A 144179-nucleotide genomic window follows, 5' to 3' on the forward strand; every position below is an offset into this window, starting at 1 on the left:
GCAGAGGCACAAACCTGATGAAAAGTAGATCAAAAGCCAAGGGAGAATTGAAGCTTAATATACGAAAGAGGATAGAGAATGACTGACTTCTTTTCCCTCTAATTTTTCCCTTCCACAACTGTACCCAGCAGTCTAGTGGTTATTTCTGGCCTCTTAAAGCATTCTTCACTTACTCGTATCTTGTCCTGTACTTCACCTATCAATAAAGAGAATTTGAAATCTCTCAACATGGAGATATTAGTTTTGCTTCAACTTATTTCAGGATGCCACGGTTCAAAATGAAAATCTGCAGATTGCTGATGGCTATGTCAATATCATTCAACTGCTAACATTGCTTTATTTCTGGTACCTATAGATAGAGTATAGGCATCTTAACCCATCAGTAAATGGACAGACAGTCTCAGGGCTCAAACAACTTGGTTCTACAATGGGTCCAGTTGACAAACTTTGCTTCTTCATTATTGAAAGGGTCTCTACAAATTTCAAGCTACACAAAATGTAATAATCTTGCAACAAATACAGTGACAGGACAAGAGCAAGAATTTGACCTCCTCGTTTTCTCTACATTGCTTTTATTTTACACTAAAGAAGAGGAGTACTTGCCATAATGTTTTATTATTTTAAGTCCCAGGTGTAAGCTCAGCCTCCTCAAACTATATATTTAAAGATAAACGTAGTTCATCATTGATTTTCTTTGTGTTTCGTTTTCTTCTTTAGGTTGTTGGCTATCTTTTTACTTTTCTTAATACTTTCTCTTTCAGTCGTTTACTTATGAGATTGTATGTCCTGTCATGTACACACTTACATTTGTGTATTTGTTATTGTCAGTGAATTTAAGGAACTCACAGAAGTATTTTTATTGCAGATATTTACCTTTGGTATGGTGCATAGCGAAAGTATTGATTCTTTAATGAAGTCAAATTTTTAGTCTTGAGATGTATACTGTTCTAAGATCTGTTGCTAGAAAACTATGAATCATAAATAAATTCGATGAAGTGATAGTTCAAGAAAAGAAAAATGAATCGATAAAATATAATTATTGAGAGTTAATTTGATCAATGAAACTGAGTCATTAAAAAGTCAATGTATCAGAGACATACTCAACAGAAATTTCCTTCTTTTACTTAAGAGGTGCCCGATGATCAGTGAAAAATTATTTAGTAAGTATGAAATAATTCTAGGTGATTTGGTATAGGTTTTATAAATCAAGATTTAACATAATTTTACTTTAGGAAAAGTGAAAATACATTCTCCAGAGGAAAACTCTGAGACTGCTTTTATTATCAAGGACAAATCCAAATTCTATCACAAACAGAATGATTCGACTCCAAATATTTAATATTGGTCTACTGAATCCATGAGGCAATGCTTATAAGCAGAGGTATCTTATTATTTCCCTAGGAATGAAGTGAAAAAGAAGAAATTTCCTTAATACCGAACATTGCCATGGCAATCCTAGTAAGAGATGACCATCAGCATTAGTTATCAGTCAGATGAATTATCTTAAACACTTTTAAATATAGAAAGAATTTCTGAAAAATCTGCTACAAGAGAATAGTAACCGACCCAAAAAGTAGTCTTTTCCCCAAAGAAAAGGCACAGAAATGGAAAGAAATAGCATTAGTATTTTTAGTAAATCACCATGTCTCATACTATTTCAGTTATGCAGAATACAAGAGAAAATTATTCTTGAGGTTATATGAAATGAATTCTTTCAAAGTAAGTAAATACTTACTAGGTTCCCCCTAGTAAAACATCTGTGAAATTATTGTGGACACACAAACTGTTTGCCCATGGCCTATGTTTTATTTAACAAAGCTGAAACCCTGGGGCAGGTGTTTGGCACAGTGGCTTAAGTTTCCATTTGGGGTGCTTACATCCCATATCAGGGTGCCTGGTTCAAGTCTCAGTTACTCTGCTTACAAGTAAGGTGCTGCTAACGTGCATCCATGGAGGCAGCAGAATATGGCACAAGAACCTGAGTCCATGCAACCCACATGTGAGACGTGGATGGAGTTCCAGGATCCTGGCTTCTGACTGGTCCTGTACTGGCTATTGTGGGTATTTGGGGAGTAGACCAGTGGATAGGAATGCTCGCTCTCTCTCTCTCTCTCTCTCAAATAAAATGAAAATAAGTAAATAAAAACTTAAAAAGCCAATACATGTTCATATTGAAAAACAGAGAGATGGATGTGATACTTTGGTCCTTCTCATCAAGAAAAGGTTTCTTTTTTTTTTAAAATATTTTTTAAATTTTTATTTATTTATTGACAGGCAGAGTGGACAGTGAGAGAGAGAGACAGAGAGAAAGGTCTTCCTTTGCCGTTGGTTCACCCTCCAATGGCCGCCTCGGCCAGCACGCTGTGGCCAGCGCGCTGCAGCCAGCGCACCATGCTGATCCAAAGCCAGGAGCCAGGTGCTTCTCCTGGTCTCCCATGCAGGTGCAGGGCCCAAGGACTTGGGCCATCCTCCACTGCCTTCCCGGGCCATAGCAGAGAGCTGGCCTGGAAGAGGGGCAACTGGGACAGAACCAGCGCCCCAACCGGGATTAGAACCCGGTGTGCCAGCGCCGTTAGGCAGAGGATTAGCCTATTGAGCTGCGGCGCCGGCCAAGAAAAGGTTTCTTAGAAAGTTCAAGTAGGGGCCGTTGGTTGTCTGTCTAGCATCTATTCTCCCATATCTTCTTCCCAAGAGAATCTCAATTTTATTAAAGTACTTACTTATTTTCCACTCAGTTCAGGAGTCCTTTGAGAATCTGAACCCACCTACAGTTCCAGGAGTGAAATGGATTGGTTTGGTTAGGTTCATAGGAAGGGTTACATGATACAACTTGGCACAATGGAACTTGAATATTACATACAGGATCATTTTAGGAAAATTTTTCCCAACTGTTGTGGGAAAAGATACAAAAATTTCCCTTTCTCCTCCCCCCTTGGACAATTTGTCCTGTGGAAATGTTGGGCATGGGATTGTTGATATCTTCTCAAGATCAGTCTGTGGACAAAGCCAGCAGACACAGGTGGGCAGAGCTAATGAAATGCAGGGGAATGGAACAGTCAGGGATTAAGGCAAATCTGAAGTCTGTCCTACTGCTGAATTGCCAGGGTTTGGGGACAATAAATGCCCTATTGTTTTATATGGGTTTTCTGTTTCTGGCAACCAAAGCTATCTTGTATAATACCACTGGAATTCTAGTGTACTCTGAAGAACAAGCAACAGAAGATAAATACGAGAAATGAAAAAAACTTTTGCTCTTGCTTTACAACTCCAAATATCAGGTATGAAATTATAAAAAGTTATATCAACTATATGAATTACCTATTAATTCTTCATATCTTATAAAGATATTTATGATATTTTGAATTTATAAGCCTATATATTCTCACCTCTCAGTTTTTGTTTCTTTCACTGTTAAGTTTTCATCCTATATTTGTCTTTTATAAATATGGCCTTGAAATAATTACAATTACTGAGTAGTACCATTCTGGAAGCCAGTAAGTTGGTCTCTGCCTGTAGGAAGCCATAATCTATTAAAGGAAACAAGGCATCTAATTCTTAAAAAGCAATCTTAACTAATACAATTCACAAAGCACAATCTTACCATCAACTGACTGAAGAAGAGAGTAGATGGCAGAAGAACCCAGGAAACTGTAATCATAAAAGGGGTTATCATTTAAGGCTTTGGCAATCAGGAGAAACTTTGGAGTGGCTCTGGGCTTCAGAAAACAAGTGTAATTCAACCCTGTAGAAGTTGAGTTAGGGCTTGAAACTTAGCAGGAGACCAAGTGTATTGAAATTTTGCAAAAAATGGTTGAAGCCTAAGAAAAGAAGTCCAGTGAATTCAGACTTAAACCTGAGAACAACAAAAGTAAACTTGGGGCTAAGCACCCCTAAATCATTGCATTCTAGAAGTTCACTTAGAAGCCATTTCTTTATGATTGGGCATCCTTATACTGACCACTTGAAGCTGATCTAGTGTCTCATTTTCTCCTCTGAAATCTTAAAGAATGTGAAAAAGAGTGCTTCTGATTCACCATTTAAATGGTTCATTTCAAATGCTTTTCTAGTCAAATGTTAAAAAGAAAGTCTCAGAATATACAAGTCTCCAAACAACCTTTATTTATATTTACTGTCAATAAGAGCTATAAAACATGTCTTAACAAGAAGCCATTTAATTGCATCAATGTATCTGACCTGTTGAACATCCTGTTCATAATAAACCTTCACCTATAAATACATGTTGAAAATGCAAATTAAGCATGCATGTTAAGCAATGTGACCTATTTTCTAGCTGTCAAGAATTTTGCTCTGAAATTATTTGTGTAACCTCAGGAAGGGACTATGTTCTTTGCATTGTCCAATGAATAAATTTCAGTTTTTATTTGAGAAAATAGGGGCATGTGACTACATCCCAAAGGTAGGGGGTACTTCCAAGAATTTTACCATTTTGAAGTGAAGAGCTCATCCTATGAATTCTTCCAACAGACTCTGACTTTCTTACTGTAAGAAAGAGAGATGCTACTGATGCTTAGTTGCAAAGTTACAATCAACTGATTAACATACTGTTGTTTTTACCAATCCTGATTTTCATTTCTTTTCTGAAACTGGGTTCATTTTTCTCAAGACCCTGTTCATTTCCACAGTGAAACCAGTGGGCTTGAGAAGAGGATGTGTTGCTGCTTGTATATCAATAGGATTGGAAATCATGTAGAGACTATTGAAACTTGCAGGTAAACTATTTACTTTTTTTGCGAATTACTCATACTGTTGTAGAATCATACATGAGGGGCAGGTGTTGTGCCTTGGTGGGTTAAGCTGCTGCCTGTGATGCCAACATTCCAAATCGGAATGCCAGTTCAAGTCCTGGATGCTCCACTTCCCATCTAGCTCCCTTCTAGTGTGCCTGGGAAAGCAACTGAAGATGGCCCAAGTGCTTGGGTCCCTGCCACCCATGTGGGAGACATAGATGAAGTTCTAGGCTCCTGGTTTTGGCCTGGCCCAGTCCTAGTCATTGTAGGCAATTGTGGAAGGGAACCATTAGATGGAAGGTCTCTCGCTCCCTCTCTCCCTCTCTTTGTCTCTCTATCTTCCTTCCCCCACTCCCGTTACTCTTTCAAGTAAGAACAAAGTTTTAAACAAACAAAAAAGAATCCTACAGGAACACATACCCAAATGGATGTCAAAGTCCAAAAACAATGTTGTTCACATACATTCATACACACACACACACAACACACACACAGATTTTAGGAAATAAAAATCATTTTTAGAATGCAATTCATGAGTGTGGTCCTTTGTAATCAAAGAGATATAAATCCTCTATGATATGGTCTTTAAATTTTATTTTGTGTTATCTCGTAAAATACAAATCCACCAAATACACACAAACTGAAACAAGTGTTCCCTTTCCACGTGAGATACACTCAGGGAATTGTTCATTCTGCTGTGCTATTCACTGAATTTTTTTAAAGGGCAGGGCAGGTGTTTGGCATAGTGGTTAATATGCTGCTTGGAATGCCCACATTCTGTATCAGAGTTCCTGGGTTCCAATCCTGGCTCTCAATTCCAATTTCCTGTTAATATGCATCCTGGGAGGCAGAAGGTGATGGCACAAGTACTCGAGTCTCTGCTATTCATGTGGGAGACCATAATTGAGTTCCTGGCTGCTTGCCTTGGCCTGGCCCAGCCTCAACTATTGTAGGCATGTGGGGAGTGAACCAACAGACGGGAGAAGCTCTCTTTCTGTTTGTCAAATAAATAAAAATCAAGTTAAATTTGTGATTCACAACTCACTAAGAAATCACATCAATTGAAAAGCATGGCCTTTAGGTATGTTATATTTTATGTTTGCAAATGACTGTATTGTATGTACAGTATGATTCTGGTTTGTGAATATTGGAACTAAGATTCTCATGAAATAGGGATTAGAAGTAGAATGATTCTGAGACTTAGTATTTCACTTTAATACCTATCATGGAGAAAATATTTCACTATCAGCACTTTTCCCTGCCAGATAATATCAGTAAATTATTTAGCCTGAAATCTTTTAGATTTCCAGAAATGTCTGTTTCTTTCCAATTGTATCCTCCTCTGCATTTTCACATGGATTTTTTCATTTTATTTGAAAGGGAGAGAGAGAGAGAAAGAGGGAGATGAGAGAGAGAGAGAGAGAGAGAGAGAGAGAGAGAGAGAGAGAGAAATTAGCTTACTCCTTGAATGCCCACAGCAGCCAGGATTGGGCCCGGCCAAAGCCAGAAGCCCAGAGTTCCATCCAGGTCACTCACATGGGTGGCAGGGAACAAGTTCTCATGTTATCATTTGATGCATCCTAGGGTTTGTACCAGCGAGAATCTGGATAAGAAACCAGGGGACCTGGACTATGGGCACTCCAAGTGGCATTCTTTTTTTTTTTTTTTTTTTGACAGGCAGAGTGGACAGTGAGAGAGAGACAGAGAGAAACGTCTTCCTTTGCCGTTGGGTCACCCTCCAATGGCCGCCGCGCTGATCCGAAGGTAGGAGCCAGGTGCTTATGCTGGTCTCCCATGGGGTGCAGGGCCCAAGCACTTGGGCCATCCTCCATTGCACTCCCTGGCCACAACAGAGAGCTGGCCTGGAAGAGGGGCAACCGGGACAGAATCCGGTGCCCCGACCAGGACTAGAACCTGGTGTGCTGGTGCTGCAAGGAGGAGGATTAGCCTATTGAGCCGTGGCGCTGGCCCCAAGTGGCATTCTAACTGTTGTATCAAATGATGTCCAGAATATGTCTCAAAATATAAACACTATATCCTGCCATGTCATACTGCTCTGCCATTTATCTAGAGCCAAAATTATTTAAAGGCTCTAGCTAATCTTTATATTTATTTTTTAAAAGAGTTTTTATTATTTGAAAGGTAGAGTTACAGAGAGGCAGAGGGAGAGAGAGAGAGAGAGACAGAGAGAGACAGAGAGAGGGAGAGAGAGAAGTCTTCCATCTGCTGGTTCACTCCCCAGACCAAAGCTGGGCTGAGCTGAAGTCAAGAGCCAGGAGCTTCTTCAAGGTCTTGGGCCATCTTCTACTGCTTTCCGAGGCCATAGCAAAGAGCTGGATTGGAAGTGGAGCAGCTGGAGCTTGAACCGGTGCCCATATGGGATGCTGGCACTGCAGGCGGCAGCTTTATCTACTTCACCATAGTGCCAGCCCCTCAAGGCAATCTTTTGCGCCTAGCAGTGTCTCAGAGCCAGGGAGGATTACATAATATAATGCACAGATTACCTGTGTTCGGTAGTGACAGCCTCTAGGTAGCATTCATGGGCTAGATGACAGGCCAGACTATCCCAGGAGGCACACAAGTCAAATGGACCAGGATTTAAATTTGGTACCTTCCCCATGGTAAATGCTGGAAAGCAATTCGTGGCTGTGTCCGCTTGAGTGTTTTCAGTTTGAGCACCAATGGATTAGGTAAAACCTGACATTAGTCAACCCAAAGACCTATGCAGTCATGATTTGTTGTTACTAATGTATCTTCCCTCTGCCAGGATACTTGGTTTCATGCATGTATTTAAATGCATTTTAAACTTTATTCAATGAAGATAAAGACAAGAGAGCTACATAGCAAAGGAATACATTATTACAAGGAAACTGGTTTCTTTGATTTCTCAATCACTTAAAAAACCATTCACAAGTTAGACATATATTCCACAAGCACACCTGATTTAATTGGCTAATTGACACATAATTAACTTTATTTTTCCGAAAGCAGTGCAAGATTTGTGCTGGTCCAACCATATCTTCACCTTAGTTTTTTGCTGCCAAGGAGCAGCATTGAGTGAAACTTAGTCATGAAATGGCCATCAAAGGAGATGACTTGACTGCTCGATACTGAGACTGAATGAAATACGTTGCCTCATCAGCGTGAAGTTCTACTCAAAGGAATTAGAAAGGAAAAAGCAAAAGGCACTACCTGGATGGAATTAGAAAGAGGCTGACAGAAGTACATAATGACAATGTTGATGGCAGCCTATTTTGCCCCTTAAGGAATTCTATTATAATTTTGCTCCCTTGAGATGCACACTTGATGCTGTGTCAGACTTGGGATTATATCTGAATTAGTTACATTCTGCTTCCCAGAATGTTTCTTCCTGTTCCCCCAGGTTAGAGTCAATTGACTCCTTTCAAAGCAAACTTGCTCCCAGAACACATGGGCCCTCCCTCCATTTAGTGTAATTGCCTATAGGGTAGAGATGATTATTTTTAAACAAAAGGACAAGGGGAGGAGATATCACACAATCTGATTTCTCAATGTACTCCCAAACCAAGATTACAGAAAGATTTCCCACATGCACAGCACTCCAGGGTTTCTGAGAGAAGGCAGTATTTCAGCACAACGTGATCTTCTTAAGCCTGCTGGATTCTATAAAGAGCAGAAGGAATATTCAGGGGTTTTTTAGACATAACAAAGGGATTTGGATTTCATAGATGCTAGGGTCTAAGAATAAGAATGGAATGGGTTTCATGACTCTGGGGACCCCAACTGTACCCGTGGCAGCTAAGTTTGAGCAACATCCCACCAATTCAGTTTCAAGGACATCTTACCAGCTGGGCTTTAATTAAGGAAAAATCAACAGACAGACAGGTGACAACCATCACATTCTTCCACCTACCATTAGGACTAGACTTAGTGACAAGGAGTTTTAATTGAATTTTAACTTACACTTGATTAATTAACTTTATATTAAAGTGGAACACAATTATGCACACACATTTAATTGCATGTGTGCATTTGTTTATTACATTTTTTCAAGGTCTCATTTGACATCAGAGCATTTGAGAAGGAAAGAGTAATCCAAAATAACGCAATGTGAATGCAGCCTTCTCCATTTGTCTTTCTTAAATCTGAAATATTTAACTGAGTGCCCGACCAATGGTAAGTACACAATACATGTTAGTTAACAATAATAATTTCTCCTATTATCTTATTTGCTTTACCAGATTGAGAATCACTCTCTCTGAAGTTTTGCACATTTGCTCCTATGAGCCCTTGCTGAAAGATACACAGGCTATCAACAATATTAGTCCTAATCTTTTCACTGACTTAAGGGGAAGGAATATTGGGACTGTTTTATTCATAGATTTATTCTATACTTGAGAGGAGGGTTCATATCTACTTCTTCCTATTTCCCCAAGGTCCCTAGCATGGTGAACTTTTCTCTCAAGTAATTACCACTGGCATCAATTTAGAGCTGTAGAGTCAGTGCATTATAGAACGTTTTGAAAATACTTAAGAGCACAGGGAAAATATGAAAATTATTTTAAATCTTATTATTTATTGATAACTGAAATTGACATTTTAACTAATTTCCTTCCAGTCTTTTTCTTTGCATATATTACTTTCAGTCTTTAAATGAAGCTGGGATCCTACTGTAAAAGTGTACTAGTGGCTTCTTTCCACTTATATTTTAAATATTTTCTGATATTAGTATTTTTCAAAACAATTATTTGCAGTGTCTGCTTAATACTCCCTTATATGAATATATACTACTTAACCTTTCATCTTGTGTTATTTTCAAATATATCAATATTTTATTGTTAAAAATAAATGGTAATATTCTTTGTATATTGATTATTAGTAAATATTATTGATTGACTGGTGTGACTCAAGTGTCAATAAATCCACAATTTGATGGACAGCAGACAACTGTAATCTAGTTCATTCTTCAGGAGCATTCAGTAACAACTTACCCCTTTTGACATGGCTTATTATAGGGGCAGTACAAAGTAACATACTTTCTGTAATGAAACCAATGCTCTTAGGCAGTTCTAAGATGATTTTTCATCGAGACCAAACTTCCTTTAGACCCAGAACTATGGGTCTTCTATAATAGAACTGTAGTTGACACATACTAGACACTAAGTATAAGGTAATTCAAAGTGTTCATGGAAAGTGGAATTAAAAGATAAGTTTAGGGTCTGGCATTGTGATGCAGTGGATTAAGCCACTGCTTGTGATGCTGGCATCCCATGTGAGTGCTGGTTGGAGTCCTGGCTGCTACACTTCCAATCTAGCTCCCTGTTGATGCACCTGGGAAAGCAGCAGGAGATGGCTCAAGGACTTGAGACCCTCCTACCCATATGGAAGACCTGGGTGGAGTTCCAGGCTTCTGCCTTTGGCCTGGCCCAGCTCCAGCATTATAGTCATTTGGGGAGTGAGCCAGCAGATGGAAGATAGCCCTCTGACTTAGTCTCTCCTTTCTTTCTGTAAGTCTGCCTTTCAAATAAATAAATAGAATCTTAAAACATATGCAAGTGGGGCTGGCACCGTAGTGGAGTGGGTAAAGCTGCTGCCTGCAGAATTGGCATCCCATATGGGTGCCAGTTCGAGTCCAACTTAGGATCTAGATCCCTGCTAATGTGCCTGGGAAAGCAGTGGATGATGGCTTAACAGCTTGGGTTCCTGCACCCAAGTGGGAGAACTGGAAAGAGCTGGCTCCTGGCTTCAGCCTGTCCCAGCTCTAACCATTGTGGCCACTAAATGGTATGAACCAGCAGATAGAAGATCTCTTCTCTTCTCTTCTCTTCTCTTCTCTTCTCTTCTCTTCTCTTCTCTTCTCTTCTCTTCTCTTCTCTCCTCTCCTCTCCTCTCCTCTCCTCTCCTCTCCTCTTCTCTCTCTCTCTCTCTCTCACAGGAACTCTGTCTTTCAGATGAATAAATAAATCTTTAAAAATTATGCGAGTTTGTTTTGGTGCAAAATAATTTGAAAATCCATGCATATGGTGAGTCTCTAAAAAGTTCATGAAAAGGTAAGTATTATGAAAATATGCATAGATTTCAAATTACTTTTCACCAAAATAAACATCTTTTAATTCCATTTTACATGAACTTCCTGAAGCTCCCCTGTATTTTTAAATTGATTATCTGAGGCCTGTTAACATTTCACTTGGCTGTCTTACAGGCATTTCAAACAATGTGCCCACAGACTGAAATCTTTTCAGACATTTTAAATTATTTGTTTATTTTTATTTTATTTGAAAGGCAGAAAAGGAGGAAGAGAGAGAGAGAAATCTTTCACTTCCCAAATGCCCACAACAGCCAGTGATGGTCTAGAACAATACCATGTGCCTGGGACTCCATTTGGGTCTCCCATTTGGGTGTCTGGGACATAAATTCTTGGCCATCACTTGATATCTCTCAGGGTACACACCAGCAGGAAGCTGGGTCAGTGGAGGAGTTGGCACTAGTACTAGGCTTTCTGATATGGGATGTAGGCATCTCAACAATGATTTAACCACTGTGCCATATGCCCATCCCTATACCAAACTCTTAATTCCTGCCACAATCTTCCTTTTGCTTCATCTCAGTGCTTTGTGCCACACTTCACAGGGGTTAGGCAACCCTCTTCTCTCTGTCTCCTACCACAGCAAGTTCTGCAGCTTCCTTTACAGAATCCACCTCTGATCCACTCATCTGTCTTCATTGTCACAGTCACCTGATCCCAGCCACCATCACCTCACTGTGAGTCCTGCTTGCTGGTCTCCCATCCCACTGTTGCCTTCTTCCATGGAGAATTCTTGAACACATATGCAGGATTATGCTCTCTCCACATTGAAAACAATACAACTCCACCCTTTGCATTTAGCAATGTCAACAAAATATAGACTCAGACTCATTACTATGGTTGATGAGGTGCTACCTGATTGTCCCAGCATGAGCTCTTTTGTGAGTTCTATGACCGCACCAATACTTTTCATTCCAGAGCACCCATCTAGGTTATCCTTTTTAGCTCTGTAACTGACAATCCCTGTTGCTCTCCAAGACACAAAAACCTTCTTATCCTTCAGATTCAAGTATCTGTCACTTCCTACCTCAGGTCCCAGTCACTCCTTGTCAATGTGACTTTCTACTGTCCTTAGCATACTTTGCAAAAAGAAACATGCATTGCATAACTTTGGGGCTGTGGTCTGAGAAATATCTCCTTAGGCAATGTTGTGTGAACATCACAGGGTATACTGAAACCTACACGGTGTAGGTCAATGGCTCAATGTGACCTCTTGATGCAATCAAGAGATGTGGTCAATACAAATATGTAAGGCCGATGCTGGTGTAACCTTGTGTGTTGTTTTACAGTAAACTCCCCCCAAAAAAAGTCTAGTATGGTAACTATGTATATCAGCAACATAGTTGTTTTTTTATCATTATCAAGTGCTTTGTACTTGAAATAATTCTATGACTGGGAGCCCAGTAGGTTTTTTTATACCAGCATTCCTACAAACACATGAGTAATGTGTTGTGTCACAATGTTATGACAGATGTGATGTCACTAGCAATGGGCATTTTTCAGCCCCATTCTAATCTTATAGGATCACTGTCATATATGTGGTCTGTCATTGGCTGAAATGTTGTTAGGAAGTCCCTGAACACACATTTATGTATTTGTTTATTATTTATCTCCTCTCTAGATTGAAAATGCCAAGAAATCAAGGAATATACTCTCTACTTGATATATCATATTCTACTCAGTGCCTCACACAATGCTTGGCACACAGGAGATTTTGAAAAATATTTATTGAAAAAAGACCTTAGAATCCCTCATGTAAGATGGGTATGGATAACTTAGAACCTTCCTTCTCCAGCCCGTTAAAGCATGGATCTCTCCTTACTTTAACAATACCAGGGTCACTTTCAATATTTCTTCAAACCTCCCTGAGAGAACTCTGTCCCTGAAAATGAGCTTCAGGATTTCAGCAAGTATTTTCTAAGCACTTATGAGGATGCTCCAGAAAGTTCATGGAAAAATGGAATTAAACAGTAAATTTATTTTCATGCCCCAAATATTCTGAGCTTTTTAAAGATTTCCTGGTCCTTCCAAGTAGCCACAGGCTGGGCAGGTGCTGGACTCTGATGTTACCCAGCTTTGAGAAAATCATATAAACATTTATGTGGCTCATACTCCTCTGTCTGACATATAGTAAGGTTCCTGAGTAAATGCTATGTTTTGGAAAACTCAGGTAGATGATTGAGGGGTGATGCAGCGATTATCTATTTTTGCTGATTTTGAGATATTTAAATCATTAATAATTTTTAAATATCAAGATTTCATTTTACTAATTCTTATTAAGGATAGTAGCTCCAAAGGCAATACCATCTAAATCTCCATGTTTAAAGCCTACGAGCTTATTAACAGGCTTAAATTTTTTTGAGAAATTGATTCACAAGGATTGTGTTTGCTCAGTTTCTAACAGAGGAGGTCAGAAGTGTGAGAATTCTTTTACAACATGCATCCGAACTTAAATTTTCAGGTTTGGCCTCATTGAGAAGTTAAAGTTAAAATAATTTGCTTAAAGTTCGGAAATCTTTGAATTAAGCTCTGTATTAAAGACAGCTAATTAATCTCAGCTATGGGCCTTGTTTTTCTAGCTGAGCTTATTTGACACAACATCTTTTTAAGAGACTGCTAGCACTAGTCAAATTCTTAGATTCTCCAAAAGCAAACAGAATGATCATAACACACTTTGGCAAACAAATGCATCATTGAATATTAAACACCTGATTTTCAAGTCTATGTCAATATTGTCCGTGTTGTCTGTTATTCTCGTTTTCTGCAGATTTTACTGGTTGCCCTTAAAGAACGCAGACTATTGCATTTTCACAGCAACAAATCCTGCTGCAAGATTTAAAAGGAAAAGACAGTGAAAAAAAAAAGCAGTGAAGGCAGAGAGACAAGGTAGCTGATTTTCGTTAGATGAATGGGTAAGAATGAGGCAAATGGAGGATTCATGCCCTGGCCTCGCCATCCAATTAAAATGAGAAACGGCCCAGGCAGAAACTAAGCTGTTTTGGATGTTAACAATCAGGCAAAAATGCAAAATAAGGACACTATATTTTTAGAATGTTCATTTCCATTCCTATGTTATCGAAGCTAAATGACAGGCAGGAAATAATCCCAATATGATACAGGTACCACTAAAAAGTGCTTTGCCTGCACAGACAACAAAATAGATGGGAAGACCAGGCTATCATCCTTACTCAAGTAAAGAAGTATTGAGAAATTACCAAGCTCTTTGCGACTTACCCAAAGATACCTACGTCAAGGTTAAAGGAAGGGAGCTTCGAGGGCCAGCTAATTCTATGGTCTTCTTACAGGCAGTCATCTTCCTTTAGGCAGAGATCAGCAGGGAACAAAATCCATCAATAGTGAAACAGAACAAAGATAGATGGTCTTTCTGTGGATAGATATACCCGCTGGAGGGGAATGAAACTGGTTTGAAATTATACTGTTGGCAAGCAGGCCAGTTAGGAGGAGGTTAAACACAACACACAACTTGAACACCCAGGAGGAGGCATGCTGCTTTCTTGGGAAGGGTCTGCCAAGCTCTCTACTTCAAAGAGAGCTCAGTAGGGGTGCGGAAGAAGAGAAGAATTCGGATGAACATGCGAAAATGTTTACATGAATCTAGGAGAAGAAATTGAGCAAATTCACATGGACTAGAGAATTGCCTTGAGAGCTACAGAAAGAGATATGAAAAAAAGGAATGAAAGGAAACTGATTTAGTAGGAACGCAAGGTGATGAAGCAGCAGCTGTGACTAATAAGTAAGTGTTATTTTGCACAAGTCCCAATCCCAGCTTGGTAACTTTTCTGCTTGCTTGCTGAGTGACAATGGAGAAAGAGGAAATCACAAGTAGACCATAGCCGTGAAGCAGACCTCTCTGCAAATGTCTCTTCAGGTCTTATCAGAGGTTTTCTTTTTCCTAGAGCTTTACATGGCGCGGTTTTGACAGATTTGACAGCAAGCACGTTCTGCGTATATCTTATGGAAGAAGCTTTTCCCACAGGAATGAACTAATATTCATGCCCGAGTCAGCTTTCCTGCACCTCGATACTCTGGTTATGAAGTCTATGCGTGTGCCCTTGTGAGAACTCCCCCTGTATAGAATACGGAAGGTTGGCAAAATGGAAACAGGAAGTTGGTAATTGGCATCCAATTTAGGTAGAGAGGGGATTTTGGTAGGAAAAGATCCCTCCTCCTCACAGGAAGCTTCTCTTTGACTTACAAATCTTGATCCTGCAGTCAGAGTCTGGAGAACAAGCAAAATTAATGACAACTATTGACCAATTAGATGGCACACTAGAAAGAGCCCAACTCAAAACAGATACTCCATAAATGCTCGCTGAAAACAGCCAGAGGAATAATTTTTACTATTGTAGTAGCCACAGATATAAATGCATATTTAACTCAAAAAAAGCAATATATTCTAATTGCATAGGCTTTTGGGAATTGACAGAGAGGGCAGGACACGCTTAGCTGAATGGGATGAGGCATAGGTACCATCTGCAGCGCTGTACTGCATAGGAATAATCACTTGCACCAACTTTTTCTTACTTGGGAACAATTAGATGTCATAGAGAATTGCATGTAACAGTACTCTCTAAACACATTGGAAATGCACTAATACAAATGAGTACTAAATTTCATGTATCATTACTGCTAATTTATGGCTAAAAGATTTCTTCTTGCTTCTTGCAAATGTGAATAATTACACATGACATCTCCAGGGACTGAAATTATATGCATTTGAATGAGTTAGGATGCAAAACAATACTGGTGGGTTTTGAATGTAGAGAGGAAAATAAGTGCTTGGAAGAAAGTGAGACTTCTAATGCTATTCCCAATATATAGGTGGTGTGGTGAGCTGATGATTTTGTTATATGTGTATGTGTGTGTAAATATACAAACACAAACACACGCACACATATGGGCTTAAGACTAGAGTTTGAGCAACTTTGGATCAAATTTACTGTGTCATATCTGTTAAACAGTCTTACCTGAGTTACTGGAGGAAAACACACACACACATAATAAACAGATTAACTGAGTAGGACATAATACGAAGAAAGAATTGAGTTACCAAAAAAAATTAATCTTTATATTTCACATCCTGGAATTAACAGAAATGGCCAAGAATATAGGGTTGGAGTGACTCAACTGAATTACTTTCTTTATACCAGTATATACATACTTCCAGCAATCTATTTTCTCCCTAATTTCTCAATGGAACATTTGCATTAAGTAGTACATTTAGGAGTTCGTATGGTCTGGATGGTAGCCAACTAAAGGTAATAATCCTTTGTGACATTCTAATCATTTCCATAGCAACCACTTATGGGCAAAGGTGTCACAAAGAGGATTACAAATTCAGGTGTGGGATAAACAAGAAGCATGAAACATCACCAAGACAAAGATGCTGTGTGTACATTAGATACATAAGGGGGAAATGAGATAAAATGGAGCAGCAGGGTTTTCTGATTAAAAAATTTGTTGTACTCTTAAGTTGCCTGTCAGTGAAGGAACCCTCCAATATGAGTTAGGCAGATGGTATCTCCTCCTCAGGGGTGATAATGGCCCAATATACGTAGCTATTTAGAGATTAGAGCTATTCTCAGTTCCTCAAAGGGAACTTTATCTATCTGCATAGCATGGAACACTTGCAGAAAACCTGCATTCTTTTGTGTACCTGTATCTTGTCATTTTTGTTTTTCTTCAACAAAGGCTCCAATCTCTTCCAGTCCCAATAATTTTTCTTTGCCTCTGAAAACCACCTTTCATTACAATGGAGCCACATTCACACCCAAAATCATAGCGGACATCATGGGTGCTTTCTAAGATTGGAAGGACTTTTTGGATAAAGCAGTATGATGGGATTAGAAGGATAATCTGAATTGTGAAGAAAACTTCTAAAGGAGGAAGTAAACTCTGTGCGACATAGGATGATTTTTTTCACCATTTACTTAGCAACAGAAAAAGTCTTGAGAACTCAAAAAGTGTTTAAGTCAATGACTAAATGGATGCAGCAATAGATACTAGCAGAGTTAATGACAGAAATTCCTATATTGTAGGGTAGAGAAAATTGCCCTGATTCTCAAGAGTTAGTGGGTCAGTTAGAGACCAAGTCATGCTGTAAGCCACAGTAAGCACTGACATGAACTCTAACAATTTCAAGTTAAAACTTTTACCCATCTCCATTGCTGACATAATAATACACATTTCTTCTAACATGATTTATTCCAAGTTGATTTCATTTGAGTGAAAATATTCTTGTGACAAGATGATGGAAAAAAGCAAGTGCGGCTGTATACAGGGATAAACTCCAGCTTGATGGATACTCTAGATGCAAGAACTGAAAGCAAGAATACAAACATTTGGAGAAAAGATGAGTGAATTCTTCTTAAATCTTGAGAGAAAAAATAATAACTGAATACATTTCACTACATAACAATTAAAATATCTCTCAGGTCAAAAAACAAAATAAAAATAACCCATAAACAAGAGCTCAGGGCTGATGAAAGGATGAGAGTCAACCAGAATGAATTCCTAATGGCTAAGACCGGAAGAATGTGAGCAATAAATAATTAGAGCTGGATACTATTAATGCAGAGAAATGTAAGAACATACTGAGATAAGACCATAAATAAGGGAGAAGGAACACCTCTTTCCTAAGAATTCCAATGAATAAAGAAATAATGAAACAGAAAAATTACTGCTAGACTAACAACACCATAATTACTATTACAGACAAGAGCCATAAAATGGGCGCTAAAATTCAATGGTAAAAGCTTGAGGAAGAATCAGGACATTTGCAGGGTCTCAGAGTATCTCACCTGTGATAAAGAATTTCAAGAGAAAAAAAGTAAATTTACGAGTAGAGATCCAAGTGAACATTGCCTTAACCAAGTGCAAAAAGTTAATGTCACTAGCTATAAGGAACAGTGACCTCATAAATACTTGAATGTGATATCCTGAGAAGTGCAATATCATTTCTATGGTGTTCTTGCCCAAATGTATAGCCTGCATCTAACCAGGAGACAACTTCAGACAAATCTCCAAAGAGGGCAATACTATAAAATAATCAGTAAGTAATCTTTTAAAATGTCATTGTTTTTATATTACTTGTATTACATATTTATTTTTATTTATTTACATCAACTGATATTTCATTTATTCATTTTTGAGATAGCAGTTTTAATTTGTTGAATCTTTTCATTTGATTATTGTTTATAGCCTTGCCTTTGCCCTGCCAGACCATGGATTTTTACTTTTTATTTGTTGAACTCTTTATTTTATGGAACCATTAAACTTTTGACTATCATATAAAATAAAAATATATTATTTCAAAATATTAATGTATTATATATAAATATATATACTTTAATATGTATTTATATAGATATATTGTGAAATGATTTCTACAGGTAAACAAGTTAACACATCCATCACCTCCCATAGTTACTTGTCTTTGTTTTGTGTGATAAAGGCACCTAAAATCTGTTCTCTTAGCAAATTATCAACATGTAAAATCATATTATTAGCTAAGTTACTCCTGCTGTACATTAATCTCTAGATCCCCCATCCTACATACCTGCAATCTTGTACCCTTTGACCTACATCTCTTTTCCTTCCCCTCTCTACTCTTTTAAAATGCCACTACACCCTCTGTTTCTGTGTATTTGCTCTTTACAATAATTTTACATATAGATGAAATCTTGCAGAATTTTTTGTTTCTGTGTCCGGTGTATTACACTCAGTATACCACTGTCCATTTTCATTCTTCCTGTCAAAAATAAATAAGGATGAATAATATCCCCTTATGTATATATACTACAATTCCTTTATCCATCCATCTGTTGATGGGCACTTCGTTTGTTTCCACAGCTGGACTTTTGTGAAGGATGCTGCATTTAACATGGGGGTGCAGATACCTCCCTTGGTGCTGAATTCATTTCTTTGGGGCATAAACCCAGACATGGAATTACTGAATTACATGGTAGTTCTATTTTCTTTCTTTCTTTCTTTTTTTTTTTTTTAAGATTTATTTATTTATTTGAAAGGCAGAGTTACAGAGAGAGAGAGAGAGAGAGAGAGAGAGGTATTCCATTCATTGGTTCACCCCTGAGATGGTCCCAACAACTGGAGCTGTGCCATTCCGAAGCCAGAAGCAGGAACTCCTACCAGGTCTCCCACATGGGTGCAGGGACCCAAGGACTTGGGCCATTTTGTGCTGCTTTCCCAGGCCATAGCAGAGAGCTGGATCAGAAGTGGAGCAGCCTGAACTCGAACTGACACCCACATGGAATGCCGGCACTGCAGGCATTGGCTTTACCCACTATGCCACAGCGTCAGCCCCCTCTATTTTCAATATTTTGATGAACCTCCATACTACTTTCCACAATGGCTGTACCAATGGGCATTCTTAACAGTAGGGCACAAGCATTGCTTTTCCTCCTCAGCAACACTTTGTATGTCGTATTTTTGAATGGGAAAAAAGTTAGTCTCTTCAATTAATGAGGCTGGGAAAACTGGAAAACCACCTGAAACTTGACTCTTATCTTACAACATACACAAAAGTCGATTCAAAATGAATTAAATAACTAAGTATGGAACCTAAAACTATAAGAAGGAATAAAAGGAAAAGTTTTCTTGATATTGGTCTTAACAATTTTTTTATATCACCCAAAAGCACAGGCAACAAATGCAAAATAAAAAGAGGAACTTTATCAAACTAAGAACCTTCTGACAAAAAAGATAATGGTTTACAAAATAGCAAGGCAGCCTATGGATGGGAGGAAAATATTTGTGAATCATAAATCTGATAAGGATTTAATACCCCAAAGATATAAGGGAATATAAAACTCAATAGAAACACAACAACAAAACAATAAATAACCAAAATTAAAGATGGGCAAAGGACTTTAACAGGCACTTATTCAAGGGAGACACAAAACATTAAAAGATGCTCCTATTGCTAATAATCATGGACACGAAAATCAAGACTACAAGGGATTATAACCTCATTCCTATCAAGATGGTTATTTTCAGAAATTTAAAATTCTTGAGGGCTGGTGCTGTGGCTTAGTGGGTAAAGCTACCACCTGCCGTGCCGGCATTCCCATGTGAGCACCAGTTTAAGTCCCAGCTGCTCCACTTCTGATTCAGCTGCCTGCTAATGTGCCTAGGGAAGCAGCATAAGGTGGTGTAAGCCCTTGGGCCCCTGCACTTGTGTGGGAGATCCAGAAGAAGCTCCTGGCTCCTGGCTCCTGGCTTCGGATCAGCCCAGCTCTGGCCATTGTGGCCATTTGGGGAGTGAACCAGTGGATGGAAGCTCGCTCGCTCTCTCTCTCCCCCCCTCCTTCTGTCTCTCTGTAACACTGACTTTCAAATAAATAAGTAAATCTTTGAAAAAAAGAAATTTAAAATTATTTAAAGACAAGGAAAGTCTAAGGAGTAGTTACAAAAATTGGTGGAAACTAACAAGGGATAACAGCTAAATGCAATGTGGGTTCTTGAATTGATGCTTGTAAGAGAAAAAGGGCTATGTTGGAAAAACTAGTGAAAGTTGAAGATAGTCTGCAGTTTTGTTAGTAATATTGTGTCACTGCTAACTTTTCAGTTTTTATAATTTTACATGATTATGTAATGCTAAAATTAGGAGAAGCTGATTGATAGATATATGGGAAATCTTCTATTTTTGCAAACTTCCAAACCTAAAAGGACAAAGGAAAAAGTGGCATAATAATATTTGTTTCAGTTCCCATGTCCTCATATAGTACATATTTACATACTTTCAGAGATCACATTGATCATTGGTTATCATTTGTATATTTATACATTTGGGAGATTTAAATAAAACAGCAAACCAAAACCAATTAAATAATTTTTAACATTAGTAATCATTATCAAATGTTAGGAACAAAGCAAAAATTATTCTGCAATCTCACTGTTGATGTGTTAATGTTTACTTGCCTAGATTTTTCTAAAGCTAGATATATGCACTTATAGCATATAGTTATATTGGCAATGTGCACAATTTTTCTGACCATCACATTCTATCTGGTGATCTTTTTTCATTAAAAATAAACTAGTAACATATTTTGTATGAACACATACATGCCTATAGCCTCAATTTTTTCCTTTAAAATATATTTTAGTTTAAAAATTCAGAATATGATACAGAAAATTTCCAGCACCCCATATTCAGTTTATCCTAGTATAAGCATCTTAGATTAGTGTGGTACATTTATCACACACGTACTGAGACAATATTGATGGGTAATTATTAAAGTCCGTATTTTGTTCAGATTTCCTCAGTTTCTACATAGTCTACTTTTTCTGTCTCTGTTTCTTTTCAGGATACCACATTACATTTTGTCATCATGTTCCCTTGGGCTTCTCTAGACTGTGACAGTTTCTCAGACTTTGCTTATTCTAATGAACTTGGCAGTTTTAATACTAGCGAGGTATTTTATAGGACATCTCTTTATTGGGATGTAGTAGTTTTTGAAGACTGGGATAATGGGTCAAAATATCACATTGTGTATCTAAAATATATCTAAAATATATACAATTTTTGTTGGTTAAGTATACCTCAGTATACCTACAAAGAAAAAGACTAGGGAAACGGGGCTTTGGGAAGAAGACTGTGGAGGGAAATTGGCATTCTCATCAAATCATTTCAAGGATACTGCCAAGACAAATTTTGGCTATGGATATTGACATCGATCATCTGATCAAGATAGTGTTTTGCAGGGAGTTCCACTGCAAATCATTCTTCTTCCAATTTTTTTCATACTATATTCTTTGAAAGGAAATCACTATGCACATCTCACATTTAAGGACACAGTTTAATTTTAGTGGCTTCAGAAATACAAATGTCTTACAGTATATTTAACAGATTTCTTTTTGGTAGACATCTAGAGGATTTTCAACTTTTAATTACTGTAAAGGATCTTGCCACATGCCCTGACCTAGCATCTCTATCTCCTTACATATCACTGATTCTTTCTTTAATATAAAAAGCAAAAATGAAACTTCTGGGTCAGTGTTAACCACAAAGCAAGGCTTTTGATACACATTGGCAAGTGCATCTCCAGAATCTCCATGCCAACTCAGTCTTACTATTAGGCATCTGCAAGGGCACACCAATTCTTTATAATGTGTGTAGCTGGTGCAAACAAGGGTGATATGGGATGATGATGGAGTGATGGGCAGAGACCCAGTTTTATAGGGCATGCAAAGAGTTTGCATTTTGTACTCAGTGTCTTGGGAGGCCACTGGAAGCTTGTTAACAGGGAACAGATCTGATCTACTTTATATGATCTGTGCTGTCTTCACTTCTTCAAAAAGTCCCTTAGCTGATGCCTGGGTATTTCTTTTGACCTTGACTTAGAGGTCTTCAAAGTCAAAATGCAATATGATGGATGACTTGCCAAGCTTTCTTCTGCCAATCCAGCTTTCTGTCAATTGGGGAAATCCAGAAAATAAGATTGGAGAGAGAAGAGGGAGTGCCAAAATGATTTATTCAGAGGGAAAGAGTTGGGTGGTGGGGTGGAATAGGGCAGAAAATGGGAAAAGCCCTGCTGTGGAAAGCTTTCTAAATGACTCTGCTGTACAAAGTACACTGCATGGAGATGCAGAGTAATGGGGAGATGAAAATCACAACTCCCAGATAGCTGATGGTTGTCTGCTAGTTTTAAATCTTGGCAGAAAATACATTACCCGGGGTAAGGAGAACATAAGGTAGCACAGGAAAGAGCTGCTCAGAGATAATTCTCTGTGAGATACTAGATCTATCTTTTGGTGTGACTTAGTAATTCTTCATGTAAAGATGTTTATCATGCTTGGGATGACAAAAGGCTGCTATAAAGTACCAGAATCTCCTAAATCTTCATAGCTGTCCAAAAATGAGGATTAAAGAGAATTACAGTGACAGTATATGAGCTATTAAGCAGACATATCAGATAATTTTTTAAATGTCTAAGGAATAGTTAGATGGACCAATAAAAATATTTAAGTAGAAAATACTAAACATTTTTGCATTTTTTTTCTCTCTAAAAAATCTTATCACTGATTGGGGCATATAAGTACCAAAGTACTTTTACTGTCTTAGTAACAACCAGATGGCCCATCCATCAAGGGCCTCCTGAGATTTAGAATTAATATTTTATTACTTAATTACAATTTATAATTACACAGTTAGGGCCAACTCATCCCTCTTGAGTAATTTTCTCTGTGAGATTAAGTTGTGCTATTTGGAAGAGATAGTGACCCTTTCAATCCCTAGAATATTAGACAGGTATATGGCAAGCTACCACATCATTGCAGTAGGCACTATTAATCAGAATTCATAGAAAACTTTTTAAACAGAGTAGTCTTGGTGGTTTAATTTTTTTGTTGTTATTAAAATATCTTAGTATCTGAATCCTGCAAAATTGATGGCCAACACACTGTGGCTACCAGCAACACTGAAAGTCATGAACTTTTTCCTGTTTTTCTTCTCTCTCAATCATCTTGATATCTAGGCATGGTTTTGTGAATGAAAGCAAACAAGTGAGCAAACAAAAATCTTAACATACTACTCTGAAGTTGTATTATTCCTTTGTAACTACAGGATATTATCAGAGATGATGAAATGCAGATATTCAATATTTTGGCACTTTGAGGTGGTTGAGAACTTCTCTCTAATGAAGTAGCAAAACAGATAGGAAATGGACAAAAAGAAAAAGAAATGAGTTAGTAGTCAAAGGAGACACAAATAAACCACATTCTTAGCATTTTTTTCTTAAAAGCAAGAAGGCTTTAATGAGCTTTCATGCAAAAATAAAAGCAAGGCAAGGAAGAAGACCTATCAGTAAATCAAACCAGACTCTTTTTAGGGTTTTAAATCTTATTTTGACTAACCAGAAAGACTTCATGACAAAGAATGAAAAACAGCTTTTAAGATGGCAGAATCTTAGTACTCAAGAAAATCTAGTTTAACTCACTTTTTTTTTTTGGGATAGGCAGAGTTAGTGAGAGAGAGAGAGAGAGAGAGAGAGAGAGAAAGGTCTTCCTTCCGTTGGTTCACCCCCCAAATGGTTGCGCCCATCCGAAGCCAGGAGCCAGGTGCTTCCTCCTGGTCTCCCATACAGGTGCAGGGCCCAAGGACCTGGGCCATCCTCCACTGCCCTCGCGGGCCACAGAGAGAGCTGGACTGGAAGAGGAGCAACCGGGACAGAATCCGGTGCCCCAACCGGGACTAGAACCCAGGGTGCTGGTGCCGCAGGCGGAGGATTAGCCTAGTGAGCCGTGGCACCGGCCAACTCACTTACTTTAAAAACAAGAGAATTAAGTCCATTGAGGTTTGGCAACTTAGGCAAGTTCACACATCTAGTTAGTCATCTGGTAGGCAGCTGCTAGCTATATATGGAAGATGCACTGAGTATTGTTATATTTTGGGTGCAGTGGGAAGTAAGCTGGAGTGGAGATTACATTTACGATGTCTTACTACTATTTCCAAAGGCTGAAAAGACAATGTTGTTTCATCTGCACTAGGAAACACTAATGGTTGATAATTCTTCCCAAGTATATGAAATATTCTAGGGAGATGCTGGTCAGTTATTATTGCCATATGGATACAAACAAGAACAAATGGATACATGTTGTAGTGGAATAGAATTTAGTTAGAAATGAGGAAGAGTTTCTTGGATGTCATGGTGATTAGTTACTGAAATTATTGACAGGATTCGTTGATCATGTAAAGCGAAATAAATATTCATCAGTCTTCAACTCTAGTTTTCTTCCAAATTATTCCTTTTGTTTCTTGTGAGGTCCTGTTTTAAACTACTAATTCCAAGGGCTTTAGTTCCAAAGTTGTTTTTGGTATGAAGTAAATTTTTGTTGCTCTGAGATGCTAGAATTAATAAAAACTTAATTTAGCTGTTATGCTTTTGTGTTTATGCCAAAAAATATTTTTTGCAAAGTACCGCTGCCTAGAAATAGCCTATGAAATATGACATGGGTGAGATTCTGAAAAGTTGACTATAAAGTTATGTTTGGAATTAAGCTTTTTAAATTTTTTTCATTAAATCCACATTAAGGGGCCAGCACTGTGGCATAGTGAGTAAAGCTGCAGCCTGCAACACTGACTAACATCCATTGTGGTTCGTGTCCTGGTTGCCCCACTTCCGATCCAGCTCCCTGATAATGGCCTGGGAAAATAGCAGAAAATGGCCCAAGTGCTTGGGCTCCTGCAACCCATGTGGGAGACCTGGATAAAGCTCCGGGCTTCTGGCTTTGGCCTGGCCCAGTGCTGGCCATCTGGGGAGTGAACCAGAGAATGGGAGATCTCTCTGTCTCTTTCTGCTCTGTTTCTCTCTCTCTCTCTCTCTCTCTGCCTGTCTCACTCTATCAAAACTAAATAAATAAATCTTTTAAAAAATTCACAGGAAAAAATTGAAGCCATGTATCCATGGAAATCAGTTGGGTCCTGGTGTTAATAATAGTCTGTAATCGTTCCCAAGGGTTGAATTCTCACTTTGTGTGAGATGTTCTATACTTGTAAATTCTCACAAGCGTTCCCAAGAGCTCTGTTTTGTATCTGTTAAGAGAGATGGAAACTCAGAAGATAAAGCAAATTGCCTAAAGTCCCACCCTAACAACTGCCAGGACAGTTAGGAAGAGGATTCAATTTACCAGTTTGGTGATTAGAAATGCAGTAGGAGGCAAGACTTTTATCACTAAAGCTGGCGTTGTCTAGTGAAAGTGGGACAGTTAGCCAGTATATCCTAAAGGTCCTATGCTTATGAAAAATGCAAAACATGAGATACTATGGCCATAACAGAGTTAGACTGTTGCCTTTCCCCACTCACATTTCCTTCACTTTTGTATTTCTTCCTCTTGGGTTATTAGAATAGCATCGCATGTTTCTACTCTAGTTTAAGGGAGCTTCACTTGCAACTAGTGGGGCCTATCTGTGTGGTTCACAGTTATTAGTACTTCTGAAGATAATTGAATGTTTGCCACTTAATCTGGATTAGGAGGGACTTCCAGGACTGTCCCCATGCCCATAAGGTCACCCTATCCAGCACGGTGACATGATGATACAGGGGCAGATGTTCAATCAGGACCTAAGTATATCCTAATCAGGACATAAGTATATCCCCATCACACTCTACACAGAAGTGTGTGGAAAGTGGAGAAGAAACAAGATGAGAAATGCATGGATGAGGAAGTGAACCAGTGGATGGAAGAGTGCTCTCTTTCATTTTGTCTGTCTTTCAAATAAATAAAAATAAGGAAATTAGAAGAAGGAAAAATTGTGCTGTAGGGGCCAACGTTTGGCATAGTCTTGGGACATCCACATCCCAATCAGAGTGCTTGGATGCAAGTCCCAGCACCACCCTCCATTCCAGCTTCCTGCTAATGTGCACCGTGGGAAGTAGCAGAGAACGGTTCAAGCAGTTGAATGTGTCACTCACGACTTCAGACCTAGACTGAATTTTACCCTCCTGGTTTTGGTGTGGCCCAGCCCAGGCTGTTGTGTACATTTGAGGAGTAAACCACAGATGGGTGATATCTCTCTCTCTCTCTTCTTGTCTCTCCCTTCTCTCCCTCCCTTTCTCTGCCTTCCAAACAAATAATAAAAAAATAAATTTTAAAAAGAAGCTCTGCTATATAAAATCTTTCCAAATCTCATAGCCCTGAGGAGAGAAACTTGAAACATTTTTTTTCAAATTTGTCAACAATTCTAAATATGTATCTACTATTATCAATAACAAGTTGTGAAGTTGGAAGTATTCACAGTAATAATAACAATAACAATATTAATAATCAGCAGTTCCTGGTCATTCTGGAAGTTCAAATTCCCTTCCTAATTTGTACATGAAAAGAATACAATATTGCTGTGTCATCAGAAGGTGATCATTAAAGACTAAATAGCCAAAAAGAAAAAGCAATCACAAAGGAGAAAGGATGTTTATTATTGAGGTATGTGGAACAGTTATTAATAAATATATGCATGCTATTTTTGGATTTTTCAGGTTTTGTAAACTATATAACTTCCTGTGATTTCTCATTTTACATAATTATTCACTGTAAGCCTGATTTTGATTTTGCGATTTTGTATTATTCTTAAAGAGCGCCACTCAGTTTAAATTTTGGTACCACAGAAGCTGTACCCAACCCCTGCTGGGTGTGAGGTCTCTGGTGAGACTGCTTCCTCATGCAGGCCTTTTTCCCTGCCTCCCCTTGGCACACTTTCCATTCCTCTATGTGTTTAAAGTTGGTTTCTTTGATGACTGCAGTTGGAACATTTATCTCTTTTGGCAGATAGAAGAGAGGCGAGTTTAAAGAAAATTTGTAAATTATGGCTGTAATTATGGATCTGCCCCACGGAGATCCAAACAAGAACAGTAAATCTCTTGTAGAAACTGATAGGCAGAATTGGCATCCTCAGCAGTCTGGCTGCAGATGCCACTTGAATATGGATGCTAAAGCTAGGTTAAGGTCCTCTTCTTCTCCCTAATATATGTGGTTTTCATTGCTTGGTTAATTGTTAGTAGAATGTACTAGTTTTTTTTTTTTTTTTTTTTTTTTTAAGGTCCTACAGTTATTTTGGAAGAGAACAACTCCACGATCCATGGTAATGCAAACTTCCTTATGCTGCCTTCTTAAGTTCATGTTAACAGTGTTTGTAGTGATACCCATCATAAACTTTGTCTTCACACATGATTTGGGGATGGGTTCCCCAATCCAAGCTTGCTTGCTAATTGTGGCTCTTTTCTCACAGTTCAGGAGGTTACCCACTTGTTAGGGAACTTCCCAACTTGGAACTGGTCCATTCCTTCTTTTGTACCCACTTGGCAGTCTTAGGGTTGTGGGTCTGTAATGTTGAATGGATTTACTAAATACACCATTTATTGAAAGAAGCATTGTTGTTAGCAGTATTATGAGGGGTAGCCTTTTTAAATGATTTTCTTTTTGGAAGTGAAAAACCCTCAAATATGGACTAACCATATTTTGTCTCTTATTTTACATTTCACACTGCATTTAAAAATATCACCATCCATATTTCCATAACAGATGCTAAAGAACTTTTCTACCCGCAACTTTCAGAAAGTAATGTCATTTAATTTAGGATCTTGTTTCTTCTATATTAAATAATTACGCCACTGCTCTACGTTAATTGTTTTATGGACAATATAATAGAACCATCCATTCAATATATAAGACGTGTACATTCAAGAAAATAATATTCTACCTGAATGAACACACATCCCAGATATTTATACCAAGACATGTTTTCCTATGCTTGCTAAATGGACAATGAATACAAAACTTACATGTGAATGTGTTTGTGTGAGTGTGTGTTAGCGTGTGCACTTTTTGTCAGAGTTATCTTTGCCTGCTCATCACACAAATCCATTTTGGAAGAAGTTCTTCCACTGGTGGAGAAGATTCGGATATGGACTACTACAATATTTACTATTCAGTTGAACTTGCTCCTTTGGGAAAGAAATGGGTATTGAGAAAGAGGTTAAGATAACTGCAAAGAAGCATTTTAATAGGCAAAGCGATATTTTCTGCCTATTGTACCATTCAGGATAATCTCAGGGACTTAGAAAAGCAATAGATCATACTCACTCAAGGCATTCAGGCCACCACTCAGCAGGCAACTGCTCAATAAAATCATCCTGAGACTCAGGCTGACAGAGCAGCTGACATGAAGAGTGGGAAAGGCCAAGAGCACTCTGCTGGGTCTCACACTAACAGTGCAATGGTGCAGCATGGAAGAGATCCGAACAGGATTTCCCTTCACCTCCTGTTTGGTGGAAGGATTACTCGCGTGGTCTTAGCCACATGGGGGCTGGGAGTACAACCCGTCCCTGTGTTTTGAACAGGTAGAAGCAGAATTAGTTTCAGAGTAGGACTAAAGGTTTTCACTGGCAAGTATTTTAACCTCATTTCTTTCATCTCTGTCTACCCCTCTTTGGATCATTTCAACATGTATCTATTTAGTTACTAGTCTGTGCAAATCACTGTGCAAATGCTAGGGGACAGACTGAGGAAAAGATCCAACCCTGGTTCCCAACATGGGTGAGTGCAGGGGAGGAAAAACAACAACATAGGATTTACAAGAACTTGGAAAAAGCCCTTTACTGCATCTTATTGATGTTGAGATTTTTCAAGTATTTCTGTAATAGCCATCTATTGGCATTTTCCCTATCTTGGTATATAAGTGAGGTTGAAGGTTTATGAAGTGCATTGCACCAAGAGCAACTGGTATAGTTAGAGTTTGAAAGATTAATGTCTACTTATTTCACTATCCAAGTAGCAATATACCCCTACAGTTTTCTTCTTCTCTCTCTCTCTCTTTTTTTTTATTTTTGACAGGCAGAGTTATACAGAGAGAGAGAGAGAGACAGAGAGAGAGGCCTTCCTTCTGTTGGTTCACCCCCCAAATGGCCGCTACGGCAGGCGCACTGCGCTGGTCCGAAGCCAGGAGCCAGGTGCTTCTCCTGGTCCCCCATGGGGTGCAGGGCCCAAGCACTTGGGCCATTGTCCACTGCCCTCCCGGACCACAGCAGAGAGCTGGACTGGAAGAGGGGCAACTGAGACAGAATCTGGCGCCCCGACCGGGACTAAAACCCGGTGTGCCGGTGCCACAGGCAGAGGATTAGCTTAGTGAGCAGTGGTGCCGGCCACCCCTACAGTTTTCATCATAAGAACAATAAGTTCATCATCATTAATGCTGTTGATTGTTTTTCATATTTATCTTTACTATGTTTACTTTGCTATTTGCTATTACTTTACTGTTTACTATGCTATTTTCTGAGGACAGAATCATGAGATAAATTCCATTTGTGGTAGCCCTGGAGAGAAAGAAACGAGGTTTGACCAGTTCTAACTGAATTTATAGTCTTTCAAATTGGAGAAATGAATTAATATGTGATGGCTGTACTTATCCTCACTAACCCATTTTGCTTGGGTTTGAAAACATGCGGGGCTTGTCAGTAACCTTGTCTGTTAAATACAGGGCACAGCTAAGGTCCTAGAACATCTGGTCAAAAGACTGACTGCCTCTTCCGCAAAGACTGGTGTTTTTATCTGGTCCCCTCAGTTTGTCTGCATAATTTTCCCCCACAAATTGGTATTTAAACCTCAAAACCTTTAGCTAACTACATCTGTCATTGATATTTTATTGTTTAATTTTCTTTTTATGGAGCCAAATTACATCTCTCCCACATACAGCAGGCACTTTACATGTCTAATTTGTCGACATGTTCTATAATGATAATTTCATTGATTTAGAAAGTGACATTATGAGCAACATATGTTCAGTTTAGCAGTAGACCTTGTTATGGCAATCAATTTTTTTCCCCTCCAGAACTCAACTATATTCCACATTTAGAGGCGGTAGAATCATTTAACTAGTTCAGGTTCTTATGATTTAAAAAGAAAGAGAGAGTGAAAGAAACATACGTTTGGTATGCTTTCCCAAAAGAATAAATTCTCGCTTTGTGCAGTTTACAATGTGCATATATTATCACTGTGTACCAGAGGCAGGTGAGAAGAAGCAAAGCAGTAAAGGCATTCAGAAGAACTGCAAGTGACAGAGAAGAAACGCTTCACCCACGTCCTTTAACGTTCTCTCCCTGCCTTGCCCCTACATAATGCGACCTTAATATATCTTCCAGGAGCCTCCAAAGCAGCAGGCACAGTGCCCAACAATACATGCTTTTGGGTGCTTTCATGCTCCTGTGGTCTCATTTGCATTTTCTTCTCTACCCCCTATACTTATCTGAAAAAAAAAAATCCATCTCATTTTTCAGCATCCAGCTCAAAGGTCAGCAGAGCTTCTCTCTTCTTCAACCCAAGTCAGCATTAGTCATGACATCGCTCCCTGGCGCATGGAATTTCCTTACTCTTCTGCAAGCAACCTGGGGGAGGATCTTATTCATCTCTGTGTCCCTAGCAGCTCTGTGCCTGGCTTATTGTAGTACTCAATAAAAATGAATTGGATTAAACAAAAAATATTTTCTATTTGACAAAGCTATTGTCCACTATAAAGGAATCTTTAAGATGGCACCTGTTTTTCTTTATACAGTAATTAATGGCAAGTGGTCCTTGTTATTGATAATGATTCATAAAGTCAGCCAGGAGCTTAGTCCAGTATCAGTACAGGGTGGAGTGCTTTAGGGATGATGTGGAAAATATTAGGAAATACTTACAAAAATCTCTAGTATGGTTAGGATAGGTGGCTATGTAAGAAAAGAAAAATAGCAGCATAACGTAGAGACAGTCAGATTCATCTAGAGTAGGGAGATTATTTTTCCTTGAAAGGAATTTCTGGGATTTGACTTCAGTGGGGGCCAATCCCTGATAGCATATACATTTTCTGTGTTTTATAGTTCAAGTAGTAAACATGGCATTATTGTTAATTAAAAGAAATTAAAATTTTCTGTAAATGTTCATAAAGGTAGAAAACCAGAAAAAGATTTTATTTTCAAAAATAAATATTAATACAGAAAATCTGAGTTCCATTTCTTGAGCAAGATGAAATAGACATTTCTCTTTTGTCCTGTTAAGAAGATCTAATCATTCTGGACATTATGTACATGAGTCAAACATAGGGAGACTTAGAAAGGTGGAGAGATGCAGACAGACTGGCTAGGTACTTTGCAACTCAACGAACAATATGATAGTGAATTCCTTTAGTTTTCTTTTTGCTGTAAATATCCTCTCCTGGGGACTGTAGAAACTGACAATCTAGAAACTCCAATGATATCAGAAAAGCTGTCAGAAGCAAAGCTTGCTCTTGTTAGCCAAGGGACAAGGAAGAGGCAAACCAGCAAGGCAGGAAACTTGGTGACAATAACCTTTCTACAGCAGCCAAACACAACGATACAGACCACGGCCACAATCCCAGCCCTGGATGCGAACCCGGCACTTGCCTCCCCAAGGAACGATCACGCATGAGGTAGTGAGTGTGAAGGACTGAAACAAAGGCCAGGCAGCCTGAATGCTGTCCATCGGTTAACAATTATAAACATCTCTGCCAAGACAGTCATCATTGCATCCTGCATTTACCACATGGGGACAATTCCACTCTCAGAGGTTGTTTTATTGGCCCAAGTTGGGAGGCTTGAAAGTGGAAGAACTGGGGTTAGAAAACAGGTCCATCTGGCTGTAAACTTGTGCTCGTTCCGTTTCAACACATGGCTTTAATGCTGCAGCCAAGGTGGAAACACTAGTGATCGCACATGAGATTTATTACCAGCAAGTTGGGGTTTGGTCTGGCAATCTAAGGAGGACCACCAGCAGTGGGTACACATTGCATAAGGCAATAAATAAAGAAATCTGTTTTGTTCTTCACCCTTCACAATCCTGCACTGCTGTGGACTATTTAATAGCTACTACATTTCACCCCAGGTGATTGAATCGATTACTTGGAGTCAGTTTGTTTATCACCCTGTCAAACTGGAGAAGAATTCTATCCTTTGATAGGAAGAATAACCTACACACATATAAGCACTTACCAATTATTTCTATTATTACCATTATTTCTATTAGTTTCAGCTAATTAGAGTCCTTTTCAATTCGTATCCAGAGATACAACATTGATTTGCCAGCCATACATAGAGAAAGCCACCCTCAGGGAAATTAACGATTAGGCTATGCATTGAAATTCTGGCAAAAGCAAAAGCAAATCCAAGAATAATTCATAAAAGTTAGTGCTGGCATTGGAGACATTTAAAAAAAAATGGGGGTGGAACAGAGCTTATACTGATCAAGGTAAAATGTTTTCAGTTATGACTATCACCTTCTAGGTTTTAGGATTAAACTAAAAATCATATATCCTTCAAAGCTTCCTAAAGTGCTCTCAAAATCATCATCGTTTATAAGAATTTCAACAAATGCAATCCTGAAGTCATTCCCATTAGGCCATTTTGAGCAATTATATTGAAATTCAGGTAGAAATTATTATAGGAGGCAAGGATTTGAGAGAAATACGAGAACAATGGATGCTTTTTCATTGGGAATGGCAGGTCAGAGAGTATGAGGGGTATCTGAAAAGTTCATGGAAAAAGTTTTATGAAAAAAGCATGCACAGATTCAACATTTTTGGCACTGAAATGAATTTACCTCTTACTCCTGTTTCCCACAACATTTTGAAGTACTCTCCTCTAACTGACAAAACCCATAGTTTTAGATCACAGTAAAACTTTGCACGACTCAAAGCATAAAGGATCTAGGAATCCATGAGGCCTTTATCACTCAGTAAACTAAGGCCAAGACAGCTGAAACAAATCCTCCAAATCTGTGTATCCTAGAAGAGAAGCCCTCGGGACAAAAATGTGTCACAATTACCACCCAGATGTTTTAAAATTGCTTTTTGGTTTTCACTCAAAATAAAAGGAATAGAGTTTTTAGGGAAAAATCAGAGGTGAGGTGATTAGGGTGGTTATAAAATTCAAGGGTAGGGCCTCAGTTTCTCTGATTCTCTAAAGATAACTGGGTTAGGGACACAAATGTGAGGAACTGACAATTTTTATCACATGTGCCAATACATTGTTCTAGATTGTTTTGCATTAAGAAATCATTATGTAATGTTATTGGTTCTTTGAACATCATGATTGCATGTTTAAAAACCATTAGTGTTGAGATTTGCATTGTGGGTGTCATGGGTTAAGCAGCTGCCTGTGATGCTGGCTTTCCATATGGGCATGGGTTTGTATCCCGGCTGCTCCACTTCCAGCTCTCTGCTAATGTACCTGAGAAAGCAGGGGAGGATCACCCAAGTGCTTGGACCCCTGCCACTCATGTGGGAGACCAGGGTGAAGCTCCTGGCTCCTGGCTTTGGCTGGCCAACCTCTGGCCGTTGCAGTCATTTAGGGAGTGAACCAGCAGATTTTTCTCTCTCTCTCTGCAACTCTGCCTCTCAAGTAAATAAATAAATCTTTTTTAAAAAAAAAATTACTGTTCTGACTACCCTTACAATGACGCTTAGATTACTTATCTAATGAAGAAATGAAGAATAATGCTAATGAAATGTGATTTGAAATCAATCTTAGGAATAATTTATAAAATCCATTGGCTGTTACTGGAATATATATTGCTGCTTTAAATTTTCACTTCCTCTAGAATTCCCTTTCTCTTCTTCCCTTAATAGCAAAAGGATATTTCCAGGAATTCTCTACATTTTATTCCTTTGTCCTCCTTTACATTAACAACTCTGCTTTCCACATAGTTTTTCTTCTTCTTCATTTTTTTTTTTTTTAATGAGGGACTAAATATATAAGCCACATTAGAAGTCTTGGACAAATTTCAAAAAACGGACTCACATTTCAAGGTAAATGCTAATTGGCTAACGGTTTGAAATTTCTAGGAAAATTTTCACCAACTCAAACTTTATTCAAATCAACTGAAAGCTGAAAACATTTGCAAAACGCTGCAGCATCCTTACCTGTCTCAGATAGAGCCCCTCTCTTTTTTTTTTGACAGGCAAAGTGGATAGTGAGAGAGAGAGAGAGAAAGGTCTTCCTTTTTGCCATTGGTTCACCCTCCAATGGCCGCTGCGGCCGGCGCACCGCGCTGATCTGAAGCCAGGAGCCAGGTGCTTCTCCTGGTCTCCCATGCGGGTGCAGGGCCCAAGGACTTGGGCCATCCTCCACTGCGAGCCCCTCTCTTTTAACAGATTCCTTTGAGTAGGTGCTGAGAATTTCCCTGAAGGGCTGCTGTGGACATTGCTTAGAACGTCAGTTAGGCCAAAGGATGTTCTAGTTCAGCTTCCCAAAAGTCAAGACAGAGTGCACCTTTTTGGGAGACAGCTAGACTCACTTTGATATAGTACAAAATTTCCCATCAAAGCAACAGCAGCAGCCACCCCACTCATAACGACAGCCAGTCACAGTAAAAAGACACAGATAAACCTAGGGAATGCTTAGTATTTCCCATTGACTGCCACTGAATCAAAATCCCTGTTCCATGTAGATACCACGGAATTAAAATTCAGAGAAAAGATGAAACACGTGGATATTATGTGATAAAGATTTATGAGAAAGGAATCAGTTTTACAGTTGAGACCTTAACATGTCACTTGAGACTAATCAAAATAAGATTAACACCACTCCCAACTAAGGGAGAGAGGTAGCCTTTCCTTGTCTGAAGAGGGGGCTTTGGTTCATTAGCTAAGCCTGTCCAGCGCTCAGCTCTCAGTAATACTGTCACCTTGCCTGAGTAAAGATCATCAAGATGGTTATTTGAAAGGAAATGCTAAAGCCTGTTTCTGAAACTACAGCGAGGAGTTACAGTTCACTCACACAAGTCATTCTTAATATTCCAGGCTCTGACTGATGGCTGGTCCTAGCACATTAGGTGTCACTTAGAGACAAACAGCAGTATCCTTCCCTGTTGAAACTCTTAGGTTGATGCTTTGTAAACATGAAGCTACAAAATTTCATTCTTGTCAAAAGCAGGATTTTAATTATAAAAATAATTTTGCTATAAGGACTTGGCTCTGGGTGCAAGTTGAAATAAGAAACCAAAAGGTCTTTGCTTTGTTTTTGGTCTTTCAATGTAGACTTTAAGGAGAGAGTGCTTATTTATTTTTTATTTAATTACTTAAATCAAGCAAAATTTTCTGGCCCTACAGGCTTATTGATTCCTTAATAACCTGTAATTTTAATAAGACTGTGTGTAAACATAATTTTATTAGTTAAAAATGCTTTCAAGAACAATGCCTTGTTAAATCATTGAAACAGCCTGTGCCATTGACAGGAAAAGACTTCATGATCCTGCCGGCGCTGCAGGCAGAGGATTAGCCTATTGAGCTGTGGCGCTGGCCCTGCTCCACTTCTAACCTGGCTTTCAGCTAATGTGCCTGGGAAAGCAGCAAAAGATGGCCCAAGTCCCTGGGCCCCTGCCATACACATGGGAGGCCTGGCCATTTGAGGAGTGAACCAGCAGAAGCCCTTTCTCTCTCTCTCTGCCTTTCAAATAAATAAATTAAAAAAAAAAAAAAAAGATCAGGGGCCAGAGCTATGGCGCAGTGGGTAAGGCCCCCGCCTGCAGTGCCAGCATCCCAAATGGGCACTGGTTTGAATCCTGGTTGCTCCACTTCTGATTCAGCTTTCTGCTGTGGCCTGGGAAAGCAGTGGAGGATGGCACACGTCCTTGGGCCCCTGCGCCTCTGTGGGAGACCTGGAAGAAGCTCCTGGCTCCTGGCTTCGGATCAGCACAGCTCCGGCCGTTGCTGCCATTTGGGAGTAAACCAGCAGATGGAAGACCTCTCTCTCTGCCTCTCCTTCCTCTCTCTGTGTAACTCTTTCAGATAAATAAAATACATCTTTAAAAAGAAAAGATCAGGGCTCAGAAATTCCTTTCTCAACCCTGATACTCCACCTTGTACTAGGCACTGCATCAGAGATGAAAAATTTCACCTGCAGCCGTGAACCAGAAGGAAATCAGATGGGGAGAAACAGAGCTCTTTGGAGTCCCAAGAGGCTGTAACTCCCTGTTGTTGGTGATTGTGGAGAGAAAGCAAACATGCAGTGGGAAGTGGACACACTTATCTAGAGGGAAACTTAGTAGGTGATCCAGGGGAAATGAAAATTATCTGTAGAAGTTATAACTCAAAAAATATTCAGTGCACTTCACTTTCAAAAGATGATGTGAAAGAGGATAAGAAAGAGGCAAGATACTGATAAGGAAAGGATGCTGGGTGTTGCACAGTGATGTATTATTTTTTCCAAAACTTCCACTTGGTAAACATTAATCAAAGAGAACAAATAGTAACTTTGAGTTTTACCAATTACTTTTCCTAAATTGACACTAAATATTTGATGATTGTCTATAGATTGCTGTTAAATTCCAAGTGATACTTCAGTGTAGATTAACGGGTAAAATGCATTAAGGATGGGCAAACAAATGATTAATATTACAAGCTAGATCTATTTGGCTACTTTTAAAGATTGACTTCAACCTACTTCAAAACTTCTGCCCCAAACGCAATACATATTTGGCTTCTTTTCCCAAAAGGCGCAGGAATAACTTTTCATCAAATGCGGTTGTACGTGACATTAAAGTTTTGAATTTAAAATAAGAAATGCTTTTAAAAACTCATAAAATGCAAATGTTTATAGTCTCTGAGCAGAAGTTGCAATCTGCGTGAGAGTGCTTTACCCACACTAAATTGACTAAAACATTACCTGTCTAACATGGCTTAATTATTTTATTAATCTGTGTTACCATGCAGAACATTTTGTTTTATATCCAGTGGGGGTTTTAAATGATAGTTTTAGGCTTTGCATCCATTTTTTCCCCAACTGGCTTTTCTAAGATTTTATTCCTGCTTCCCCTTATTGTGCATCATATGCTGAATTCAACTGTGGAAGAGGCAGGTTAAAATAGGTTTTCAGCCCTATCTCAGGCAAAAGCTCTCTCAGGTTACCTATAACTGTTTTCATCAAGTTTACAAGTACTTTGACTATACTCATGATGAACAAGGGTCATTTTTGAATAGAGTTTAGATAGGCAGAACTCAACAATAACTTTATCATATTGTCTCCAAATTTCTTTTTAAAAGCTTTACTTATTTAGGAATGATAGAGTAACATACAGAGAGTGAGAGAGGTCTTCTATCTTCTGGTTTACTCCACAAATGGCTGCAATAGCCAGGGCTGGGCCAGGCTGAAGCCAGGAGCCAACAACTCCAGCTAGGTCTCCCATATAAGAGGCAGGGGCCCAGGTACTTGGGTAATCTTGTGCTGCCTTACCAACAATATCAGCAGAGAGCTTGATCCAAAGTGGAGCACCCAGAGCTTGAACTGGCACTCAGATGTGGAATGCTGGCCTCATAAGTGGTGGCTTAGCTCACTGCACCATACTTCTGGATCCTCTCTACATTTTTTTTACCTACGAGTATCCAAGTACCAGTTGCTTTGTGCTATAATGACCTAATTTATGGCACTGCCACCTTATTCTCAAAATCCTTGCTCCCCAATATCTGTACCATTGGCTTCCCCAACAAATAGGACTAGGTACAGCTGAAGAAATGAGCTGTGGAAGGGGTTTAGTATCTAAAGAACTTGTCCTATTGTTAGTGCTTTACATAAGTGATGTCATACAATATTTACACTGTCAATTAGTGGGGCTTCCAAAAAGGAGTGGTTGGCAATAAGGGCCATCTCAATGCATCTTTCAAAGCCAGAGAGAAGGAAGAAAGTTAAGGGTAGTCAAGGATCACGCAGCTGAAGGTACTACTTGTCCTTTACATTTGCCTTGTACTCTATGGTTAACATCACCATGTTTTAGACGTAGTGCAATACAATAATCCTTTAGGTAGAATGACAATCCCTATGTATAAAAGAGTTACTTGCCATGTGTCCTGTCCAGCACCAAAAGCCAAGCTAGAACTTTTGACAACAACTCAACATCCACTGTCACATCATCCTACCTATCTTAATGAAAAGGACCTCTATTGAATCCACTTGACTAGGCTACATTATATTCACTTAGGACTGAGCCAGGTACCATGAAATAATGAAATTCAGGGGAGTAGTTCATAAGATGGTTGTCATCTGTGACTAACTGAATGGCTGTCATGGGACTGAAAGCATTTGCTTCTGTTCCCTTCAAATTAGGTTATGGCTTTCTGTGATGCCCACCACCAAAATCAGAATTGATAGCTAACATTTTACAGTAACTGTTTTACACACACACACCCAGTCTTAGACTCACCCTATCAGATAGACAGGACCTTATTCCTATTTTATGTATTGCACAAAACGTGGAGAGGGAAGCTGCTGGGGAATTTATTTTACGGCTGAGTTGGGGAGGAGCCCAGAGGGTTTGGTTCTATTGCTTTTGCACATCCTATTGGCTTGATGAAAATGCTTGGCCATGTTGCCATACAGTGTACAAAAGCACTATAATGCATCACTAATTAATTATTTGGGTAAAGAAGTTAGTCCGGCTTCCTCAGAATCAATGGCACTACATAAATAATTTTTTGTCTTTGCTTCTTAAAATGTTTGGGCTCAAGTACTATGAGGAATTGGTGCAGAGTAACCAGGTTCACTATCAGAGGGTGAGAAGTTCACCCTACACGCATAGGAAACTTACTGATCTTACTCTTTCCCTATGTGTGGTGAGAATGTTAAGAGCAGTACCTTCACAGGCAGTGTGTTTGGTGGCCTACATTGGGTTGGCCTCCTGGAAGAGCCTTCGTAGTGACACATTGGTTTGAGCCAGACTTTTTGGTAGGCATATGGGAAACCTCTCATCCAGCTGTCTTTTCTATAAATGGAGGAAATGAAAACAAACCCAACTGTTTCCCCTGAGCAAGGAACGGTGGAGTTCTTGTGTGAAGATGAATGTTTGTGGTGGCAGGTTGTTCCACTCCAGTTTTGTTTGCACATTTAACATTGTGTCAACTGTACAAACAGTACAGCAGAGCTGCCCCTTCTTTACCATTGAGGGCCCTGCAAACACTACCAGTAGGAGTGCAGGGACTGTGATTTTTCCCTATCCCCTTGGCGAGCTGGTCTGGGTGCTGAACCACACTCTGCAACCATCCCCATAGGATGAAGATGAGATGAAGAACACTTAACAGGAAGCTGGTATTGGTTAGCACTACACAAAACAAGGCATCATTACGATCTATGCTGCTTGGTACTTACAGCTTTTCCACGGCATGAAAGTGATGGTCGTATGGCTGTTTGGCTTAGTAGTTAAGATACCCATGTCCTAGGTTAGAGTGCCTGAGTTCAAGATTTGGCTATGGCTTCTGACTCTAGCTTCCTGCTGCTAGTTCCGACCCTGGGAAGCAGCAGTGATTGCTCAAGTGATGGAGCTTTTGCCACTCATGTGGGAGACCTGGATTGAGTTCCCAGCTGAAGCCTGGCCCAGTCCTGCCTTCTGTAAGCATTTGAGAGGTGAACTATCAGATGGAAGCCCCCCCTCTCTCTTTATCCCTCTCCCTTTAGAATTAAAATAAAAATACAAAAGAAAGTAATGTCACCAAAAGGGCAAAGGAGTACACTGAATAGGAGAGTGCTCTGTGGATTCCTGTTAAGAGCAAGGCAGCACCAACTTCCCAACCTAACTCTCAGCTGCGCTTAAAATCTTAGACATTGAATGAGAATTGGACCAGTTTATTGTCAAGAAAGTATTTATAGGTAGCTTCTCCCTCCAAGATTTCATTTTCCATATTCCGGAGATCATACTTGCCTTTTCTCCTTATTTTTAATACCAAATATACATATATAAAATTCAAGTTTTATATATACATACATATATATAATTTAAATGAATTAATCTTGTCACTGGAGTAGAAAAATTACAGTTCATGAACTTGACATTATAACCTCATTAGAAAATAGGGTTCTTTCCTGTGGGGGTGAAGAAAGTTTTTCTAGAAAATTATTAACTAAGACTTTATCAGAAACCGAAAGAATAGCATTCCCTTGGAGAGGTCTGGGGAGGAAACCTCTGGACCGAAGATACTGTGATGGATCAAATAGAATATTACACCATTCCTGCCTTCTTGTTCTACAGGACCCTGCTTCCTTTTCTCTGCTTTTTTTTTTTTTTGCTATTGTTCGTTTAAATGATCACACTAAATGGTGAAACATTCTTTCTGTATTTGACTTCCTGTAGGTCAACATGTGACTTGAAAGTAGTACAAAGTTACATTTCTTTATCGGGGAGGCGTGAGGTTAACTGTTTTATATATAAAATGCTTCATTTGCATTCACCTGACAGGGGAGAACTAAATATTAATTTATTTTGCACATAATGGACTGAAATTTTCTTTCACAAATAAAATTAACGGCCTATAAAGTAGTTTAAAGAGCCATTCAAGAGGCTGTTTTGATTAGGTGTCTGTATTTGACTAAGTTAAATTATTTTCTTAATAAGTTTCATTGCCTTTGGTGACTTCTGTCCCCAAAAGAAAGAAAAAAATTTAGTAAATTAAAGGTACATGCTTGCACGTTAAAAAAAGTTCCAGTGGCAAGACACAAATTATTTTATTACCACACCAACTGAGCCACTGATACTTCACAATTCATGAACAAATTTTCCATTACTATAGAGTCATGCTTTTATTGACTGTTATAAAATCACCATTTGTATCTTTTTTATCCTGCTGTGTTTCTATTTTATTGGAAAAGTCCTGTAACAGGTATAACATCAGCTCAGATTACCAAGAAATCTATAAAATAGTTTCCTGCTACTATCTTTGGTACAGATTGAAAGAATACATTATGATCCCACTGAGTCTCTGATAAAAACTGTGATTCATAGGCCCACATGATTTATTCTTAACTGGTAGACATCTGGGCTTTATCTGCTCTATTAAATTATGGGAGCATTTCACTAGTATTGATTAGTTACGTTGGGCATAATTAAAGCATCTGGGTCATGAAATTCAGGCATAAACTTTGGGCATGGTAATAAAAGCAAAAAAAAAAAAAAAGAAAAGAAAAGCAAAAAATGTTGTGGTGAATGGAAACATTGCAATATTGGTTATCTTTGCAGGAGCTTTGGTCCAAACTGGCTGCTTTGTTCTTTGATACCAACACAAGGGGAACACTTTGGGCTAAAGTTAAAACCAAGAAAAGAGCACAGTTATAACTGAAAGTGGCAGTAACTGCTCAGTGTTAGGGAGAGAGAGAGAGAGAGAGAGAGAGAGAGAGAGAGAGAGAGAGAGAGAGAGAATAACCAGTTTCTAAATGATCAGTCTCAGTAATTTTTACAAACAATAACTATGCCTTATATGTTAGAACTTTCAAGGGCTATTTAACCCATATCTTTTGAACTTAATAGTAGAACATCCCTGATGGAAATTACTTGAGTGCTGATAGTGTCAGAATTTCTATGCCTGATCATGTCCGTGGGCCACACAGGATACATCTCGTTTTTCTTCTACCTGGTTTCTGTTGATGTTCAAACAGAAATTTTCTAGTTAATGAGAAGTGAAGTTTGTTCTAACCCGAGAGCCATAATGGGACTACATCAACTCCAGCTGATGTCAAAGGAACAGGTCACACTGCCTGCAGAAGTGATTTCCACTTGGGTGAAGTTTTGATGTTTCATGGACACCATGAAAACTTCATGATTCCATATTGCTTATACATGTAAATGATGTACCAGTGTTAAATCACTCTTTTCAAAGCAACTTTGTGTGCAATTAGTTGCAATTCTCAGATTCTACAGCTAACTTCCTTCATCTTATCCTTTAGCAACCTTCTAAGACAAGCAATTAAGTTATTTTGTCTTGATTCTATAGATAAAGAAAATGATGGTTATAGAATGGAAACAAAGTAAATCTTAGGTCCCCAAATCATCTACCAGAGTTTTTTTGGCTAACACTTCAGGTATAATTAATTTCACAGAGCAGTACTGCATTATTTAGTATTTGAACCCATGATGTTATTTAAACAGATTAATAAAATAAACTATGATTTAAGACTTTTCCTTTAATTGTAATAGTAGTAAACAATAAATTTTGAAATGGAGGCTTTCACTAAAGAATGGAAACTTATCTTTGACCAAAAAACTTTTGAGGCCAACCTTGTGGTGTAGTGGGTAAAGCCACTGCCTACAATCCTGGCATCCCATATGGGTTCCAATTTGCGTCCCAGTTGCTCCACTTCCAATCCAGCTCACTGCTAGTGAACCTGGGAAAAACAGCAGAAAATGGCTCAGATGCCTGGGCCCCTGCCACCTAAATGGGAGATCCCGAGGATGCTCCTGGCTTCAGCATTGCTTAGCCCTGGCCATTGTGGCCACATGGAGAGTGAACCAGTGAAAGGAAGGTTCTCTCTGTCTCCTTGTCTCTGACTTTCAAATCAATAAATAAATCTTAAAAAAAAAATTTTCAGTAAAAGTACACAATGAATAGTGAACAAAGAATGATGATTAAAACTTGTTTTGGGGCTGGCACTGTGGCATAGTGAGTAAAGCCACTGCCTGCAGAGCTGGCATCCCATATGGGCATGGGCTCAAGTCCCAGATGCTCCACTTCTGACCCAACTCTCTGTTATGGCCTGGGAAAGCAGTGGAAGGTGGTCCAGGTCCTTAAGCCCCTGCACCCACATGGGAGACCCAGAGGAAGCTCCTGGCTCCTGGCTTCAGATTGGCTCAGCTCAGTTGTTGTAGCCATTTGGGGAATGAACCAGTGTATAGAAGACCTCTCTCTCTCTCTCTCTCTCTCTCTCTCTCTCTCTCTCTCTCTGCCTCTCTATTACTCTGCCTTCAAATAAATAAATAAATCTTAAAAGCAAAACAAAACAAGACAAAAAGTTGTTTCGGAGCCAGCACTGTGGCGTAGCAGGTAAAGCCCATGCCTGCAGGGTTGACATTCCATATGGATGCTGGTTTGAGTCTTAGCTGCTCCACTTCTGTTCCAGATCCCTGCTAATGGCCTAGGAAAGCAGTGAAGGATGGCCCAAGTGCTCAGGCCCCTAACCTACAAGGGAGACCAGAAAGAAGCTCCTGGCTCATGGCTTCAGACTGGCCCAACTTCAGCTGTTGCAGCCATTTGGGAATGAGCCAGCAGATGGAAGATCTTTTTCTTTCTTTCTTTCTTTCTCCACCTCTCTGTGTAACTCTGCCTTTCACATAAAATAAACACACATTTTTTTAAAAAAAAAATTGTTTCATATACACAATTGGATTGCCTAGCTTATGGACCAGAGTCTGAACTGTTGAAAATTTGTTGAAGATGATGTGGAAAAAAGGATGTTATTTTTCCAGTTACTGAAAAAGCGAAGGGTCCATTTTCTCACCTTGATGGCTTTTGATTAACTACATTAACTACAATGTCCTGTTTTAGAGCATGGTTTTGTTCTTTAAGCTGATCCATGAAGTTCCTTAAATGTTAACTCACCTTCCTATTGACTTCTTTAACGATTTCAGAGATGCTTTATTTTTATTTCTGATAGCTCTTCAATTGGTTAGGGCTTCAGGAATTTGAACTTTAAATCTCCTTCTTTCTGTCACCTAGGTCCAATAATAATCTCTAAGCAAACACTTAAAAACACAGGAGAGCTCTTTATAAGCTCATCCTGTGATGAATCATTGCATGGTGGAAATAAAACTGCTTTGTAATAGAAACTATTCCCAATAAATTAAAAATGTTTTTGACTATGGGGCTTCTTCAATGAATATGCTTGTTTGGGTCATGCATGAGAAGATGGCTGGAACATAATTATTTGTCAATTAAAATATAAGCATGTGGATGCAAAAGGAAACATCTAAACATGCCGATTTTTATATTTTTGAGAAGTTATTTTCCCTATGATTAAAAGACCTCCTTTGTAAGGAATTCATCAAAAATCTCCTGTCTTTCCAGCAGGAAAATGATTGTAATTCTGTCAACATGTCGGAGGAGCATATATAACCTTTTATGGTGTCAGCCTGCAGGCACCCTTGATCTCAATTGGTGTGAATCTCATTTAATTGCCAAACTGCAGGAAGATTCAAGTTAGAGTCTGTGATTATTTTTCTTCCTAATACACACTGTCTTTTCTTGAAGCTGAACAAGTCTAGCCACCAGAGCTCCCTAGTTCTGGTGGCTGGTCTCTAATTAAGTATAATTCAGTCACCATCCTGTTTTATATTCCAGGTCAATATTATCAATTATACTACATGCTTTCTTTACTTTTCCAGATGACTATTTTACCAATGTTCATGTTGATGATATTGGTAACAATAAAATAATTATAGACAAAAACAGTGGTATTAATAAAAAATGAATTTCAGAAAGTTGCTCCAATTTAAAGCTTCTTCTTGAGAGAAACTATAATTTCTAGTGACCAAAAGATGCTTGATATTCGGGGGCTGTATATTTTTTCTATCACCACCTAAACATTGCTTGAAGCTAGAATGTTAGTATTGATCTCTTTGCTCTGAAAGCACCTATTCTCATATTTTCTTTTAGTGCTAGTTCGATTCATTTGCAATGGTTCATCCTGTGCTTGATTAAATTGCACAAGAATGCCAGCAACCCTGGGTCTTAGTGGTAATCCAAAATGTGGAAGCAGAATTGTATGGCATGCCAGAATTTTGAAGCTGTCTCAGAACATGAGTTCACATGATTAGCTCATATATCAAAATCACTGCAGGCAATTCAGGATTATCTGCAGTTCTCAAGACAACTACATGTACTGTGGCAGTGGCCAGCACATGAGCAGTTGGCTTTCCAGACAGCAATAACAAGCAATGAGGTTCTTCCATTATTCACATTACATCTAGACAGTTGAGTTCCTCTAGATATGAATTACTGTTCTAGACTCCAGGGATACTTCAATGAACAAAGTAGAGTCACTCCACACAATGGGCACACGTTCCAGAGATGAGAAGAGGCAATACATATCTAACAAAAAAATAATTTCAGGAATATACATGATAAATAAGATAAAAGGAGCCCATGTTCTACTTGAATGACAGGAAGTAGGATTGCTCTATCAAGTGACAGAGGTTTTTGGAGGAAAGACTTGGGGTTGGGACAAGGATTTGAAGATGTCACAAACAAAAGGAACAGTGGGCAAAAAGACCTTCCAATGGAAACAAACTTGATGTGTTCCTTGACAGAATGAAGGTCAGAATTCTGTTAAGAGGAGGTGGAAGAAGGGTAGGAAGTGAAGACCAGGTTTTAGAGCTTGTGTGTTTTAGTTAAAGGCTGGAATTAATCCCAAATATAATGGGAAGCCAAGGAGTTAAAGCTTTAGAAAGAGTCCTTTGTTGACAGAGCAACAGTAGGATGATCATTGAATTCATCCTGGGGAGAGACACCAGTGGTTTGCACTAGGGTGTAACACTGGATAAGGTGAGCAGGGGTTGGATTTGAAATGTACTTTGGAAAGCTGGTTATGAATGTGGAGCCAAAACAGGATGACAGGTTTGGGAGAGGATGGAGGGTTTGAGTGGACTAGTGGTTAGAAATCCATACGGAAAATTAGAAGTTGTACCTTGGCCACATTAATTTTGAGATACCACCCGTTTAGTTTTCTGAATGAAGATACTACAAAGGAATTGGCTGTAGGAATCCAGGACTCAGTAACATGGTCTAAGTGGTGAGACTATATCATTGGTATATGGGTTTTATCTGAAACCAGAGGACTGGATGAAATCATATGGGAGGAGAAGGTAGGGGGAGTAGAGACTGAGAAAAGAGCCCTGTAAATTCTGCAATATTCATAGGAGAAAATATACAGTGAAGGAGCTTGTAAAAAATGGCCCATAGTCCGTGATACAGTCAGAAAACTAAATGAATATTGATCATAGAAGTCAAGAGAGTAAAGTGATTGGAGAAGAGAGTAGTCCGTCGTGACACGTGCTACTGAAGCGTTAAGAACTGACCCCTCTGAAAATCCTCCTCCCTTGTGAGGGTGTGAAGCAATCTTCAGTGATGGCTTAACTTGAGTGGTGATCTATAATGGTGATCTTTCTTTAGAAAGATCTTTCTTAGAGAAGAGAGAGAGAGAGAGAGAGAGAGAGAGAGAGAGAGAGAATCTTCCATCCAGTGATTCACTCCCCAAATGGCTGAAACAGCCAGGTATGGGGAAGCCAGAAGCCAGAACTCCATCCTGGTCTTCCACATGGATGACAGGGGCCTAAGTACTTGGGTCATCATCTGTGCCTTCCTTGGCACATCATAGAGATGCTACATTAGTAAGAAGAAGCTGGGACTGGAGCAGGCATTCTGATATGGGAAGCCAGTGCTGCAAGCTGTGCCACAGTGTTGGGCCCTGTAATGGTGATCTGGAGTTGAGCTGCCCTTCAAAGATCAGGCACTTGGCCTGCTCGGATAGATTCCAGTTCTTTGTGTTTGTGCCCTACCCATCTCCCAGGAACTTCATAAAGTGACCTACAGAGACTTTCTAAAATCTTTTTTATAATGGGAAATGATGGCATTGAGAAGTGGAGGATTGCTTGAGTTCAGAGCTCTGATCATGGCCTCTCCTTGTAAATGTGGAGTTAAGCAGGTCGGCCTCCTCTGATGGAACCAGTCATAAAACAAATACATGCATTTCCCTGCTCTGTTTTCATTATGTACATGGTTAATCATTATACCCGAATTCCATGTGTTTAAATCGGGGTAATTGTTCCATGGTAATCTTGTTAAGTGAAGCTGAAGAGTCCAGTTTGGATATCAGGTAGCAAATGCAATATAACTGTGACTGAGAAAGGCACATCTGAAACTGGTAGATCAAAAGGGCTTGCATCGTTTTCCTAGGGAAAGAAACCACGAGTCACACAATAGGAACATAAGTTAGAGGCAAGTGTTTGGCCTGCATCCCTTATCGGACTGACTGGATTTTGTTTGTTTGCTTGGTTTAAAGATATATTTATGTATTTGAAAGTCAGAGCTACAGAGAGAGAGAAAGAGAGGTCTTTAGTCACTCTCTAAGTGGCTGAAACAGCCAGGGTTGGTTGATCCAGGTGGAAGCCAGAAGCTTCATCTGGGTCTCCCACATGGATGGCAGGGTGGAAGGGGTCTCAGCACTTGGGCCATCTTCTGCTGCTTTCCCAGGCCATTAGCAGGAAGCTGGATCACAAGTGGAGCAGCCGGGACACACACTGGCACCCATATGGTATGCTGGCATTGCAGCCTGTGGCTTTGCCTGCTATGCCACAATGTTGGCCCCAAGCGACTGCCCACGTTTGAATCTAGGCTTTACTTACAATTCCATGTTCCTTTCAGTGCACACCCTGGGAGACAGCAAGTTACAGCTCGAGTCCTTGGGTCCCTGCCACTCACCTGCAGACTAAGTCTTATTTCTCAGCTCTTGGCTTGGGCTCTGTCTAGCCCTGACTGTTGCCAACATTTGGGGAGTAAACTAGTGGATGGAAGCTCTCTTTCTGTATCTCTCTGTTTCTCTTTCTCAAAATAAATAAATATAAATATATATTTCGTAACAGCATAGTTCCCAGAGTGTGTTATTCCTTGTTTTAGCTTATAGCAACTGTGATGTACTGAATTCTTTATTTGCTCTTATGGTCGATAGCAACTCATATCATCTTCTGTCTCTTAGGCATCAGTATGAAACATTAAAACTCAATGGAGGAGAGCACGTGGTGGTGTCTGAAGACAGTTTTGCTTTTAACATAGGGTGGGGGTTGGGGACCCCACCTACAGTAGGTCAGACTCTGGCTACAGATGCTACTCAGCATCCCACACAGCCCCCAAACAGAATTCTCTGGCCTCAAATGTTAATGTTCAGAAACTGATACGAAGAAAACTCAAAAAGAAAAAAAAAAACAGCTAATTCCTAGCATTTGGTTCAATTTAAAAATGGGTGGAGAGTACGATCTTTGTTAGATCATTTGTCTGACTGTTACACCATTATGTAACCTCTATCAAGATCTTGGTTTTATGCCATTTGCTTCAGTTTTTAAAAAGAAAATGAGAAAAGCATTACATTAGAAGTACACAAAACACCCATGGCTTTCTGCTGATTCCATTAATGCATTTTAGTATTTCTTGTGAAGTTTTTGCATGTCACTGATATTGCAGATGGAACCCCTACTGCTCCTGAGACAAAAATTTGACATTTTAAACTCATTCCAAGAGAGGAACAAAAAATGAAAAAAACAATTGGATTTTAAGCTCACCAGGTTGTGGGTAGCCAGTGAAATTGATTTTTCAACCAAACAATTTGTTCCTTAATCATATTATCAGATCAAAAACCTACTTCTGCTACACTCAGTTATGCTTATAAAATGCTGTAGTACACGGAGTGTATGCTTAATATAGGCTTCTTGAATAAGTGATGCTCATTGATGAAACTGTTTCTTGTTTCCCTGTAATTATTCCTACCTAAAGATCTAAGTAAGATCCTGATCTTAGAAAATTTTGCTTGAACACTAACTCCCTAGACAATGGAGTCTCTTATTTAAACCTCCTCCTCCCAAAACCTTTTTAAATAAAGATTTATTTATTTGTTTAAAAGTCAGAGTTGCAAAGAGAGAGGGAGAGCCAGAGAGAGATCTTCTTGATTCTCTCCCCAGATAGCTGCAACAGCCAGGAGGCAGGTGCTTCTTCTAGGTCTCCTATGTGGGTGCAAGGGCCCATGTCCTTGGGCCATCTTCCATTGCTTTTCCCAGGTCATTAGCAGGGAGCTGGATCGAAAATGGAGCAGTTGAGACTCGAACTTGTGTGTACATGGGAAGCTCATGTCACAGGCAGTGGTTTCACCTGCCACAACACAATGCCAGCCCCTCAAGCCCTTTTCTTTACCCTACATTATGACTGTAACAAATTTATGATTGCAACAATCTGCCTAAAGATTTAATCTGAGAAAAAGCTTTTCCCTCCTTTTACTCTTTTTTTTTTTTTTAAGATTTATTTATTTACTTGAAAGTCAGAGTTAGACAAAGAGAGAAGAGGCAGAGAGAGAGAAAGAGGTCTTCCAACATTGGTTCACTCCCCAGATGGCCGCAACAGCCAGAGCTGCGTTGATCCGAAGCCAGGAGCCGGGGGCTTCTTCCAGGTCTCCCAAGTGGGTTCAGGAGCCCAAGGACTTGGGCCATCTTCTACTGCTTTCCCAGGCCATAGCAGAGAGCTGGATTGTAAGTAGAATAGCCGGACACAAACCAGCGGCCATATGGGATGCCAGTGCTTCAGGCTAGGGCATTAACCCACTGTGCCACAGCGCTGGCCCCTACTCTGTTTTAAGTACATGGCATGTGTGCTCTGTACTCAGTGAGGAAAAACGCTTATTATTTGCTGTTTAATATTTTAAAAAAATGTATCTTTTAATTCCATTTCCCATTCATTTAATTTTTTTTGACAGACAGATTTAAACAGAGAGAAAGAGACAGAGAGAAAGGTCTTCCTTTTCCGTTGGTTCACCCCCCAAATGGCTGCTACAGCTGACACTGTGCCAATCCGAAGCCAGGAGCCAGGTGCTTCCTCCTGGTCTCCCATGTGGGTGCAGAGCCCACGCACTTGGGCCATCCTCCACTGCCTTCCCGGGCCACAGCAGAGAGCTGGACTGGAAGAGGAGCAACCTGGACAGAACTGGTGCCCTAACCGGGACTAGAACCTGGAGTGCCGGCGCCGCAGGCAGAGGATTAGCCTGCGGCGCCAGCCATTCATTTAATTTTTAAAACTTATTTGAGAGAGAGAGAGAGAAAGAGAGAGAGAGAGAGAGAGAGAGAGAGAGAGTCAGAACTGGGCCAGACTAAAGCCAGAAATTGAGAACTCCTGCATGGCAGGGACTCAGCTACCTGCTGCACCTGGGATGCCGCTTATCAGGAAGCTGGAGAGAGAAGTAGAGCTGGGAATTGCACTCAGGATGCCAGGGTTCCAACCAGCTTTTAATTGTTTTGGTCATTTCCTGCAATTCTCTTCTCATTCCTCCCTGCCCCCCGCCCCCATTCTCAATTCACTCTTTAAAGCATTTTTTTAGTCCCACAGGGTTTGAGTCCTTGCAAAGTGCCAGGCAAAGGCTCTCTGTGGCTTCTTATGACTGTGTTACAGAATCCTCAGTCAAGAACATCTTTCTGGGGTTGTGGAACGCAGCACAGAGAGAAACGCCACCAGGGAAGGGGTGGACAAAAGGAACATTCTGAGCCATGTCATTCCTCAGAGCTCCACACCGCCAGCTCCTCCTCCACCCCAGCCCTCTGCAAAACGGCCCTTCCTTCTCCGGCAGTGTCATTTGGTGGGTGGGGAGATTTCAGACAGCTGAATGCACACCAAGCAATCACAATCCAAAACCAGAGAAAGGAGTAAGGAGTCACAGATTGCTATCAACCCCAAGGGCTTGATTTTAACATTTATCTTCATTGCTATTATCTGTTTCTTCATGGATGCAACCCAGTCAGTTGGTTTCCTTGGCAGAGAAGATGTCAGGCCATTATCTTGTCCTTTTCCTGGTCAACAGGGATTGGAATGACAAAAGGAAACCTTCTCACTTCCCCTTGGACACCGAGGAGTGGCTTGGACAATAAGTGATACTTTAGAAATCAAGCATCTCCCAGGCCTTTCTACTTCATCCTCTTCAGCGTGCTTGGCTGTTACTTCCTAGTCCCTAACTTCTCCTGGCAAAGCGGGACATTCCTAAAACACAGGAATTTTTGCTAGCTTCTAAATTGGGAACAACTCTTAGAAATAGAGTGAGTTGGTGGGTATGGGGTGGTGTGAAGATAAAAAAAAAAAAAAACAACTGAAACAGGACTTTGAACTAAGAAAATGCTAAAAATTAGGAAGACATCTGGGAAAAGGAAGGGAAGCTGGAGATTTGTTTTCAAAGGAGTCCCCAATCTCTGGGCTATATTCCTTCTGAATGTTAATTACAGTCTTTACCTTGGCATTTTGCTCTCATATCAGGGAAGCAATTACTGGCCTAATTCAAATTCATAGCAGCCATTAACAATGAACAAACAGATACATTATTTTAATTCCATTTGCTGCTTCCTTTCTGCTGATGTATTGACCCATGAAGCATTGACTGGATGTCCTGTAATTGGCATTTGGCAAAGGTTGTTATCATCATCATTCTTTTCATATATGAGTATTTATTAAGCATATATGGCATATATAACACCTTGCTAGGGCAGGCAGCTTGAAGACCACAGGCCAGAAATAGCTTGTGCCTTTATAGAGTTCATGTAATGATGCCTTCATTTTTTTTTTTTAAGATGAAAATGTAGCCTATTTGTGTCCTTGTGTGTCTATGTATACTTAAGAGGGTCAAAGTGAAAAACAACAAGTTATTATTTCTTAACTCCGAAATCCCTTCCTTCCTTCCTTCCTTCCTTCCTTCCTTCCTTCCTTCCTTCCTCTCTCCCTCCCTCCCTTCCTCCCCCCCTCCTCTCTCCCTCCCCCCCTCCTCTCTCCCTCCCTCTCTCTCTCTCTTTCTTTCTTTCTTTCTTTCTTTCTTTCTTTCTTTCTTTCTTTCTTTCTTTCTACCTTTTGACAGGCAGAGTTAGACAGTGAGAGAGACAGAAAGAAAGGTCTTCCTTTTCTGTTGGTTCACCCCTCAAATGGCCATTACAGCAGGTGTGCTGTGCTGATCTGAAGCCAGGAGCCAGGTGCTTCTTCCTGGTCTCCCATGTGAGTCCAGGGCCCAAGCACTTGGGCCATGCTCCACTGCCTTCCTGGGCCACAGCAGAGAGTTGGACTGGAAGAGGAGCGACCGGGACATAATCCAGCGCCCCAGTTGGGACTAGAACCTGGGGTGTCGGCGCGGCAGACAGAGGATTAGCCTAGTGAGTCGCGGCGCTGGCCCGAAATCTTTTTCAATCGTTCTTGGTATTTGATTTTGGTCATATATGTAGAGCTCATTCTTGGTTCAGTGAGACCATTTACATCAGACTCCCAGGCAAGATTTCACAGTAATATAGAGTTAATTAAAAGAGAAGGACATAAGAGAAACAGCTTTAACAGAATAATCTATAACATTTCCTCTTTTTTTCCTTGAGTCAATCACTGCTTTTTGAAATTGTGAAGCTTTATTATACCTTCTCTCTTTCTGTTTGCTTGCACACTGACATTATGCCTTGTTACGTTTAATTTGGAGGTATTTTATGTGTGCCAGGTCCTAAGTTTGCTTACTTCATCAGAACCACTTGGTGTCATTGTCTTTGGTTCCAAGACACTGGCCCTTACTACATAGATTGGTGTCGCTAGTGACAGCATCAATATCTCTCGGCACCATGACCATCTCTTGAGCTCTACGTAAGTCATTCACTTTCCTCAAATGTGAAACAAGATGGCAGAATTCTTGAGTGTCTTCCAGTTTGGGCATTTTATGTGTTTATGTAGACATACATTAATTATACCATCTAAATATGATCCTGTATTTCTCAGCTTGTGGACTGGGTCAGTTGCTATGAAATATATTACAGGGTAATAAAATTTACTTAACAGTGTTGCTCCCTGTCTCAAATAGCCAGTGTTTTAGTGACTCTGTCCCCCAAATTAGTGCCCAAATCTTCATTTATGAGAAGATAACAACCACCAATAATTGTGGCAGTATGACTTCCTTTGAAGGAGTTGTTTTTTTAATTTTTAATTTTCTAATTTATTTGAAAGGCAGAGTTACAGAGAGATGGAGAGTAAGAGGAAGTGGGAGTTGGGGGGAGGTAGAGATCTTCTAACTACTGGTTCATTCCCCAAATGGCTGCAATGGCTGGGGCTGAAGCCAGGAGTTCAGAGCTTCTTCCAGGTCTCCTATTTAGGTGTAGGGGCCCAAGCACTTGAGCAATCCTTTACTGCCTTGCCAGGCACATTAGCAGGGAGCTGGATTGGAAGTTGAGCAGCCAGATCTCAAACCAGAGCTCATATGGTATGCCAGTGAAGCAGGCAGAGGCTTAATCTGCTATGGCACAACACCGTTCCCTAACTTAACTTGCATTAAGAATATATACTGAAGATAAAATGTAAATCATAAAATGTCAAAATCATTACAACTCCACATTTTGGGTCTGCATGTATGTACGTTCCCAAGGATTGGATCTGTGTCCCTGTAAAGGACTTGCTAACTTCAGCATTGGTATAATTAGCCACATAATTTATCCCAGATTTCGAAAGTGTGAGAGTTGACCAAGGTAAATACATAGATCGCTGAAGTAGAAAAAAAAATATATTCACTGGATTTGCCATTCTAATAGGAGGAGATTGACAAGGATAAACACTGACTTGTAGTTTGTGATAAATATTTTTTTTTCTTTCACTGCATCATGTTGAGACAAAATTGGCAAGTGGTTTATGCAAATGAATTCAATTTGTGTTACATTCACATAGTCATCCAAGTTTTTAATAGATGGTTTCTCATTTGGTCAGCTTTGTTATGTATATAATGAATACCAATGGCACTGTTTTCTCTTGATCCCTTAATTCCATGGCCTGATTCCTTTTCTTTTCCTACCCTCTTCCCTTTATCAACATCATCAGTACCATTTGTTATTCATATCTGCTTCTTTGGAAAACCCCAGGCCTTGCTGTCCATTTTATGGGTCAAGTCCCATGAATGCACCTCATTCCCCTATTTGGAAGAACCTTTCTACTTCTCCACCCCATTTCCCTTCCCATTCTTGAGTATTCTAAAGATAGTAAGCCTTCCTTCGTCCAGTGGATACCCTGAGTTACAACTCTGTGAGTGGATGATGTTAAAGAAGAAGGGATCTGAAGCAGAGGAATAGTCAGATCAGAAGTAGTATGAAAGGAAAGTGAGAATAACGCAAGCTCCAACAGCATCACTGATATCCATTCACTTATTCATTCTCTCACTGACTCATTAAATGCAACTTTGGTGAGTATCTACTTTGTGCCAAGTGTTGTCTTTGTTACTGGGGATGAAGATGAACAGGTACGCATAGTTCCTGCCCTCCATGTGTATGGTCTAAATGGAGGATACCAAGAAAGCAACATGGGTTATTGACTGCTACTACTGTGAAAAGTGCATGTATGAGTAAAGGGGACCCCAGCCCAGGCTTGGTTTTCTCTAGGAGGAGTGGTAGATTCTGAAATTTGAAAGATGAGGTGGAAACAATCAAGGATGGCTTGGGGAGGGAGCTGGAGATTGTTCTGGGCTGATAGAACCTTGCATAATTGTAAAATTAATTAAAACCACTTAAAAATAGTCCAGTTTGAATAAAGAGTCTGAGTGGCATGAGTGAGTTATGAGACCAGGGCAGGTTGGGCCTTACCATTAAGGTCATCATAAGTAGGGTGGTCACTTAATGTATCATCTGATTTTGGAGAGCTATGGTGGACACCACGGGCACCATGAGTAATGATACTGGCTGGGACATGTGATCATGTGTAGGTGAAGATCATTCAATAAGGTCATCCATACATTTTACATGGAGTGAGATGTATGGCCATTTAACCATTTAAGAGATTAAGGAATCTGGCCTCTGTTCTGATTTCAGGAGGGGAATGACAAGGGAAATCCAAGAAACATTTGGAGGAAGATAGGAGTTTAAATTCACCATAATTTTTTCTGACCCCTAAGAGCAAAATTTTAATCTCAACTTCACATTTCTGTGTATTGGTGTAATTTTCAATGGAGTTTCTTCACCCTGTACTTCCACTACTCTGTCCCTCCCTCTGAAGTGCAAACACAGTCTTTCCTGCCACAACAGGAAATTCAATGTTTTAAATGCACAGGCTTCAGAGCTACCCTATTTGTAAGGAACTGTCTCACTCTGAGCTTTTCCTATTTCACTTAGGTAAGGAGGCAGATTTCTGAGTGGTGAGAGAATGGAGAAGAAAACGGGACTCACACATTCACACAGTTTGAGAGCTTTACAGAGTTATTTTGCAACTTTATGTTCATTTCTGGGAGAGTCCCAAAAAGAAACGGGGTTGGATGAATAGGGAGGGAAACGGGGAATAAGAAATTCTTATAGAAGGTTCTTCATGTCCTACTTGGCTGATATGGGAGTGGGGTGAGCAGGCATTTTAACAGAAATACTGGCATTCTCTTGCCATTAAATACTATGAATAGAATGAAAAATCTCTATTTCTATGATTATCCACATGACAGATGCCCAGAGAAACCAGAGACCAGATTTGAATCCCATCCCTTCAGATGCTGACTACCAGCCTTTTCATTTTGTGGTTTCAAATGAAGTACCCCTTGATGTATGTTTGATTATTAATTATTATATTATTGTTCATTATTTCTGAAAAGTAATAATATGTTTAATAAAAATCTGAGCTACAATAATGAAAATCATTTAGATAATTTCGAGCATTTCAACCTCCTGAGGACTTCAGTTTGATTTCTAAAATACAGTAGGAACTTCCTAATTCAGACTAATGATGGAGAGCCCCATTGTGAATTACCAAATTTTGCAGATGAGTGGGTATGCAAACAGACTGAAAAAAATTCAAGGGAAGTAAATCACACGATATGCTTTCTTCACTTATTTTGACAATGATGGTTCAGACTTAACAGTCAATGATAAAACTTCCCTGTATATCAGGAAATGTATTGTCGCTTGTTTCATAAAGATAATGACATCCTGGTAATCGGAAATCTCACTCTAGGACTCAGACATTAAATCTTTGCTCAGAGATGGCATTGGGACTGCAGGGGTTTCAAATAATTATCTGGCTTATGGAGTACTGAAGCAAAAACGATGGAAGTTCTGTTAAATGCAAAGTGAGGAGCAGTGCTAAACGGCTATTTTAATCCATCTTACGGCTGCCATTTAACATTATTATAATTTTTTTGTCCATCAACTCACAGATCTTTTGTGGTAGAAGATATCGTGGATATATTCTTTTATCCAGTTTCATAGTCTTACTACACTGCTGTACTGATTAGCATTTTATGATTCTCCATTCAAGAAACAGAGAGGCCCAACTTAATTACATGCAATTTTCCCTTGTCCAAGAGAGACCTACATATTTTTTGTGTGCCAAATGGGACTTGGGCCCAGAGGTAATGTTGGGATGCAGCACCCAATGCATTCGGATTTTTATTACCCATCATTTTTTGTTATCTTCTCTCCTTTCTATTCGTGTTGATGAATGGTTCTTAACCTTGGCTGTACATTTAAACCACCTGGGGAGGCATTTAGAAACATCGTTCCCATATTGAGTCATTCTGGCTTAATTGAGGATTGAGTGTCATTGAGAGCCCAAGAATGGTTGGAAGCTGTGTGTTTGTGTTGAATCTTTAGGATTGTATTCCACATCCTAGGTAGAGCAGCCCTCCTGAGGATGTCTCTACCCTGAGTAAGGTAGGACAGTCTCAGTGGAGGTTAAGTCAGGTCAGCATCGCTAGAGGGAGTTGTAGAGTAGAAGCATGACCCGCGGAATCAGCATGTCTGGGTTTGGAGGCTTTCTCCTCCACAAGCAGTACTATGTTCTGAAATTTACATCTTACTACTCAGGTTTCCTCATCTGTAAAAAGAGAATGAATGTACCTAACTCTAGCATTATATTTAAACAGGTTTTAGAACAATCCTGAGCACTGCAAATGGTTTGAACTACAAAGTCCTTGTTATTCTCCAGCACCTGTAAGTCAAAGACACAGGGCAGGGGGCAGAAGGTACTGCTTTCCAATGCCTGCCTTCGTGAAAAGATCAGGCTGGGACGTGCAAGCGATAGAGTTGCTGAGAGCTATCAGAATGAACTAAATGGCCCTTTGGGGTAAGCCCCAATACATGATTTCAAAGAGAGCCAATTTTATAGGATCTTTGATTTCATACTTATTTTGGGAGAAGAAAACTTAGCTTAGGAAAGGGCTAGAGAAGTAAAACTGCTTATAATAAAAAAGAGTCATACCCAAGGCCTAATGAAATTCTGTTGTCATCAAAAAGGGAATCTGGAAAAGTGTTTAGAGGGAGGACTGATTTTTTTTTTAAAGATTTATCTATTTACCTAAAATGGCAGAGCCCCAGAGAGAGAGAGAGAGAGAGAGAGAGGAGAGAGAGAGAGAGAGAGAGAGAGTCTTCCATTCTCTGATTCACTTCCCAAATGGTGGTCTGAAGCCAGGAACCAGGAGCTTCGTCTATGAGTACAGGGGCCCAGGGACTTGGGCCATCTTCTACTGTTTCCCAGGCCATAGCAGAGAGCTGGATAGGAAGTGGAGCAGCCAGGATTTGAACCAGCATCCATATGGGATGCCGGCACTGCAGGCAGCGGCTTTACTCACTATGCCACAGTGATAGTCCCTGGACTGACTCTTGACATGCTTGTTTTTATAAGTCAGGTTAAGACATCTCAAACATTGATGGGACTATAGTAATCCATTTGGACTGGTGGGGAGAGGTTAAATTTCAAAGACTCATCAGTGAGAGAGAAATAAAGGAGTGAGTAAAGAGGAAAGGACTTATCTGGCAAAAAGTAAAAAGGTAATCCTACCACCACCATTTCTCTCCCTAAAGTTAAATTGAGATTTATTGAGAATATGCAAATTGTTGATTTATGAACATTTCCCTACGCCCCCTATTTTTAGTAGCAACATTTCCCATACGGGCCTTTCCTTCCTGTTCTGTATCTTTTTGTTTCAAGTCAGGCAGGGCTCATTGGAGTAGAATGCAAGTTTAATACTGGCTTAAGCTAAAACTAATTAGGGAAGCAAATTCGCTGCTCCCCTCAAAAATCAAACATTGCATTCCAGAATCAAGTCAAAATGACTTTTAGATTGTCTGTTATTTGGGAATATCTGTACTGCGGTGCCTTCAATTACCAAGTCTAATTTGGAGTTGACTGCAAATTTAAGCACTTTTAGCAGGAGAGGTTCATGAGTCATTCACACTAAATCTAATTCATTTGTACAGTATTCTTGGGCAAAGGTGGGTAGCGAGGGATTCATCTAAGTACAGGGAAGAGGAGAATTGCAGCACCGGGAGTTTCTACAGGTCTGTAAGTGAGGTGGCAACAGAAATGGAAAGTGGGATGCAGCCCTGCTCAGCCCCACCCTCTACTGCTTCCTGATTGCCCAGACTTGCCTGCTGGCAACTTACGACTGCTCCCCACTCCCTTTGCACAAACACCCTGAGGCTATTTAGGGAAAAGGAAAGTCTAGTTGCAGCAGTGTTTACACATTTTCTGTCTATGTGCATTCCCATATTTTATGCATCCTGAGAAAACCTGGAGACCACAGGTATTTGGATATAATTGAAAGGATGCATGCTAATTCAGACCATGTGACAGCATTGTAACCAAGATCTACAGTTGCAAACGGTTAACAACTCAGCTATTGGCTGATAAATGGGTGATGGGATCCTGATGGGATGGGATGACCCTTTCTGACGTGTGAACAAAGACACCTGCAGAGCTATTTTTACCCAGGCTCTGGAGACTTCCAGTAATTGACATTTGGAGCTGAGGCTCATACTTGTCCCAGATCCTGGGAAGATTTGCATCTTTTCCTGTGTTTAGGTTTTGCCTGTCTAATCCTGACCAGGATGGGAAGGCTTGACCCCTCCTCCCTCTTGTGCACCCAGCAACCTGCCTGCATTGTCTCTCAGTGAGCCTTCAGACCCCCAGTCTTGCATTTTTATTGCAGTAGAAATGCGGATACCACGGAGCTTTTCTGAGTTGCTACCCTTGAATGCCACAGATGTACCCTAGGTTTTACAGTTAGTATTTAGTATAGTTGGACAAGGGAGGCATCAAGATTGGATCCTTGAGTTGAGGTGCAGCAACAGGAATAATGAAAGCAGAACTTGGAACTTGGGAGCTCCATATAGACATTTCTCACTCACGATAGTGATCGCAATAAATTGCAGCATCCTCCCGTCTCTTCCTCTCCCTTCCCCTTCTCCATGCTGCTAAGCATTTCACCTCATCGGCCTTCCTATATTTGGCTTCTTATTCTGTCTTTTCCTGAGTAAACCTCTTCCCCTGGAATGATCCAGTGATTTTTTCCATACTGAGGAGTAATCAACAGTTAGGGTTCATGTGCTACTTTTTGGCATTTAGAGACAAAGCCTGAAGCCAAAGGAGCAAATCTCCGATTCCAGATGCACAGTGCGGCTGAGAGCCTCAGTTGATGGTAGAGGTCAGGCTTTTTCTGGAATGACTGAAACATCAACATTTAAGTATTTAGGCCAAGGCCATTTCTGCTTATATAAGACCAATCTCCCATAAGATGGAGGTATATGCCTGTGAAATCTGAGAACCATTTTGACGACACCATTCTAGATTTCACTAGAGTGATCATTTAGGAAACATAAAAACCAGAAGTAGTTTGCAATGGCTCAGAAAGACTGAAAACCCCTGATGATCAGCAAGATCAGGAGATTCCAATCTTATCTGTTGACGTTGCTCACTTGAGTTCCTGCCCCTCTGGACAAGCCATTCTGATCCAGGCCCTCTGTCTGGAAGGTGTGCCTTCCTCTCTCTCTTCCCCATGCTGTCTACTTAGATTACTGCAAACCACTCAGGAGACTGGAGATCAAGTGCACTTCCTCAGAGAATGCATCCATGGCTGCATCCCGAGGCCTCATTATTTGCTCTATTCTTATCCATTACAGCAGGGAGACAGTTTGCAATTATCCACCTATTTGTGCCATTATTTGCCAACTGTCAAAGTATCCATCTCCACAAGGACAAGGGCTGCATGTGAATGGCTCACCATTGATGTCCCCGTTTTCACCATGCTGCTTGGCATAGCAGATGCAAAGCCATTATGATAATAATGAGCTTATCTCTGGGACGGACGGATTATATTGAAACCCTGATCAAATAACTGTTATAATGTAGTTACTTTATGATCAGAAAGCAAAAACTCAAATAGAATTGTTTTCAAAAACATGTGTACGTTATTTTCTTTGGTAAGTTTAGTATGTAACTGCACGTATAAATACATATGCAAATGCATGACATAATTGAGATAAATAATTTTTAAAAGAATTACTATCATATTTAATTATTTACTCATTATTAATACTATCATATTTACTCACCAAAACATGTGAGGAAAGGAAGGTATTTTATTTTGGGGGAATTATGATACATATATACATATATATTTACACATTAGGGGCCTGCAAGATTTCATGACAAATGTATATTGTGAAAAGTAACACATGGATTTCAAATGTTTTTGGCACCAAAATGAACTTAGCTTTCAATTTCCCACAAACCTTTTGAAGTACCTTCATACAAGCTAACCTACACAATAGGGATGTTGTATACCAGTATATTTTATATACACATATTGATTAACATGTTACAATATTATAATTATCTCTTATACTCTATGTATGTTATATGTATAATATAAACACATTTTCTAGTATATATTTACCTGAAGTCACACTGCAGGCTAGTTGTAAGCACAGAGTTCATTACTGAATTTTATAATCAAGAGTGATGATTAAGATGGTGACAACTGGATGAGGGTTTTATTGAAAGACTGACTCTGAATCGCCCTTCCTATGTTTCTGAGAATCGCTCTTTAATTTTTGCACTGTCTTTTGCTGTTTGCTTATGATAACAACTTGATAAGTGCTGTCAGAAGTTCTCTGTTACTAACTTTTCTGGAAGAAAAAAACAGAAGCCACCAGGAAGTGAGCTCCAAATGTGTTTGTTGCACAAACACATTAGTAGATACGAGCCCCACCCAGACCAACTGTTTACTGAAAAAAAAAATTCTGTTTCATAGTTTGGATGCATTACTATGAAAAGAAATGGATATATAATTTTGAGAAAACCTAGAGTCTCTCCTTTTTAAAGCAAATGGAATTATGAAGGAAGGAAAGTTACGCTCACACACACACATCATTTACTTTGCATCAACTACTTTGTAAAGCACTTTCATGTTTTACCTACATCTCTGTACATCTTAACAGATGTAGACATTATTGTTTACACATTCTAGATGAAGGAATCTGAGCAGAGAGAGTTGGTTAGCTTTCATAAAGTCACAGGAACAGCCTGATTTGTGGAACTGTTCTACTACTCTGAGCTCTATTAATCAATTCCATTGGCTTAAGATTTTCTTCTGGAGCTATTTTCCAGTTAAATTGAATGTTCTACCATAGAATTATTGCCTTAACAGATGAATCTCTAGGATCTATGATGCCAGGGTTTGATGTTACCATACCAATTGCTGCAGTCTAAATGTTTATGTGCTCCCAAAATTCACATGTGAACACCCAATTTCCAAGGGTAGTACTAGATGAGGCTTTGGGAGGTGATTAGGTCATGAGGGCTCAGCCCTCATGATAGTATTCGTGCCCTTGTCAAAGAGACCCTGGAGAGTTAGCTAGTCCCCTTCTACCATGTGAGGACAAGCTAGATATTGGTAGTGTGCATCTTTGAAGAGGATCTCCAATAGATTCTGAGCCTACTGGCACTCTGATCTTGGATTTTCAGACTCTAAGACTGTAAGAAATAAAGGTCTGTTATGTATATATTTATAGAAGCCCAGACTATGGCATCAGCTCTCAATGATGTCTACAGAAGTAGTGTCTACAGCTCCCAATTCTTATATATTGTCTTACGCAACACTTCAGTGTATTCTCAGTAAAACTGTTTTTCCGTGGCCCTCCTCACTTGCAACGGATAGGGTTTCTTTCAAGAATGGTTTGGTAATTTATCACCAATTCCCTGTCCCCTTGTAAATACCCTGCAAAAAATCACTATGTTGGGGCTGGTGCTGTTGCATAGTGGGTAAAGCTGCTGCCTGCAGTGCTGGCATCCTATATAGGTGCTTGTTCGAGTCCTGGCTGCACCATTTCTGATCCAGCTCTCTGCTATGGCCTGGGAAAGCAGTAGAAGATGGCCCAAGTCCTTGGGTCCCTGCATCTGTGTGGGAGACCCAGAAGAAGCTCCTGGCTCCTGGCTTCAGATTGGCTCAGCTCCAGCCATTGTAGCCATTTGGGGAGTGAACCAGAGGATGGAAGACCTTTCTCTCCATCTCTCCCTCTCTCTGTCTGTGACTCTGCTTCGCAAATAAATAAATAAATTCTTTAAAAAACATCACTATCTTGCTGGTAATCCGCAGGCCTGATGGGGTTCCCAATCATCCTCTACACTCCTGCTTTGGACTCAAATACCTAGAACTCAGGACAAATGCTTGCTCTGGTGGAGCACTACTTCCTTTGTCTTGTTCTTTTTTTTTTTATTTTTTATTTTTTATTTTTTTTGACAGGCAGAGTGGACAGTGAGAGAGACAGAGAGATAGGTCTTCCTTTTGCCGTTGGTTCACCCTCCAATGGCCGCCACGGTAGGCGCACTGCAGCCGGTGCACCGCGCTGATCCGATGGCAGGAGCCAGGTGCTTATCCTGGTCTCCCATGGGGTGCAGGGCCCAAAGACTTGGGCCATCCTCCACTGCACTCCCTGGCCACAGCAGAGAGCTGGCCTGGAAGAGGGGCAACCGGGACAGGATCGGTGCCCCGACCGGGACTAGAACCCGGTGTGCCGGCGCCGCAAGGCGGAGGATTAGCCTAGGGAGCCGCGGCGCCGGCCTCCTTTGTCTTGTTCTAAAGCTTGGCATCTTAATAATAACATATGCCAATCACGACACCAAGCATTATAAAAGTATTTTATTAGCTAATCCATACAACCATTACAAGAAATAGGAACATTATGATTTTCTATTGCTCTTAAAAAAAAAAAAAAAACTAAGACAAGAGAAGAAAAGTAAATTTCCCAAGGACATATGGCTTGAAGGTATTTGAGCTGGGATTTTTCATCCAGGTGGTTTGTCGTCAGGGACTACACAATTACCACTCAGTGTATACTAATGGGATGCTTGACTGGAGCAAATGGGCATTTATTTTCTACTAATTTTAGTTTTATTTTTATGTTAGCCATCAGTATGTCATCTGTAGTGTTCTACTTTAGCACATACATACACATACACACTCAAGAGTGGTCTTCAAAATGTTCACTTAGAACTTGTAATTTTTTTTTTTTGACAGGCAGAGTGGATAGTGAGAGAGAGAGAGAGAGACAGAGAGAAAGGTCTTCCTTTTTGCTGTTGGTTCACCCTCCAATGGCTGCTGCGGCTGGCATGCTGCGGCCGGCGCACCGCGCTGATCTGAAGGCAGGAGCCAGGTGCTTATCCTGGTCTCCCATGGGGTGCAGGGCCCAAGCACTTGGGCCATCCTCCACTGCACTTCCGGGCCATAGCAGAGAGCTGAACTGGAGGAGGAGCAACCGGGACAGAATCCGGCGCCCCGACTGGGACTGGAACCCGGTGTGCTGGTGCTGCAAGGCGGAGGATTAGCTTATTGAGTGGCGGCGCTGGCCCAAGAACTTGTAATTTTAACATCTAACATGCATATTGTGAAAAAGCCAAATGCTGATTTCAAATATTTTTGCCTCAAAATGAACTTATCTTTTAATTTCATTTCCCACAAACTTAAGACTATATACCACTATCAAGTGTCAAGGCCTGAGGATCAATTAACAAAAAATATGAAAGAGTGTTCAAAAAGTTCATAGAAGGTATGAGTGATCTTTTAATTCTATTTTTCCACCTTTTAGAAGTATTCTTACTTGGGTGGATTCTCTTTATAAGATATATAGGCAGTTGAAATCATACAGACAGATCGAGTAACATTATTTTTGGCATTCGTTAAACCTCAAACATGAGAGAATTTAAGTCTGGTGCACATCTTGTCTAAGGGAGTGATGCCTGCAACTCAGGCATTGTAGTGAAGCAATCCCAAGACTGAAAGGTGCAAAGTTCCAAGAGCTTTCAGTGCAAAGTCAGAGAATTTCCTGGCAAGGAGGAAGTTCCTATAATGTGAGCAGGCAATGAAGAAGAGGAGAGAATTCTGAATTTGGAAAAGCGACCCAAAGATAAATCATGGTATTGACTTATAATTGTGTCTGCACATTAAAGCTCACCTTCTACAGAGCTGGTCACTGTTTAAGTACCCCCTTGCAATCTTACGTACTCTGACACCTGCCACTAACCAGTCTCTTCTTGTAGAGCTGACTGGTGCTTGGAAAGTTGTCAACCTATACTTGTTGAATGAATTGCCTTGGAAACGTTTTTCAGGGGATTCCATATTTGCTTTCCTGTTGAAATTCAGTAGCAAAACATTATGTTGAGAATAAAATATTGTCAGTATATATGTATCTCAATGAATTTGTAGCATTATTTGGAACTAACATGAAACAGCCTTTCACTTATGTTTAAAATCTTTGGTTGAATATAGGGCTATCTTTGAGGAAGTTGATGTACTCAGTCAGTTACTTATAATTCAGGTTGAATGGCAAATCTGGTGGTTTGATGATATGAAAGCCTTCTTTGGTGTTTGTTTAGAGGTAAATCCATTGATAAAAACTTATTCTTGAGTAACTCTTTAATATCTTTTGCCTATAGGTTCACAGTGATATGAAGTATAATCAAATTCTAGGTATAAATTTTCATGTTATGATTTTGTCAAAGATGATTTTAAAAAAATATTTTATTTAGAAATGTGCCAGGGGATTCCAATACAATCCCATCAAGATTGCATGTACCAATGCCATCTCACTAATCCAAGTGATCAATTTCAGTTCACAACTGATCACACTGATAAGGTCTAAGAGTCAAAGGGATCACACAAACAAGACTAGTGTCTGCTAATACTAACCGATAGAATAAAAAATGGAGAGAACGATCCAACATGGGAAGTGGGATACACAGCAGACTCATAGAATGACACATGTCCTAAACAGCGCTCTGGCCTCAGAATCAGCCCGTAAGGCATTCGGATCTGGCTGAAAAGCCCATGAGAGTATTTTAGGCATGGAAATCCAAGACACTCTGGCATAAAACAAAACAAAACAAAAAAAAATAAAAACAAAAACAAAACAAAACAAAAAACAAAAAACTTAAATGAAAGATCTCTGCAAGTGAGATCCCAGTAGAAAGAATGGGCCATCAAAGGAGGAAGTACCTTTCTCTGAAGGGAAGAGAGAACTTCCACTTTGACTATGACCTTGTCTAAATAAGATCGAAGTCAGTGAACTCAAGAGGCTTCCATAGCCTTGGCAACTCATGACTAGAGCCTAGGGAGATTTCTGACACCATAAACAAGAGTGTCAAATTTTAAGTCAACAACAGGAGTCACTGTGTACTTACTCCTCATGTGGGATCTCTGTCCTTAATGTGTTGTCCAACGTGAAGTAATGCTATAACTAGTACTGAAACAGTATTTTACACTTTATGTTCTGTGTGGGTGCAAACTGATGAAATCTTTACTTAATATATACGAAATCGAACTTCTGTATAGAAAGATAATTGAAAATCAATCTTGATGTGAATGGAATGGGAGAGGGAGCAGGAGATGGGAGGGGTGGAGGTGGGAGGGAAGTTATGGGGGGGGGATAGCCATTGTAATCCATAAACTGTACTTTGGAAAATTATATTTACTAAATAAAAGTTAAAAAAATAAAAAACAAAAAAAATTTAAAAAATATTTTATCTATTTATTTGGAAGTCAGAGCTATATAGAGAGAGGGAGACACATACATACACACAGACACACACACAGATCCTCCATCTGCTAGTTCTCTCCCCAAATGGCTGAAACAACCAGGGCTGGATCAGGCCCAAGCCAGGAGTCAGGAACCTCCTCTGGGTCTCCCACATGGGAAGCAGGGGCCCAAACACTTGGACTGTCCTCCATTGCCTTTCCCAGGCCACCAGCTGGAAGCTGCGTTAGAAGTGAAGCAGCCAGGACATGCAGTGGTGTCCATATGGGATATGGGCATTGCAGGCAGTGGCTTCACTAGTTACATCACAACACTGGCCCCCAAAGATGCTTTTTTTAACCTGTTCTTTTGTATAAGAAAGTAAAAAGCTATGGTACTCAGAAATATTGCCATGCTTTTTAATATAACCAATTATCTAATAATAGGTTGGTCTTTAGGGAAGCTAAATGCCATAAATGTTATGAAGACGCCATGAACATTTAGTAACCAAGAGAAAATGCATTGAGGCCCTGTGTTGCACCCAGGACATGCAGCAGAAAGCCTACTGGATTAGTCCATTGCACTATACAGCTACTTGTACACTTGGGGGCTCATTTCACCACAATGAGGAGCTGGGGCAGGGTCTAGATACTTCTGGAGAAGAGTGATTGTCATTTGTTTGCATCTTCTTTTCAGAGAATGGTCACAGGAATGCCATCTTTGAAATGCCAGAATATTGCTTCCAGGCTTCAGATGTGGAAAAGCAGTACAGCTGTGTTTACAAACAAGCATTTCCTCTTCTACCTTCAAGGGTTCTACAGCATTAGATGGATTGATAGCTCCAAGCTGATGCTACAAGACCCATGGTTCTTGCCTTGATAAGATGAACTTAGTTCATCTGCAACAGCGCTGAGATGAAAGGAATGCAGGTAAAATCCTAAATCTAAAAACCACAAGCTGCAGTGTGACTATGGCAGAACAGACTCTCTTTAACCATTGTGATACATCTTTTCATGAATATCAAAAATGCAGCAGCAGCAGTAGTAGCCATTGCTGGAAAATATATGCTTTAGAAAGGATCACTGTAAAGGCTTCCTATGCTTGAATCATGAGTTAAAATGAAGAAATGATTTTGCTTTCCAGCTCCCTAGAAGTCCCCTTTTCCTCTGATCAGAAATGTCCAGACATTCTGCATCTTCTGATCGTTTTTCTTCTCCCTGCTTTAGGAAGCAAATTGACAGCAGGATAGGGAGTATAAATGTTGGGACAATAGAAATTATGTAAATGTTGTATTCCTGCCAGAGAACTTGCAACTCCTTGAGGTCTTTTAAATGCCATTAATCTAGAAATTAGATACAAAATTTAACTTTTTCATGCTAGTAATTATTTCATAAAAAAACTCATTAGTAAAGGTGACAAATATGAAGTTCTATTGAACATGTAAATTCAGAAATCTCAGGAAGTGCCCCAGGGTGATATTTACCCAGCCAATGACTCTCTGATGTTATTAAGGAATAATTTATTCAAGAAAGTCTCCATTCATGAGTTTACATAAGAGTAATATCTTCTTTACAAAAGCTTGTGTTTTTAGTATTGTACATATCTAATTTACAATGACTTGGTTAAAATTTTCATTAGGTTAGTTCAATAGTATTTGATAATTTTAATTCAGTTTTATGAGGTCCCAGGTTCCTATTTATAGGAAGAGAAAATGCAGAGGAAATAAATTTTTAAACAGCAAATTCATTTCTCAAGTGAGCTTTCTGTAGCAAATCTGAGGTAGAGCAAAGCTAACCTTTAGTATTTCTTTGGCATTCCTTTTTGGGTATGGACCATGGGCATCTATTGAAAAACAACTGAGAGCCACAGTATTGGTGCTCTGCATACATAGATATGTGTAGCAGTTCTATATGAGAGTCCTAGTGTAAGTTAAGAATACTTAGACGGGGTTAAGTGGAGAGAGTTTGCATAGTTATAGAAAAGAGAGGCAAAACAGGTGAGAGATGAGTACTACAGATTCCTGGAACAAGGGTCAGGAACATATAGGTATGTACTGGAGGTGGTGAATTTAGGTAGGGAATCCCCTATGGAAGGTGTAGTCCAGTCTGTGAAGTCAGCAAAGCCTCAGAGACCCTATTACAAGAAGACCAAAGTTAAGCATGGAACCGGCCATTTTAGTATGGTGACACGTGTCTGAAACAGGCTCAAACACAAAACCTGACATCCTGCCCCAGGAAAAAAACAGGCCTCAGGGGTGTGTAGACCCAACCTTGCCCATGTGATAGGGAATTTGTCCTGCTTGCCTGAAGAAGGGGTGACTTAACAAGAGGTTGTGAAGAAAAAAAAAGAAAAGAAACTAAACTCACAGCCATTACATTTCCTGTTAATGCTATCTGATTTAAACTTCCATGGTGACAACTTCAACCTCCTTTTTAGATACTCCACAAATAGCATAGGGCCATGCCAAGTGTAGAACTCTCCAAAGATTATTAACAAATTGAAAGAATCTAATACTATTCACCAGCAATGAAAGCATCTTCTCATAATGCTGCTTCCATGTGCACATTGTTGAATTGTAAATAAGATTCCTTGATAGATCATGTAGTGGGGTCCTGGAAAATCACTGTGGTTTGCATAGACTGCTGTGATAGCTTTGGGTAAAAAAAAGATCACAGAGGGCAGCCCAGTCTCTGGCCCAAAACAAAATTACCATTCTGAGTAACTTCTTTCCTCTGGCTTTTCAAGTAAGGGGGAAGAAAACAACTATTCACTGAATTTGATCACTGTAGAAAACCAAATTAGATTATTCACCTTCTAACTGTCAGTTTTCATTTACCAATAGGCTTCTTGGTGTTTACACTATTCACTTAACTTACAACAGTGCCCCTGGTCTACTAAAGGAAGCAGGTATTTTCACAGCCCTGTCAACCCACACTGAAGAAGGGACTTCCTTCTTTCTCAGTAGAGATCCTGTGCTGTTGGCTGTTGAGTAAGCCCCATCTGAAGACAGTATTGAAATGATCTTCTTAAGTTTCAGAGCTTGGTCCCTGAGACAAAAGCTTGGAAACCATGGTTTAGTTGTACATAGTTTTATAGCCTGTCTAAAGTACATTCTGATAGAAGTAAATCTACAGATTATAGTGCGTGTGATTGTCATGGTCGTTATAAGTTACATCTCGATATTTTGTAATATATAATGAAATGAAATGATAAAAGTGACATTAAACTTTGGATTTCAGTGTTTAAATCACACGTTTTATTCATCATTTAGCAGTTAAATGCCTCTTAAACACTGTGGAAAGTTTTATGATTTAATGTTTGACTAAAGAACTGGAAAGTACTGTGTAAAGTGGAATTGCTAAGTGGAGTGGGAATAGACTGCATTAAACCATCAGAAGGCAGCTGTTGGTCTGGTTGCCTTTGGCCGGGCTAGAATCTGAGCTCATCCGTGAGGGATCTTCAAAAAGTCCATGGAAAATGTGTATCATATAAAAACTAAACAAAGATCTCCACTTTTTTTTTTTTTTGCTCCAGAATTAACCCATCTCCTAATTCCATTTTCCAGGAACTTTATGAAGTTCCCTCATATATATTTTCTGTTCCTAAAGATTTCTGGATTTCTTGTTCCTAAAGACTTGTCAAAACCTCACCATACACAAAACAATTGAAGAGCCTGCCCGCTTTCCCCTCACTGCATTTACCTCACCCTGACAACCCTTTAAAGTTCTTCATTATCCCCGAAGACATTGAAATTTTAGTCCTTGATGGTCATTTGCGCTTAGTCTTCTGCTTCTGTTGGTTTTGCTGTGTCCAAAGAGAGTGCATTGTTAAGAGGGCAATCTTAATTCTCAGTGGTGAGTCAGTAAAATAGCTCCCAGTGTTTTGAATATTATATCTGGTGGTTTTTCTAATGACTTTGTAGCATATACACCTTTTTCTTGTATTTAGGAATCTCAAAATAGGATGTTCTGTTTGTGACGGGAGTTGCATACTTTGATAAAGATCTTGTTATTGATGTTTGATCGGACCTGTTGCCAGTAGGGAAGACTTTCCATATCCTGTCTCCTGCATCCACCCCTCATATGCATGTAAGAATGGGGAGCACAGATCAGTGGCATCCGACTCTGTCTCTAATGAGATAATTGCAGTGATGCTGATGGACAAGCAACCCATTTTGTGGTGTGACCTTATGTGTTTAGGAGCTTTGTCAGAATCCTGCTTAACCCATCTGTTGGCTCCTCCTAAAACAACCATGATTCTATGTTATCAGTGCTTCATTCTTCCTCCCAAGGCATGGACCCCAGTCGATAAGTAAAGCATGTAACAGGCAATTTCTGAAGATATTATTAATCATGTCTCCAGGTGCAAAAAGTATGCAAATTTATAATTCTGCGTGTGTCTGTGTGTGTCTGTGTGTGTGTGTAATAAAGGAGGTTAGAAAAGGGTATAGTAAAAGGGGACCCACAAACAGGGAATAGGTCTCTTGCCTAATGACTTTTTCCGTTGCCCTGTTGACAAAACTTAAGGACTTCAAAGCATCTAAATTGCTTTTTGCCATCCTCTCGATTAGAGATGCTGATCCTAACATCAATGAACACTTCTGAGCAATAAAATGTGTAGAATATTTCCCTCCTTGAATCAAACCAATCATATATGACCCAGATCACAACTACTATTCATGCAATGCATATGTATTTTAGGATTAAGTAACTTTTTTCTTTCCCATCTGTGCTCTAAATCTGTGCCATATGTCACCTAACAAGGTATTTTCCATTATTCTTTTCTTCAGTTCACTGCCTGTTGTTTCTCTTCTCCCCTGAAAATTAGCCTGTCTGTAATCAGAAATCACTCTCACTCACAGTTCAGTGCACCTACTGTGGATGTGGCAAACACTTATTTATGGGGCTGGTAATTGGATTAAAACATTGAAAAGAACCAGAAAAACGGAATGTATTAAAAAATGAAAAACATGAGCATGAAAATCAACAAAACTAGAATGAATTAAAAAGCTCTAATGAATGCAATTGCTATTAATAGGAATCATTTATCAGTAACAATGCTCTAGAGTGTATGGTCCTCAATACTGAATTGCAACCACATTTCAAAACCTAACAGAAGTAGGAAGAGGGTTTTTGAATAGTCTTTCTATGAAAATGGTTGATTAGTTTCTGCATATCTTCTGGGCTGCCTTGAAATAGGGGCTGTGCATAAATCTCCATTATGCCTGGATATTTAACTACGGCAGTAGAGAAAACTCCCTGTGTTAAATTTTGTAAGAGGAAAAAAAAAAGTCATTCTTTTAAATTTGGTTGCTATTTTGATATCTGAAATCACAGAAACTTATAACCTCTTTTTTCACAGAATCTTGCCGAGTGGTGTGAACACCTGCAATGTGGCATTTTAGGCCTGGTGTGCCATTTTGTCAGTTTAGCAATAATATTGTTAAACTGTAACTGCTTCCAGTCTCAAAAGCACTCTGAAAGAACTAATTTTTGTCCATGTTCTTCTATAATCCTAGTCAACGCCCTTTTGTAAAAGAAACCAATGTTTGGGGGAAAGAAAATAAAAACACCTTGCAGTAAACCAATAGCAATTGTAAATTAGATAATCCTACAGGAAGGCCAGTATCTGGTAACAGATAGGTTCTTATGAAAAGGTAATACAAAGGGACTCAACAGTAAACAGAATCCAGAAGAGAAAAATAAAAAAAAAAAAAAAAAAAAAAAGCAACAGAATTGGTTATGTTCCAGGAACTGCACAAAGCAGAAAAACCAAAAGCTCACAGTTGAACCACACTTTCATCTCTTTAGCATGTACTCTTTAAGGAAGCCACATTAAGTTGCCATGAGAGGGCAAGCTCTTACCTGATTGCCTGGATCACTCTTTTCTGCACTTCCGTAGATCTAAATATGAAAAAAAAATAGAAATAATGAAGTATAGTTTGTTCATTTAAGAAAGATGTCCCATGCTAACCTATAAATTTTAAAAATTACTCTTTTTTTTAAGGAAAATGTTTGAGTGAAGCAACATACAACAATTAGGCAAGTGAGATGAATTTTGTGTCATTTGGCCTTGCAAATTGCTCGTTTGGTCATTGCTCTAAGGTGAAGGCAGATGTGAAATTCAGTTGTGGGGGGCTTGCTCAGTTTCCATTAAAGTAAAATGATATGGTTGAATTAATTGATTCCTGGTTTCTACCACATTTCTGCAAATAACATTTTGTTAGGGTTGGTGTGTACTATTTTGAGGGTTTTGATACCTGATGGCTACTTTTTATTTTATCCATATTGAGTGAATTGGGGGCTAAAGACAAAATTAATGCCCTTTTCTGCCACAGAAATTCTACCTAGGGACTTAAGGTCAAGATTATTATGAGAATCTTCTCGCTGTGTTTTATTTAGGTGGTAATACCTAAAACATTAACCAGTTGCTCTGGTCAAATTCTTACTGAAATCCATTTATTACTTGTAACAGTTTCTGCATTTTAGCCAAGCACTATAAACTGGATTCTAAATCTTTTAAATGAGTTACAATTCAATTTCCTGATTGTCAGTAGTGTTAGATTGATTGATGAATTAGGAGGAGTAAGGAATATTCTATTATGAATAGGAAACTTACTTCTACAATCCCTGAATCTATTGCTCTTAGCAGAGACTTGACCAGTTATAGTCTAAGGGCCAAATCTAATCTTCTACATGTTTTTGAATGACTCATGAGTTAAGAACAACTTTCGTCTTTTTAATGTGGTTGGAAAAGAATCAAAAGAAGAATATTTCATGAAATTCAAATTTCAGTACCAATGTTTTGCTGGGACACAACCATACACATTTGTTTACATACTGTGACTGCTTTCATGACATGACGTCAGAGGTGAATAGTTGGATGGAGAGGGTATAGCCTGCATTTCTTATTTTCTACCTGGCCCCTTTAAGAAGAGCCTATGATTTCTGCCCTGTGACTGATTCATCTTTGTTGAGGGCAGAGGGAATGAGAGGAGACCCTAATTATGGAGGCTCACCAATAAAGAGCTGGATGCTAGCTTTTCAAAACACTAAAATAAAAGTGAGTATATTTTGTCCTGAGGTCACCAAGGTCACTCATAGAAGACTACAAAGGGCACTGAGTCATGAACAAATGGAGTCCTTAGCTGTCTGTGCCATATGTTCTAGGCTAGCTTCCTTGATGTACTATAAATTCTTATCCAATATCCCTTTCATGTGATAAGACTGAGGGATTCTTCTTAATATTTGATAAGAACATTTGGACCATTAATTCAATGTGGAATTAAAAAGAAACAATCCTTGAAAGAACTAGAACACAATATATAAGGGGCTATATATCAATATGTAAGTATAGGGCCAGCGCAGTGGCTCACTTGGTTAATCCTCCACCTACGGTGCCGGCATCCCATATGGGCTCTGGGTTCTAGTCCCGGCTGCTACTCTTCCAGTCCAGCTCTCTGCTGTGGCCCTGAAAGGCAGTGGAAGAAGGCAATTCTGTCTGATAAAAGCCCCCTGTGAGAGGACCACTGAGATCCCTGTACTTGAATAGTCCGACATCCTGCCTGTACCTGTTCCTTTAGCTGATTTAAATCTGTATGCATTCATTGTAATGAACCAGAATTTTAAGTGTAAGAGATTTCATGGGTTCTATGAGTCCTCTTAGTAAGTTACTGTACCTGAAGATCATCTTGGGGATTCCTGAACTCACAAATGAGGGTGATGTCAGGTAATCCAAATACCGAAGTAGACATACATTATTTGATTTGTTTATACCTATATGTACAAATCACAAAAATCGCTCTATAGGTTATCAGATGTGTGTGTGTGTGTGTGTGTTGGGGTGGTAGGGATAACATGTTGATTCTCCTATTGTATATCTTGATTTAATGGTCATTAAATGAGTATTAACAAATCATTCTTTAAGCTTTAGATATGTATTTTATGCCTTATTCTGTATTTATATCTCAATATCAAAAATGAAGAAAAACTATAGAAAGAGCAAGTGCCTATAACCGCACAGACACACGCACCACATACACACAGGGTTCAGTGCAGAACTGAAGCATTGAGCCACATAACAGATCACCATTCTGCTCTTACTTGTCTGATTCAAAGGCTATTACTATTTTTCATGAAGAAAGCAGTCACTAGACTCATTTGAATTGTAGATGTGCTCACCTGTCCCTTCCTCTAGCCATTCTCATATAGCTACAATTTTATAAACATATATTATTTCATTTCTTGACTACAATTTACTTCAGGTTGCAGGGGCGGGCGTTGCTGTACAAAACCTTTCCTGGTATCTCTTTATTTTAGATGAATTGTTCAAGGTTCATACTCATAATCCTCATGGTCATGTGACAGAAAATTGGTTTTGACGTGTTTTGTTTGCTATTTGCTGAAGCCTTAGCAATTTTGTTCCTCTGCTTACATGTGTATCTTGAAATGGAGTATGTGATTTATCTTGCTTTGACTTAGATATATAGTGGTATGAACACCGTCTATATGGAGCCCAAATGACTTTAAATCTCAGCTACCCAGTAGGGCCACATATGATCCTAAGAGTGAACTACAACTTCCTCCGTTGACAGTTTTGGGAATAATGTGTGCCCAGGTAAACGGTTTTTAATGGATTAGTCACAAGCAGGGGTCCTGCAGCCACAGAGAGGCTTTCAGTCCCAGTTCCTTGCCCTGTTGCAGTCACTTTACGTCTGCACAGCACATATAAAGTTGTCCCATGGAAGACGACTGTTATCTTGCATGTAGGAAAGCACAGCTCTGAAACAACACAAGACACTTCATAGCCAGATCATTGAACTGAAGCAGCTGCCAGTTCTTGTGTCTGACAAATCCGGTTATAGCCTGGAAAGATGGGTTTTGCAATATGGTCAAAGTGAGGTGAAACAATATTCATTTGATGTCCTAAGATATCAGATAAGATTTATTAGCTTTTATTTACTGCTTTAAAAAAAACAAACTAAAAATTAGCATAGTTTGGAAATTGCTAGATATTGGGATCCATGGATACCTCCTATATTATAATTAACTGTAGGCAATGAAGAGAAAAGGGCTTTAAAGATGTCTTATAACTAAGTAGTCGAGTAGTCAAAGTGTGCCAAAGCGGCAGAGTTGCTAGAAGCGTGCATCGGTGATCTGCTTCACCAGAGGGATGCAGATGGACTGGAGACAGTAACTTCCCAGGTTGTCTTATCAAGTGACTGTCTTTAAAAGTCACCCAGATTGACTGTCACATGTCAATTCCTGGCAATTTCATTACCCAGCTTCAGCTGATTCCATTGTTCATGTGGCCCTAAATAATCAGGCCAATCTCATTGATTTTGAGGCTTGTGACCAACTGAATGACTCAATCAAATTGACCCCATGGCAACGTGTTTCATTGCTTAGCAGACAGCAGTTAGGATTCCCCCCGAAGCCTGAGCTAGCCATGTTGGGGACATTTAAAGTTCCAGACATGAAGCTGTTTCCAAGCAAAGAATGTGGTCGCAGAGATCAAACCAACAGGTGGCCGCCACTGTGTGCTGTTTCAGGGGGGAAAAGACTAATGGGCACACTGGTGGAAGGCACAAACCTTATTGTGTGTTAATAATCATTCAATGAGGACTTGAGTTTGGCTCCACTTGAGATGCCTCATCCCATATAGGAGTGCCCGGTTCAAGTCCCAGTTACTCTGCTACAGATTTAACTTCCTGGTGGTGCTTAATGTTGGGAGGCAACAGAAGATGGCTCATCTTGCTAGGTTCCCTTGCCACCCACATGACAGACCTGAATTAAATTCCAGGCTCTTGGCTTCAGCCTGACAGAGCTCTGGCTGTTACAGGCATTTGTATTTGGGGAGTGAACTAAGTGATGGAGGATCTGTCTATTTGTCTCTGTCTGTGTCTCACTGCATTTCAAAATAAAATGAAAAGAAAAGAAACCAGCATAAATGTATCTTAAAATCATTTCAAGGAAACTTAAAGAAACTCTGATTCCTATGATCCATTCCAGGGATACTGATTCAGTCATTCTGTTTTGGGTTCCCAAATATATGCATTTTCAACAAGTACCTAAGTGCCTCTGAGATTGGTGGTCTCAGATAATCTTAGAGAAATACAAAGTTTTCACTTTTCCCTGTAGCTTAAACCAAACAGCCAGACCAGCTTCTAGCTTCCAAAAGGGTCGGTTCCCTTTTATTATCGTGTACAATCCAAGTGCATACACTTGGACTTTCCAGCAGCCACACGTTCTATGATCCAGCAGAAAGGTTGCAGCCAATGGTCCTGCATGCGAGACATAAGACTCACTTGACCAGAGTATAATGGTTCTTATTTGGTTTTCTATATAATTTTGAGGATGTAAAGGATGCAATCCACCAAAGTATTTTTATTAAAATCATCTATGCCCTAATGTCCCCAGAGAATAATCTTGGCAGATCTCTTTCCCCAGATCAGACGTTGCTGTAACTGTCATTACCACACAGCTGTCAAATAAACTGTGAGCAGTTGGGCTAATCTGGTTTGCTGTCTTTGGACTGCATCAGAGGACTTAATATTTTTAATAAATGAAGACAATTAAAAGGCAAGTATTTAACTTATCCAGCCCTTAGAATAATAACTGATGATACAGACAGGCTCAATTTAATTCTGAAAATTAATTTTTTATTTCTAATTATTAAAAATCTAAATGTGGGACTGGCATTGTGGCATAGTGGATTAAGCTGCTACCTGTGATGCCAGCACCTCAAAGGGGCACTGGTTTGAGTCCAGCTTGCTCCACTTCAGATCCAGCTCCCTGCTAATGGAAGATGGCTCAAGTGCTTGGGTCTCTGCCACCCACATGGGAGACCCAGATGAAGCTCTTGGCTTTGGCCTCCTCAGCCTTGGCCATTACAGCCATTTGGGTATCAAACCAATAGAATGAAGATGATGTAAGATCTCTTTCTTTCTCTGTCTTTGTCTCTCCCCCTTTCTCTGTAACTACCTTTGAAATAAGTAAATAAATCTTAAAAGAAAAACCTAAATGCACTGTTTTCTAGTTCCACAAATAAGGCACTTGGAAGTCACCACTTCATCCTAACAAGTAAAAAACAGAACCAACTAAAAGATCAACAACTTTTCTGAGATCTATACAAGAAGTGAGGTCATAGGGCAAAACCCCTGTCCCCTTATGTGGAGATACATTATAGGCAGATAGAGGAGCACAATATCCTGGTGCAGAACCCTTCCTGGGAACCAGTGTTGTGGTAGAAAATCTAGAATTTTAATTGAAGGATTTATGGAGGCTTGCTGTGGACAATTTAGAGAGCTAAAAACTCTGGGCAGTTATTATGCTTTTGTTGATTTTTATCTCTAGAAGTTTGACCAGGTTCTCACAGTAAACATCAGAGGAAGATCCCCTCATACTTCTAGCAGGTTAAGAACTTTTTCATGCTGAATTATGTCCAAGTACCCTGTACTGCTCAACAGAGCCTGTTCCCAGGAGACACTAGGCCACACAGAGCCTAGTGTGGTGGGATATTATCAGAGCCCTCCTAACTTGAAGGATGGAAATATTCACCATCAGCTGGCTTTAGTCTTCATGTGGGATAGGGACATGAGCAATTCCTGCCTGCTCTAGCCTTCCATGTCACAGGAGTGGGGAATGTCTAGCTCACAGGCTGCATAAAGCCCCTAAAAGCATTTGGTTTGGACTTGCCAAGATAACCACAGGTAAGATTCAAAACCCAATAAATCTATAGCAGGCTGATTTTTAAGTTGATTCTTTCGTATGACCCACGAATGATGTTATGTCAAAATGGCCAGTGGCAGAAAAAAGGTTCCCCACCCTCGATGCTCTCAAGCTCTCTAGCCATCTTGTGTTGCCTAAGGCAGGAGGTAACTGAGAAACACTTACAAGGTTCACAGGCCAGGGCACCGGCTCACCAAAAACAAAGACCTGATCATAGGACTGTGGAATAATCCCTCTCCCCCCACACACCCACCTTATCATCTGCACTACTCAGGCCTACTTATAGCAGCTTCCCTTATCAAGCACATCATGTCCAATCACCAAGAAAGCAAGGTTTACTAAAAGGCAAAAGGCACAGTTTAAGAAGAGCAAACATCAGAGTCAGACATGGTAGGAATTTGGAACTTGTAGACAGACAATTTAAAACAATTATGTGAATATGTTAAGGCTCCAATGGATAAAGTAGCTAGTCTGTGTGAATAGATGGGCAATATAAGAATAGAGGCAGAAATCCTAAGACAGATCCAAAAATAAATGTTAGGTACAAAAAACAGTGTACCGGACATGGCTGAGGGAAGAACATCTGAGCTGAAGATAACTCAGTAGAACCCCTCAGAACTGAAAAGTGTAGAGAATGAAGGCTAAAACACCAGAATATTTAACAAATGTAGGACGTACACTATGAATGGAATCAAATATATGTAAGGGGAATTTCAGAAGGAGAGGAAAGTGGGAAAGGAAAAGAAGAAATATTTAAAAAAACAAAGACTGATAATTTCCCCAAAGGAAGATCAGACAAAAAAGGAAAGATCTAGAAGACTCAGAGAAGAACAAGTAGTATAAATGCCAAAATAATGGCACCTAGGCATAACATTTCCAAACTACAGAACATCAAAGGCAAATTGCTGATACAACTCAGAGGAAATGCAGAAGGCCTCTTTATGGAGGATAAAGGATAGGAACTATATCTGAATTCTCAGAAACCATGGAAGCAAGAAGAGAGTGGAGGGAAATATTTAAAGTGTTGAGAGGAAAAAGCCCCTGACCTAGAATTCTGTACCTTGGGAAGTAATCCCTCAAAAGAGAAGAAAAAATAGTTTTTCAGATAAACAAAAATCGAAGGGATCTATTTGTTATTTGACCTCTCTTACAAGGAATATAAGAAGAAATTCTCTAGAGAGAAGGGAAATAATACAGGGCAGAATAAAAATCTACATGAATGAAAGAAGAGCATTGCTTGTTTATTTATAAATAACTGAGGTGGTGTTCAGAGGGAAATTTATAGCAGTGAATGCAAATGTGGGAAAAGAAGAAAGACCTGAAATATGTTATTCAAGCCTTTACCTAAGGAAACTAGGAACAGAATAGGAAATTAAATCCAAAGTCAGCACAATAAAAGAAATAATAACAATTAAAGTAGAAATCAATGACCCTGAAAACAGGTAAGCAATTAAAAAAATCAATAAAATCAAAAGCTGGCTCACTGAAAAGATAATAAAATTGATAAGCTCTAGCCAGCCCAGGTAAGAAAGAGAGAAGACCCAAAATACTAACATCAGAAAGGGGCCGGCGCTGTGGCACAGCAGGTTAAAGCCCTGGCCTGAGGCGCCGGCATCCCATGTGGGTGCCGGTTCTAGTCCCGGCTGCTCCTCTTCTGATCCAGCTCTCTGCTATAGCCTGGGAAAGTAGTGGAGGATGGCCCAAGTCCTTGAGCCCTTGCACCCACGTGGGAGACATGTAGGAGGCTTCTGGATCCTGGCTTCGGATCAGCTCTGGCCATTTCGGCCATCTGGGGAGTGAACCAGTGGATGGAAGACCTCTCTCTCTGTTTCTGCTCTCTCTGTGACTCTGTCTTTCAAATAAATAAAATAAACCTTTAAAACAAATGAAAGAGAGGGCATCACTGTAGATTCCACAGACATTAGAAAGATAATAAAAAATATACGAGTAACTGTATGCGCACGACTTTAATACCTGAGATGAAACAGACCACTTTCTCAAGATATAATCTGCCAAAACTCACCTAAGAAGAAATAGACAATCTGAATAGGCCTACGTCTATTAAAGAAATTGAATACATAATTAATAATGTTCTCAAACAGAAAGTATTATTCTCAGATGGGTTCACTACTGAATTCTTCCAAGCATTTAATGGAGAAATTATACCAACTCCATAAAAACTTTCAGAGCATAGAAGCAGAGAGAATACTTTCTACTTCATTCTTAGAAATCACCTAAATATAGAACCAAAATCACACAAAAATATTACAAGAAATGAAACACATATACCAGTATCTTTCATGAACATAGACTCAAAAATTCTCTATAAAATATTAGCGAATCAAATCCAAGAACATTTAAAGGAATTACACACTACGACAAATATAGATTTATTCCTGGCATGCACGGTTGTTTCAACACTTGAAAATCAAATAGTCTTATCTATCACATCTAGAGACTAGAGAGGAAAAATGACAGGATCATTTCAAATGATGCAGAAAAGTGGCCCGAGTTATGGAGTAGCAGTTTAATCTGAACCTGCAATGCTGGCATCTCATATGAGCTCTGGTTCAAGTCTTGTCTGCTCCACTTCTTTTTTTTTTTCTTTTTTTTTTTTAAGATTTTATTTATTTTATTTGAGAATTAGAGTTACAGACAGTGAGAGGGAGACAGAGAGAAAGGTCTTCCCTCTGCTGGTTCACTCCCCAAATGGCCGCAACGACCAGAGCTGTGCCAATCTGAAGCCAGGAGCCAGGTGCTTCTTCCTGGTCCCCCACGTGGGCTTAGGGGCCCAAGGACTTGGGCCATCCTCTACTACTTTCCCAGGCCACAGCAGAGAGCTGGATTGGAAGAGGAGCAGCCAGGACTAGAACCAGTGCCCGCATGGGATAACGGTGCCACAGGCAGAGGATTAACCTACTGTGCCACTGCAATGGCCCTGTCTGCTCCACTTCTGATCCAGGTCCCTGCTAATGTGCCCAAGGAAAGCAGCAGAGATGTTCCAAATACCTGCTCCCTGTCACCCATGTGGGTGACCCAGATGGAGTTCCAGGTTCCTGGCATTGGCCTTGTCCAGGCCTGGCTGTTGCAGTCATTTGGGGGGTGAATCAGCAGATGGAAGAGTATGTCTGTCTCTGTCTCTCTCTTTCTCTCCCTCTCTCTTTCTTCTTCCCTCCCCCTCTCTCTCTGTTACCTTGCCTTTCAAATAAATAATATATTTTTAAAAAATGTAGCATAGTATTTGACAAATTCCAACATCAATTTATTATAAAAACTTTCAGTAACCTAGGAATAGAGAAGAAATTCCTCAACTTGATAAAAAATATCTATTAAAACATCTGCCACTAGATAGGAGCAGGAAGTTTTGATGTTCTAGTGCACAGTGGAGTGACTATACAAAATGATAATATACTCTATATTTCCCTAAGAAAAACTAAATGAAAACATTTTGAATGTTTTTCACTGTAAATAAATATTAAGAATTTTGAGGAGACAAATATATTTACCCTGACAGGAAACTATACAAGGTATATATGTAACAAAAAATCATCTGGGAGCCCATACAATTTTTGTGTATCAGCTAAAAATTAAAAATAAATTAAAGATATCAAATAACAAAGCACCAATAGCTAACATTATACTTGGTGATGAGACACTTGAAGCTTTCCCACTAAGGTCAAGAACAAGATAAGAATGTTCCCCATCACAACTGCTTTTCAACATCATAATATAAATACTAGTTAAGGCATTAAGAAAGAAAACAAAGAATGCAGATTAGGAAGGAAGAAATAAAATTGTCTCTGTTTGGAAATTCTGTGAAATATATAGAAAATCCAGGGGCTGGTGTTGTGGCACAGAAGGTTAATCTGCCACCCACAATGCCAGCATCCCTCATGTGTGCCGGTTTGAGTACCGGCTGCTCCACTTCCCATCCAGCTCCCTACTAATGCACTTGGGAAGATGGCTAGAGTACTTGGGCCCCTGCCATCCACGTGGGAGACCCAGAAGAAATTACTGGAACCTGGCTTCTACCCAGCCCAGACCCCATCACTGTGGCCATTTGGGGAATGAATCAGTGGAAGAAAGATCTCTCTGTCTTGGTCTTTCCTTCTCTCTCTGTTAACTCTTTTAAATAAATCTTTTTTAAAAATTGTACATTTGACATATGTATCATGTATTGTGTGTCATCTGTACTGCTGTAACACTGTTAAAAGTGTTAATAGTGGAAGTCATCCATAGAATAATAGAAATGCTCATTCTAAGTTTCTGGATAAAAAAACAAATTTTTGACCATCTCAGTCTCTCCTTCCAGGCTGGTGCTTTGCCTAAATTGTCCATTTCATCTTTTCAAAGAGTAGAGAAGACTAAAGGATTGGCATGGTTGCTGTGTTGAATCTGTGCCTCATTGGCGCATACACTCTGAGTAGTTAATTTCATCAAAGGATTGTACTAGTAGTGAGAGTGTACAAAGAATCATTTTAAGGGTACAAAGCTACCATGCACTGCCATTCTGCATATGCTCAAAATAATGCCAGCCAGAAAGTGGCATGGGCTGTGTGCTCCTTACGCAGAGGAAAGCCCAATTTTATTTTCAATCTGCATTTCTTCTGATTCCATGTTGTGCCTTTATCCCCTGTGTTCCAACGGATTGGGGCTAATGCATGTGAATTTGCAGAGGCAGATTTGAAAAATCTAATTTGCATAAGCCCACACACCAAGGTGTTTAAAAGACCCTACAGTAAGTATAATATTGCCTCTGCAGATAAAATTAAAAAGGATCCTTGAAATTTGGGGAACGTTTTCCATAACTCCAGCTTATGTGTTCTTGCAGTTACAGGAAGTATTGCAATGCTGATTTATAGCTATGATCAGCCCAGCAACTGTTCCTGTGGCCTTTTTCGCTTAAACACATCTCCATTTCAATGTGCTGACACCTGAGAGTGTTGGCCCACAGTCAATACCACGTATGCTTTCATTTATTTGGAAGGAGCTAGATGCAAGGATGCCTTTTGAATAAATTATTTCCCCCCCACAAACAAATGCTTGGTCCATTTCCACAACAGCCACTGATTTAAACAGCCACTGAACTGAGAAGTTGACCCCACAGGTTTTTCCTGATTTTATCACGTAATTAAAACAACTAAGTTTGCTGTTTGAATAATTAATAACCATAACAGCCATGGCCATAATGCCAGTGGATCAATTCATTTATTCAAATAACATGGTGCCTTTCAACCCCATGCTTAACACATTTTCATATGAATATGGAGTTTTTTAACTACCCAGTATGCATGTTCACTCTGCCTTCTGTTATTCACCCCTCTATCACAGTCCCATCTCACTTCTTTTGGAGGGTGTTGGACCTATAAAAGTCTGCTTGCTGAGAATATGTGTTTTCTCACCTACGTGTGAAACCAAATCAAACCAAACCCTGGAAACAGCCTAAGTGCTCAGCTAACCTCTGTCTGTTCCTCTCCGGGTGGGAACCCTGGCTTCTTCTAAGACAGGTTATTTCAAGGCCCATCTTCCTTTCTGATTTGATACTCCTATTACCAAACTGAGACTTCCCATTGTTTCTTCAACTATGCTCACAGGGTAGAACTCCCCCTGCCGGGCCCCACCTGTTGGGCTGGCTGGTACTGCACTAAGTGTTAGTCAGTGACCCCTTCCTCTGATTGACTGCTGCTTGAGCCACTTGGAGTCACTGAAGCTGTGCTCCCTCACCTGTTGAAATGTGCTAAATGGCACCTATTCAGTAATTGTTGCTAGGCTGGGATGGTTCATCTGGAATAGGGAGAGGTTTAAGTGATGGGGGGCAATGGATCAGAGGAATGCAATTTGCACTCTTAGGTTGAGTAGATTTGCAAGCCCAGTAAATGAGTATGAAAGAAAGGACAGCTAAGACTCCTGGAAGCCTAGTGAGGCTTGCAACAGGGCCAATGGAAGATTTTCTCCTTTCTCGCTAGCAGAGAAAAAGAAGAATCCTGATGAAAAGCCCTGGACTATCAGTATCCCCTGGCCCTGGCAGGGTGGATAAAATCCAACTGCAGGTGTTCCTGACCCTGGCTTCCCTCCAGGACTTTTGATTGTTGATGGTTTCATGGAATAACCATGCACAATGATTTTTATAGATTTTTTCTTTTTCCTTAGAACATTATACCTCCAACCTTTTTTAACCAAATGAGTTCTTTGTGAACCTTACACAAAATTTAAGAATAATTTGTAGGATCTTAATGTGTCCAAGATTCCTGATTTTCTGTATATAAAGAGAATTGAAAATGAATCTTGATGTGAATGGAAGGAGAGAGCGAGCGGGAAAGGGGAGGGTTGCGGGTGGGAGGGAAGTTATGGGTGGAGAAGCCATTGTAATCTATAAGCTGTACTTTGGAAATTTATATTCATTAAATAAAAGATAAAAAGAAAATGAGTCCAAGCTTCCTTCTCTGAGCAATATGAAATCTTAGAGCTTAATAAATGGCTAGCAAAATTATAGCATCACCCTTCTTTTAAAACTAATTTGTGATGAATTGCAATTGGGATTAAATAAATGAGTAGAATCATATTTTTTTGCTGTCAGTGTAGTATATTTTTAATCAAAATGGATGCTCATTGGATAACAAAATTTGGATAGCTGTTAGAGAGTTTCTGTGTCCAGCATGAACAATGGGCCTTCCAAAGGGGCCTGCTCACATCAATGTTCAGATTATGAGAAAAATGAGAAATTATTTCTTGCTTATACATACATTTCCATATACCCATAATATATTTTCGTGCATATTATGTGTTGTTAAGGCAGAACCATTGGAAATTCAACTTGCAAATTATTTCTCTCCTTTCGCAAATTTAGGGGCATCAGCTCTCTATTTAATTTTGATTTCTGTGGCTTGTTCCACATGCAAGTGTGTTCTTTGACCCTAAGAACAAATTTTGACCTTTTCAGCTCTTTTATTCGGCTTGACATTAATTTTTATTCTTTATTCTTAACAGGTTTTCATTGTACTTAGTGAACAATGAGGGGGCCCTGGGAGCCAAAATAAAGCTGTAAAGTGCCCATGAATTTTAACCAAAGAAGGCAGCGCTACATGATTAAAAGCTTTACATTCTCAAAGAGCAACATGATTAATCCAGTTCCACAGTGTTGAGTGGCTTCACACTGGCTTCATTTGTTGGTATTGTTATTTTCCTTGGTTATATTTGATTCGTTGGAATGATGGTGATTTTTGTTTGCAGAGCTAATGTGACTCTCTCTCAGCAATTGCAAAAATGTCTTAACTATTTCAATAATTTTTAAAAAATCGCTCCTATCTGTCGTTGTAAGAAAAATGAATGCATGTGCAAGATAAGCCTATGAAGACAGATTCAACTAAACCACACCCCCGGGGCTAGGAACATGGAGGCAGACCCAGAAATCCTCTTTAGTTTGTTGTGTGTTTGGCAGAATGGAAGGCAGATGGTTCGAATGGTTTTCTATCCCAGTTTGTGTTTCAATCTAGCTAGTTTTAAAGATCTCTAGGACACCACACTCTTCTTGCCCATTTCAGTGTAAAAATTTTTTAAAAAAGTATGTATGCAATTTCTAGCCAAACTCAACCTCTACACTTTGTCTTATTTGTTCCTTTGCAAATAAAAAGAAGATTGACTTCTATATGCTCTATGTCATATTGTTTCAAACACCTCAGTGTTGCTATGAGTGTATTTTTTGAAGGCTCACTTTTCTAGGTTAAAACACCTCTATCGTCATTAATCTTTTAGCACAGAGCTTGCTTTATATCAGTTTGTGTTTATAATTCTATGCTCACATTTTAAAACATGAGCCCCTTGCAATAAGGAATTTGCTTTTACTCTCTGCCTCATGCCATACTATTCTGAAGAGATAGATTCTGTTCCTCTCTTTATATTAAAATGCTTATTGGGGGCCGGTGCCGTGGCTCACTTGGTTAATCATTTGCTTGTGGTGCCGGTATCCCATATGGGCGCTGGGTTCTAGTCCCAGCTGCTCCTCTTCCAGTCCAGCTCTCTACTGTGGCCCGGGAAGGCAGTGGAGGATGACCCAGGTGCTTGGGCCCCTGCACCCACATGGAGGACCAGGAGGAGGCACCCGGCTCCTGGCTTTGGATTGGCATGTCATGCCGGCCGTGGCGGCCATTTTGGGGGTGAACAAATAGAAGGAAGACTTTTCTCTCTGTCTCTCTCTCTCACTGTCTAACTCTGCCTGTCTAATAATAATAAAAAAATGCTTATTATTCTTAGTGGCTGAAAATCCTCCTTCAGCTTGTCATCTTCAAGCCTTACCCAAACTGTGCTTTTCTGTATTTTTACAGCCAACTCATTTTCTAACCAGATTCTGAATGAGTTCATTATTTTTTTTTGACTCTAAGGATGTTAATATGCATTTATCTTCAGTGATTTATATCCTTAACCTAATTTGTTTAGGGAGTTCAAAGTTCTTGGAGGTAAGTTCCAGAAGGCTAGATAAATCTGTTTTCAAAGTCAATTTCTCTTTCAAAATGTCACTTACAGGAAAATGGATTTCTTTTGTTCCAATAGGTTAACTACTGATAGTAAAGTGAAGATGACATACTGGAGAATCTATTTGTCCCCTAATTACATAACATGTGGTTACTATTGAGTTATAAATATGACTATAAATATTTCGGCTACGTGCTGTGATTCATCTCTGAGGAAGAGGGTAGGTATTCGGGGCCAGGGACACGAGTCTCTGATGTCAGTAATAAGGAGCTCCAAACCTAAAGGCAGCCTTAGCAGAATGTTCCATGGGTAAGTGAGTGAGGCTTTTCTTACCCTGCCCTGTGGTTGCCACTTTCCACAGACAGCCTTATTCTCTTTTGTTGACCACTAGGCATTGTGTGAGAGAAAGAACTTCCAGCATTTCTTCCTGCCTTGTGTTTTCGCTTTGCTTCAGGTACTGTCTTGAGCTTCCATTAGCAAATAGGTTGAAAAGCATTAGTAGCCCCCAAATCAAGGTCATATGAGGGGTTTTCGAAAAGTTTATAGAAAATACATATTATGAAAAAAACTATGTGTATATTTCAAATTTTTTGCAAATAAATTTATCTTTTTTATTTATTTGACAGATAGAGTTAGACAGTAAGAGAGAGAGAGAGAGAGAGAGAGAGAGAGAGAGAGAGAAAGGTCTTCCTTCCGTTGGTTCACTCCCCAAATGGCTGCCATGGCTGGAGCTATGCTGATCTGAAGCCAGGAGCCAGGTGTTTCCTCCTGGTCTCCCATGCAGGTGGGTGCAGGGGCTCAAGCACTTGGGCCATCCTCCACTGCCCTCCTGGGCCACAACAGAGAGCTGGACTGGAAGAGGAGCAGCTGGGACTAGAACCTGGTGCCCATATGGGATGCTGGCGCCGCAGGTGGAAGATTAACCAAGTGAGCCACGGCACCAGCCCATAAATTTATCTTTATTTTTAACATTTCAAAAAAAATTTTAATGTCTGCCTAGCACCATTAGTTTAGATTTCCCTGCCCTCTAGGAGCTTCCATTCTAAAAAGTGGCAAAAAGAAAAAAAAAATCATAGAGAAGTAACTCAATGGCTAGAGTATATAATAATTTAAGCACACTCAACAAGTGATACACTAAGTACAGCTAAGTCAAACTGAGTAACTACATTTTCTATTTCATGCCCCAGTTTTGTAGATGCTCTTCTAAGTACCTCTTCAGGAAGCCTAAATACCAACTAGTAAATTCAAAACAAAAGGTTTTTCAAATTTGGCAGTGTATAGAGGGAATTGTGCCTGTTTTCGTGTCAGATGATTCCTAATAATTCAATTTCTTCTAACTTTTATGAAATTACTATTTCAAGAAAAAAAGCAAAGGATGAACATAATTCTATTTCCCATAAAATTTTTGGAGTGCCTTTGCAACAGCTTGACTAATACATTTTTTTAAAGATTTATTTATTTTATTTGAAAGTCAGAGTTACACAGAGAGAGAAGGAGAGGCAGAGAGAGAGGTTTTCCATCCACTGGTTCACTCCCCAATTGGTCACAATGGGCCTGAGCTATGCTGATCCGAAGCCAGGAGCCAGGAGCTTCCTCCAAATCTCCTATGTGGTTACAGGGACCGAAGGACTTAGGCCATCTTCTACTGCTTTCCCAGGTCACAGCAGAGAGCTGGATCAGAAGTGGAGCAGCTGGGACTTGAACCGGTGCCCATATGGGATGCCAGCCCTGCAGGCGGCAGCTTTACCTGCTACGCCACAGAGCTGGCCCTTGTCCTAAATATTAACTTATGGCTGTTTGTTATTGAATAACTACAGAGAAATAACCAGAGATGAACCACTGTAGCTCAATTTTGTGATTGTTGTTGTTCTTGGCTGAGTTCTTCCTCACAGTATTTTGAGTGTACACAGCAGCTGCCAGACACTTCAAATGAAAGGTTTTTCAAGTTCACCTCTTTGCCCCTGTAATAGTTCAGCTAAGCCTGCCTGAGGACTCCTCTCTTCCTTTGATGGAAATAATAAGGTATGATGAGTTTGCAGTAACAGTTCTTGATTCCACCATCATCTTATTTCTAAGAAGTGGAACAACAGCTCCTTCTATTGCAATGAATAAAGAGCTTCCAGAACAGTGGAGTTCAGACTGGGAAGCTGGAATGGAGCATTGTTCAGACAAAGTGCTTCAAGGGTCATGGAAAGACATCTTGACACAGAGTTGCCATGGATGCACTGGATGCCACACCTCCTTTGCAATAGGTGATTAATGTGCACTCCAATGAACACATCAGAAGGCAAAGCTACTATGTCATGAGATTACCCAATTGCTCCCAAGCCTCTTTGGCCCATGCCTACCTCTACCACTGCTGGTTCCATCAATTTAGGAGGAAAGTCAAAGCAAGACATCACTTTCTTTAAAGACACAGGTCTGTGAAGGAGGGGTTAGTTTTTGGAATGAAATGACATTTCTTGGGCACTTATAATATCTCTCAGGTCACAAGTCAGGTGTGTCCTTATCTGCCTGCCACACCTACAAAGCTACGTTTTAAGTAGTGATGAACCCACCAGGGAATGGTGTGAGCAGCTACAGTTGAGAACCAGGTCAGTGCTAAAAATCTCTGCCAGCAGCCAGCCATCCTTGAGGTGCCAGGTTGTCAGGCAGAAGTATAATGATGGCAGCCACTGCTGCTTTTTACTCGGAGGGGTTGAGTAAGTTCTGGGCCCATCATAAGGCTGAGCAGGTAGCTGTCAATTGAAGTCATCATGTGTGTGTTCTGGAGGATGAAACTTCCCCAGTGCACCTCTTTGTTGCCCAATTCTGAACACGTACAGGTAAATCATGGCATTAGAATTTATATCTTCTAGTGATTGAGCTGGTATAGTAGATGCTGTTGGAGCTTCCAGGACCCCCTGTCCCAGACAGGAGCTCCCATTGGCCAGTTGTCACATGGGTCAGGCAGTCCCATTGGCTGTTAATGACTTACAGTTGCTCTCCAATCTGTGCATTGCTCATGGCCCCCACAGGAATCCCACGACCCCAGAGATGCCTGGGAGGTTACTTCCCCCATGCAAACTCCAGCCCTCTAGAGGGAAGCAGCTCTGGCTGATGTTTAAGACAAAGGTCAAGTTGGAATCCTTGAAGATGAGATGTTCCAGAGCTTTCCGTGGGATGAGGATGAGTCTGGGCTTCAGCTGCAACCACCTCTCTGTTCAGCTTCTTCCCTGCTCTACCCTCCCTCCCTAACAAGTCCTTCCTGGAGTCTTCCTCAATACATGACTTTCACAAGAATTCCTGTCTCAATCAGGGGAACATCATCCACACGTAGGAACTAGATCCATTGCAATGCGCTTATCTTCACTGGGCAATAATGATCATTGATATATCTGTTGAACAGAACAATGCAGCTGTATGAGGGACCTTCTAAAAGTTTGTGGGAGAGGTTGGCATTGCAGCACAGAAGATTAAGCCTTTGCCTGTGACACCAGCAGCTCATATCAGAGTGTCGGTTCGAGTCCTGGCTGCCCTGCTTTCTGATCCAGCTCCCTGCTAACGTGCCTGGGAAAGCAGCGGAAGATAGCCCAACAGCTTAGGTGTCAGGTCACATGCAACACATGGATGGAGTTCCTGGCTCCTGGCTTCAGCCTGGCCCAGCCCTGCTGCTGTGGCTGTTTGGGGAGTGAACCAGCCCTTGGAAAGTCCTCTTCGCTCTCTGTCTCTCACTTTCTCACTGTCACTCTTCTTTTTAAAGAAATAAAATAAATCTTAAAAAAAAACTTTGTGAAAATTAACTGAAAGTTTATTTTAGTGCAAAGAGTTTTGAAATTCATGCATATGTTTACAATATGAACCAGCAGCTCCTCTTCTAGGTATATGACCAAAAGAAATAATATCTTATCTACAAAAGGCCTTAGATGAGAGTATTCATGCAAAGTTTGTTAATAAAAGTCAAAGCCTGGAAACAACCCAGATGTCTATCAACACAAGGATAAAAATATAAACTGTGATATGCTCATGAAGTGAAATACAAAACAGCAGTAAAGAGAATGAACTACCGGTACACGCCACAGTGTAGGTGAATCTCAGAAATATTCTGCTGAGTGAAAGAAGTCAGGTGCAAAAACATAGACATTATATGATTCAATTTAAATGGAAGTCTAGAAAAGATGAACTCATCCACGGTGATAGAAATCAGATCAGTGATTACTATAGTGGTGGACATGGACACAACTGGAAAAAGGCAGGAAGGACTTTCTGAACAAAAGTGTCCTGTCTGATTTGATTTCCAGTCATCAAAACTGATTGAAGAGCACATTTAAGATCTGAGCATCTCACTGTATGTAAATTATACCTCAAAAAAAAAAAAACAGATGTAAGAAACACGTCTTTTTCTGAGTTTTGTTTATTTTGATTATAAAATCGTGCTGAACAGGGACTGTGCCTACATTAACTCAGAGTACCAGAGAAAGACCAAGGTGATTGGTTGCAACATTTTAGCATCCCTATGCATTTGTTCTGTAGAGATTCCTATTTGGGTTCAATTTACTTCATGCTTACTCTGGATTAAAGAGAGGGAGAGAGAGAAAAATATTGTTGATTCTCCAGATGGCTTAAAAAAGTAAATGTAATATAGGTCATGCTTTTAGATGACAGTTTATTTTCAAAAATATAAAAAGTTTCATCATTCATTTTCTTCTCTTGTACAGTTGTAGTTGGCTTGCAGTATTGCGGATACTGAGTTAAATGCTAGGAATATAAAGAAAATTAAGACATTCTCTTAGCCTTGAAGAATGTGTTGAAGGAATTGATTGTAGTTATTACAGCCACAGATTCATGGGGAGGGCTGCAAGAGAAGTGACATTTCGGGGGGAGTGGAAATCCATCTGGAGGGTTCTAGGAAAAGCTTTCTAAAGGTAACACTGCTGCTCAGAATAAGACGTTCAAGACTTTTGTAAAACAAAAGAAACAATGTGGTCCTACTAATGTATGAGGGCTTTGGATTCAGGCAAACCCAAGTTAAAACTTTGCTTCAACACACACTATCACTTTGGGCAAGCTGCTTTTTGAGCCTTCACCTCACTCTCCCTAATTTAGGATAATAATGTGCACCTTGCAGTGTTGCTATACCATCATACCTAGCTATTATTACTATTATCTCGAAAAGGTGACATATTTAAATCATGATTATCCACTAACACTTTGTTTTATCAGATTAGCAAACCAATTAAGCAGGAAGCAAAGACCACTGTTGAAACTGATATTGGGAGTCAAAGGTGAGATCCTTTTTCTTGCCTTTCCAGCCTCTATAGGTGACCTGCATCCATGGGTTCATGGCTTCTTCATCCATATTCAAATTCATCACCATAACATCTTGAAAATTGTCTTCTTTATCTTCCCTTCCCTCCTCCCCCTCCTCTGCTTCCATGTCCTATCTCCTTCTTTCCTTATGCTTTTCTCACTTTATCACCCTCTCTCCCTCTGACACTCATGCCTCTCACTTATAAACACCCTTGTGACCATGTTGAAGCCACCTGGATAGCTCAGGAAAATATCCCTGTTTCAAGATCCTTAACTTAGTCAACTCTGCAAAGTGTCATCCTTTTTTACATGTAAAGTTCTAGAGTTCAAGTTCTGGGATCAGATGTGTACACCTTTGGAGAGGGTCATGATTCAGCCTATCACAGTGAATGAATAATTCTGGGGCCATCTAGGGCATCAGAGTAGTTGATTGTTGGGACCAAGTGAAGAAGATGGCTGAATAGGTCAGGGAGAAAAATCTTGCATGTCATTGGGAGGGAGTTGGAACCAAAGGCACTAATGAGCCCTCACTTCACACTGACAAGGGAAACCTGTGCTTCTGGAGTAATTTTACTTAGGGTAAAGGTGTTTGGAAGGGACTGGGAACAGGAAGTGAGGCCAGAACCTGGCAGCCATTGCAATGGGCCAGGTAGGGCATAGACTGGAAGTTCACTAGTGTTCCCAGGATGGCTCTGGTTCTTAATCACCACAGTGAGAGAGGAGATTGGAAGGATGCAGATGAAGAGAAGGATAAAATGGCTTGCTTATTTTCAGAGAATTTTGAGAGAATAGATAATCACTGAGAATAAACAAGCAAACAAATAATTTGGAAGGGACTCACTTACAATGACTCACACTGAAATTCCCTTACATTTTTGTGACATTGAGGGCATTTTTGATGTGGAAACAGAAATGTTTTATTAAACAGCAAACAATCCACTGACTCAGCTCATCAGAAGAGTCCCTCATTATGAAAACAATGACAATTTATACCCAGAGCTTGATCTCTTTAGTACGCTCCTCTTTCTTTATGAATTGAGGGATTAGGTGGGTAAAGAAGAGTGAAAAAAATCATTACTAAGCTCTTGAAGTTGTCTGATATTAAAAGTATTTGAGGGGCCGGCACTGTTGTGCAGTAGGTTAATCCTCTATCTGCAGGGCAGGCATCCCACATGGGTGCTGGTTCTAGTCCCAGCTGCTCCATTTCTGATTCAACTCTTTGCTATGGCCTGGGAAAGCAGTGGAAGATGGCCCAAATGCTTGGGCCCCTGCACATGTATGGGAGACCTGGAGGAGGCTCCTGGCTTCTGGCTTCATATTGGCTCAGCTCTGGTTGTTGTGGCCACTTGGGAAGTGAACCAGTAGATGGAAGACCTTTCTGTTTGTCTCTCCTTCTCACTGTCTGTAACTCTACCTCTCAAATAAATAAATAAAATTTTTTTAAAAAGGTATTTTAACAGAGTTTTTATAACAAGGGTCTAGGTAGCTTGTGTTTGATTTGTTTTAATCATCATAATTCAAATGTAATTTTTCCCCCCACAGATAGGTGTCCATGAATACCTACCTTCCTACTTGCTCTTCTAAAACTATTTACTGTTTAATTTACTTTACTGTTTATTTTACTATTCATTATTTATTTGAAAGATAGAGAAAGAGAGGGAGAGAGAGGAGAGGGAGGAAGAGAGGGAGAGAGGGAGAGAGGGAGAGAGGGAGAGAGGGAGAGAGAGAAATATCTTTCCATTTGCTGATTCACTCCCTCTAATGTTAACAGCTAGGGCCTGCCAGGCTGAAGCCAGGAGGCTTCAATGTAGGTCTCCTTGATGTATGAAGTGACCCAAACTCTTGCGCTGTCACCTGTTGTCTACCAAAGTGTACATTAGCAGGAAGCTAGAACCAGGACTTGAACCCCGGGCACTCTGATCTGAGTCTTAATTGCTGGGTCAAATGCTGGCTCCCAACTAAAATCTTAGAGCATTCTTCTATGATGCACCTTGTACTACTACGCAGGAAGGCTTATGGGTTCACCTCTGGTTAAGATACTGCAAATGCTTCTCAAACCAAAGAGAAATGTCCTTCATTTCCCTTGAAGATTCTGTAATTCTCAGAAAGACTTTGACATTTCCTATTCATCATCTAGGTGAGACATCCACAGTCTTAACATAACAAGTTCTGGCTAACGACCATCAAGCCTCTGTGAAGAGCAAATTCTATCAGACCACTTCAAATGTTAAATACTTGACTTACAAAAGAAGGAACAACTGTCTGAACAGAATATACTCACATGGTCAAAAAGTTTAACCATGTGGAATGTATTTCATAAAGTTTGACTCTCTGAATATAGCTTTCTCTACTCCAGAAAATTTGGAAAGTACAGACAAATTCAAAACATTTTGATGATAAAAAGTCATGGAAATTGCCCAACAGGCTAAGATTTTTGTTGAATGCCAAGATTTTTATGTGGTTGCCCAAAGTTGCTTAGTCTGTTGGAGATATGGTCCTAGGTCCAACATGTATAGATTTACACTAGTAAAAATAAAAGCATAGTCCTTGCATTGCTTAGTGGATCATAGGGTCCACAAAAATGTCTCCATTATCCTGAATTCCAGATCTGAAGTTTAATATAATTTCAAACAGTGGTGATGTGGTCAAAAGAGAAGTGATTGTTTGACAGTTTAAGATAGAACAAATATTTCAATACTCTAAAGTATACAATTCAATTTAGTAGTATATCCATAGGGTCTTGCAATAATCACCAAAATCTAACTTTAGAACGTTCTTATTCTTCCCCCAAAGAATCCCCTATCCACCAGTAATCACTCTCCATTGCCCTCCTCACCACCAAGCCAGAGACAACCTCTTATCCACTTTGTGTTTATACAAATTTACATATTATAAACATTTCACGTAAATGAACTTATACATTGTCTGGCCTTTGGTGCCTGCTTATTTCATTTAGCCTGTGTTTAAGGTTGCATATATCAGCACTTGATTCCTTTTAATTGTTGAATCATATTCCATTGCATGGATATACAACATTTTATTCATTCATCTGTTAATGAGTGGGTCGTTTCCACTTTTTGGCTATTATAAATAATACTTCTATTAATATTTATGTATAAGTTTTTTTTGTGTGTGTACATATATTTTAATTTCTCTTGGCTATATCCTTAGGAGAAGTTTTGCTGGGTTGGATGGGTTAACACATTTTGAGGAAAGCCCCCACTGGTTTCCAAAATGGCTGTACTGTTTTACATTCCTGAGAGCAAAAGTATAAGGGTTCCAATTTTTCTCCATCTTTGCCAGTATTTATTATTGTATGTCCTTTTGGTAATAGCCATACTAGAGAGTGTGAAGTGGTAGCACTGTTCCATTTTTACAAATTTCCAAAGTAATTCATTTTGTGAGAAAAAAATCCAATCCATTACATTTCAACTTTGTTTGCTCTTATGACTAGTTTTGAATGTATATTTTCACATAGGCTTCTTTCAAATATGTATTTAGGATTGAGATTTCATGGAGTATGAGTATCCTCAATTTTATAAAAAGTAGTGGTAATTAGGCTGGCGCCGTGGCTTAACAGGCTAATCCTCCACCTTGCGGCGCCGGCACACCGGGTTCTAGTCCCTGTTGGGGCTCTGGATTCTATCCCGGTTGCCCCTCTTCCAGGCCAGCTCTCTGCTGTGCTCCGGGAGTGCAGTGGAGGATGGCCCAAGTCCTTGGGCCCTGCACCCACTTGGGAGACCCGGAGAAGCACCTGGCTCTTGGCTTCGGATCAGCGAGATGTGCTGGCCACAGCGGCCATTGGAGGGTGAACCAACTGCAAAAAGGAAGACCTTTCTCTCTGTCTCTCTCTCTCTCACTATCCAGGCCAGCTCTCTGCTATGGCCTGGGAGTGAAGTGGCGGATAGCCCAAGTGCTTGGGCCCTGCACCCTCATGGGAGACCAGGAGAAGTACCTGGCTCCTGGCTTTGGATCAGCACGGTGCACTGGCTGCAGCGCGCCGGCCGCGGCGGCCATTGGAGGGTGAACCAATGGCAAAGGAAAACCTTTCTCTCTGTCTCTCTCACTGTCCACTCTGCCTGTCAAAAAAAAAAAAAAAAAAGTAGTGGTAATTATTTTTAAACTAAGATTTTGGATAAAGTGAGCAAATTCAATACATTGCAAGTAAGATGGAGAACAAAAGTTAAAATGTATTCAATGATAATAATTTTGATTCTTTTATCAAGATGATGACTTTTGCTGAGTCTGCATACTGTATCTACCCAAGTCAATGCTTTGACAAAAGACAAGGCCTTTTCCAGGGGCCCTCTTTTTTTGCTTTGTTTATTTTACTTTTGTTTTCAGTTTCTTTTGATTGCCAGAAATGGGAGCATTCATAAAACTCTACTAAGGGGCAAAGTTGTACATTGCATTATCCTTTATTCTTCCCTGGATACAGAAACAGCATTTGTAGAGCATTCGATAATCTGAAAGTCTTCTGCAGACTGAAATGTGATTGGCACTCCTGGAGCTAACCCAAGTCTATCCATACAGAATGAACAGATTATGGCAAGGATATCGTTGCTGGGTTGTCTCAGGAATCAATCTAAATGGCCACTTAAATCATTGCCCTGCGGCAGTCGATGTGGAGGTGGCAGAGGGCGCAGAAGGACTGCCGCAATCCAGGGGAATCTGGGCGCAGACTCTCAGCCATCAGAGTACCCTTGAAAGCAAGTGGCACAATTGGAGATTTTCAGTTTATCTCCTCCATATGCTGGGCCCTTTGACGGTTCTTGGAGGGATCAATCCAGGACCCAGAGCTTTGGGAGGGCCAGCGATACCTAGGATTATGAGAATTCACTTGTCTCTTCCAGAAACATGAGAGAATCATGAACACCTCCAGATTCAACTTAAAATGTGCAAATCTATTATTACACTGAGTTCATGTTTGTGAATTTAGACTGCTGTCTAAAAATAAGCTGTGTGGTTTCAGGTGCTATTATTTTTCCTCTAGAGGATGTATGTATACGGGAAACATTTAAAACAATCTTGGGGATAGTCTGATTCATTTGTTTTTCCCCCAGAAAAACTAGTTGGTGATATTGACCTGAGTTATATGTAAAAGACAAACCACATCCTGCTGTCTACATAGAATTTCCAACTGCCCCAGTAGAAAAAGAGACCCACATTTTTACTATAGGACAACACAGGCAAGTATATTCAAAAAGTGTAGCTGCCTTTTATTTATTGGGTCATTTAGAAAATGAAAGCCTCACCATTCTTGCTTATGAAGAGTGCGTAAATGTACGTAGGGTTATCTATGGGAACCCATACTTCCAGCAGTGTGAAAATAGCAGAGGATAATGGTTTCTTTAGACATAGTACCTCTTTCAAAGAGGAATAGATGGGAAATCAGTTTCAGCCTAGCAGCTGAAAATCCAGGATTGAAATCTTTTGCTTTGAGAAGCTACAATATATCATAAAGAAAGATGAGGAACACATAACATTTCAATTTGGAGGCTCTCTGGAGAAGAGATGTGTAGTAACAGGCAAGAGCACAGTCTGTTAGCTGTGTGCCCCTCCTATTTCTTCAGCCATTGAACCAAATGGAATGAAGTTATAGGAATGCTTTTGAGAAGATCAAATTTCAAATAAGATTGGTTTAATATTTGGGAATAAATAATCGTGACATTTAAGGATGTCTTTCTCCAGGCTGCTGGGTATCATGGTCAATCACCTTAGATATTAAGAAACAAAATTACAAAACCATAAAATACTTTTCAACAAGCAGTAAAAGGAAATCAAAATATACACCTGACCCACTTAGGTTACAGACCATTACTTCTAGAATACCATATTTCATTACACTTAGAGAGAGGAAAGGCTATAGACTCACATGGATCAACTTGATGTTATATATTCCATGTCTTTGCTATTCTTTTTCAGCTTTGGCTGATGGGGAAATGGTCCCTATTTTACCCATGCTGACCCTTCCTGTCCAGTTTTTGGGAAATTGCAAGATAGGTTCTTTTATTTATTCATTTGATAAATAGGTATGGAAGAGCAATCAGGATAGACCAGGCCCTGAGCTGAGACCAGCATATATACTACAGTGCCTAAAAGATGATCTCTACATTCAAGGGCTTTATAGTCTAATAAAGACAGACATAAAATAACAACAGTAAGAACAGAGTGCTTCATGGAGTAGGGAAAGATGAATATCCAGGGAGACTGAGAAGGGTCCCTGGTTTCCAGACTGGGTACTGGAAGAAGCAGCCAAGGCTGAGAGCTTGGTGTGGCTCAAGCGGAGCAAGTCAACAAGGGCATGTGGCACTACCATGCATGAGCACTGGGTCCTCTCTGTCCATTGCTGCTAGGGGGTGGATGGTAGATAAAACATATACTTTCATACATGGAGGCCAGTGCAGCTGGAAGATTCTAGAAGGCCAGAGAAAATTTTCCTTAAGGGAATTTAACATACCTGGCTTTGAATTATAACCCTGTTTCTAATTCTGTGACTCATGGAAGCAAATCCAGCTGAGGATCATTTTTCGTCCTCTAACAATGAAGTAGCAATAAGCATCTTATCTTTTTAAAGAGTAGTGAAAAGAATCAGTTTAAATGGCATTCTAGAGTTTTCCAAACTGGTATTGTAGACCCATGGAATCATTTTTCCCCTGATGGAATAATTTCTGGCCTCCTTGCTCCAAAGAAATAATTTTGGACTAGCATTTTTAACTGAATGGTGAGTCAGATACACCATTTTACAGTTGAAAATGAGTAGTTTTATTATGGAAGGTGAGAATTCACAGGAAATTTTAAAATAAAGCAAGAGACTGAAAATATTATATGCCAGCCTGCATTTTGAGCCTATATTCCACACCCTAGGGATGTATGAGGGCACTTGAAGTTTTGTGAAATTAAGAGATAAGTTAATTTTGGTGCAAAAATTTTTTTTGGACATCCATTTCATGACACACATTTTGTCATGAACTTTTTGGAAGATCTTTCATGAGAATAGATTCCACACTATTTTGCACTAAAATAAACCAATCTTTTAATTTCATTTTACACAAGTATTTTGAAGTAGCCTCCTATGTCTATTGTATCAGGGAGGCAAAGTTTGTTACAAGCTATGAACATGCAGAGCCATGAAACCTAGAGCCTTGTCCAAATGAAAGTGTAATGATCTCTAACCACCATCCCTGGATGGGTCGTCTAAGTCCTTCCCTAGCAAGTGCCATGCTTTGGTTATAAAATAATGGCCTGGAAATTTGGTGGGTAAATCTTACCCACATTTTTCTTTGGATATGCAATTATTAAAAATTTGTCAAAAATACACAGAAGACTTGAGGTCAAATACTAAACGACCTTCGTGGAAAGCCAGCGTATGGTGTATATCTGCACATGGGTGGGGAGGGAAGAGGGTTCAAAGGACAGGAAACCTCAGGGTGACACTGCGGTTGTGGGAGTGGGCACTGGGCATGGGAAAGTTGGGCCTGAAGGGAGGCAATGCAATGAAGGCAGGAGCAAAGGGCTCAGCTGTGAGACAGGTAAGGAGGGGACAGTTAACTGAGATCTCAGATGTCAAGTTCAGAGATTAGGACTGAATTCAAGAAGGATGGGAAAGTCAGGTGATCCTAGTTGTAAAGGCACAGAGACAGCAGATGGCAGGAAGTGGTCTTCAATCTTCCACCCCTACACTTGCAGGGAAGAAGAATGGGCAGGCAGTGTAAGGTGTGAGGCTCACGGAAGGGCAGGTAGAAATTATTCATGTGGGGCCAACCACTTACCCTCTGGGCTTCATTTCTTCTCTCTTAGCAGAAGGACGTGGAACTGATAATGCTAATGCAAAGCAAAGCTGGAGTATTACAGATAGGCTCTTGGCAAACAACGTGCCACGCAGGTTCCACATAATGATGTGCCACCTCCATGGCACCTGTTTCTAGTCAGAACATCCTGGATCAATATTTTATCACAGCTTGTCATAAATATTCTATGAAACAAAACTCAGGAAGTAATACTGGATTTGGATAAGTTTTTCTAGCCTTGGAAGTCACAGCAGTGATTTTTCATTTCCAAAGCATCTAATCCAGTTCTTAATTATGCATGAAGGTGGATGTGACTGCCATTGTATTTAACATTATCCAGTGTTGTAGCAATGGGATACAATTTGGAGCAGGGTAAGGGGCCGAGATGATGCCCAGGAAACCTAACAACTATTAAGTATGTGGGAAATGATGAAAGGATTTTTAAAAAAATTATCCATTTGAAAGAGTTATAAAGAGGGAGAGACAGAAAGAGAGAGATCTTCCATCTGCTGGTTCACTGCTCAGGTGGCCACAATGGTTAGGGTTGATCCAAACCAAAGCCAGGAGTCAGGAACTTCATCTAGGTCTCCCACATGGGTGGCAGGGCCCAAGCACTTGGGATATCTTCTGCTGCTTTTCCCAGGTGCATTAGCAGAGAGTTAGATCAGAAGTGGAGCAGCCAGTACATGAATCAGTGCCCCTGTGGGATGCCAGAGTCCCAGGTGGCTGCTTAACCAGCTGTGCCACAATGTCAGCCCCTGAACTGATTACATAGGAGACTTGTCGATGAACATCAGTTAGGCATGGCTTTCACTGGCATGTGTTTGTTGATTTCTGATTTCACCCTGACAACATACTCTGCCTTTGTCCATGGTTCTTTACTGATTAGCCATTGATGATATGGTGAAGTAGGTCAATTTTTGGTTTTGGTGGTTTCTTTCCTTTCTGTCTTTTCTCGTTGCAGCCTTTTATCTATAGTTACTCAGAATACTCAGATGGCTGTACACACCCTGTCTCATATGGAAACAAAGACCAACAAATGCCTAATGTCTTATTAGCATCCACCTGTATTAGCCCTAACTTGAGAGTTTGCTAATTCAAGGGGAATAAAGAGTCAAGTTCCCCGGAATCCTAACCCAAGGGATTAAAATTAGTACCTCTGGAAAGGTGTTAGTTCACATTCCTCAGCAATGGGGGTGAACTGAGACCCCTAGGAGTCACTGTCGTGAGTTCAGTCCCATCCAGCAAGACTCAATTATCCTATGTTGTGTTTTCATCAAAATGCAGATGGGAGTGTGTTCCAGGCAGGGAAGAAATATACTTTATATTTTATTTACTTACTTATTTTTAAAGACTTATTTTTTGAAAAGCAGAGTAACAGAGAGAGAGACACACAGAAAAAATATTGTATCCCGGGTTCACCCTGTAAATGGTTACAACAGCCTGGTTTGGATCAGGCCAAACCCAGAAGCCAAGAACTCCATCTGGGTCTCTCACACAGGTGACCGAGGGCCAGGTACACAGGCCATATTCTGCTGCCTTCCATGGTGCATTAGCAGGAAGCTGCATCAGAAGCAGAGAGGCTGAGGCTTGAATAGGCTGGTGTTGCAAGTGGTGGCTTAACTCGCTGTATCATAAAGCCACCCCTGGGAAGAGACAAGAGTATCTTCTTTGCATTTGCTCATTAATTCATCTATACAAAAATTCGTTGAGTACCTGTTATCCAGCAGGCACTTGCTAGACACAAATGACATAGATTGAACAGGACACGCTTTCTGCACTCAGGAGACTTATCCACTAACACCTTTCCAGAGATACTAATTTCAAGCAAATATGTTCCCAACCTCCACTGGGGCAAGTGTTTGAAGTTAAATCAGCAGGGACAGCTCTCTTTTCCAAGACTAGCCTATGCAAGCAAGGATGGAGTGCAGAATGGTCATTAACTTAACCAGACCTTGCAAGTGAATGGTCCTCCTCCATAAAACAATCATTCGACAAGGGAAAGTCCAGTCTTGCTAGCCAATAACATAGCATAGCACTGAACCAGTGAGCTACATGGCACTCGACCATCTTGAAAGCATCGTTGTGCTTCCAAAAGAGGCCAGTATCCCCAGGACATTGTTCACAACCCCGGCAGGATATTTCCATTCTTGATTTGTTTTCCCAACTGCTGCTAGACACAAGTTTCTCTTACTATACTGGCTACATTTACTCAACAATGCCCTGGTGCACAGTTGTTGCCGCTTCATCCGCCTGTCAGGATTTCTGAAATGATATGAGAACGTCCAATTCCATCTGACATATTCTCAACCAGTGTTGATTTGTTGACATTCTCCCAGTTGTCTGAGTGGCAACTGTGAGCTGGTCTGAAGCGCACTTGTCAGGAAGGCCTGCTGTGTGCGAATGAGCCCAGGGAAACCAAGGAGCAGCCTTGTGGAAGTTAGTGGAGCCAAAAAAAGGAGCTTTTGTCTGGTGTTTGAAAGAAAGCATCCCAGGAAGGAAATCCACGCACATCCCCCACTATACAGATGGCTGCCTGTGTCCCCTACCTGGCTTAGATTAATCCTGCTTCAGACACAGTCAAGGGGCCAGATGAGGATTAGTCAGCCCACTGCCTGAGAGGAGGTGGACGCTGAGTTCCAAGGCCCGGTTCCCCGTGTTATGCCCACTGGGTTCAACCGTGGGGAAAACCAAACACAGATGGAGCAAGCAGAAGCTCTGAAGAGTGCACACGTGCACACACACACACATACCCCATGCTGCTTCCTAATTGAATCTAAAATGTAAGTGCTTTGCTGTTTAAAAGGACCTTGCTATCTTGATAAGAAAACTAATGAGCTGCCCTTTCCAGAGCTGGTCACACAATAGTCCGAGTGACAAGGACCCCTATCAAGAAATAAAGCAGAAGATAAATGAGATTTTTCTAATATCCATTTCACCCATTGTTCACCAGTGTCAGGCAGTACAGATTCTATTTATCATGCGGCAGCAGGGACACGATTTTGTAAAGAAAGATTGTAGCCTTGTATTTGCAGCTACAGGTAGACCTCTACTGTCACCTGGCCGAAACAGAGGTGACGCGTCGGTGTGTGGGCTGGGAAGTGGAAGATGTCCCTGACCTTGCTTTCTCATCTTAGGGTTGTGACAATATCCAAGAAATTGCCTTTGTGGAAGACAGGGGGAAAAGTGATTATTTCTCACTATGCACTCTATGAGTTAACGATTTACAGCTCGGTAAAGCGTACCAGTGTCAAGGGCTCAGAATGCAGATGGAGGTTAAAAAATTGCCACTTAGACCTGAGGCCATTTAGGATTTTCAGAGGCTACACGACCAGAGTTGTTCATGTCCAGGTCGAGGAGAAGGTCTAGGGTGCCCCATTGTTTTCGTCTCTAGAAAGGACTCCAGAGGGACAACAGTTGGATGTTCCCTGAGAGCCATCATGAACCTAGGAGAACCACAGACAAACCTAGCAGGTGCAAAGCAGGGAAATGTGAAAAGTTCTGCTGTCTGACTTTTCCAAAATTTTACCTTTGTAGAATTATATAGTTGTCAGAAATCTGAGGCCTCAAAAGGGCTCACTCCCGTGGGATGGTTAAACGCATCTATGTCCTCTCCTAGCCCTGTGCAGCATGGCAGCGAGTGTAGCCCTGTGACGGCTAAAACATTTAAAGGTATTTTACATTTCAAGAGGACTTTTCTTATCTTCAGGACCCAAAGGACTGTGTGCCAGCTCCAATTTCCCCAACAGCTTTCCCACAGATGCAGATGAGAACCATCATTGTTCTCTGAGAAGAGGCTGCAGGGGAGGCCACTCCTGGGCAGTGACAGCCCTGGGGTCAGAGAGCACAGATCTCCACCTGCATGGCCTGCCACTGGCTTCTGGTGTAACTGGAGGGGAGGGGCGTGCTCCACCTGCACCCAACGCTGCTCCCAGACCCAGTGGGAAGGATGCTTTTCCGCCAACATTAATATATTCTATATACATTGTTTACTTTTTATTCCTTTTTGTTTTTTTTAGGGGAAGTGTGTATTTTAAAAATGAGTATTTCCTCCCCCAAATCCTTATATATTTCCTATTATTAGTGCCCTATAACACTGTGGAGATAAGCAATGAGGGGGGGTTGTAGACACAAATGTTACTATCTTCTTATAGGCTTTCTATTTCAAAAGAGCTAAAGAATATGCACAAAGAAGTCATTTGCATTTCAATAAATACTTCTCTCTTTAGTTGTTTCATTTTTCCCTCTTGCTGCTCACTAGAAAGACATCTTCAGTCTGGCTGTGACCTCACTGTTTAATGCAGACTACCGGGCAACACTCCATGGCTGTTGGGTAATGCGAATTCTAAGCTAACTGGTTTGCTTTGGAACTCTGCTGCAGAAATGATTCACAGGGTAGGGTGGTCAGTCTGGCCTGTCCAGAATTCCTTTTGGACCACAACTACATCATGACAAACTGCTCTCAATGACTATGTGAAGGGGATTAGGAAAAAAAAGAATTTGGGGCCAGTGCTGTGGCGCAGTAGGTTAACCCTCTGCCTGTGGCATCAGCATCCATATGGGTGCCAGTTCTAGTCCTGGCTGCTCCTCTTCCAATCCAGCTCTCTGCTATGGCCTGGGAAAGCAGGCACCCATGTGGGAGACCCGAAAGAAGCTCCTGGCTTCTGGCTACAGATCAGCACAGCTCTGGCTGTTGTGGCCATCTGGGGAGTGAACCAGTGGATGGAAGACCTTTCCCTCTGTCTCTCCCTCTCACTGTCTGTAACTCTACCTCTCAAATGAATAAATAAAAAATCTTCAGAAAAAAAAAAGAATTCGCCATAGCTAATAGGTAAACCAACAATGCTGGGACTGTAACAAACATCCTCGCCAAGGCAAAGGGAATTTCACTTCTATGCTTTGGTGTGTATCTAGGTGTCTATTTTCCTTTCTTACTCTCTTTTAGTATGGTCTTGGATGACCATTGAGTGAGTGAATGAAGGGTTTGTTGACCATCTACTATCCTATCTTGACTAGGCACTCAGAATCAGAAATCAAAGCAGTGCTCTTCCTCTCAAGGGATGTGTGGCTGAGTGTGGAAGCTTGTTAAAATCAGCAGCATGGGGGCTGGCACTGTGGTGCAGTAGGTTAATCCTCCACCTGCAAGTGCCAACATCCTATATGGGCACCAGTTTGAGTCCCGGCTGCTGCTCTTCCGATCCAGCTCTCTGCTATGGTCTGGGAAGGCAGTGGAAATGCCTTGGCCTCTGTGCCTTCATGGGAGACCCAGAAGAAGCTCCTGGCTCCTGGCTTCAGATTGGTGCAGCTCCAGCCATTGTGGCCAATTAGGGAGTGAACTAGCAGATGGAAGACCTTTTTCTCTGTCTCTCCCTCTCACTGTCTATAACTTTAACTCTCAAATCAATAAATAAAAGCTTTTTAAAAAAATCAGCAGCATGAAAAATTGGTATCATAGCAAAAAGCACATGGTACATTTGGGCAGGGAAGGGGACCTGATAAAGCCGGAGGGGTACCTACTTGAATTTTGATCTTTACTTTAGCCTACTTTTATCTAAAAATAAAGATAAGGATTGGAGCAAGGAATGTGAGAGAGCAAGTGGAAACATTTGTTTTAAAGCCCTTTTGGCACTCCACTCCTAGGGAGAAGGGAACAAATTCTTGGTATGTTCCAGATGCTGTGCAAAAGCAGATGTGTATCATGAGCCTGCTTCCTGGGCACAACATGGCAGAACACTGCTTTATCTCAACGTTACAGACAGAGAAAACTGGACTAAGTCACTTGCTTAAGGTAATATTCGGAAGTAGAGTTACAGAATTTAAACCTTGGTCTGTTTGTATACAAATTCATAATTTTCTTTCAACTTGTTGCCTTTAAATGAAAATATTATGGCCGGCGCCGTGGCTCAACAGGCTAATCCTCTGCCTTGCGGCACCGGCACACCAGGTTCTAGTCCCGGTCGGGGAGCCGGATTCTGTCCCGGTTGCCCCTCTTCCAGGCCAGCTCTCTGCTGTGGCCAGGGAGTGCAGTGGAGGATGGCCCAGGTCCTTGGGCCCTGCACCCCATGGGAGACCAGGATAGGCACCTGGCTCCTGCCATCGGATCGGCGCGGTGCGCCGGCCACAGCGCACCAGCCGCGGTGGCCATTGGAGGGTGAACCAACGGCAAAGGGAGACCTTTCTCTCTGTCTCTCTCTCTCTCTCTCACTGTCCACTCTGCCTGTCAAAAAATAAAAAAATAAAAATAAATTAAAAAAATAAATGAAAATAGTATTATTGCAATGGTTGATGAGCCCAGACTCTGGGAAGTTGGTCAAATTTTATACTTATCCAGAATGGCCAATAAGATATGCATACGATTGATATACCATACGTTTGCAGCAACACGGTTGACGTTCTAGTCACAGATTTAAAAACTGTTCTTTCTCCTTCAACAGGATATAGTGTGCCATGGGATTGACTTCTAGAGAGTCAGAATGTCTTTGCTCTTCAAGACTGGGCAGATGGAATTGGGTGGCCAGAGGTGTGCAGCAAAGCAAAGATGGCAGGAAGAAGACCCATCAGTCAGCATAACTGGGCCCAGGCATTTATGAGATGAATACCAGAGGGAGAGGGAAAATGAATTCTGTCACAGGTAGATCACTTAAAAGTTCTTTTCTTCTTTCATTCTCCATTGGAAAATAAAATAAGTAAGATAGCATGATAGATAGATTAATCTGTCAAATTTACTTTTAACATGTTTCCATGGATTTATTAAGTATCAGAATGCTGGTCTTAGAAATTCAGTGTAACAGAAAATCATGCCCATCCTCAAGGAACTCACAAGATCACAGAGTAGATCACCATGTAAATAAGATGTTATGGTCATGGCAAAGTTGAGGGATCTGGAGACATCTCTGGAAGCAGAGGAGAGACCCAAACCTCACCTGGAGGTGGATGGAGTGCAAGGGGTGACCCAGTGCACGAATGGAGGCTGTGGGTGAGAGCACGGGAGACAGAGGAGGTCCAGGAAGGAGTGAGTCCAGCCAAGGGGATTCCACCTCCTGCAGTCTAACATACAGAGATTGCCCCTGAAGCATCTACATGCTTGTGAAGATTATTGGAAGGGTCTCACTCACACTTGGAAGTTAATTTCTGGGAAGTCAGTTGCCAAAGTAAAATAGATTTATCTTCAAATGTGATAATTACCTGCCCCAAGAAGAAGTCACTAACCATAAAAATATTTTCAAGTGCTGATTAGCATTTTCCAGAGCTGTTTCATCATCTCACTAATGTTTCTGAGGAATTTCAAAGATCTTCACAAAGTGTATGGAAAATGTGTACCATGTTAAAAAAATCTATATATCAATTTGAACATTTTTTTTACACAAATGTAAACTTATCTTCTGATTTTACTTTTCTATGAACTTTTTGAGATATTCTCATATACCATGGCAATAAATATCTATTTGAGGCCTTATAAAAATAAGTTTGAGTAAAATCCAGGTGGAGATGGGAAGAAAAAGGAAATTTAACATGTGAACCAGTACTTTATGAAAATAGATGTCTCCCCCAACACTTATAAAACTCCTCTGCATTTAAAAAAACTTGACATTAAATACTTTAAAAACTAAGAACAATTTTTAAATGCACAAGTTCTGCAAATTGCAGCCACTGTTTCTGTATCAAAGGGAAATCTCAAGAGCTCTAATGCAGTTTGTGGTATAATCCACACTGGAAAATAATTTCTTTTGTCATAATTAATAACACCACAAGCCAGAAGCTGACAATATTATTAGCTATTAAAAATACTCAAGACACTCGGGGTATTCAATTACTTAGAAGGAATTTCAACAAGTCGGTGCCAGTCACACAATCCAGAACAACTGCACATTTTTCTAGGATATATTCCAGCTTGTTTTCTTATGATCCTAAAGTAGTAGCCAGGGTTTTACATTAAAAGCTCTCTTTTGGGCTTTCCAAAACAGTGAGCAACACCAGGAACAACCCTGAAGCTTAGAGGAGGAAATATTAGTTAAACGATTGAAAATCCAAAGTCTAGTGGTGGTTAATGAAATAATCTGGGCAGGACAGGGCAGGGCCTCTCGGATTGTGGACCTATTGAAGCCCTATTTTTGTTGATTTTTTAATAATGGAATTTCCACTTTGCCAGTCAGGGGGAGGTTGAATAATTTAATAGGAAAGTGATATTTCAATTTGATAGGAAGCGGCTTGAAATTTGGAATTTGGAGAAAATATTTGAAACAGAAAGAGGGGAGAATTGGTCCTGTGTCAGTAGTCCTTGGCTTGCCTGGAGGCAGATGCCATCATTTAGGCCCCTGAGTTAATTCCCTGTGGCCCTCGTGAAGTTCTGATAGAACTCTTGAGTGAGCACCCACTTCCAGGATCTTACGCTGAGGTGCACGATGGATGCCCTTCAAAACGAACCAGGTGACATGATGATGAATAGTCTTCATGTATGAGTCGCTTTGGAATGTTTCTTTCCCAATGTTGTCTCAAACAGAACATCTGGAACTCATTCCTAAAAGTCACAACCTTCCATGGGTGTTGTGCAGATGAGTTCCTCCTTGCAAGCTCCTGCTACACAACAACATGACCATATTCCCACCCATGAATGAATGGGTGAGTAGATGAGCAAAATGGTGGGTTAACACAGGGATTCATTAGTGAATGAATGTCTGATGGTAAAGTTAAACGGGCTGGGAGCAGGGGATGCTGGAGCCGAACTGTGGATATAGAAACAGAAGTGTAGGTGGATTCCCAATGGTCTGAGCTCTTTGGTAGCTGAGAGACCCAATAATGCTTGTCTGGGGACATTAACTTACAAAACTGAAAGTGAGAGTGATGGAGGCCATTTTATTATTTGTGCTAAAAAGACACTGGCAGTCTTTCCTGTAATAGCTAATGATACGCCATTCTGTCCATGTTGGTGCCCCTGACTGAACTGAAAAGTTCTCACGTTTCTTTTATGGATGCACTTTTCACCAATGAAACAAAACCAAATATAATAATCAGATGATTGTTCTCTTCTTTATTTTCAATGTAGTACAATTTTTAAACTATTACAGAATCCTGTAAATGTGATGCTTATTTTTCAGGACCTCAGAAATCCTACTTAACTCCTATTCAGGTGTGGAATTGGGTATCTGTGCAGCAAGGAAGCGTCTGCTGCCAAGGACCCAAAAGGGCTAACAACGTTCTGTTCATCTTAATTTGAACAGAGATCTTTCTGTAAGTTCAAATCATTTGAGCTTCAGTGTTAAAGGGACAGGTGAGTCAGAGTTTTTAGATGACCATGGGGATCTTGTGGCTGCGAAGGAATAGCACAGTTGAAGCAAAATGCATCAGAGTTCTGAAAATAGTGTATTCTCAAATTCTATCCTATTTAAGATTTCTTTATTTTGAAGGACAGAGTGCCAGAAATGGGTTCAATCCCCAAATCTGAGGGTTCAATCCCCAAATGCACCCAACAGCTAAGGGCTGGGCCAGGCTAAAGCCAGGAGTCAGGAACTCCACCCAGGTCCCCCATATAGATAGCAGGAACCCAAGTACTTAGGCCATCATTTGCAGCTTTCCTAGATGCATTAGCAAGAAGCTGGATGGGAAGCAAAACAGTCAGAACTCACTCTAACCAGCACTCCAATTTGGGATGTTGGCATTGCAAGTGGCAGCATAACCTGCTGTGCCACCATGCCAGCCCTTGTTGTCTAATTTGTGAGTGGATGGTGACCAGACCCTTCCCTGAATTCCTGGTACTGCATGGAGTGTTGACGTGGAATGTTTCCCCAGCATCTGAGCAAAACACAGGATCAAACACAATGATTGCAGGAGGTGTTTTTCCCTATGGTGGTAAAGAGAGAGAGTATAGTGTGAGGAAATAGGATCCTTGGGATCTAGGACCCAGGAAGACTGGGGTTCTTCTCCCTCCTACTATGGGATACATATGTTATCTTTGGTTGAATGTCTTTGTACCTGGAAACTGGGATATTTAAGTGTGTTTGTGGGGACATAACCAATCCATAGAGGATGCAGTTGCACAATATTTAGGAATTTTATTTCAACAGGTATAGCTTTACTTTAGAAATGTACTGAAGTTGATCACTCATGTGGTACAATAGTAAAAAGAAGGCTTAGGTGGGGGCAGAACACACACTGGGTTTCACTGAAAACGCGGACACTTAGTGGAACTCTGAGCCTCAGTTCCTTAATTTCTTTTAAAAAAAAAATCCTAATTTTTAAAGCACTTTCCATCTTGAAAATCTGTTGACTTGCTGATTTTATTGATATGTTCCATCTACATAATCCCTGGGAAGAGACATGCTAAAACGCTGCTTGCTTCTGTTCATCCTAACTATTTCATTGCCACACTGGCAAAGGTCTCATAATTCCAGGTTTCCAGAAGTTGTTGATATACTCCTCTTTATAATTTCTGGTATAGACTATCTTCACACGGAAGGCATTTTTTTTAAAAAAATAAAGTAGATATTTATTTGAGAGGCAGAGAGAGAGAGAGAGAGGAAGCTCTCACCTGCTGGTTTATTCCTGTAATTGCTGCAATAGCAGAGGCTGGGATTGGGCTGAATCTGGGAACAAGAAACTCAATTCAGTTTTCTCACATTGTTGCAGGAACGCATTTACTTGAGCCATCACTGGGGCCTCCCAGGGTCTTCACTAGCAGGAAGCTAGAGTGAGGAGTCAAAGTTTGTAATCAAATCCAGGTACTGCAAAGTGGGGTGTGAGCATTTTTTTTTTTTGACAGGCAGAGTTAGACAGTGAGAGAGAGAGAGAGAGAGAGAGAGAGAGACTGAGAGAAAGGTCTTCCTTCTGTTGGTTCACCCCCCAAATGGCTGCTACGGCCGACGCTGTGCCGATCCAAAGCCAGGAGCCAGGTGCTTCCTCCTGGTCTCCCATGAGGGTGCAGGGCCCAAGCACTCGGGCCATCCTCCACTGCCTTCCAGGGCCACAGCAGAGAGCTGGACTGAAGAGGAGTAACTGGGACAGAATCCAATGCCCCAACCGGGACAAGAACCTGGGGTACCGGTGCCACAGGCGGAGGATTAGCCCAGTGAGCTGTGGCTCTGGCCGGATGTGAGCATTTAAATCATGAGGCTTACTACCTGGCCCAAAGGTCATTTTTAATAGTAAAAATACTTAGATTATTAATCCCATAATGTTAGGATAAAACTTCTCAAGCAATGGTGATTTCCGTTTTGTCAGAAAATGTCAGAGAGACATTGACTATGGGACACCATGGATGGATTATTGGTAGTTGACTTGGATCTGTCTTCTATGTTTGTACTTGTTAGGGGAGATTGAAGATGCCATATATTTCCATGACATTCTTCCTGTTTAAATTACCCAGTACAGTAAACACACAATTATTGTGGTGTAGCTCACTGACTTCTTCTGAAATGATATGTTCTGCTCTAGCAAGGGGCTATTAACATAGCAGAAATGTGAGTGTGATTTTATTGCTGAATTCAAGGCTACTTTAATGAGTAGAAAGAAAAAATGTTAATCTATGCAGCAGAAGGTATTTTAAATAAATATCTGTCATATAGAGTTAAACCTGTGCTTCCCTGGTGTTAATTGTGGCAATATCAGAAGAGAATAGAGAGCAAAGAATTTATTACAGGTTGAAAAGCCAAATATTAGGTCTGTTATAAAGTAAGTCAAATGAAGTAGCAATTACAAATTGTTTTGATCATGCAGGGATTCTGTTAAACAGATATTTTCTTGTGTATATATTATTGATTGAAAGGGGATAACTCAAATAAAAATTGGACTAATTGGCCATTAAGATGGTATTTTGGAAGTGTTAAAATTTCATTCCTTTAGGCTGGCACCACGGCTCACTAGGCTAATCCTCTGCCTGCGGTGCTGGCACTCCAGGTTCTAGTCCTGGTTGGGGCACCGGTTCTGTCCCGGTTGCCCCTCTTCCAGTCCAGCTCTCTGCTGTCACCCGGAAAGGCAGTGGAGGATGGCCCAAGTCCCTGGGCCCTGCACCCTCATGGGAGACCAGGAGGAAACACCTGGCTCCTGGCTTCAGATCCATGCAGCGCGCCGGCAGTAGTGGCCATTTGGGGAGTGAACCAATGGAAGGAAGACCTTTCTCCCTGTCTCTCTCTCACTGTCTAACTCTGCCTGTCAAAAAATAAAAATTCATTCCTTTATATTCTTTGATATAATCCTTTTGTGTAAAGTTTTTGTTCAAAAAGCTTTTCTTCATGATATTGCTATGTATATTTCTGCCAAGACAGACCCAAATAGATCCAGGGAAGAAGGAAAGATTGTTCCAAATGGATAATAGATGTTCTTAAGAATACACGAGTTGGGGGCGGGCGCTGTGGTGTAGCAGGTAAAGCCGCTGCCTGAAGTGCTGGCATTCTATATGTACACCCGTTGGAGTTCCGGCTGGGCTGCTCCAATTCCAATCCAGCTCTCTGCTTTGGCCTGGGAAAACAGTAGAAGATGGCCCAAGTCGTTGGGCCCAGGTACCTGCTTGGGAGACCCGGAAGAAGCTCCTGGTAAAGCCAGGATTGACGCAGCTCCGGCCATTGCGGCCTTCTGGGGAGTGAACCAGCAGATAGAAAACCTCTCTCTCTCTCTGCCTCTGCCTCTCTGTAACTCTGACTTTCAAATAAATAAATAAATCTTTTTTTAAAAAAGGAATACATGAGTTGTCAGAAGTCATGCTGAGTTGCGAAGCAGGAAGAAGGGAGAATTCTGGATATCACACTGCAGTATCTATTCATTAATTACGTGATTACCTTACTTTTTGACAGAACTTGAAATAATGCCAAAACCCTTTTGTATATAGTATCCCTCATGTCATATGCTAACATTTTAAATTTTGTTAATTATTTATTGATCATCTGAATATGCTTATCTTGGATGTTGTAGTTTTTGAGGAGAGCAGATAGAGAAGGCAAAGACACGTGTATTTATATACATGCCTCCATTCCCTTTCTAAACATACCTTTCAAAGATTTTATATTACACATGGTGTTTAAAGAAAGTACTCCCACCCTGATGTATAGGTTTAATGCAGAATCAACATGATAAATCAATGGAGACAAATTCAAGGAAAGAGCCCCACAGTGAGCTCTCATAAGGATTCAGAAAGCATCCTCCAGGAAACATTGATTAATTCATGCCTATGATTGCACACACAAAGCAGAGTTGGCATGGCATCAATGGTTTAGGACACAGATTTCAATAGATTCCTTTCAGCAAGATTTGAAATGATTGTATAATTCATATGTAATTTTTTTAACTTGCAGGATTATAAGTAAAGAACCAATTCTTTGGAGGGCAACTGGACACAAGCTTTGTTAATTTGGTCAAGAGAATTAAGAGAGAAGATGCAATGCCTGCACTATGGAGTAGTTGGCTAAGCTTCCGCCTGCAGTGCCAGCATCCCATATGGGTGCCGGTTTGTATCTCAGCTGCTCCACTTCTGATTCAGTTCCCTGCTAATGCACCTGGGAAAGCAGCAGAAGATGGCCCAAGCACCTGAACCCCTGCCACCCATGTGGGAGACCCAGAGGAAGCTCCTAGGTCCTTACTTCGGTCTGGCCATTGTGGCCATTTCGGGCATGAAACAGTAGATGGAAAGTCTCTTTCTGTCTCTATTTCTCTCTGTATCTCTGCCTTTCAAATAAATAAATAATTCTTTATAGAAAAAAAGAGAGAAGGTCCATGTTTTATATCCTAATCACCTGTATCTCCAGAGATACCCCAGGATTACATATTCCTGATTCTTGAATTTGAAAGTAGCATTGCTTCTTGCTTTGAACAATGTCATGTGAACAGGAGTGGTGTGTATCACTTCTGGTTTTTAAGTTTGTATATTTATTTTAATTTTATTTATCCTAGTTCACTCCTCAAGTACTGACAATGGCCAGGGCTGTATCAAGGCAAATCCAGTAGCCTATAACTCAATCCAGATCTTCCCCATTTGTTACAGGGACCCAAGTACCTAAGCCATCACCAGCTGCCCCCCAGGAATTGGGATTCAATCCAGGAATTGAACAAGGCACTCTCATATGGGTTGCAGGTATTTCTAGCATTGACTTAACCACTGTGCCCAATGCCAGCCTCACTTCTGGGTTTTAATTGCAGGGTTGCCATCCTTTGTCTATCTCTTCTATCCCTTGGTTTCCATGAAATAATATGCTAATATGAGTGCACAGCAAGGGTCTTGCAACCCAGTGTCTTGAGCAAACACTTGGAGGACTACTGTCCTGAAAACCACTTGGGCTCACAGTAGACTTTGGCTATCAAGAAATGAATTTTGCTGTGTTAAATGTCTAAGAATTTGGGTATCTTTAGTATTGTCACATAAACTAGATTGATATGATTAACACTAGTAACTAAATTACAAAAGAACATTTGCATTGTATATCACATACAAGGGTACTCTTAAAAGTGTGTGGAAAACTGGGATTAAAAGATAAGCTTGGGGCTGCACTGTGGTGTAGTGGGTAAAGCTGCTGCTGCCTACACTGCCAGCATCCCATATGGGTGCTGGTTCAAGTCCCGGCTGTTCCACTTCCAATCCAGCTCTCTGCTATGGCCTGGGAAAACAGTAGAGGATGATCCAAGCCCTTGGGCCCCTGCACCCACCTGGGAGACCAGGAAGAAGCTCCTGGCTTCTGGCTTCAGATTGGCACAGTTCTGGCCATTGTGACCCATTGGGGAGTAAACCAGTGGATGGAAGACCTCTCTCTCTCTCTCTGCCTCTCCTTTTCTGTGTAATTATGACTGTCAAATAAATAAATAAATCTTTTAAAAAAAGCTTATTTTCTCAGGAGGATCCAAGATGGCTGAATAGGGAAAAGACATGTTGACTTTGTCTATGGAAAGATCACAGAAGAAGAGTAGGAACTGCATTCCCAGAAGACTCTTGGAGAGAAGTTTGCAGTGGAAATTCTACAGAAAAAAAAGAGAGCTGTTGTAGAGCAACAGAGGCTGTACCATCACACAGCAGCAAGCAGTCCTGCAATCAGTGGCTGGAGGAGATGTCATCTTGGAGCAAGGAGAGAGAAGCTTGTGGCAGCCCTTGTCACTGGTGATATTGCATCTGGAACACAGTGACTTTGACTTCAGCCTGGAGAGCTGGTGGGGACCAGAGTGCCCACTTAACCCTGAGAGAGGAGAGCAGATTGCTTTCTTTCCATCTTCCTGCAAGGTAACCGGTGACTAGCAGGGAGGAAATCCTGTCTTAATAAGATGAGTAGACTGCTTTGGCCTGCATGTGACTGAGGGATTTTATCAGACAGATACATCAATGGTCCCCTGTGACTTTGAATCTGGCGTGGAGGGTTGGATCGGGTGGGCACCCACTTAGGCCTGTGAAGTGCTGCCCTCCCCTCTATCAAGGTGCCTGACTCACTCAACCTGCCAAGATGGAACACTGACCAACTTCAATTGGGCAGGCAGCAGGATCTGGCAAAGCCTTGGCTCTCTTCATAGACAGCGAGGCTTCTGGGGCTGAGAAAGGATGTTTGGCTCCCTATGAATGTGGGAACCCTATGAAGTATGATTGGGAATTCTGTGACTGCACCATAGGGAATGAGGTGCAGCTGGGTTCCTGGGCAACCACTGTGTCTTGCTTCAGAGGCTCAGAGTTATCTGTCTGAGGTAGATCATCACTGAGGTCCACGTTCACATGGAAGGGCATACAGATCTTTGTGTGGTTCATGCACCTGCTTGAGTGGAGTGGTAACCACTGTAGGCTCACCCTGGATAGCTGATTTACTTTGGCAGAGAGGAAGTGAGGCTGTGATTATGCCAGTTGATGCAATCATACCTATGACCCACTAGGGTGTCATTCTGGACTCTTGCCCCACCCTCAAGAATGGGCTGGAGCCCCATCCAGCACATGCCTCTGGGTATCCACTGAAGGAGCAAGTATTCCACTAAGCCACAGAGGCATAATTCAAAGATAAAAGCCCTCAGAGGAGAAAACACAGCAAATCTTTTCACAAGTGCCTAAAAATAAATGTAGAAATACAAGAATTATGAAAACGGTAGACACTAAGACTCCTCAAAAGGAACAAAACACTTCAATATTAGAGTGTGAAGATGAAGAATTTGATGAAATGCCTGAAATTGAATGATCATAAGATTACCTAAAAATACTGAGAAGCAAATACATGAGTTATAGAAATCCACACATGACATGGATGAGAAATTCTGCTGGAAAATAGATATTGAAGAGAAATCAAACTGAAATACTGGAATGAAGAATACAGTATGTTAAATAAAAAATACAGTGGAGGAGCCTTAACAACAAATTTAGTGAGGCAGAAGAAAGAATATGTGAGCTAGAAGACAAATGCTTGAAAATATCTCAAACAAAAAGAAGAAGGAGGAGAAGGAGGAGGAGGAGGGGCAATTAGAAAAACTGGATCTCTGTTTGCAGAAGTATGAAATGAGACCTCCTTCTTACATCCTATACAAAAAACAACTCATAATGGATCAGAGATCTAAATCTAAGACCTGAAGCCACCAGATTACTGGAGGAAATCAAAGAGAAAACATTGTAAGACATTGGCATAGGCAAAGACTTCTTGGATAAGACTCCAGCAGCACAGGCATTAAAAGCAAAAACAAATGTGATTATATCAAGCTAAGAAGCTTCTGCACAGCAAAGAAAATACAAAGTAAAGGAGCTACAGACAGGATCGAAGAAAATATTTGCTAACTAAATATCTGGTAAAAGATTAATAATCAGACTAAATAAGGAGCCCAAGAAACTCAAAAACAACAAAATGAACAATCCAGTTGAGAAACAGGTATTTCTCACAGGATGAAATACAAATGCCCAACAGACATATGAAAAGACAATTGGTATCACTAGTCATTGGGGAAATTTAAAAAAAAGAACCCACAATGAACTTTCACTTCACTCCAGTCTAATTGGCTATCATCCAAAAATAAAAAAATAGTAAATGCTGGAAAGGATGTGGGGGAAAAGGAACTCTAATACACCATTGGTATGAATGTAAACTTATATAACCATTATGTAAGGCAATATGGAGATTCCTCAGAAATCTGAAAATACACCTACCAAATAAACTAGCCATTCCCCTCCTGAGACTTTACACAAAGGAAATGAAATCAGCATATTAAAAAGTTATCTGTACCCCCATATTTATAGCAGCTCAATGCAGGATAGCTTAGACATGGAATCAACCCTGATGTCAATTAACAGATGACTGGATTAAGAAATTATGGTATATATAAATTAAGAAATATTACTGAACTATTAAAAAGAATGAAATCCTGTCTTTCACAATAAAATAGATGCAATTGTCTAGAATACAAGCCAGTCCCCAAAAGACAAATATCATATATTTGTTAGCCCTGATTTGAAGCCATTGATATACAGAGTACAAAAAATGTAATGTATATGAACAAGATTGAAATTTTGAGATTAGATTTTTTTTCAGCCCTTGTCTATACTCTTGTGGAAGAGTAGGTCTTCTACTTACTACGTCTTAAATTCTTTATTTAGTGGGGGAGGGGTTTAAACTGTGATTATAAAGAAAACTGAAAGTATGTCATTGTAAAAATTATAAGAAAAAGAAAAGAAGGAGGAAGTGTGAAATTCAGGGAGAGAGAGAAAGTGGGGGGGGGACTATCATGCTTTTAGAGCTATACATGAAATCACGAAATTTGTTCCCTTTCTATAGATAGATTTTTACAAAAATGTTTATTTTGATGGAAAAAGAACTTTAAAATCCACACATATAATATGTTGTTAAAAAGTCCATGAAAAAATGATCATTATGAGGAAACTATTCATGGATTACAAAACTTCTTTGTACCAAAATAAACTTCTCTTTTAATTTCATTTTCTGCGAATTTTTAAAATAACCTTTTAGAGATCTAATGTTTATTTGTAAATTTAATAAACTAAATAAAAATAAGAAGAAATAGTAATAGCTGGGGCGCTATTTACTTACAAAACATGAGAATCAGTTGTCAAGCTACTACAAATAGTACAATTCAATAAGACATTTGGTACAAGATTAATATACAAAATGAACAAACTTCATATATACCATGACAATAAGTGTAATGGCTTGATAGAATAAAAAGTTCTAGCTACACTCAAACACCCAAATTGAGAAAATATTTACAAGTAAAATTAATGAGAAATATCTATGATACTCATAAAGAGAAATTTAAAGCATTGCAAAAGAACTCAAAATAAGACTTGAAGAAATGTGAATATATGTGAATATCTTAGATGGGAAGCTATAGCATCATAAATATTTAAGAATCTTCTATGACACTATCAATTTCATGTGAAAATTATAATATCAAGATAAGCTTTATCTAGAGTACAAACAATAAGATAAAGAGAATTCCAGAAAAATCCAAGGAAAGCAGAGTGGTGGGTTACAGGCACCCTAACACTAAAATATATCATAAAACTACAATAACTAAAAACTGGTAACTCATTTGAGTAGGGTATTTGTATAGGCAGATAGATAAATAGAACAGAGTAGAAATTTAGAAACAACTCTAAATTCATATAAGGATTTACTGTGTGATAAAATACCTTAGAAGGTAATGATACAATATTCATTAAATAAAAAGTAGATAGCTATATCCATCCCACTCATTAAAGCAAATGTAAATGGTAGAAGGGTTAAATTTTTGAAGACTAAAAAATAAAATCATTAAGATACTAGAAAATCCAATAATATCAGAGTAGGCAATTTCTTTCTAGTATGACACAAAGTGCAGAAGATGAAAATAAAAAATTCAACTCACAAAAATACCTTTTTCTATGTAACAAAAGTAAATTACAAACCATAAAAATATTTGCAACTCCTATGACTGCTATTACCGTTAATATAAAAGGTTTTATTAATCAATATAAACATTGACAATCCAATAGAAACATGAGCAACAGAAGTGAATGCAGCTCAGAAAGAAGGTATAGAAACACTCAAAACTATATCGAGTCAGAAATGCAAGCAAACACTACACTGAGGTGTTACTTTCACAAATTAGCAGCGATCAAAGCCATAGTCTACAAGCAGTGTTGATGAGGATGTAGGGAATAGGAACTCACTTGCATTTCTGATTTTGTAAATGATAATGCCTCTAGGGATCTATTTGGCAATGGCTGTCTACCTTTGGGAAAAAATGTCCCATAATCTTTAAACTATTAGTTCAATCTCTATAAATCTTCTGACAGATATACTCATGTAAGTGTGAAATGAGTTAGGCCCATAGGTAGCTAAATGGCCAGTTTCCATAATAATAAATAATATTAATGATATTGATGATAGTAATAACATTGAAATATAACTCCAATGGCTCTTAAAAGAGAACTTAGTTTAAATAAAGCATGACTTATAGTATGGGGCATATTATGGGATATAGCAGAGGCTTTATAAAGAATGAGCCATCTCTATATGAACTAATACAAAAGGTATACTGCTAGGTATGACTTGTGAAGTTCAGGCACAGAATGTGTGTGTGTGTCTGTGTGTGTGTCTTTAAGATTCAGCTATTTATCTGAAGACAGTTGACAGAGAGGGAGAGATACAGAGACAGAGATCTTCCATTCACTGGTTCACTTCTCAAGTGGCTATAATAGCCAGGTCTGGGCCAGACCAAAGCCAGGAGCCAGGAACTCCATCCTGTCTCCCACATGGGTACCTGGGCCATCTTCTGCTGCCTTCCCAGGTGTATTAGCAGGGAATCAGGAGTGAAGCATCCAGGACTTGGACTGGCTCTCTGATATGGATGCTGACATTGTAAACCCTACTGCATCATAACACCCACCCCAGAATAGTGTGTTTATCTCATTCTATCATGCTAATATTGGATATATGTATGTATTGGCTAATATTGGCACATATGTGTGTATACATATATTCTATATATGTCTAATTATTTTTGAAAAGTATTCCAGAGTTTGATTCTAGGAATGGGATTGGAATACTCAGTTCAGACATGGGAAGAGAATATACTTTTCTTTTTTTTTTTTGACAGGCAGAGTGGACAGTGAGAGAGAGAGACAGAGAGAAAGGTCTTCCTTTTGTCGTTGGTTCACCCTCCAATGGCCGCAGCGGCTGGTGCGCTGTGGCCGGCGCACTGCGCTGATCCGAAGGCAGGAGCCAGGTGCTTCTCCTGGTCTCCCATGGGGTGCAGGGCCCAAGAACCTGGGCCATCCTCCACTGCACTCCTGGGCCACAGCAGAGAGCTGGCCTGGAAGAGGGGCAACCGGGACAGACCAGCGCCCCGACAGGGACTAGAACTTGGTGTGCCGGCGCCGCAGGCGGAGGATTAGCCAAGTGAGCCGTGGCGCCAGCCGAGAATATACTTTTCTACCTTATGAATTTCGTACTGTGTCTTTATCAATTACTAAGTCTAAGAAGACAGAGATTTTATGGAGGATGCAGGTTCACTAACAGTTCTCAATTCTAACAGAATTCTAACTGGAAAATGGCCTTGGAAGGTTGATTGTTCACAGTGATCTCATTGCCAGATGACAGAATAGTGCTACTATGCTTTGTCTACCACCAGTGGGTCTGTATTATACACTCTTTTATATAGTAGATGATTATTATTTTTTTTGGGGAAAAAGTAGAAACGGAGTCATGCTTGTACTATGTGCAAGGTAAAGCTTTGAGAAATAGACAGCTATGGGCAGCAAAGGAGTCACTGGCTGAGTAAGGCGATTACTTACAAGGTAAAGGATGAATAGAAAACCTATTCGATGCCTCCTAATTCCTCCATCCTTGTTTATTTCTAAGAATGAACAATGCACAGTCTACTTTGTTCTAGTCTATAGAAAGGATGAATTGAGGCCGGCGCCGTGGCTCAACAGGCTAATCCTCCGCCTTGCGGTGCCGGCACACTGGGTTCTAGTCCCGGTCGGGGCACCGATCCTGTCCCGGTTGCCCCTCTTCCAGGCCAGCTCTCTGCTGTGGCCAGGAAGTGCAGTGGAGGATGGCCCAAGTGCTTGGGCCCTGCACCCCATGGGAGACCAGGATAAGCACCTGGCTCCTGCCATCGGAACAGCGCGGTGCGCCGGCCGCAGCGCGCTACCGTGGCGGCCATTGGAGGGTGAACCAACGGCAAAAGGAAGACCTTTCTCTCTGTCGCTCTCTCACTGTCCACTCTGCCTGTCAAAAAAAAAAAAAATAAATAAATAATAAAAAAAGAAAGGATGAATTGATGTGTTAGAATGCATCCAGAACCAGCAACTTCTCCAGTTTGCTTTTAGTGATGAAAATACAGCCTAAAAATATTTGGCATTTTGAAATAAAGTCGAAGGGGAAACCTGGGAGGTAAGATGAGTTGAGACGTGGGAGCGAAGAGAACAAATAGGAGCACCTGCTGTGCGGCGGACTCTGTGTAAGCCTCTCACAATCATCTCATTTCTTCCTTATACTATCACTAGGAATGTTATTAATATCATTTTGTGATTAAAGAAACTGAGACTTAAAAAATGCAGCTTTGTAACTGGTAAGAGGAAAACAAGGTTCCCAATCTACTTCTTGTAATTTACCCTGTGCCAGAGGTTTGCCATTATCTGGTATATTTGCTCAATGTGTTTCCTACTCTCTTGTCTCACATCTTTTAGAGCAGCATTCTTTTTTTTTTTTTTTTTTTGACAGGCAGAGTGGACAGTGAGAGAGAGAGACAGAGAGAAAGTTCTTCCTTCTGTTGGTTCACCCACCAGTGGCCGCTGCGGCTGGTGCACTGCAGCTGGCACACCGCGCCGATCCGAAGGCAGGAGCCAGGTGCTTCTCCTGGTCTCCCATGGGGTGCAGGGCCCAAGCACTTGGGCCATCCTCCACTGCACTCCCAGGCCACAGCAGAGAGCTGGCCTGGAAGAGGAGCAACCGGGACAGACCAGCGCCCCGACCAGGACTAGAACCTGATGCGCTGGCGCTGCAGGTAGAGGATTAGCCTATTGAGCTGCGGCACCGGCTGAGCACCATTCTTACTTCATGAAAGAAGCTCCACCTACGTTAGGTAGAAGTTCCATGCTACAAACCTGGAACAAGAGCTGAAAGCTAAATTTCCATGCTTTTCTAAAAACGAGAAAGCCCAGAAAATCTCCACTCAGGCACATTTCAGGCACCTATCGTTTCCCCATCATTTTCTCAAAGAAAGAATGACTTTATCTCTCCTCTTTTTAAGTAATTTTATTTTCAAGCTCTAAGTCATTTCTCAGTAGAATGGTTAGTGTAAAATGTGTCTTCTTTATTCCTACGTTTTTAGAACTTCTGAAGCTAGTATTCTTCAGACTTTCATGACTTTTAGAGATAGCAGAAAAATACAGTTTCTGGATCAGAGAGGGTCAGTGAGTCCCAAGACCTTAAGTTCACTTTTATACACACATAGAAAAGGACCAGGTTCACTTTGCGATGTCCAAATACTTGTGCATCCTTGGGAACTGTTTTCTTTAGCCTGAACTTGTTTGTTCAAGCTCACCATGAGTTGGACTTTATTTCTAATCAGGAGAGGCACCTTTGGTAATTCTAAAGTCTTCCAGTTAGAAACAAAGTTCCAAATGTCAGGCTGAATCTGGAAGTGATTACTCATAGGAATAAAACGTGGTTAAGTTTCTATCTGAATGAATGCTCACAGCTGCGGTTTTTATTAAAGAAATTCAGTAAGAAGAGTTTTAATGCCGCATTATAGTTGAGAACCTTAAGGTGTATAACACTGGCAATTAGAGCCCCCATAGCAACTGTCACTCTGTGACATCACATTTTAGCTAATGAGGCATAAAAGTGTACATTTTGTGCCCTGTGCAGCTCCTTCACGTGCATGGGGAATGAAAGTTAAGGTGAGAGTGGGACCCATCTCTTTGGAATCTCAGCTATAATGTTTCATCTTGGCCGTTTTCCTTATTTGCAGTTATATTTTCTGCAGTTCTCATAATTCAGTAATTCTAAGGCATATGCCATTAAGTGCTCCAAAGAAGAGTTTTAATTCTTTTTCCTATTCCATAGTTCCCACTCTCATTAATTTCTCTTACAATTCATAAGATCAATTGGAGCTCTGTGGAGCCATCAGCATAATGGCCACAAACTATTTTATAGCAGCTGGTGATGGTCTCTACCCAGCGGATCCAGTTTCTACTGAAGTCCTGAAATTCTAAGGAGAAAGAGCTGCCTCGTGTTTTTGGCTTCTGTCCATCTACAGCTAGGAAGAGACAGGAAAAGATACCATTAAATAGGGATCCAAGGGGCCTCCCATCCAGAAGCTGGGTGTAAGGAGGCCAATACTTGGCCTAACACTTAGCACAGTTCCTTCAGAACAAAGAAGTCAGTGAGGACTGTGGACTTCACAGGCGCAGACTCTGTGGACTTCAAGAGGTAACAGTGTGCCTGCACATGCCCTCACATCCGAAGTGTGAACTGAACAAGCCAATGTTTGTTCTCAGTCCCTCCCCCCAGACGGAGCCACACAGATGGGCTGATTAAAATCATGGGTCTGAGATAAAGGAAAATTATTGCAGTAGAGGAAGCATTTGGGGAAAGTGGGCGATGGCTGGGAAAAAAAAGTCACAAACAAAAGCAGATGGAGTGTCTTTCTTGGCAAGATCTGATTCCATTATTCTTGTATTATCCAACTTCTGAAATGGGAGAAGAGAGAATAATGGTAGGTACAGATTTGTCAGTAATAAAACATCAGGTAGAACTCCTTTGGGGGCAAGACAACGAACATGCTATTGTTTAACAGCTTTACAAAAGCTTGCTTTTTTGTCTTCATTCATGCTTTGCAATGGTTTGCTTATGCAAAGAACTTCTATATGACATGGCACCATGTGCAAATGTGTCCAGACTCCTAAAACAAATGCCTCCAATTAGTATTTCCACACGGAGTAGACTGGGCACTTGAAAACTGTCACTGGAAAACAGTTCATTGCAAGAGTTCTGCTGTTTTGAAGCACACGGGTTCTCTTGTCAGGGAGATTGTTATTTCCACAGTAAGTGAGCTTATGTAATCCAAGATGTAGCTCAGGTGATGGTGACTTACAGCTTGCATTGCAGAGAGCATGACAGTCACTCAGCTAAGGTGATATAAAGGGAACCTTAATTACATTTGAGGGAGTAAAATTTTAAAAACGAAGTTAAAAACAATTTGTAGATTTTCCAGAGAATAGAGGGCCCTGACATTAAGCAACAAATGCATCCATTCACCCACTAATTTGCAAACTAATTGTCAGGAATAGGAGTGTCTTCTTTTAGGTCAATTTTCTTCTGAACTGTGGGGCAAAATGCTTGATTTGAAATTATCTTCTTGGGACAGGGAAAGCCAGCAGTTGGGGACATTTGTAGCAGAAGTCTGAAGTGCTAGAGAGTTTGGGGGGGTGGCAATCACCCACAGGGGTCCAGGCACCCGGGAGATTCAGCAGTAGCTAGCTCTCCAGGGAGAACAGGATAGTCTCTCTGTAACTCAGTCTAGTAAAGTATTGGGTTTAAACATGTGGATACTCTTCAAAAGCTGTCGGGCTTGTAAGGAGAAGGTGTTTCCAAGTTAGAGTCATGATTGTTTTCTGGAGATTCTCTTCCCTCTAGTCACAAATTTATGGGCAGGTGGCCTGGTAAAAAGCAGTTTCACAGACACATGACTGTGTGTGTGCAGCCATTTGGAGCTCAGTGACTGTCGATAAGCTACTAATGCCTCTAGGGCTTGATTTATTCATCTCCAAAACAGAGATTACTCTCCCTGCTTCATAACATTTGGGAGGGGATTGGTGGAACACATACACACAGAAGGGATCTAGTAGAGTGTCTGGCACTCTGCAGGTGCTCCAAAAACAAATCTCTTTCCTTCCCTTCCTTCTCTTTCCTTCTCTGGAATGGGAGCAGTTTACTCTCCATGACAATAGCACATTCAGTTCTATAGATTCAGGGTCCCAGGTATATTTTTAGACCATGTTTTGCACGGTGCGATGCATTTAAAAAAGTTAGGAAAAGAACAAGGCATCCATGAGGTCCCAAATAAAATGTTAAACACTAAGACGATAGCAGACACACTGCCCCAATAGGTGTGGTTCTGTTCTTGCAGAGCTTATATTCTTGGTAGAGGGAAAAAGAACTCCATTTTCAAGAGGCTATGCAAAAAATCATAAGGAAAGTGTAGAAGTTGAAACGTTCTGAGACCTTGAAAGACCCAGAAGAGGCTATTTGGGCTCAGGGTTGGGGTCTCAGACCATGTAGGTTTCATGTCTCCTCATGCTACAAAGGCCCTTCGCAATTTATCCCAAAAGGCCCCATTCACTGGCATCAATTGACCGGTAGCAAATGGTGAAGTTCAAGGGAGAAGACATCTGAGAAAGAGCTTTGGAACATCCAAGGTGCTAGACTGAGATAGCGCAGGTAGTGTGTAGAGCTCTGCCTTGACCCCTGCCCTCAGATGTAAGCTTTCCAAGTACAAGGAGGCCTGCAGGAGGCCGTTCTGTGATCACATGCATACCGAATGTCATCTGACAGGTAGATAAAAATGCCATCAGCATTGTTGTGTAGCTCCCTGAATCCCAAGCATCTTATTTTTAAAAAAAGCCAGTGAGGGGTTTGGGCAAAGATCCTCTTATCTGCTGGTTTGCTCCCTAAATGGCCAGAACAGCCAGGTCTGAGCTGGGCCAGACTGAAGCCAGGGGCCAGGAACCCCATCCAGCTCTTCCACCTGGGTGGCAGATGCCCAAGCACTTGGGCCAAAATACCCAGACACATTAGCAGGGAGCTGGACGGTAAGCGGTGCAAACTGGGCTCTGATATGGGCCGTGGGCATCACCAGCACCTCACTGTACCTCCGCAGTGGCCCCTCAAATCCTTATTACTCAGCCTTTCCCTCTGCAAGTGGATGTGTTTATTCAGAGGTTTCATTAGAAAGTCCGCAGCCCTGGAATATAAACTTTTGTGGACCTGGCTGAAGTATGCTAATTTCTCTTCGGGAATAAAATGAGGGTATTTTGGGGAGGTGGAGGGGGCATGGTGGGTGTAAGAGGCCTCTCTATATACGGTTTTAGCTGGTGGTCTGGAAGCCTAGAATCCTGTGGGTAATTCATTATTCAATGACAACAGCCACTTACTAGTGGCTTCTTAAATGCAAGGGACTTAAAGTTGAGAATGAGAAGGAAGGCCTCAACAAGTTGTTCTTATTGCACAAAACCCCAAGGCCTGCCTGGATGCCAGGTTTTAGGGAATGCTGAAAATGAAAGAGAAAGGGGGGGGGAGGGAGAGGGAGAGAGAGAAAAAGAGAGAGAAAGAGGCCCCCTGAGTCTTAAAATGGTTGATATCTGGCCATGGGTGCTGACAGAGAAAAATACTCCTCACCTCAAAATTCTATTGTAAACAGGTGATTAAGGATTGATTTTCAGGATTTGAGGACTGCAAAAATTAATATACAGAAGAAAGCACATTTTAATAAGCTGTCAATGAAGCACACCCAATGGGAAATACACTGCTGCCTGCCAGCCGAGCCAGCCAGCTGAAGAATTACTTGGTTTCAACTCAATAATATAGGGATCCTTAAAAGCCTTAAATATCAGCTTCTGAAATGTGGGGAAAAATAGAATAAAAAGCTACAGCAAAAAGACAAAACCCTTGAGGGAGAATTCAAAAAGATCTGTTTATCTGTCATCTTTTCTCCCCCCAACCCTTTTCTTTGTGAAAGCTTTGCCATCAGTTGATGAGTCCCACACACGTGAAGCTGTTCATCACGTGGAGGAAATATCCACGCTGTTAACTGCATGGGAAACATCAAGTCAGGCAGATTTAGTACTCTGGATGGGTCCTTTCTCATCTCATTTGCTCTGTTCCTAGTACAAGTTCATTCCAACAGGACTACATTAGGGGGATGGAGTCTTGTATGAAAATAACCCCTTCCTGTAAAGGACCAAGAACTTGGCTGTAATTCTTGAGCTGTGCTTAGAAGCTGTGATCCTGCAGCTCCACACCTGCCAAATACGCCAAATCAACAGAGCCACTCCCCTGCTTCACAGCTGGGTGCAGGCACACAAGGCCACCAGCTTAAGGAAGGTAAATGTAAGGTCAAAAAGGAGTCTGTGTTTGCCTTGGGTTTGGATCTAAGTTGGGAGCGGATCCTCAAACGTCCTTTTCTTTCTAGGTGAAAGCTGCATCTCTCACCTGGCATGGTGCGCGGTTTGACGTTTGTTTGTAGACGACTTGGTATTTACAGACAAAAAAGTCATTACCTGAAAGGGATGCAGGGACTAGAGAGTTTAATGAAGTGAACCGAAGAGAATGAAGAAAATTGTGTGGCTCAGAGAGTCCCCAGGTATTGGATCCACCCTGCCTCTTGAGGCTGGAGGATTCCGTATTTATGCCTTGTGCCCTTTGCACATCTTCACTGAGGAACAGGCAAGAAGCCTCTGTGCAGAGCTGAGGCTCAGCATTGAAGAGGAAGAAGGCAGGGAGGAAAAAGGGCGCTCAAGGAAGCTGGCCCTACAAGGATGCTTTTGACACCCAGCCCGAGCTACAAATGATCAAGTATGGTATTTTCACTTTGGGCCTGAGGCTATTTCATTATGGGAAAAAAACTTGCTGTTCAGGTTTTCCTTCAAGATTTGCAGTTCTGAAACTTCACTATGTTCCCAGCTGATCCAGCAAAGCATCGTGTTTTTGTTCTACAAGAATATAAGACAGTCTTACTGTGCTGTGGAGTCCTGGGGTTGTGTCCTGTGTATGATGGGAGTAATCTCAGTACCCCATAAAAGGCTGCTATGAGCATTAAGCACAATCCTACGCTCAGGACAAAGTCAGTGAATCCTAGCCACTGTTCTGGTGGGCATTACTGCTGTATTTCTGTAGTTAAAATTGCCCTCATTCAGAATCTGGAAAACATCATGCTGAGTGAAATAAGCCAGTCCCAACGGGACAAACATCATATGTTCTCCCTGATCAGTGACAACTAACCAAGCACCAACAAGGAAACCTGTAGAAGTGAAATGGACACTATGAGAAACCATGACTTGATCTGCCCTTGTCCTGACTGTCGAGGAACCACTTATTACTTTATTCTTTTTAGTATTTTTTGTTCTACTTAATACCACTGGTTGAACTCTTTAATTAACACAGTTATTCTTAGGTGTTTAAATTTAACTGAAAAGTGATCCCTGTGAAATAGAAGAGTGGGAATAAGAGAGGGAGGAGATGTACAGTTCCACACATGCTCAATCGGACTTACCCCTAATGGTAGAGTTAAAAACGTGCTGGGGATTCCAATTCAATCCCATCAAGGTGGCATGTACCAATGCCATCTCACTTGTCAAAGTGATCAGTTTCAGTTCATAATTAATCATAATGATAGGATTAAGTGTCAAAGGGATCACATAAACAAGACTAATGTCTGCTAATACTCATAGAATTAAAAAGGAGAGAACAATCCAACATGGGAAGTGGGATACACAGCAGACTCATAGAATGGCAGATGTCCTAAACAGCACTCTGGCCTCAAAGTCAGCTCGTATGGCATTCGGATCTGGCTAAAAAGCCCATGAGAGTTTTTCAGGCATGGAAAGCCAAGACACTGTGGCAAAAAAAAAAACAAAAAACAAAAAACAAAACAAAACAAAACACCTAAATGAAGGATCTCAGTGAGTGAGATCCCAGCAGAAAGAATGGGCCATCAAAGAAGGAGGTATCTTTCTCTGAGGGGAGGAGAGAACTTCCACTTTGACTTTGGCCTTGAGTAAATAAAATCGGAGTTGGCAAACTCAAAAGGCTTCCATAGCCTTGGCAGCTCATGACAAAAGCCTTGGGTGATTACTGACGTCATAAATAAGAGTGTCAATTGTTAAATCATCAACAGGAGTCACTGTGCACTTACTCCCCATGTAGGATCTCTGTCCCTAATGTATTGTACTATGTGAATTAACGGTATAAATAGTACTCAAAGAGTACTTTATACTTTGAGTTTTTTGTGGGTGCAAGCTGTTGAAATCTTTATGTAGTATATACTAAATTAATTATATAAAGATAATTGAAAATGAATCTTGATGTGAATGGGATGGGAGAGGGAGTGGAAGAGGGGATGGTTGCGGGTAGGAAGGAGGTTATGGGGGAAAAAGCCACTATAATCCAAAAGTTGTACTTTGGGAATTTATATTTATTAAATAAAAGTTTAAAAAATAAGTGAGAAGGGTTAAGTGAACTAACGAAGAAAATAAGAGAAGGCTATATGCCATTACAAAGTATGAAGCTTATAAAAAATGATTTTTGTTAAGAGCATTATTTATAGGTGGATCCATGATATATTCTTATTAAGGCATGCCAATTCTGATACATGTAAAATAGACAAATAAACAGATCAAAATTTAAAAAAAATTGCCCTCACTCAAAAGACTGATATGGTGGGCAAGGGATAGAAGAACAAGTGGACTATGGACCAAGTGAGAAAAATCTTTGTCTCTCCTATCAAGACTATACCTATAGCATGATGGAAACTTCTACCTTTTCTATATTTTCATTCAGCTGCTGTCTAATTAAGTTGAGAACAAATCTGGGAAAACTTTAAGGGAAAAGGAAGTCCCAAAAGAGCATTGTGAAGATGGAACTTTTTAGATATTTTTTATATACCTTATTTGCTTAGTAAATATGCAGAAATATTCCCATCCACCCAGACACTCAGACTTGGCAATACTGCTGCTGTTGGATGCATGTGTCTATGTGACATCTTATTTTATTGTTAACAACACAAGTGGCAGCACTAGGACCTTTTCCCCGGCCATCTGCCACTTCACGTCCCTGTGAACCTGCCCCTTCTCCTCTCACTCCCTGGAGGGAGAAGATTATCCATGAGTCATTTCAACAGTGCAGAATTTCTCTTAAAACTCTGAGAACCCAGGACGATTGTCTTAATTTGTCAAACTCCAGGAAAACATCTGAATGGACTATGTTGTTCACCGATTTCTAGATCTACTGGGATTTGAGACTGTCTCCCCCAGGACTTTCCTGCAATCAACATATATCATACTACTATTATTCTTTTCCATGCTGACAACATGGTGTGGCATTCATTTGGGTCATTTTTACAATCCATCATGTATGGATTGATCAAATTAGCCGGATGTATTGTGAATTGATTAAGGCAGCAAGACTTACTAATTCATTGTGCTGAAAACCAAAATATTTTAATCGTGCAGATGCTGAGACATCTTTTAAGCAAGGAAGGCAATGTGATGGAAACATCACTGTGACTTGTAAATGTGCTCCACAGGCACTGGAACAGAGGTGAAAGGCTGAAGGTGCTGAAAGTTCTTTGTGCTTGAGGAGTGTACAAATTGATAAGGAGTAGATTTCCGGTATGGATTGCAGACATTTGTGCAAAGCTCAGCTATGATCCACGTCAACTGTCTCGAAAGCAGAGGAGATGATAAAAAGGAAGCAAAGGCCTTGGAGACAGGGATCTGCTTAGGGCTCTTGGTAATATTCTTCCTAATGCACACTGTCTAGCACATCCGATGCTTTCTCAATCCAAGATACAGAGCTGTTAAAAAAATACACTGGCTATGTAGTCAGTGCTGCAGAGACAAGAGCACAGGAGTCAATCCAATAAAACTAGCTGAGGCCACTGTTATCAGAGTCATCCCGTGCCCTCTCTGCCTCACTGGTGTGGGGTTAAGCACATCAGCTCTGCAGTCTGGCTCCCTGGGTTCCAGGCCAGGCTCACCAACTGAACTCATTGGTTGACACTGGCCAGTTCAATTGCCTTCTGCATCTGAACTTCTTGGTCAATACATCGGGTATACTGGATCCCACCTTGTAGAGTCGTGCTGAGATTTAAATGAGATAAATTCTATAAAGCAGAATTTGGTACCTTGTGAATGCTCAGTGAATGTAAGCTCTTTTTAAAAAATTCTCATCCTTGCCTTTATGAGAGTATTTTAACAAGTTCATGGAAGATGGAATTAAAAGTGTGAATTTTTCTGCAAAAAATTTTAGTGCAATTATAAACACTATATAGAAAAATGATTCAGGAATGTCAACTTTTTTTGCAGTAAAGTACACTTATACTTAAAAATGTAATTATTGGAACCAGTGCTGTGGCATAGTAGGTTAATCTTCCACCTATGGCACCAGTTTAAGTCCTGGCTGCTCCACTTCCGATCCAGCTCTCTACTATGGCCAGGGAAAGCAGTGGAAGATAGCCCAAGCACTTAGGGTCCTGTACCCTCATGGGAAACCTAGAATAAGCTCCTGGCTCCTGGCTTTGGAATGGTTCATCTTTAGCTGTTGAGGCCATTGGGGGAGTGAACCAGCAGATGGAGAACTTTTCTCTCTGTCTCTCCCTCTCACTGTCTGTAATTCTATCTCTCAGATGAAATCTCTAAAAAAAAAAAAAAAAGAAAAAAAGTACTTGAGAGAGAGAGACAGAGAGACAGAGAGACAGAGACAGAGAGATTCTTCCATCTACTGACACACTCCCTAAATGCCTGCCATGGTGTGGGCTGGGACAGGGCTGAAGCCAGGAGTCAAGAAATCAATACAGGTCCCCCATGATGGTGTCAGCGACCCAACTACTAGAGCCATCACTGCTGCCTCCTAGTGTCTGGATTAGAAGCAGACTGGATTCAGAAACCAGAGCTAGGTATCAGAACCAGGCTCTTGAATGTAGGACCTGGGCATTTTAACTGCTGGGTTAAACACCTGCTCCTAAACTTGTATTTTCATTTCATTTTCCACACACCTCTTAAAGTCCTCTCATACTTCAGGAAGTCCTTCCTCTCATTTTCTTTGGTTTATTTAGATCTTCCTGCTTTTTAATGCCTAAGCACATGTATCCTTCCTGGTATCCTCGTCCAAGTATCAGGATCTACTTGAGCTGCTATACCATTCCCAAGGAAATCTCCTGATGCAGCAGCTTTGGTTGACTTCTGTGGCCAGGGGAAACAGAGTGACAGTCCACCCTGCCTAAGGGAAAGAAGCTCAGTAACACTATAATATCGTGAGAATGACAGAATCTCTCACCATGGAGATTAGCATCTTTGCAGAAACAGAATATGGTATTAGGAGTGGGAACTCAGAGAAAATGAAGTGGTCACTCTGCAATCAACTTGCACATTGCCCTTGTACTTTTCAAAAGGTACAGGGTTCTTTTCTGATGTATGTTCATTGCACAGATTACCCACGTTTGCTGCCCTCTAGGGAAAGAGAAAAGTCTGCCCTGGATACTCTCTGCACACAGGTTTCAAATTCTGACCACAGAGACAACCGCACTATTGACGGGAGTGGATGTTGCAGACTGAGTCTCCTGTGGGAGGGAATGCATTTCATCCAATAGTACTGTTCAAAGCAAGCTTACGTGTGTCCCTAGACAGAGCTCCCCATCACCTGCTTCAGAAACCAGGTACACAAACACACATCCTGCCTAGAGTTCACTCCTTCACGCCTTAACTAATCCTTATCCCAGGGTTGAATCTCTCTTTCTTGGGCTCTGTGTTGTGTAGCAGCAGAGCCCCCACCTGAGATGCCAGCATACCATACAGGTGTCTATTTATTTCTAGGCTGTTCTACTTGCGATCCAGCTCCCTGCTCACAGCCTGGGAAAAATAGCAAAGAATGGCCCAAGTACTTGGACCCCTGCATCCGTGAGAGACCTGGATGAAACTCCTGGCTCCTGACTTTGGCCTGGCCCAGCACCAACTGATGCCACCACTTGGAGAGTGAACCAGTGAGTGGAAAATCTTTCTTTCTCTGTCTCTCCCTCTCTGTAATTATGACTTTCCAAAAAGTCAATTTTTTTTTTTTTATAGGCAGAGTGGACAGTGAGAGAGAGAGAGACAGAGAGAAAGGTCTTCCTTTGCTGTTGGTTCACCCTCCAATGGCCGCCGCGGCCGGCGCGCTGCGGCCGGCGCACCGTGCTGATCCGAAGGCAGAAGCCAGGTGCTTCTCCTGGTCTCCTATGGGGTGCAGGGCCAAAGCACTTGGGCCATCCTCCACTGCACTCCCTGGCCACAGCAGAGAGCTGGACTGGAAGAGGGGCAACTGAGACAGAATCTGGCGCCCCGACCGGGACTAGAACCCGGTGTGACGGCGCTGCTAGGCAGAAGATTAGCCTATTGAGCCGTGGTGCCAGCTTCAATAAATCTTAAAAAAAAAAATAAATAAATACTCTTTCTTTCCCCAGTCTATAGCAATAACCTAGGTATTTTCTAAGAGCCACAGTGTACCCAGTGATTAATCCTTCACCAAGTTACATGAAATGGTTTTTACTGGTAGGTCTCAAAACCAAATTATTCATTTGATATTGGCTTCTCAAAGTACATAAAACAAGGAATACACAATCTTTGACAGGGATAAGAGGGGGTTGTGAGGGGGGCTTAATCCTGGCTACAACTTAGTAACATGTGCAGTACTTTCACAGGGTCCCCGGACCTCAGCCTCCACCACTGACAATAGATGATGGCAAACCTGGGAGAGGGCAGCTTGGAAAACCCTCACAGGTTGCATAACATGTATTCAGGTTGTTGCCACTCCAAATACCATCAAGATCCCATATGAGAAATTTCCTGTAAAATTTAAGGCTAAGGAAACATTTCTTTCCAATATGGAATCAACTTGCTTTCTTCTACTAAATTCTTTTTTTTTTACACCTGGCTAAGAGTAAGCAGGTAAGTTATAGATCTCACGTGGGTTGCTTTAATATTTGGGGGTGGGGTGAGGTGGGAGAATAATTGCTTCTTGTTTCTGCTCCTGAATTTTGCCAGCTAGAAAATGAAAGTGCAAAATAGTCTATGTAATATGAGGAGGTCTTCATAAACATCATGGAAAATGCCTATTTGGTCAACAATTATGCATGGAGTTAAAAAATGTTTTACATCAACATAAGCTTACCTTTTAATTTCATTTCCCACAAATGTTTTGAAGACCTTTATGGCAATGTTTCCTGCTGGTTCTTGAGTGCCTTGTGTGTTGCTCACTGTGCTAAGCAATTCACTACATATCCCTCAAAAAGGGGAGTGAATTTGGGCTCAGCCCCCTTGCCCCACTGCCTAGAGCCCACTCAATTCCTCACTGGGATTGCTGTACATTCTCAGCAGGTATGTGGACTCACATGGCTGCACAGACTGATGCTCTGTCCTAGAAGTGAAACTTGACTCTTGCTCAAATACAAAGTCCTCTCAAAGTCCTTCAGTCTTCATGAACAAACTAGCTCTTCTCAAAGAACCAAGGAAGCTATGATGTTTACAATGGATGTTAAATGGCACATTAAGTCTTTCTGATCTGAAAAGTCCCACTGAGCTATTCCCCTTTTTATTATTTATCTTTGTTTATTTGAGAAGCAAACACATAGAGCTCTTTCTTCTGCTGATTTACTCCAGATATATCCATGACAGTCAGGGTAGGGTCAAACTGAAGCTGAGAGCCAAGAACTCAAGCCAGGTCTCCCATATGGATGACAGGGTTCCAGGACTTGAGCAATCACCTGCTGCTCCCCAGGGGGCACCTTTGCTGGAAGCTGGACTTGGAAATGGATGTAGGACTTGAACCTAGGCACTCCAGTATGGGATGCAGGTATTCTAAACAGTGTTTTAACCACTAAGTTAAATGCCCACTCCTGCTGAATCATTCTATCAAAGGAAGACTATTGTCCACTGACCATTTCTCTAGGTCATGAGTCAGCAATATTTTGCAGTACATGCCATATTGTAACTATTTTAGACTCTGGGGCCCATATGGCTTTTGTCAAACCTATTAAACTATGCCCTTTTATCTGAAAGTAGCTGCAAATGATATGTAAATAAATGAGTGTTGCTCTCTATGCCAATAAAACGTTGTGCACAAAAACAGGTGTGGACAAAATCTGGTCTGTGTATCTAAGATTGGCAACTTTGCCCTAGAGTTTTGTCTTTGATATCTTGTGAGTTCCTTCTCCTTTTTCTTTTTGTCTCTTTTCTCCAATCCTATTCTCCATCCCTTCTCCCTATGTGAAATAATTCTGTCCTCTTCTCAGGAACCGTGGTACCAGAAGCTTCTTAAGCCCCTGAGATTTTACCTCTACCCAAAACATTTGTAAACAGTTTGCCAAACAGACTGTCCCAAGACAGCTCTCTCACCAGAAGGATTCTGACTCTGTTTACAACATTCTACGTCTCATTAAATGCTTGTCACCACACAGCATCTCAGGCAATCAGAAGTCACAAAATCTAAGGCCTTCCAGATCAGGCAATGGGCCAGTTCAGTGAGACTCCAGGGAGACAGGAGGGCTGAGCAAGCTGGGGAGTCCACGCTGGACCCAAAGATAGTCATGTCAACCTTCACAAATAATAGTGTGCTCGTCTATACAAGACTCTTATGGAGCAGAATTAACCCAGGGACTACACGTGTGAGGTGTCCTCTAAGGCTTTATGTATGTTGTTTCTACACATTTGAAGCTGGAATATGAAGTCCAAGTGTTTTGTTCCACAGCTAACAAATGGCAGAGAACTCGAACAAAATATTTTCTGGAATGCTACTTCCTTTATGTGTTTTGCAGGCCTTGGGTATCCTGTGACAAATGGTTTCTGTCCTCTGGGGAAAGAGATAAATGAGACCATTGTAGTGCACTGTGCTATGAGCTGTGAGGAAGCCTGGTTGAGTGCTCAGAAGTCATGCAGTGGGATCATTGAAGCCAATCACATGGGTTGTGGCTGGCTTCCCGGGTCGGATGATCACTCTGGTACTCAAAATAAAAGGGGAGAGGCTGGCATTGTATTGTAGCAGGTTAACCTCTGCTTGGAATGCCAGCATCCAGTATCAGATTGCTGGTTTGAGTCCTGGCTGCTCCACTTCTGATCCAGCTCCCTGCTAACATGCCTGGGAAAGCAGCAGAAGATGGCTCTCAAGTCCTTTGGCTCCCGCACCCATGTGGTAGACCCAGAAGAAGCTTCTGGCTCCTGGCTTCAGCCTGGCCCAGCCCTGGCCATTGTGGCCACTTGTGGGGAGAATGAGCAGATGGAAGATTCTCTCTCTCTCCTCTGTTTTTCCCTCTTTTTCTCTGTCACTCCATCTTTCAAACAAATAAAATAAAGGTTTTTTTTTTCTTTTTTTAAAAAGGTAAGGAGGGGAATCTCATGAGGCAAATTCCATGTAGGAGTCCAAAAGCTCAGGACCCAGCAAGTGCAAAGCCTGGGCTGTAGAAAGGAAGATGCCTCCTCCCAGGAAGAGCATGGAGTGTTGGGATCAAGTTGGGGAGTAGCAGGGGAAAGGGTAGGTAGGAAGAGGAGCCCAGACCATCACGCACTACAAATGGACTTACTCCCAGGACAGGACAGAGTCATCAACTGGTTTTAAGCAGGGCAGTGGCAGTAGATTTAGATTTTGCAAGGATCCTTCATTCCGGATCATAGTTAATGCATTGGAAACAGGGATGCCTAGGCACCAAAGAGTAGTGTGAGGCAATAATGGAATCCCAAGGTGACCTTGGGCTCAATGCAGGTTCCAGCATTGACAGCTTCATTTAGGGTGACAGCATCTAGAAATCTGTTCAGAGTCCAGAAGTATCAGGTCCACTGAGCTAATGAGAATTCAAGATTGCTTTTATTTAGGGAAAGAATCAGGAGAGAGAAGCCGTCAAGAGTAACGTCCAGGGTCCTTTCTGAGCCTCGTGTTTTCTAGTGCAGAAATTTAGGACTAATTAGAAAAGAAATGAGGGGTTTTTTATGTGTGGTTGTTGTTTTTTAATGGAATTGGAGTACTGATGTAAATTGGAGGTGCATCCTCTTTGGTGAGGTTATCGGACTGTCGTTCAAGGTCACTGAGTCCCAACCAGGCTTTGTTCCCTGGCTCTCTCTAGCCTCCCTTTCCTACTTTCTTTCTCTGTGGAATTTATCCACCCACTGTGCAAAGCCCGTCCACGTTTGAGATCTCCGGCTTCTTTGCATGTCCTAAGAGAAAGGCTGCTGCCTCTGGTGGTTAAAGATCAGTTCAGTTGAGCCCCTAAAGAGCTACATAACCTTTGGGGAGGTACTTAACCTCTTTGGGCCTTGCCGGTTTCACTTTGAAATGGGGTTATCAACAGTTTCTACCCTCCGGCAGTGTCGTTGTTGTAAATGACTTAACACCTAGAAGTGTGTCCAATGCAGAATGAACAATCAATGAGTGTTAACTATTATTTTGGCCTTCCATGTAAGCCTGACTTTCCCATATCCCTGTTTTTGAAAACCCCTACTCCTGAAGGAATTATTTCATCTGGCACAAACACTCATTATTCTAGAGATAGAGCTGCAAGGGATGTGAGAAACTTTTCCATGTATGTGAGATGATATTGGCCAATATGGGAAACTTTCAATTGAAAAAAGAGAACCTTGGAGAGGAGAAGCAATGTTTCACCTTCCTTCTCTTGGAAGGCACCAGATAGCCTCTTTCTGCCAAAGGGACAGTGGCTTGTCTTCATAACAATGCCACCAGCATAGCAGGATTTTCCATGGTTACTACAGAATTCCATTCATTGATTCAAATATTATTTATTTATTTTTGACAGGCAGAGTGGATAGTGAGAGAGAGACAGAGAGAAAGGTCTTCTTTTGCCATTGGTTCACCCTCCAATGGCCACCATGGCCGGCGCATTTTGCTGATCTGAAGCCAGGAGCCAGGTGCTTCTCCTGGTCTCCCATGCGGGTGCAGGGCCCAAGGACTTGGGCCATCCTCTACTGCCTTCCCGGGCCATAGCAGAGAGCTGGCCTGGAAGAGGGGCAACTGGGATAGAATCCAGCGCCCCGACTGGGACTAGAACCTGGTGTGCCGGCGCCGCAAGGCGGAGGATTAGCCTGTTAAGCCACCGCGCCGGCCTGATTCAAATATTTATTAACTGTTTTCTATAGAACTTTAAACTTGCAAGCAACCTTCATATGAACCCTTTATTTTATAGATCAATCTATGCCCAGAAAGACTGAGAGACTTGCTGAGGACCAATATCTAATCAATAGTAAAATTGTTGTTAAGACAGGAGGTCATGGAATCTTCCCATTTCCTTGAAGACATAAGTTTGGAATTTGCTTTGCAGAAGAATTTTCAGACCATGAAAAAACAAAAAGAAAGAAAGGGAGAAGGAAGAAGAGTGGGAGGGACAGAGGCAGAGAGGAAGGAGAGAAGAAGGGACTATCACTATGCTCTCAGAATTGTACCAACAGGTCACATTGAATCTGTTAAATACTAATTAAAAACTAAATTAAAAAATTTAAAAGACCAAAACAATCATGTAGTGCTCTTCCTTTTCTGAAATAGCCAATGCTTGTTATTTGTGGTCGAATTGTTGCCTAAAAGTTATCCCCAAACACCAGATTATCAAACACTGATTTTCCCATTGCTCCTTGAAAAAATACAGGTTAGATGCCTGCAAATCTCTGGTCACAATACTTTCCTCAACTGACTGATAAATAATCATATTTTAATAATACATAGAATTTCTCCATAAGGTATACCATAGCATTTTTGCTCCTGGGAGCGTGAGACAGCACTTTAACACTGCGATCTCAGGTTGTTTTAAATGACAGAACAATCAGCAAAAATAAAAATGTAGCAAACATAGCATTATACCATCCATGAAGAAGAAACTTGTTCACAGTGTTAGAGATGAGACAAGAGGATACAGTGCTATGTGGTTCCACCTTGGCTGGGAATATGTGTGTTGACTTAACTCCAGGTTGTTCCTGCTCTAGAATGGCCAGGAATGACTGCAACAGTTTCACACGCATTAACTTCGGGTTTACAAATAAATTTTAGCATGGAGGAGAACTAGTAAATATGGAATTTTTGAATAATCAACTGTACTTTTATGCATATTTCATCCCCCCATAGCTGGATTAAGTATTTTATGACTCTACGCCATGGTATTACAAATCAGAGTAATGAACAGATCACACAGTCATAGAACAAGGATTAGAGCTTAGGAGACCTCATTTTGAAGGGAACACAGCTCTCAGAACTGGGATACAGAAGTAACCAGGCTGGCCAAATTGGTGATTACATTGAGCCTACACATCCCATCGAACTTTGCACAGCCTCCCTTTGCATCAGTTGCCATGTCTTCATCATGAGCCACCCACCACATAATGGCAAAAGTGCCCCATGTAGTCAAGCTCTGTCCAGCCCCATAAGCACTTTAGTCTGTTCCTTGTGAGTACATCTGTTTCCTAATGAGTGAGTCTGTCATTTACCAACTCCCCTTTGTCTGGGCTCTGGCCAATACTTGCAGGGAGAAAATCCTGAATTCACTATCCAACTTCTAATCGGTGGCTTATAAACCTGGGTAACCTGCCTTATCTTAATAGTGTGATAGCAACTGGCAAAGCCAATAACATGAAGATAAGGCTGCACTCATCTCTCGCCCTGTCAAGAGGCCTGGCACCCTGTTCATTTTTATTCTTGAATAAGTGACTCAATCCATTCTCCCGTGCTGATTGCCTTGTGGCAGCCTCTGTGAAGTTCGTAGGGAATGTTAATCACTCACTATCAGGTCCAGAGACAGTGGAATTTTATAACTTTTGTTTTGTTTTGTTTTAATGGAGCCATTTGCCATAAGATAAATCTGCCTTTAAAGTCAAACAACTTTTGCAGAAGATTGCGTTATGGATGATGTTGCTAGGGGAGAGGCACAGGTTACATTTCACACTGGCTTTCTGCAGAGTGGGAAAGTCATTTACTTGGAGGGAAATGAGGTAGGAGTGGAGCGTGGGCATTTTTTTGTTACTCAGGTGGGTTAGGAATGCTAGCAGCCACCTAGTGGGTTTAAATCCAAGGACTAAGAAGATCTGTAAAATTCACAAAAGGAAGAAAAAAAGAGTGGGAGTTGTTGTTGGGGGGTGAGGGGGGGGGTGGGGGGAGGTGGAGACATCTGGTCAACCTAATTCACCTTGGTGATTAGTTGACCTCTCAGATCCTGAAATCCAAATCACTCTAGAAACACAAGCCCAGTCTCCTTTCCACAAATGTTAATATGAGTTATAGCCTACTCTCATGAATCCTATACAAGTTGGGGAGAGGGCCAAGGCATATTATTATCCCCTCATTCTGACTTACCCTCTATTACACATTTGCTTTTCCAAATAATGCTATTTAGGAATTATAGACACTGAGCATAATAAACAAAAAATCCAGCTCTTGTTTCATTACCATGCAGGAAGGAGCGATAAATCTACAGGACATCAGCAGGATGAGTGATCATTCTGGGGAAGTTATATGACTCCGAAGCATTGTTTCTATTTTGCACTGTGATTATCTCACCATAATCATACCCCTGTGTTACATTATTGCTCATAATAAAAGTCCACGTGGTGGAGGGGAAAAGCTTTGCCTTTTAAAGCACTTGCGGGGAGGATTAGAATTTATTTTAAATACAAATGATAGGAAACATAATAAGGGATCAACTTATATACTTCTGCATTCAACAATTTGTGAGTAAGCTAATGATAATTAAGGAGGGAAAGTCAGGAATCTGCTACATTTCGCCATCTCCATAATTAAACAATAAAACCACTATATCATTTCACACAGACATTGTAAATACTAAATTAAGAAGCTCCGATGAAATGTCAGAAGCATTTTCTTATGAGTTTATATCAGCCATGTGATTATCATATTGATTCTGCATGCCAATGAGATAACATTCTACTGTGTTTATTTTTCTCCCAATTGCCTTCCCAGAAAGTAATAAAATTAAATCCAATATGATATTAAATGTAAATACGCATGGATATTATATGTAAATATCCATTTTAAACTCTCTTTGCTTTTTGATATTGTCAAGTAACTAAAATTCCTATCTCCCCACATGGCCCATTCTACTTCCAGCACCAAGAGGAAGAACACCTTTTATCATTCCACTTGATGATTGTTTCATGATTGTGAAAAAAAAAAAAAAATCCTGCTTTTAAAACTCACTGAGTTAAGCATTTCTAAGCTGGGAAAGTTTGATTTCCATAGCAATGCCTTGACTAGGTGATGGGTGATGGCTGTGGATTTTGTTACATTTTGTTTACTTCTTGTGACCATTCATGCTAATCAGATAATTAAAGCAATGACATTTATCTCACTGTGGCTAGCTAAGATCCTATCCTCGTAATTCAGACATCAACAAGTCCTTTCTTAGTATAAGTCTTACATTCCCTCGTATTCATAGAAAACTCGGTTTTTTATCAGTAAGAAGTCTGTTAGTGTCTCCTGTAACAGAACTTTTGCACCTTTGCACATATTTATTCTTCCATCCAGGAACAGTGAATCACTTGCTTCTACCAGACATTTATTTCTTTTAACAAGAATGCTTTATTTGGCTGACGCTGCGGCTCACTAGGCTAATCCTCCGCCTGTGGCACCGGCACCCTGGGTTCTAGTCCCAGTTGGGGCGCCGGATTCTGTCCCGGTTGCTCCTCTTCTAGTCCAGCTCTCTGCTGTGGCCCTGGAAGGCAGTGGAGGATGGCCCAAGTTCTTGGGCCCTGCACCCTCATGGGAGACCGGGAGGAAGCACCTGGCTTCTGGCTTCAGATCGGTGCAGTGCGCTGGCCATAGCGGCTGTTTGGGGTGTGAACCAATGGAAGGAAGACCTTTCTCTCTGTCTCTCTCTCTCACTGTCTAACTCGACCTGTCAAAAAAAAAAAAAAAAAAAAGAATGCTTTATTTGCCCTTTTTGTCTCTGGCCTGTTTGTATCAGGCAGAGTTCTTGGCACGTGAAATTCTTAAGGCTTGTTTGGTGAAAGAATGTTGAAGGTCATAGCTAATTAGTGGTAGATCTGAGATTGGAACTTCAGTTGTGTGATATTTCTGCTGTATTCCTTGATGCTTCCATCTCTTTATACAATCGATCGAAAAGTTATCATTTCATCTTTTCCCTAGGCAAGTGACCAAAAATGAAAGATGAAATATATGATTGCATTTGACTAACCCATAGGCATATTCTTTTCTTTTTTTGCCAATGAGGTATCTTTTGAGTAGTTTTTTTTTTTTTAAGGGAAAAACTACCTATTATAGTTTGGATAAAAGCCACTATCATACTTCCATGGGTGGGTCTATCTAACACTTCTAATTGTCTAATAAATCTAATAATTCTAACAAGCCAATAGTGTACAAGAAGAGAATATTCATTTAGTCAACATTTTTTTCTACTACCTAGCACCGTAACAAGTATACAGGGTAATAAGTCTCCTTTTCCTAAAATTAACTTCATGTTAGATTGAGACAATAGACCTTCTTGGAGTCATGTCTAATGTCTGGATAAGTCTGTGGGTGAACACAGAATTCCTGCCTTCACCCTCTTCCCAAGCATGAAGGGATAGTAAATTCTTGTCTAGTCTGCATTTTGACAAATAGCTTGCCTTAGCTGATTATGAACTAGAAAGAAGAAAATATTTTATGTTTCTATACCTATCTGTTTTTCCATCTAGAGGGATGTGTGTGTACATGTGTACACAGTTGAATGTTTGTGTGTAATTAACAGACTTCACGTGTCTCTAGTCTCACTGTTATTAGCCTCAAAAACCAAACCAAGAAGTCGAATTAGATAAGGACAATGGTCACCATGATATTTCAGGAAAGGGGCTATACAATCAGGTTGGATTTTTCGGATTGTTAGTAGTAATTTGAAATGATATGTTATGTTTTGTTATAAACACAGCATATTACAACAGTGTCATCATCTCAATTGCTTGTGGCATAAATTTTAAAAGATACATGTAACAATGTATCACGTTTTCTAGTGCTCTGCCAGGGTAAATTTATTGGAGGTGACAACCTTGTAACTCAAAAATGAAGTCAAATGGGCTGATGCAGAGGCATGCAAAATTTGCTTAAAGCAACTCAGTGAAGGAAATTAGGGTGGGTGAAGTTGCTTGATGTGATAGCTCTTAATGGGTCTCTATGGCTGATTACAGAGTTAGCACCCAAAGGCATTTGTGTGTTGTGTTTTCTCCAAATCGTACCATGGACTCCAAGTGCCAAAATAGGGTGCACAGGTCTCTGATTGTCTTCTTGGCTCTGGTCACATTTATGAGTGGTCAGCAGCAAAAAACCCTTCCTCACCACACAGTAACTCGGAGATTACAGAGAAATGGACTTGATGTGGCCCACTACAACCCGTTTCTCTGACCCTTTCTTTCCAATTCATATCATGGTTGGGTCACAGAGTATATGAGGTACCTCCTCCAAACATTTTTCTACTCATTCATTCTTAAAAGACAGAGAGCAATGTGGTTCTAAGACCAAATGTGGCCACTTTGCTTCTAGCTTTTGTTATTTAGATAATACTAGTTTGCAAAAAAAAAAAAAAAAAAGTGTATTTTGACTGTGGCATCATCTCTATCTCTTTTTCTTACCTTAACTCAGAATTCTAGCATTTTCTTCCATAACCACTGAAACTGATCTAAAAGTGAGAACTTGAGTCAACTAAATTTTCTTTATATCAACCAACTTAAAATTTGACTAATTTTACTGACCTTTCTGAATCTACTATTGGCTCTTTTGACATTACATAAACATAAAATGTTACCAGCATATTGGAGTAGAATTGAGTCAAAGCAAAAGTATTTTCTTTCAAGTTCCAACTTTCATCCTTAAGAGCATGTAAATCTGTCTAAAGATAACTTTAAAAATTTTAACTTCTCACACATTAGTAAAAACAACTTGAAGCAATAATCATTTTAAATGAACCATCAAAAAATGTCACTTCTAAAAAAACCACCCTCAAATTATAACTTCTATAAACATTTCAAAGCTACTGACAGAATAAAACGATATTCACACATGTTCTACAATTTAGAATGAAACTTTTGGGTTTTTTGAGCTGGCACCATTTTAAGGAAGCACTGAGGGAAGGAGAATCTGAAGATGGATCTTGTGGGTAGGATATTCTCATTTTTTTAAACCATGAATATCTTAAAGCTACAATCCTAATGAGTAATTCTGGGCATCGTGGCATATTTGATCAAGCTGGTAGCATATTCATTTTGGTAGATCTTTTTTACTGACTGCAGAAAAGCAAGGTTCATTGTGTTGATACCTTTTTGTTTTGATCAAAATATCAAAGGGTCTTTCAGCCGGAACTAGTTATCTTAATTGATATGACGCACAGGAAAATATATTGATCCACATAAATAGGTTCTGGATCAAATGTTTTTTTAAAATAATATATATGTTTACAAAGGGTCTCAGAAATTTATTGAATAAAAATGTTAAAGCTAATTTTCCCTAACCATAATGATTAGTGTGTTCCTTGTACCTTGAGTAGTTTTGAATCAATGCAATATCTCTGAGGGACTTTGTATGTTGTTCCTCAAAGCAGATCTGTGAGGCAAGTAGGTGCAGAAGATGGCACAGCCCATTATTTTAGCACATTAGCAGATGGAGAGAACTGAGTCACAAGCCAGTTGGGTGATTTGGCTAAAACCACGGCATCTAATGTGATTACTGCAATCCCAGAATAGAGTTCTCAACTCCTACCTCCCATCTGTTCTCTAAAGAGACTCTGGGTGCCAGTTATCTGTTCCTGTGTAAGAAGTATCTGTTGATTCTATTAGAAGGGATAGAGCCAGCCTCAGTAAAGTTTGCCCTGACTTCCCTATCCGTGATTTCTTGTTTTGACCAGACCTCTACTCTTCCATCTCGTTTGCTTCTAACCATGACTCTCACCTCAGCTATTCCATGTCTTTCACTCAGGGGGTGGACCGTGTGTGCACAACTGGCACTAAAGGGTATCATTGACAGTAACCATTTTATGTATTCCAAGCACATCCCTGGGTGTTTTTCTACTTTGAGCCATTTTCTCCATCCGGCTTTACTACAGCTTAATGGAATGGGATACTATTTCATAATATATGAGGTAGATAGGCCAAAGAATCAAGTTGATAAGGGGAATGCTGGTGATGGCAAAGTAGATTATTTACTGAATTGGAAATGAAATAATTGGATTCTGGCTTTAGCTGTTACCAGTAAACTTGTGTGACCTCAGTTAAGACATATGTTTTTCTCTCTGGTCTTAATTGTCTTACCTGGAATGTAGGAAGGCCATAGGAGCCTAGGTCAACACTTAGACTGCACTTACATTAAAATATTCAGGGAATGTGACTGAAATTCTTCAACTAAGGTGGAAAAGAACAAAGGGGAGATTGTATCTGCAAGAAGGCTACTTTTCATCCTGGCCCACCTTGGCCAGTGTTCCCAACCCTGGCCATAAATTATAGCCACCATCTCTCAACCCTATAGCCTTTAAATTTAGGAATATTAGTTCTGCTAATTAATGAGATCCCCTGCTTCCTATGCCATATATATATATATATATA

This window comes from Lepus europaeus, chromosome 14 (assembly GCF_033115175.1).
Source record: "Lepus europaeus isolate LE1 chromosome 14, mLepTim1.pri, whole genome shotgun sequence".
Classification (NCBI taxonomy): Eukaryota; Metazoa; Chordata; class Mammalia; order Lagomorpha; family Leporidae; genus Lepus; species Lepus europaeus.